At 40.9% G+C, this 108,985-nt stretch overlaps 2 protein-coding genes across 4 annotated transcripts; one reads left to right on the top strand and one right to left on the bottom strand.

Moving 5' to 3' along the window:
* Nucleotides 1-1,335: 1,335 nt before the first annotated feature.
* On the bottom strand, nucleotides 1,336-15,445 carry DUSP13A (dual specificity phosphatase 13A). Of its 2 annotated transcripts, XM_090278252.1 has the most exons (7): nucleotides 15,234-15,445; nucleotides 12,059-12,266; nucleotides 9,673-9,876; nucleotides 8,602-8,696; nucleotides 4,819-4,992; nucleotides 3,106-3,326; nucleotides 1,336-2,383 (listed from the first exon to the last, which is right to left on the bottom strand). In XM_090278252.1, exons 1-7 carry the CDS (start codon nucleotides 15,383-15,385, stop codon nucleotides 2,181-2,183), a joined length of 1,257 nt encoding a protein of 418 aa, XP_090134378.1. In that variant the 5' UTR covers nucleotides 15,386-15,445; the 3' UTR covers nucleotides 1,336-2,180. The 2 variants fall into 2 exon arrangements, with proteins under 2 accessions (XP_090134378.1, XP_090134377.1); XM_090278251.1 differs by lacking the exons at nucleotides 1,336-2,383; nucleotides 3,106-3,326; nucleotides 4,819-4,992; nucleotides 8,602-8,696; nucleotides 9,673-9,876 and adding an exon at nucleotides 14,212-14,429 and having other exon boundaries at nucleotides 12,065-12,266.
* Nucleotides 15,446-17,045: 1,600 nt separating this feature from the next.
* Nucleotides 17,046-78,867, top strand: SAMD8 (sterile alpha motif domain containing 8). 2 transcript variants are annotated; one of them, XM_090278253.1, is made up of 6 exons: nucleotides 17,046-17,255; nucleotides 50,371-50,963; nucleotides 66,011-66,106; nucleotides 68,406-68,523; nucleotides 73,872-74,022; nucleotides 74,236-78,867. In XM_090278253.1, exons 1-6 carry the CDS (start codon nucleotides 17,082-17,084, stop codon nucleotides 74,538-74,540), a joined length of 1,437 nt encoding a protein of 478 aa, XP_090134379.1. In that variant the 5' UTR covers nucleotides 17,046-17,081; the 3' UTR covers nucleotides 74,541-78,867. The 2 variants fall into 2 exon arrangements, with proteins under 2 accessions (XP_090134379.1, XP_090134380.1); XM_090278254.1 differs by lacking the exon at nucleotides 17,046-17,255 and adding an exon at nucleotides 22,733-22,797.
* Nucleotides 78,868-108,985: the final 30,118 nt, after the last annotated feature.

Genomic DNA, 108,985 nt, shown 5'->3' on the forward strand with positions numbered 1-108,985 from the left:
GAATGGGGGCTAAACCGCAACCTGCACTGAGCTCACTCAGTTGGGCATCTGACTTGAAGCTCTGTCTGCTCAGGAGGAAGAGACATCTTTTCCTTGATCAGGGCTTCTGCCTGAAAGGCTGTTTTACTCAGAGGGCAACACCTTTTTTATTTGAACAAAGGAAAAGTACTTGTCTTCTGGAACTAGACCAGATGGCAGGTAAGGGCAAAAGCCCCCTCAGCCCCCAGGAGAGGGCAGAGCTGGCCCCAGAGAGCCCTGGTGAGAAGAGGTGGGGGGTGTTTGGGGGGGGGCGTCAAAGGTAACGCAAGGGGACAGCATGAGCTGGGAAGAGAGAGTCAAGGTAACCAAATGATGAGATACCTGCAGATGGAGCTGGGAGGAGAGCAGGTACCTTCTGGAGGAAGGCCCAGCTGGGATCCACTCCCCCTGGTGGCCTCTGTAGAGAGGACCGAGTGGCAGTGATGCCATCCTGTGGCTGCTGGTCCCCAGAAACACAGAGCTGTACCCGAGGCAGAATCATTGCCAGAGAGCATGGGAGCCATGGAGAGGGACACCGAGCCCAGGAAAAGGCTGGTCAGAGACAGCAGTGAAGGGTAGTGAGAGGGGTGCACTCTGGTAGGGCCACCGGAAACATACACCAATTACCTGAGGTCTGAGGTTTACTGTTTCTTAATTACGTGGTATGTATGGGAACAGAAACTGCAAGAAATACAGCTGGAGCTATGAGAAGTTCTCAGATAATGAAGCATCTTTATACTTGTCAAGGTGCTTATACTTCAGGGCTTATAAATAGAGGAGTGATGTGATCAGATTTTCACTTTAGTGAGATGCTGGCATGCCACTGGAGGTGGGTAGGGCCAGGCGGGAGACAGAGACTGTGGTAGGAGCCCAGGTGAGAGGTGAGGATGGCTTGAACTGGAGTAGTCAAGACAAAGATGACATTTAGTGAGCAGATCCAAGTTGTATTTAGGAAGAGGAATCAATAGGCTAATTGATGAGAAGCAGGAGTCCAGGGTGACATCCATCACTGACTTGGGTAACAGTGGCTGTCACACTAGGAAGAAACGTGGGTCTGAGGGGAGAGTGATGAAAAGTTCAGCTGAGTTTGAAGTTCAAGGGCAGTATCCAAATGGAGGTGGCCCGTGGGATACAGAAGCTTTGAGCTCAGAAGAGAGAACTGAACCAGCCACAGCAGTCTGGAAGTCATCAGCCTAGAGATATGAACTGAGGCTGTGGGAGCATGAGGGTCTCCCAGGAGAGCAGGGACCCTAAGAAACCTTGACCTTTATGGGTCAGCTGGAGGAGGCAAGAGCTAAATAGTGGCAACCAGAGAAGGAGAAGAAAAGGCAGCCCATTTAATCTTTGTGATGCCTTGTACCACTTACAGGTGAAAAGTCTGCAGGCTTTTATATTGTTTTATAGGGCACAAGTACAAAGAAACTCAGAGCTAAAGGTTTTACTTCATCATATAACGATCCTTTGCCTAGGATTTCCTATCCTCTTGTTTAATGCCTCTGTTTTCTAAGTGTCTGTAATTTTAGTCAGTTCTTCTGAAAGTAGAGCATAAATGAAAAGATTGACTGGATTCAAGGGTGCTATTTGTGCACAGCGAGTTTTGATCATCTGATTTTGATGGAGGCAGGGCACGGAGACGGGGTGATGCACTGAACTCTGGTCATTGTTCAAGAAACCTAGCACATGGGTGCTGGTTTGAGGAAGACAGGATGAAGAGCACTTGTATCCCACTACTTCCTCTTGCACCCAAGGGTGGCATCACTAATGGGTTCTCACCTGCCTTCCTTCTCAGTGAAGCCTTGACAGGGACTCGGAGTCCTTCTCTAGGATGCCATCAGGCTGAATCAGAGCTGGCAGGCTTTCTGGGATATTGTGACCATCCCCAGAGTGAGCCACCACCCCACAAACCACCAGGTTTCCTGTCTCTATGACGATGAACCTTTTATTATAGAGACAGACTGAACTCTTTTGCATAAAGAATCTCTGGATTGGGTCAGGGAAATCCACCTGCTAAAGGTTACCACTCGGCTCTCCCTGCCTCTGCCTCAGCCAAGCCCACTCACTATGTACATCTCAAGGTCACTGGAAACAGCAGAGGCTACTGTCCCCAGGGCCAGTTCGGGCCATGCTGACCAGAGGGTCAGGGCTCCTGGCTGTCCACCAGGTCAGAGTCGCCCCGTCTCCTGCCCCAGTCGGTTGTCCAGAACCTGGAGCTGCCGGAGGAAGCCCGTGTTGGGGCAGATATTGCGGTGGGCCTGCACCGTCTGAATGGCCTCCATCAGCGTCATGTTCTCGTAGATCATGAGGAAGGCCAGGACAACCGTGGCGGAGCGGCTCACCCCCATGGCGCAGTGTACCAGCACGCGGCCTGCAGGGAGAGCCAACCTCACGTCAACCACCTGCCCTCGTACCACCCACCCATGTGGGAATCAGAGGTACTTCTGGACAACCTTCAGCCCGTCTATCAGAGTATCCTGGAGTACTGACACTGTGTTCACAAATGAGGGCAAATGAGGCCCGGAGAGGGAAATGAACTGGCTCAAGTTCACGAAACAAATTAGTGGTAGAGATAAGATTAGCATCTGGGATTCCCTTCTCCTGGTTCAAGGTGCTTCCTCTGGCATCCTTTGCAACTCTGGTGAGTTGGAGGGGGCTAAGGGGAGGATGTGCTCCTGGAGTTCTCTGGGATTATGGTAGATTACAGGAGGTATCTCCCTGTCTCTCTTTTCTCCAAGTTCTGCCCTCTCTCCTGTCCCTGTCCCTGCAGCTCTATGCCAAGGCTTCATTTTAGGAGAGCCTGCTCAGGGGCCTTTGCTTGGTCCTATACCTTCTGTCTCTTACCAAGGGATACTGTATAGCTATACTGATGATCACACTGGACTTTAGTGATGTCTATGATTATTGGTTTCCACTGTCTCTGAAGGGGATGCTCACTAAATGATAGTAGCTATTTGCCCCATGGGGGTTGTTCGAGAGGTTTGTGGCTCAGGACACTCCACCCATGAGTGCTAACTGGAAAAATGGAGAGCCCCAGATCGCACCCCCACCCCCACCCCCACCTCCACCCCAGTCCCTTCCCCAGGAGCTTACGTTGGGGAACACTGAGGGCATTTCGGATGTATCGAGCAACAGGCAGAAAGTAGACACTGAGGTCAAAGAAGGGGTTGTCTTCTGCCTCAATGCCATAGTACTCCAAGGGCATCCCATGATAGAACTTGGCACCTGTATCCACTTGAAACTTGCCCGCAGCTACATTCACAACATGGGTGATGCCCAGCTGGGTCAGCTTGCTCTTGTCCCGGGCTGCGTACCTGGAGGGAGGGCGTGGGGGGCATTGGGAACAGGGCGGGGGGGGGGGGTAGATCTCCCTGGGTCTCTTCTGGCCAGGCTGGAACTTGTCCCCTTCCCTCCTCTGCCACCTCCTCCAGGGGTAGAGACTGGAACCAGTGAACTGGGCTGATGTGAAGGGGATCCTCTGGTCAGAGTTCAAGAGTCCCTTTCACTCAGGCCAACTTCTCTGGAGAGCAACTTGGCTGCATGCACCAAAAGCTGTAAAAATGTACTCATACTTTGCCCAGCAAGTCTTCTTCTAGGGACTTAAAGAAAGAATCCACACTGTGCCCACAGACATCTGTAATTTGGATCTAATGATATTTTAAGATGGTGACAAACTGGGGAAAATCACTAAATATCCTCTAATAAAAGACTGAGTAGGTACAGGTAAATGAAATAATATGCGGCCCCTAAAATATGGCGTTAGATATAGTTAAACAAGGAAAGGTGTTCACGCTGTATTAAGAACCTGTGAAAACTGCAGAGTACAAAACAAAATGTTGTTTAAGTAGGTTTTAAAAGTATGCAGTATGATTCCATTTAAAAAGCTTTTTATATAAAGCAGATTATAAAATGGGATTAGAAAGTGATAGCATTTTGTAAAAAATGTGAAAAATCATTTATGTATGTATGTGCGTATGCATTTTTTAAAGTCAACAAGGATTTTATTACTAGTTATCTGTAGGAAGGGTAGCAAGTTTGCCATGTTGTTTCAAGATACAGATCCCTATTCACTAAATATTCAGGAAATGTTCTAAAATCCACACATATTGGTCCATATGTTCTAAATTTTAAGAAAAAATATTTAGAGAAAATGATTCAGTTTTACTCTGTCTGTATACTCCCTAGAGAAACTCATGTGTGCATTGCCTGGACACATGTACTACAATGTTGCTAAAATCACTACTCATAATAGCCAAAAAGTAGAAACAACTCACAAGTTTGTGTACAATAAAATGGATAAACTATGGGGTATTTGCACAATCGAATGGTTACAGCAATTAAAAAAAAAATGAATGAACTGCAGCTACACATAATAACATGCATGAATCTTACAATTTTGAGCAAATTATGCCAGGCACAAAACACGCACAGTATGATTCCATTCATCTAACTTTAAAAGAAAACTAACTATATTGTTAAGTATGTGAGTGGTAGAACTATAAAGAAAAGCAAGGAAATAATTATTTCGACACATAGTGGTTATCTACAGGGAAAGGGTTATAATGAGAAGAGTGCAGAAGGGGCTTCGGAGGCACAAGTAATGTCCTGTTTCTTGACCTGGGTGGTGGAACTGTTCACAGGAGCCCTATGCACTTTTCTTATGAGTGTTCTACTTCCACAATTAAGAGAATAAATTCTATAAAAGGGAAAAAACATGTGGAAAGAGATCACAGGCGGCAGAGACGGTATCACCCGGGCCTACAGAGGGCTCTGGGAGAGGTCCGCCTTCATGTGGGCTGTACTTACGCATCTCCCAGGAAGAGGTTGGGCCAGACCTCGTTGATGTGGCTCAGTGTGGCGGCCCGACGGACCCACAGCAACTGCTGCAGCGAGGACAGCGTAGGTGGCTGGTAGGGAAACACTGGGCCTGACCTGTGGATCCCGGGCCTCCGGAGGTCCTGCTTTTGCAGGGAGTCCATCCTAGAACAGGGTGAACACCATGGTGGCTAGAGGCTTGCTCCCGGAAGATGGGTCCAGCTGATCCACAGGCCCAGGAGTGGCGCAGAGCCCAGGAGGCAGTGGGAAGATGTGGGAAGGGCCTCAGCTAGTTTGTATGAGGTTATTAACCAGCTCAGCTGGGGCTGAGGCCTAGACCCTTTCCCAAGGAACAATGAACCCCATGTTGCTCTCTCTCCTGCCCTCTCCAGAGGCCCCTGAGATCAGAAACCTTGGCCAAGGAGTCCTTGGAGTTCCCTGTTTGTGGCAATGGGTCAGTGCAGACCCAACCCCTTAAGTCGCTGGTCACTTAGGACTTTGTAGGGATGGAGACCTCAGATGGTCGTGGCTCCCTACAACCTGAGCAGCTCATCTCAAGCCCCCTCCTCTGCTACTTTCAGGTTGGCCCTCAGGCCCCCACACCCTCTCATGTTCAGGTGCTTGGAGAGCAGAGCCCCTCTCTGGAGTGAGGGGCCTGGGCTATGAATGGCATTTGTTAGCATTTCCATACTGGATGAGCTAATGCCTCGCAGGGGCCTGGTGCCTCATTTGCGGTAGGTCCCTATTTTACATAGGAGGAGCTGAAGCTCACAGAGAAATTTTTTTAAGTGATACCCAAAACCATATGGCTGATATATAGCAAAGCTGTGGTTTCAATCCAGTTCTGTGATCCTGCAGTTCAGCCCCCAAGCCTTCCAGTTACCATCTTTGGGGACTCCAGAGAGCGATCACTAACCCATCCAACTCTGCAGGGGAGGCTGGTGTTGTTACACATGTGCCAATAAGTCCTGGGGCTTTCCTCCTTACCCCCATGACTCAGGCCAGCGCTGCAGGTCCGGTCTCACCCAGGTGGGGTGGGTTGTCTCAGGAGTCAGCTGGTTGAGGGGGTCTGGGACCCTGCAGAGCTGGGGTGTCAGTGGCACCAGAACGTGGGTCTCATGCCGTGCTGGGAAGGAGTGCCTGTCTGGGCTAACTGTCCCTGGCCCCCTCAACCAGAATCTAGGGAAGGTACAAACTGGAAAAAACATCTTTCCTCTTTGGTGGACGGTGCCAGGACCAGAAAGAGAAACAGGCACCCAGGAGGCCACTGGCTTGGCCAAGCTCACACAACGGGTAGCCGGTGGGCAGGGTGGAAGTGAAGACCCGGCTTTCCCCCTCATCCCCACTGTGATCTCTCAGGGCAGGCTGAGTGGCCTGCCACCTACCTAAGGCATAGTCTAGGGCCAGGAGTTGGGGAATAGGGGCAGGGACAGGACTAAGGCCAGGAGCAGAATGGGGCTGGGGTGGTTCCGCCCAGAACACAAATTCTGTGAAGCGGCTAGAATTCCAGGTCCTCCTCTTGGAGCCCATGGGGGTGGGGCCTGAGAGCACACCTAGGCCTTTATGGAGGGAAGCACAGTCCTTCCAAACCCTAGGCTTTCTGTACATGGGGCAGCTCTTTGGGATTAAGGGCTCTTGGGCCTGGAACTCCCTATGGAGATGGGAGGCTGCTACCTGAAGTGGTGGGAAGAGAACTTTAGCGAGAAAGAGGAGACCCAGGCCATGATCTATTCTGTGGCCTCGAGCAAGTCTTTGCTTCTCTCTTGGCCACATTTTTCTTCTCAAGTTAAATACCCTGATCTTGCTCAACTGAGGAGTCCCTGGTGGTCTGACCCAAGAATGAGAGAGGGGTGGCTGGGTATGTAGCAACCATAGGGTAGAGAGCGGTGTAGTATGTTAGGGTGGGGTAAGCCCCCCAGGTCCCAGGGTCATCCAAAAGCCACACTGGTCTGGAGCAGCCAGCTGGTGCTTGAGCCCCAAGCAGGGCAGATGGGGTTTTGGTAGACGTGGGCTCTGGACTCTGAGCTTGGCGTGGGGTAAGGCTGCCCCCAAGTGGTCAGTGGGTGCCTTGCAGCCCAGCTGCGCCTGGGAGTAAGCTGCCAGGCTTCAGTTGAAAGAGCTGGACCTTGCTCCTCCTGAAGGCTCCTGGGCAGAGGAGGAGATAGCAGACGGGTCAAGGATTGCGGGCTCCTAAGCCACAGCCCTAGGCTCAGCTTCCTAGAGGTCCTAGACCTACGTCTGGAGAATGGCGCCTTTCCATTGGATTAAGTGGTACTCCTTGTGAGGTCCTGTCTGGAGACTCCTTCCTGATGCCCTTGGATCATCCCCACCTGTCTGCTCCATCCCACTTTTGCCAGCCGAGTCAGGCCTAGACCCTCGCCCTTGGACTCATCCTTCAAGCTCCAGGCACACCCAAGGAAGAGGAGTTGGTGGCTGCTACGGCCCCCCTGGTTTCTGTCACCCACAGACAGGGACTGCCAAGGACCCTGTCCAACACTTTCCTCCCACACCTCCTGGGCCACCAGAGGGTGAAGCAGGGCCCAGCCTTTAGCAGGGACAGGGCTGGCGTGGCTTTTCTCTTCTTCACTCCAGCCCTCACTTGCCCTCCTTCCTGTATCTCCCCTCTGAGCTGAACAGCTGCCTCCGTAGGCGGAAGCTTGCCTGCTCTTGTGTTGCTACTGTTGACAAGTTCAGACACTTGTTTTCTGTCTTTGTATCTCTCCTCCTCTCTGTGTCGCTCTCCAGGCTGCCTCTGCCTCCACCCCTCTCACAGGAGCTCCTGCTGCTCCAAGCCTCCCAGCACGCCCTGCGTGCCATGGCCTCTAGTGAGGCACAGGCCCTCTCTGGGCAGGGGGCAGCTGTTTGCCACCCACCTCCTCAGCTGCAGCTCTGGGAGATACTCCCCCTTGTCTTTCCTGCTACTCACTCTCTTCCTCCTCCTCCTCCTGCCCAGGCAGATCAGATGGGACTATAAGCACAGGACAGGTGGGGCCAGAGATCGCTGAGGACTCTGGTGAAGGAAGTCTTGGGGAGGGAGGCAGGTAGGCTGCCCATGGTGATCTGCTGGTGGGTCTGTGCACTTTGCATGCAGGCCTTGGATCAGGGTAGGCCTGGGCAGAGTTCTTAGGTCTGGTGCTTGTATCTGTGTGCGCGTCTCTGAGCCAGTGTCCTCAGAGGGCTGTGGTGGGAATCCCATGAGGTCATAAATGTAAGGCACTTCCCACAGGGTCTGGCTCATGGTAGATGCCCAGTAAATGGCACATCTTACAATACTATTATTATCACTACTATTATTACTGTTACCTATTCAAGCCTCAGCCATACCCTAGGTAGAGGGTAACTTTCCCATGGGACAGTAAGGCTTGGTCTTTACCTCTGTGTTTCCTGATGTCTCTTTCTCTGTCTGGTGATGGTTATTATGTTCACCACTTACTAAGGATATACCATGTACCAGACAGAGCTAAGGGCTTACATTTTCTCATTGAATCCTCACAGTACCCTTATGAGGCAGGTAATATTATTATCTCCATTTTCCAGATAAGGAAACTGAGACTCAGAGAGATTAAGCCATATACCCAAGGTCACACAGCCAATAAGCATGGGAGCCAAGATTCAAGCTCAAGTATTTCTGACTCTGCTATCTCTGACCCAGTCCATCCACCAATCCAAGCCAATACCCTCCCTGCCCCCAACACAATACACACAGGCACAGGTGCCCTGGCCCTCACTACCTAGCAAGCTCTGTGCCCCCTTGAAGTAGGGGCACTCACCCACCTGTGAGGGTATCTGGCCCAGGCTGTGGTCTTCTCTAGCAGGCACTTGGTGCTGCTGACTTCCAGCCGCTTGTCTCTGCACACTTGATGCTGTTTCTATTTTTTGATTTGAGTTTAATTATAAAGCATGATGTGCTGCTCCCCTCTTCTGGCCTCCACCTGCCACTGCCCACTCACCCACAGATCCCATGGCATGGTCAGTGCCACACCCAGCCAGGCACCTGGCCCTGCTCAAGTAGAGGGAGCCCAGCAGGGGATGGCCTGCCAGATGCTTGTATGTGTATGTTGATTGTGGAGCCATCTGAAAAGCTCCCTTGGCCTTCAAGGGTGGTGAGGAACAAGGGCAGAAAGTTAAAGCTGGATGGATCTTCTATGGAGGAGGACAGGGAGGAGACCAGCCAAAATCACAAACTGGTGGCGTTGCCAACACCAGAACTCAGGTCGAGGGGCTTCAGTTGGGGGCTAAGAATTGCAGGACTGTCCCAGGATTAAGACCTAGAAGACTCAGGCTGAAGGACGTATGGGAAGACCGACAAAGGAATAAAGGGGTTCAGAGCAGGTCCTTAGGCCTGTGGTCCAGAAGGCACTCTGCCCTCTGCTGAGTTCCTCTTTCCTCCAGGAGGCTTTCCTGGCCCAGTTCCCACTCTCCCTTGAGGCCAGTGAAATGGTTTTTAAGGTTCCTTCTAAGGTTAACTGCTATCAATTTGAGACCTTAGATTTTGGGCCTATTAAGAACACTCCCTGCTCTCCAGAGACCCTCCTCATGTGCCCAAACTTCAGTAGTCTTTGTCATTCCCACTCCCAGACAACAGGCGCACAGACACATATGCATACCTGCAGCTGTACCTACATGGGTCTGGGAAGTCTGAGCCGCAGGGAGTAAGGCTCAGCCCCTGCTGGGGCTCCCTGAGTGCTAAGGAGAGTGGGTAGAGGCCGCTGTGGCCAAGGGCTATCGGGAACACTCACAATCCCCTCTAGCACTCCTCCCATGTTCCCCCACCCCCTCCAAGGGACCTTGGGGTCCCTGGCCCAGGAACCTCAGGGCTTGGCGGAGAGGGCAGCCAGTTCCCACCTGTGGGGACTGAAGACAGTGGCTGAGAGAAAGTGCAGGCCGCCGGAGGAAGCGGTTGGAGTAGCAGGCCGTAGGGCGGACCCCACATCGGGCTCTGACCATCTTCTGGGTGTCCACCTGGGCCGGAGTCTTCAGCAGCACCAGCAGGGCCAGTGCCAGAGTGGCAAAGTGGCAGAGCCCCGTGGCAGGAAGGGAGGGCCAGCTCTAGGGGAGAGATGAGCTCCATGTCACAGGCAGGTAAACCAAGGCCAGACTAGCTGGGGCCGTATCATTGGGTCAAAGACAGGAGCTTCCACCTAAATCTGCTTCTGCTCTGAGCCCTCTGGGTAAGGTCAAGACATGCTGGGAGAGATGAGGAGGCGTTTGGGGCCCAGGGCTTGTGGAGAGAGATGAGGTCCCCTACAGCCCCTCATCATTCAGCGTCCCAGCCCTGGGCCCCTGTGCACGGCTGCACAGGCTGGGCACTGCACACTCCTGGGGGGTCCAGTTGCACAAACTGGTGGATGGCACCCCCAGAAATGTGCAATGCTGTAGCCCAAATGACTCTCCCAAAGCCAGCTGCCTGATGGGATAGATGCTGAGGTTTGAGGTCAGGGTTTTTAAGAACCTCAAGCCGAGGAAGTGGGGTGACTGAGCACAATCAGAGATCTGCTGCTCTGCCAGGTTTCTGAGACCTGTTCAGAGGAAAGAGCAGGGCGGGAACATGCGTCCCTGTCCTCCTTTGGCTCCCCATACCAGCAGAGCTCCCTACAAGCTTCCCACAGCCAAAGTCAAGGTTATGGAGAGTTGAGGGAGGGAACAGTGTGGGTAGCAGGAGCAGGGAACTGGATGTCAGACTTAGAGGCCTAACCCTCCAGCGGATGGTTCTGGGGTGGGGGTAAGCGGGTGTAAATGTGAGGAAGGTAGGCAGTTGTGGCCAGCCAGGGACAGACCCAGCCTGGGTGCGGTGGGAGGACGGCAGTAGGTTCTCTGCAGCTCCCTCACAATCCCGATGCCACCCCAGGAAGAAACACCCTTGCCTCCTCCCCACTGAGCTGGAGGAAGACACAGGGCCAGTGCTAAAGAAATTAAAGCAGCACCTCAGCGACCACTGGTGGGCCTGAGAAGCAGTGCTGTTGCTGGGGTAGCCCAACTCCTTCTCCTGGGCAGCTGGGGATGCTGGGGCCTCCAACAGACGGGAAGCGACTTGGGAGAGGAGGTATTAGGGATCTGCTCCCCTTGTGCCATTGCTGCAAATGCACTGAACACAGAACAAGAAGGCAGGGGTAAATGGAAACAGGGAGGAGTCTAGATAGACTTCAGGAAGAACTTTAGGTCCTAAAAGGGTCCCCAGAACCAGAGAGCGACAGAGAGCGAGGCAGGTTAGGGAGAGTCCTTCTGTTGATCTCTGAGATCCAATTGGGTGTGGGCAGGTAGGGAGTAGGGTGCTGAGTTCAAGGCAGAGAATGGATTGGGGTGACATCAGGAGAACTTTATATCAGCAGGGCTGTGCGAGAAGGTCATGGCTGGTGGCAGGAGCTCCTGTTCTCCTTCCCCACGTGGGAATGGTGAGGCAGGCTGACGTGAGAGTTAACTAAACTGGGAGCTGCCTCACCCTTTCCCTCAGAGAGGAAGGGAAGGTATGCAGAGGTGTGGGAAGATCCCAACAGCCCACAGGTGCCAGGACTGGCAGGGCTGCTGCCTTGGTGGGTTTAGGTGAGCCCCCAACAGGCTTTCGGCCAAGGAGGCAGGGCAGGTCAACATCAGGACCTGTGTACAGCTGCACAGGCTGGGCACTACACACTCCTGGGGGGTCCAGTTGCACAGACTGGTGGATGGCACCCCCAGGAATGTGCAATGCCATAGCCCAAATAACTCCCCCAAAGCCAGCTGCCTGATGGGAAAGATGCTGAGGTTTGAGGTCAGGGTTTTTAAGAACCTCAAGCCGAGGAAGTGGGGTGACTGAGCACAATCAGAGATCTGCTGCTATGCCAGGTTTCTGAGACCTGTTCAGAGGAAAGAGAGCAGGGCGGGAACATGCGTCCCTGTCCTCCTTTGGCTCCCCATACCAGCAGAGCTCCCTACAAGCTCACCTCCCCATTTGTGCTTTTCCCACCTTTTTCCTAGTCTTTCCATCCTCTCTGGGGTCTGAAGAATCTGGGTAGGCTGTGGGGAGAGAGAGGGCCCTACTGGAGGCTTATCTTGGTTGGGCTCTGCTAAGACCTTGGGTCAGAGAGGGGAACCCAGCAGTTTGGAGAGTAGGCCACATCCAGCCAGATGCAGCTCTGACAGCTGACCTCTGAACTGCTCCCTCCCCATGTTCCCTGCCCAGCTCTCACCTGACCTCTCACTTCTAATGGCACCCTGCCTAGCCCCCTTGTCCCCTCACACCCTGCCCAGCCCTCACCTGGCCCCTCAGCTCTGGCCTGCCCCCCGCAGCGTCTGGTCCAGCTGGCAGAGCTGGTGAAGGAAGCCTCGGTTGGGGAAGACCCATCGGTGCTGCCTCACGGTGACCACTGCCTGGCGCAGGGACATCTGCTGGTGCAGCATGAGGTAGGCCAGGACCAGCGTGGCAGAGCGGCTCACACCCACCACGCAGTGCACCAAGACCTTGGCTGAAGAAGACATCCTGGTGAAAGACCCTTTCCCACCAGACGGCCCACCCAGGTGCTGGGGTGTGGACCCAAGTTCCTTTCCCCGCTCTGCCTTGGGTGTACTCTATGACAAAGCCAGGGCAAATCATTCAAGCTTTATGGGTCTCAGTCTCTTGATCTGTCAAATGGGTAAACCAACACCTATTTTTCCTAGCCTTGGGGTGGGGTCTAAAGTCCTTAGCATAGTTTATTAGACCCTCCATGAACCGGACCCTGCTGATCCTGCAGCTTCATTTCAGCTGTCCCACCTCAACCTTCAGCTCTAGGAACACAAGGTGATTTTCAGTTCCTTGAAGCTGTCATGGTCTCTGGCCTCCAGCCTTAGCACATGCTATTCCAACTCCTTGTGAATCTTTTTCCCTGCTCTTGGTCTGACTAACATCTACTACTTGTTTGTCAGGTTTCAGCGGAGACATGGCTTCCTCTTATAGGCTTTCCTGCCCACTCATGGTATCACTTGAATCACAGAGCAGCCCATCCTTTTTGCATGTGGCCCAGTGAGTACCGTTGTACAAGGAAGTCGCCCTACCTCCCTGATCCTCTGAGTTGAGCACTGCGCTCCCATAGCTCTTCATATTTGTCCACTCACATGAGTAGCACTCATAATACTTTACATTTTGACTGTCTTTCCACCAAACATATAATAAATTATGTGAGGGCAGGCACCTGCCTTGCCTAAGTGTAAATTCCCAGCATCTCGCACAGTGCCTGACACAGAGAAGGCAAGAAAAAGCTGGTGAGTGAATGGATGAAGAACAAATGAATGTCAAAGTGCTCTGGCTATTAAGAAGTGCTATGAGTCACGCATAGTCTTGTCCAGTGGTTCTGCACCTTCCTAATGCCGCAACCCTTTAATACAGTTCCTCATGTCGTGGTGACCCCCCAGCCATAAAATTATTTTCGTTGCTACTTCATAACTGTAATTTTGCTACTGTTATGAATCATAATGTAAATATCTGATATGCAGATATATTTTCATTGTTACAAATTGAACATAATTAAAGCATAGTGATTAATCACAAAAACAATATGTAATTATATATGTATTCTCCGATGGTCTTAGGCAACCCCTGTCAAAGGGTCATTTGACCCCCAAAGAGGTCACAACCCACAGGTTGAAAACTGCTTGTCTTGTCTCTCCCATCACATAGATGAGAAACTGATGTCCAGAGAGGGATGCTGGCTTACCCAGGTTCAAGTGGTAAGGGGCACAGCTCTCACCAGGACAAACATATAATAGGAGCTCAGCTTTCTCCAGGTCCCTCATTGTCCCCTGTGTATTAGATTTTTTTTTTTCCCACTTAAAAGTATTTTGGGGCAGAAACCAGACATCTAGGTACCAAATGGCAATTTCCCAAGGCTAAGTCATGTAGAGAAAGAACTGTTTTGCTGTTTGGGAGGCCTGGCTTTCAGCCCCAGACCTGCTCCTGACACATGGCCTGGCCTTATATTCTAGGCCTCAGTTTCCTCATATGTGAGGCAATGCAGTTGGATAAATGACTGAAGCACTGAGCAGAGGATTTAAAAAAATCTGATGGCTTTTTAAAACCTAGGGATGGCTGGGATCCTCCTCTGAGACCTTCGGACACAGGCCCTCCAGATGGAGAACCCAGTGGGGCTCTCTCTGTGGAGTGCACTGCACCTCTCCCCACCCCTTTTCCCAGGGTGGTTTCCTTGCCTCTCTCTCCTAGGCTCCAGGGGGCCCTTCTTTTGCCCCTGTGACTTGGTTTCTGAGACCATTTCTTCTACTGCTCACTTCTACTTCTGTGACTTTCTGGGTAAATTTTCTCTTATAATTTGAAACAAACAAACAAACAAACAAACTAGGAATAGGAGGGCACTGGTGTTTCAAGGGTAGCTGGACATCACCCCCGGGTGGGATATAGGGTCAGACCCCAAGTCCTACCCCTGGGTGTGTTGAGGGCACGGTGAATGAAGTCAGCTGCAGAAGAGAAGTAGACACTGATGTTGAAATCAGGGAGGTCATGGGCTGGCACGCCCAGATAGTTCACACTGCTGCCGTAGAAGTCAGGACCACCCTGACAGTAGAGGCCCCCATGGGCAGCGTTCAGCACGTGGGTGATGCCCAGCTTCCATAGCTCAAAGCGGTTATTTGCTGTGGCCCTGGGAAGGAGAGGAAAGGGGCTGGATGCTGGCTGAGCCATGGGGTCCAGGAAGGAGGCTTTGCCAGGTTCCTTACTTCAGAGGGACGGAGCCATTAGGGTCCAAAGGGAGCTGGAAGGAACCCAGCATGTTTGAGCTGGGATCCACAACTCACAATGCCACCCTCAAAGCTTTCTGGTGGGAGAGTTGGAGGTATAGGAAGTATCTTTAACCTCTCTTTGCTTCCCGAGGTTATTGCCCCTGCCTTGGCCAGAACAGAAAAGAGTGGATTGCCTCACCCTGGGACCTAGCTGCTCCTCCCTTCCTTCATGCTCTGTGCCTTCCCACACACTCCCTGCCTCTCCTTGCCACTACTGCATACCTACTTCTGCTCTGAAAATGTTTAGGGGTGACATCTTTCCTGATTCACCTTTAGTCAGGCTTGCTCACCCACTCTGTGTCCAGAAGAGAGAGGCTGGCACCAGGAAGGGAAACTCTCTGTCCAATCCATTTCATACCCCTAATCACCATTCCCCAGGCCTTGGCCCCCCAAAACTCCCCAGTTGTCCTGGATGTGCCAGCAGACTTCAGGAAACTCTGGGAGGTCCCCTCTTTCTGAAGGCAGTGCTCCCCCTGGTGGCCACATATGGTCCCTACACTGTCCCCAGCATACGGGGGTCCTGGAGAAAGTCCCTGGCCTACGATGCTCATTGCAGAACTATTTCTCCGTGTTCCCATTCCAACCCCATCTCTGGTAAAGAACCCCAAAGCTGTCTCTTCTTGTTCCCCCAACCCCACACACCCCTGAGGCCAGCTACCACTCACGCATCTCCTATGTAAAGGTTCGGCCAAACTTCATCCACCCGGTTGCAAGAAGTAATTGTCCCTGCCCTCAGGAGTTCCTCCAGTTCCAGGACACTGGGGCAAGGAGTGGCTTCAGTATGTCCCCTCAGGTCTGGGAGCGAGGCCTCAGCCATGGGCCAGCCCACCCACTCCTCTGTCTCTGCAGTCACTCCTCTTTGCCTCTCCAGTGTCACTTCTCCTTCCTGGAGATTGGCAGAGACAGGTGGAACAGAAGGAAGTGACTCAGCAAGTCACAGGGGCCTCCAGAGAGAACAGGACATTTTCTTCCCCAGCTTACCACCCCCAACCCCAAACTCCGTGACCACATGAATCAGACATACCTCTGCAAACCACTTTACCTCTTTACCTCAGTTTCTTCATCCACAAAGGAAGGATAATTACACCTATCTCAAAGAATTGTGAGGATTAAATGAAAGAAAGGATATTCTGTCTCTGACACATAGTATATGCTTAAGAAACATTTTTTTGAAGAGGTTTAGAGGCCTGGATAGGCTATTTGATTCTCAGGACTGATTAAAGGAGAGATCCAGGGTGGAGAGGAGGTAGTTGACTCCAACGATGAATGACAGAAAAAATTCTGCAGGTCTAGGTGGGAACCTTGTGGCTGTTTGGATGAGTCTCTAGATTCTTGGGCTCAGAGGAAGTTTCCTGAGTTGTGTAGTCAGAGAACTATGAAGAGAGGCATGGAGGACTTCATCTAAAGGATGCCCACAGGATTTATGGGTAAAGATTTGAACAATGGTTCTGTAATACAGATGATTTCTCAGAAGAGAAGGCTGAAATGGTCCATGTATGTCAAAAGGGAAGAAGGGAGGTGAATGTTACTCTAGACTTTTTGAATAGCCTAAGGGCCTGTCATCAGAAACATTTTTGGGTTGGGAGGGAGATTCTTCTAATTATAAGGGCTTTTGTCTCCCCAACAGAAACTGAGAAAGATCTGTGTCTGTCCTTCTGTCAGAAATAGTTACTGGCAAAAGAGGTGAGATGTCTCGCTACTCTCAAGTGACTTCATGAAAGCCCTGATGGGGCTGGGAGAAGTACCAGCTGCAGTGGGAAGCTTCCCTGCTGCCCCTGGCCTTGAGTCCAGCTTGAGGTTAAAATCCACACCAGGACATCCCATGTAAGCATGTCGACCTCAGAACCTGTCCCCACCCCCATCAGAGCCACTGAAGTCTGCCTTGCACTGGTTGGGGATGCAAGGTCAAAGGAGGGGCTGGAGCCCAGGTTGCAGTTGGTTTTGGACTTCGTTTATGCCAATGCTAGGCATAGGTTAGGGAGTTCTCACAGGATAGTATAGTGGAGTGAGAAGAGCATGGGTTCTAAGGTTAGACAGATTTGAGTGGGAATACTGACTTTGGCACATAGTAACTACCGGAATTCAGTCAACTTTCTTGGCCGTGTAGGGTTGGCACAAGGATCAAGTGAGATATTTATGCGTCATTTGGACTGTTAGAGATTAAAGGGGCAATAAATGGTAACAATGACCATTGTGAGCTGGCTCCCTCTAGAGGGATTAGGATAATTTTCCCTTGTTCTCAAACACCATTTGCTGTACTACCTCGTCGACCCCGCCCCATCTTCACTAGCCTTCTTTGGCCTAATCGGCTTGCTTTGGTCTTGATGCATGCGCTCTTGGGTTTTCTTGCTGTGGTTCTCTGACTCTCATCCTGAGGCCCGCGGCTCTTCCGGTTTTGGCACCGCCCCTCGCCCTTAGGGCTCCGCCTCCCGCCAGCAGGACCCCGCCTCCAGAAGCAGTTCCGGTTTTCGCTGAGAGCAGTTGCCCGATCCGCGGAGACTCGGGGAGGAACCATGCCTGCGCGCAGCCGCCACCGTCCGCGCCTCCACTCCAGATCTCCTCCCCGGGCTCCGCCTCCGCCGCTCGAAGCGCTCCACTCCGGTGGAGCTCGGAGGGCCCCGGACTCCGACGGCGGCTCGGAAGCCGACTCGGAGGTGGGTGCGGGCAGCCCCACTCGGACTGCGGAGGTGAGCGGCAGCTGAGGCTGAAAAGACGGGAGTTTGGGGGGTACCTGCGACCAGGAGAGAGGGGGGTGTCAGAGATGAAGCTGCGGGCTGCGGAGGACAGGTTCCGGAGGGGCCATGGGAGACGGTTGAGGGAGCCCGGAGAGGCAGCTCTAGAATGGAATCTGAGGGAAATGGAGGTTATTGAGCCGAGGGCCTGGGGGATGCCGAGGGCCAGAGGCTGAGGGATAAGTAGAGGCTCTGGGGCAAGACCGAGTGAGAGACTGAGGGAGATGTAGCCTTGAAAAGGCTAGGGCTTGGAGGTTATTGAAAGCAGGGTAATGAGAGGAAATCGAAGGGGTCCGGAGGGATTGTGGGGCCGGAGAAAGAGATGCTCTGGGATTTGGCAGTGGGGGCGAGGGATCGGAGGAGCGGGGCCAGGGCCCAGGTTACCGCGAGGCGAGAAACGGAACCGGGTTGGGACTCACGAGACGTCTGACCAAAGTGGGGTGGTGGTAATTAGGAGGAGAATTTCGGTTTGACTGGAAGAGGGAGGGGTCTTGGGTGGGAAGTCCTCTGGCCCAAAGGACCAGAAAAAGAGAAATGGAATTAAAAAGGAAAGGAGCCCTTGGGGATCTAATTTAGGGCTTTGGCATTTTCACAGGTGTCTTTTCAAAGTATTGGAGATCATTAGGGTAATATACTTGGATTGCGGGGCTTTCTCATGTGTTGGGCAGTGGATCCTTTTAAAATCTGGGGTGGGAGGAACGGTGTTAAACACTGATTTGCAGAAAGGACTAGGGAAATTGTGAAAATGAAGTGATGTTAGGAAAAGATAGTAAAAGGAGTGATTCTGAAAAATAAAGGTACCATTTGGATTTCTTTTATTTTTAAGTATATTTTATTGATTATGCTATTACAATTGTCCCAATATTTCCCCTCTGCCCCCCTCTGCCTGATACCCCTCTTCCCTCTAGCAATACCCAATATCCATGGGTCGTGGATGTAAGTTCTTTGACTTCTCCATTTCCTATACTATTCTTAACGTCCACCGTCAATTTGGTTCCTAGCAATTAGGCTTCTTGATCCGTACACCTTTTCTCCCATTCTCCCCTTTCCCCTTCCCAGCTGATAACCCTCCAAATGATCCCCATGCCTATGATTCTATTCCTGTTCTGCTTGTTTGTTGTATTTGTTTTTATTTTTTTAGGTTCAATTGTTGATAGTTGCGAGTTTGTTGATCTTTTTTCTTAATTAAGTCCCTTTAACATTTCATATAGTAATGGCTTGGTGATGTTGAACTCCTTTAGCTTTACCTTGCCTGGGAAGCACTTCATCTGCCCTTCCATTCTAAATGATAGCTTTGCTGGATAGAGTAATCTTGGTTGTAGGTCCTTGCTTTTCATCACATTGAACACTTCTTGCCAGTTCCTTCTTTCCTGCAAAGTTTCTTTTGAGAAATCAGCTGATAGTCTTAGGGGCACCCCTTTGTAGGTAACTCTCTGTTTTCTCTTGCTGCTTTTAAGATTCTCTCTTTATCTTGAACCTTTGATATTTTAATTATGATGTGTCTTGGTGTGGACCTCTTTGGGTCTAGCTTGTTTGGGACTCTCTGTGCTTCCTGGACTTCTATGCTTTTTTCCTTTGCCAAATTATTATTATTTCATTATTTTTTTCAAGTAAGTTTTCAGTTTCTTGCTCTTCCTCTTTTCCTGGCACCCTTATGATTCAGATGTTGGCATGTTAAAAGTTGTCCCAGAGGTTCCTAAGCCTCTCCTTTTTTTTGCATTCTTGTTTCTTCTTTCTGTTCCAGGTAAATATTTCTTTCTTCCTTTTGTTCCAAATAGTTGATTTGAATCCCAGCTTCCTTCCCATCACTGTTGGTTCCCTGTATATTTTTCTTTATTTCACTTTGTAAAACCCTTTTTATTTTTTTTTTTTGCCATACTTTGAGTTCTCTGAGCACCTTATCACCAGTGTTTTGAAATGTGCATCTGATAGGTTGGCTCTCTCTGTTTCATTTAGTTCTTTTTCTGGGGTTTTGTTCTGTTCTTTTATTTGGGCCATATTTCTTTGCCTCCTCAATTTGGCAGCCCCCCTATGTTTGTTTCTGTGTATTAGGTAGAGCTGCTTTTACTCCCTGTCTTAGTAGTGTGGCCTATTGTAGAAAAGCACACCTGAAAGACGTATGGGGTGGAGCCTTGGGTAATTGCCAGGGTGGGGCCACCCACTTCACCACTTTGTGGCTCTGTTTGTGGTGGGTAGCGTGGAGAGGGGACAGTGCTGCTGCGTGGCTTCTGGCAGTTTGCCTGGCACTCGCCCTGTTTCCAGTCATTTCACCCACATACCATATGCAATTGGCACCCTTCCAGTTGTTGCCCTGGGGTTTGCATACATTCTAAGACCATGCGGGCCCTTTAAGTGGTGAAAAGCCGGCAGTTTTTCCGTCATCTCAGGGCCCACTGGTTTACAGGCACAGGTAATGGGGGTTTTGTCTTCCCGGTTTTGGAACACTGGACTGTGGGGTTGCTCTGCTCCAGGGTATCGCTTCTGATCTTTATCCATCACACATGAATGTGGGACTGCCTGGCCACTGCTGCTGCTGCTGCTGCTTATCCAAACCACACCATCTCTGCGACTCTGCCCCTCCTGCCCATCTGGATGAATGTGGCTTCTTTAAATCCTTGGTTGTCGGACTTTCATACAGCTTCTTTTGCTGATGGTTCTGGTTCTTATCTGTTTTTGAGATCTGGTTGTAATTCTTTCTATGGTTCCATGAGGAGGTGAAGTGTGTCTACCTACACCTCCATCTTGACCAGAAGTCCTGGAATTTTTTTTTAACAGCATGTTTCTTTTTCTTCGTATTTCTTTTTTAAATTTAAATTTATATGAAATAACAGAGAATTTTAGATCTTTAAAAAATGTTTAATACATTACCTTTACATTTAAAAATAAAATTCAAAACAAAAATGTGGACACTTAGATTTTATAGGTAGTCAGTATTGACCAGTTCCACTTTGACAGCTTGAATTGACATATATTTACTGCAGGGCACATAAAACTATGTGAAATCACTACAGTCCAGGAGCCTACCAATCTTCCTCTTACCTATAACTCCAGGATTGGACTTACCTCTTGAAAATTGGAGGGGTACTTTTGACAGATTTGCAGGACTAATATTAATGCAATTTTGCAGATAATGTATGAATAATATTTTTAGTAGAGTGATCTAGAAAAATAAGAATAAAGGATGCTTGTAGTTCGCAGTTAACAGAACTGGGATAGGTGTGTATACAGGTGTTTTTTTTTATTGAAGAAATAGTACCAAAAACCATAATTGTGCCAGAAAAATAATGATTGTAATTTTACATTTGATTTAGTATAAATAAGTTAACTTCCTTTTGTAATTGTTAAATTATAAAATGGCTTTATGAAATCTTTGACTTTAGCCATGTCTCATATGTTGTTTTACTTTTATGACTTCTTATCTGATTGTTTTGCAGAGTTGTTGGCCATTTCAAAACAAACTTTCCATCAAGTATTTCTACTCTAAATGGGTATCAACTGTTTATTCTTCATGAGGTGATAATTTACTGATTCCAACACGCTTTTAAATTAGTTTATGTGTATAGAGTACAGTGATACCACGGATAGTGAAAATTATTCATTCCGGAATCACATTTGTTAGCCAAAACATGATTTCTTGTAGATTTCTATAGAAAATCATTTAATTCATTCTGGATGCTGCCCACTATTTAAAGATAAGTTTTATAAAATAGTAAAAAGCACACTATAAAAGGGCAAAAACCAAAGGTTGAGATGAACAGCTACCTAAATGGTTAAAGGAGAATGGAGAGTAGAATGAAACTGACGATCTTTACACTATTACAGTACATCATCCCCAGATCCAAAGCAGCTTATGTTGTCAGGCATCTCACTTCTCACTGCCTCAAACATAAACAACCCGGTTGGGTTGGTGGGTCTCCCCTGTGTGATGTGGTCAGCTCATTTCTTTGTCACACACATACAGACGGAAAAGATAAGCTCCTGGAATGGCCCGACCGTTCATGTTTGCTGCTTTATGTTAGTGTGCGCATCCGCTAAAACATTCGTTAGCTGAGTCCGAAAACAGCGAAAAAAATCTTCATTAGCCAAAAAATCCGTTAGCAGGATTACTCGTTAGCCAAGGTATCACTGTATATGTGTCTTATCTTCAGATGCTTAGTGGAATAGTAATTATTTCCTTATAGGAGAGATGAATTCTTAGCTTTGCTTTTAGCTGTTCTCAAAAGATTAACTCCCCTTTCTTTAATTGGTCTTTAATTGAAGAAGTTTACATAGTATTTCTATTCTTTATGATTCAGTTTATCCTCACCAGACTGAGATCCTCTAGAAATCTTGTCTTCATACTTAATTCTGAGTAAGTCTTGGCATATATAAACTTAAGCAACATCTATTGAATAATGTCTTAATGTTACTGCAAAATTAAACTGTTAGATGGGGTTGTATAATTAATGTATCATCATACCTAATAGTTGTTTTATTTTTGTTTCCCTTTGACAGTTCTCACAATCACTTAATTGTAAAGAAAATCAGTTTAATGGTAGAGCAGTTTGTCTAAGGCAGGAAAACCTGTATTACTCCAGAAGAAGCCATCATTATTACTGCAATGGCAGAACATGCAGACGTATTTAGATAAATCAGTTTTGATTTCAGTGGCACTTATTCTATTCTTCAAAGACTCTCATTCAGATTGAACAACTACTTGTAAACATTTTTATTTTGTTAATTGCTAGAGCTTCAAAGCTTTTTCAAAACTTTGCTGTAGTTTTCCTGATTTAGAGTCATTGTCATAGATTTTCTGGGAATTGGAATTTGAACATTGTTTATGAAAAACTGTTGAGTCACAGATGTAATGAATATTATTATTATTTTGTTTTATAAGAGTGACCATATTAACTAGCTATTCTTTCAAAATTCTTATCAACAGGCCTGATATAATGTTTGGTGTTAATAGTAGGGCATTCCTAGTGCAGCCATTAATTTATGGATGGAAATCTTCTTGTTTTCATTCTTTATATAGTGGTGTATTGTTAGTGAAGGTTGAATTCACTTTTAAAATTTAAAGCTTCTGTAGCTTTGACTCTTTTTGTACATCAAACTGACTTATATGAATACAAATCCATATTCTGCTAAATTACGAATGAAGTTCTTTTTAATGATTGTGGCATTAGAGAAGAAATACAATATGAGCTAAACACTTATTCTGATAATGGATTTAGGTTACAGGGAGGGACTGCATTATTGTGCCAAATTAAATGTTTTAATTTTTCCAGAAATTGGGGGAGCTTAAATTTTTTTTTCTTTCTCTAATGTTTGTATGGCTTACAAATAAAGTATTATTTACATAATGCTATTTATTTGTGTTTTTAAATTTTTGCTTGCATGTGGTTTTGGAAACTTTTGAAATTTAGTTTTGTTGTGTTTCTTTTTTTCTCTAAAGGTATGATGTAAGACACTGAGGGATGATAGTTGGGCAAGAACAGAAAGAGCCACTTGGCTTAAGGTAATCATGACAGTGATTCTTACTGTAGGTCTTGCGGTTCTCTTGACTTTGAGAAATCAAGAAGTTAACTAAAAATAGGAGAACATGGGCAGGCACACTTGGAGAACAATTCATTGTTTACATGCTGCCTCTGGTTAATTTGCCATCTAAATATGTGACACACCTGTAGTGTAAATATTCCTGCGCCCCTCTCCTCCGTGCACACAGCACCATCACTGGATCTTAAGCTGAGTCTGGACTTCATGCTTCCATATTGAAGTGCTCTGTTACTTCACCACACAGTGAATGTAATTACGTCAGTACAGAATGTAGCATAATGTGAGCCAATTCAAGCTCTTGCAGTGGATGACAGAAACTAAGAAAACTTGGTTATGTTGATTCCATCACAGATTTCATTATAAGACAGTGTTTTATGATATGTATCTCAGAAGAGTATTGTGGAGTCAGTGACCTATATATTTGCATTTCCCTTAAATTTTTATTGTGGATTTTGTTTAAGCTTTTGAATTATGGCAAAGGACAAGAGAGGTATAGACATAATTAGACCCTGCTTCTGTTCTCTTAAATTCTAGGTAGGAAATTCTACTAGGAGTTGAGAACTGTGCTAATTTAGGGTCTTCCTATAAGTTAAATTGTATCACAGTTACTGGAAATGTTAGCAAATTGGTTTTAGCTTGGAAACCTTGAGACTAAATTAAATCAATGTTATTTCCATCAACAAACTATTGATATGAAAGTCAAAGGCTGCCAAAACCATACATTAAATTTTGGTTCCAAATCCAATATATTTTCACAATATTGTGATGGAATTGAAGTTTTGAGCCAGGTTCTCATTTTCCAGTATGTTGCTTTGATTTGGGGTGTATCATATTTAAAAATAATGATTTTGCCTGGACTGGTCTGGCTTAGTTAGTTGGATGTTATCCCACAAAGCAAAAGGTCACCAGTTTGATTTCTGATCAGGGCACATGACTAGGTTGTGGGTTTGGTCCCCAGTTGGGATGCATACGAGAGGCAACCGATCAATGTTTTTCCTTTCTTCCTCTCTCCCTTCCCCTCTCTAAAAATAAATAAATAAAATATCTAAAAATTAAAAATTAATAAAAATAATATCTACCAATTAATACATCAAACAGCCTGCCAAAATATTATTTTACTGATTAGAATAAGAATTATAATTTTATATGCTTGGCTTCTTTACTGATGCGCTCTGTCATTCAGCCATGTTAAACTCTTCATTAGGTTTACCACTAAATTTTGATTATTTTGTAAAAAGTTTTATATTACTGAGGATTGTTATTCATTGAGTTGAGATGGTTCTAGATGTGGTATAGAATTAAGGGCAACCTGGTAGTACCATTGTATAACATTTAGTTAAAGGCAGGGTGGAGCCACAAAAGGTTTGTGCTCATTTTTAAAAAGTTAAATAAAGTAATACATGCAGTGCGTGGTCCCAGCAGCAAAAAATATCCCAGAGCTTAGGTGCAGAATGATGATATAACTAAGGAGGCTATTTGATTTCTTCAAATTGCTGTCCCAAATTCTGCTCAGAAGTAGGACATAACAAACAGTCAAAAATCACTGATAGTCAAAAATGTGGGGTAGGAATTGGTTCAGTCTTTGAAATTGTTTTGTAATTATAGAAGATTTCATAGATGTTTTAGGAAAAAATGCCCTGTGCCTACTAAGAAAAAGTAAACAATTTTTGATAAAGATAAAAGAATAGTTTTTGTTAGCTCACTAAAAATATTTTAATTTAGGATTAAAAATTAAAACTGGAATTTTAAAAGCTTGGTAGTCCCCAGTACTACAAACTATAGAGTTATATGCCCAAAGTAAATCTTACCCTCCTACCTTGTAGTTTAGGATTTTTGCGTTCATAAAAATTACTTTTATGCTCTAGTTTATGGATCTACAAGTTACTGTAATTTCTCTTGATTAATTTATTAAATAAAGCATATTAAATAAGCTTTATTGGGTAAAATTGAATTTAAGTTTATTTTAGCATGAGTGCAACTGTAATGTATAATTGCCCTAAAGAGGATATGTTGATACTAACTTTACATAATTTTTAAATACTGCCCTCCCCCTTTTTTTCCTTGGGATATGGTTCTTTAGGATTTATACATCACTTAAAGACAATAGCTTAAAAGTTTTTACTCTATATCAGATCAGTAATGTCTTCCAAAAACAGCACACTTTGTATATATGAATCAAGTTGCACCAATTGTTCTAAATTCCTTTAGGAGCATTTGAATGTATGGTTTTTAAAGTCAATATATTGTTTTTAAAGAGGATAATTGTTTCAGACAACTATACTCTAGAATTTTAGAGTGTTTTGTGTACATACACACACCATCAGGTGAAACTACAAGAAAAATCCAGCATATTTAAGTCACTACCTGAACATGGACATTGGTTCTATAAACTTTACACAGAACGAGTTAAGTTTTCATTGTGTTGATACATCCTCTGTATTTTAAAGATTGCCTAATTAATGATAAATAAGAAACTGTTTGGTCTCTTGTGTGTTTGCATAATTAAGCCCATAGAGTAGTTAGTGTCTTTCAACTTACTGGTGCCTGTCACATTAGGAAATTCCCCCATTTTCTTCCAAATTATTTTTAAAAGATTTTATTTATTTACTTTTAGACAGAAGGGAAGGGAGGGAGGAAGAGAGGGAGAGAAACCGCAATGCTCAGGGCCAAAATTCTTAAAGTAGTTTTAGCTATCAATAGTAATCAGTTACGTATGACATACTTTTTAAAAATGTTGGTGAGTGCAACAGTCCTGTTGAAATATTTTTATTTAGATGTAATTGATAACTATATTAGTCTTTATGTGAGAAACTCATGTTCATGTGTAGAATTCTGCATTAGTTAACTGGAATCACTATCATCTTGCTATTCTATTTCTCAGTTAATGTTGTGAGAAACTCTCACAATAAAACACCGGGACACAGGACTTGAGCAGTAACTGAGGCAGTTGTTTATTCACAGATCTGTGGCTCTGGGCGCAGCCAAAAAGCCAAGTCAAGGTGTGCACGGGAAAGATGGAGCTGGCTGTTTTTATCCTAGCGCGAGTAAAGCCCCCCCATCCCGTTCCCTCTCCCCCTTCTTCTCCTCCATTTTACCATGCTGGATACTCCAGAGTTACAATCTAACATGATTAACTAAAGTAACTGAGGGTGGAAATTAACTCAGGGTGATCTGGTTATATAGGTCTGTTTTCAGCTCTTCTTTGAAATTTCTCTATCTTGTTTGCTGGGCTGTGTAACTACATTTTCCCACTTCCCGGAGTTTGGTGATGACTATCTCCCCCACTTTGATCTCTGATATCCTTTGTTCTCAGAAGCATTTGTGCTGAGCTGCAGAATGCCCCTTTTCTGATTTGTAAATGTGCTAATACTGTTAACTCTGGCTCAGAGACCCTCTAATTACGTTTGCCATTTGCTGCTAATTATTTTCTACTGGTTCCGGAGTCACCAGTTTCCTTGCCCCTTACAATGTTACTTAATTACATTGTTGTTTTGCTGAAAGTTAATTCCACCCTGAGCAAAGCTGTATGAGATTTAAAAGTTGTTTTCAAATGCTCGTATTTATTTTTTATTAGCACAAAGATTACCAGGATTAAGAGTGGGTTTGACTCTTAGTCGACAAATGACACTCAATGGTTTAATTTCAGGCCTAGAGCAGCACTAGCAGAAAGGAGTTGATTATGATGGCAACACTAGGTTTTATTTACTGAGCAGTTTCTTTTTGCCAGGCATTATTATAAATGCATTACATGTACTATTCCATTTAATCTTGATAACAAGCCTATAGTACAGGAGCTAGTGTTCTCTTCATTTTAGATAAAAACAATGAGGTCCAAAGAGGTTAAGTAACTGCTACAAGGTCACATAACTAAGTGATAAATCCAGTTTGAACTTAAGCAGTTTGATTCCAGAGGCAGCACTCTTAACTACTATGTTTTCTGGATTTTATATCAGATTCTGTTGTTGAATAACTCTGAAAGTTATTTAACTTTCTAGCCTTAGTTTCTTCAGGTGTAAATTAAGGAATTGTACCAAATCCTTCCATGTTGTTTACAATTCTAACATTTTTTTATTCCTAAATATTTATTGAGCATCAACTACATATGCCAAGCACAGTGGTCAAGTTAAGATAACTTTTTGGTGGTACTTACAAAATGGCCAAGCAAAGTATAACAAACAGCTTCTAACTACTGAATACAAAGAGGCAAAAGTATTGACATGCAAAAGAACCACCATCAAAAAACTCAGACTCAATACACACCCCCATTAGTATACATAATTTTCTTATTACACAGTATTTTTAAATATATTTTATTGATTATGCTATTACAGTTGTCCCAATATTCCCCCCTTTGCCCTCCACCACCTGGTACCACTCTTCCCTCCAGGAATCTCCTGCCCCCCTTAGTTCATCTCCATGGGTCATGCATATAAGGTCTTTGGCTTCTCCATTTCCTATATTATTCTTAACATCCCCCTCTCTATTTTGTTCCTACCAATTATGCTTCTTAATCCCTGCACCTTTCCCCCTTCCTCCTCCCAGCTGATAATCCTCCTAATGATCACCATACTTATGATTCTGTTCCTGTTCTGGTTGTTTGCTTAGGGTTTTTTGTTTGTTTTTGTGGGTTTTTTTTTTTTTTTTTTTTTAGAGTCAGTTATTGATAGTTGTGAGTTTGTCCTCATGTTAATGTTCATAGTTTTGATCTTCTTTTTCTTAAATTCTTAAATAAGTCCCTTTAACATTTCATGTAATAATGGCTTGGAGATGATAAACTCCTTTAGCTTTCCATGTCTGGGAAGCATTTTGTCTGCCCTTCCATTCTAAATAATACCTTTGCTGGATAGAGTAATCTTGGTTGTAGGCCCTTGCTTTTCATCATTTTGAATACTTCTTGCCAGTCCCTTCTAGCCTGCAAAGTTTCTTTTGAGAAATCAGCTGATAGTCCTATAGGCACCCCTTTGTAGGTAACTTCTCTTGTTGCTTTTAAGATTCTCTCTTTATCTACTTGGGCATTTTAATTATGACGTAAGTGTCTTGGTGAGTTTTTTTTTGGGTCCAACTTGTTTGGGACTCTGTGCTTCTTGGACTTGTATGTCTATTTTCTTTGCCAGATTAGGGAAGTTTTCTTTCATTAGTTTTTCAGATAAGTTTTCTACTTTTTGCTCTTCCTCTTCTTCTGTCATCCCTATGATTTGGATGTTGGCACTTTTGGAAATGCCCCAGAGTCTTGTCCTATCCATATATATATATATATATATATATATATATATATATATATATATTGCATTCTTATCTCCTCTTTCTGTTCTGGTTGAATGTTTATTTCTTCCTTATGTTCCAAATTGTTGATTTGAATCCTGGTTTCCTTCCCTTCACTGTTGGTTCCCTGAGGATTTTTCTTTATTTCACTTAGTGTACCTTCATTTCTTCCTCTATGTTGCTACCATACTCAATGAGTTGTCTGAGAATCCTCATCACCAGTGTTTTGAACTCTGCATCTGATAGGTTAGCTATCTTCATTTCGTTTAATTCCTTTTCTGGAGTTTTGCTCTGCTCTTTCATTTGGGCCATATTTCGTTGTCTCCTCAATTTGGCAGCCTCCATGTGTTTGTTTCTGTGTATCAGGTAGAGTAGTTTTGACTCCATGTCTTAATGCACCTGTTAAATTGTGTGGGGCAGAGCCTTAGGTATTTGTCAGTGTGGGTGACCCTTCTCACTGTTTTAAGACTGTTAGTGGGGGGAGGGCTCAAGAGGAGACAATACTACTGCCTGGCTTCTGGGAGTTTACCTGGCACTTGCCCCCTTTCCAGTCACTTCACCCACTTCCTGTTTGTGATTGGCAACCTTCCAGCTCTTGCCCTGGTGGTGAATGCCAGAGTGGATGTATTTACATACGTTCTAAGTCCATGCTGGCCCTTTAAATGGACTCTCCTGAGAAAACGGCAGTTTCTTCCACTGCCCCAACACCCTCTTGTTTTTACAGCCAAAAGTTATGGAGCTTTATATCCTGGAGCTGGAACCCTGGGCTGTGTGGTTTGGCCTGTAGTGGGATTGCTCCCTCCCAAGGTATCCCTCCTGATTTTTATCCACCACACATGGATGTGGGACCACCCATTCAGCTGGCACCAATCTGTGTCCCCTCGCCTCTCTGTCCTAACTTCAAGTCTGCCCTCCTACCCGTCTGGATGAATGTGGCTTCTTTAAATCCTTGGTTTTCAGACTTCCATACAGTTCAATTTTCTGGCAGTTCTGGGTGTTATTTGTTTTGAGGTTAGTTGTAATTCTTCTTGTGGCTGCTCAAGGAGGTGAAGCATATGCCTCCATCTTGACTGGAAGTCCAATTCTAACGTTTAAGAATTTTGTCATTCTAATTTACAAAGTGTGATGGGTTCAGTGTTTCGGATTAGTTTGTTTGTAATCTCTTAAAGTATAAAGGTTAAGTCATTTTCCAAAGTCACACTGTTTATGTCAGAGGGAAGTGGATCTATAATCAGATCTGCTCTTGGAATCATTGGTCTGGCTAGCTGACTCACTATTTCTTATCTTTTATTTAGTGTGTGTATCTATACATGGGTTATTAATTGAATTTCATTGATTTTCTTAATTTTCTATTCATATCTGTGTATTTTTAAAGGGGCATTTATTTTTTTAATTATGTTTTATTGATTATGCTATTATAGTTGTCCTGATTTTTCTACCTTTGCCCCACTCCTTCAGGCAATCCCCACACCATTGTTCATGTCCATGGGTCATGAACAATAAGTTCTTTGGCTGCTTCATTTCCTATGCTGTACTTTACATCCCCATGGCTATTCTGTAACCACCTATTTGTACTTCTTAATCCCCTCACCTCTTCACCCATTCCCCCACAGCCCTCTCCCATCCGGCAACCATCGAACACTCTCCCTATCCATGATTCTGCCTCTGTTCTTCTTGTTTGCTAAGTTTGTTTTTTAGGCTCAATTGCTTATAGATATGTATTTATTGCCATCTTATTGTTCATAGTTTTAATCTTTTTCTTAAATAAGTCCCTTTAACATTTCATATAATAATGGTTTGGTTCTTCTCTGGGAAACTCTTTATCTTCCCTTTGATTCCAAATGATATCTTTGCTGGATAGAGCAATCTTGGCTGTAGGTTCCTGTTTTTCATGACTTTGAATATTTCTTGCCAATTCCTTCTAGCCTTCAAAGTTTCTTCTGAGAAAACAGCCAACAATCTTACGGGAACTTCCCAATAGGTAACTAACTTCTTTTCTCTTGCTGCTTTTAAGCTTCTCTTTTTCTTTAACCTTTGTCATTTTAATTATGATGTGTCTTGGAGTGGACCTCTTTGTATCCATCTTGTTGCAGACTCTGTGCTCCATGGACTTGTATGTCTATTTCCTTCACTAAATCAGGGAAGTTTTCTTTCCTTATTTTTTTCAAATAGAGTTCTAATTTCTTGCTCTTTCTCTTCTCCTTCTGGCACCTCTGTGATGCAAATGTTGGAACTCTTGAAGTTGTCCCAGGGGCTGCTTACACTGTCCTCATTTTTTTGGATGCTTTTTTCTTGTTGTTCTGATCGGTTGTTTTTGCTTCCTTGTTTCCCTGTAAATTGTTTTTATTTCAGTTAGTGTGTTCTTCGTTTCTGACTGGGTCTTTTTTATGCTGTTGAGGTCCTCTCTAAGTTCCTTGAACATCCTTATAACCAGTATTTGAATTCTGCATCTGATAGATTGCTTATCTTCATTTTGTTTAGTTCTTTTTCTGGAGGTTTGATCTGTTCTTTCATTTGGGCCATGTTTCTTTGTCTCCTCATTTTGGCAGCCTCCTTGTGTTTGTTTCTATGTATTAAGTAGAGATGCCCTGACTCCCTGTCTTGGTAGCATGGCCTAAAGTAGGCGTCCTGTAGGGTCCAGTGCCATAACCTCCTCTATATCCAAGCTGGTCAATAGAGGTGTGCCCTTGTGTGAGCTGAGTATACTCTCCTCTTGTAGTTGGGCTGCATTGCTGTTGGCATATCAGTGGGAGGGATTTACCCAGGCTAGTCAGCTGCAAGGACTGGCTATGACACTTACCAGCAACCTCTGCCTTTCATTGAGGATCTGCTGTGTGGTGGTGGTGCTCTGACATGGTCTGTAGCTGTCCACTGGGTGTGCAGGTCCTGGAGTTTCCTGGGTGGTGCAGGTCACCATCACCCCCACCTGTGTTCTTCCTGGGGCCATCCTGCATGAGCTATAAAGGAATATGAGATGTCTGCTACTTGTGCTGGGCGTGGGGATTCCCAGGTGAAGCCTAGCTGTGAATCTAGGCTGGCTGCTGCTAGTGCTGTGCCCAGGACCCATTAGCAAGAGGTGCATGGGTTGGGGGCTCATTGAGGCTGGTTGTTGCTTGTTTGAGAAGATTTGGGAAGTTTTGAAGCATAAGCCAAAACCAGCCATCATATGGAAGAATCACTGTTAATAGTTTGGGTCCGCCAGTAAGTTGGGTGGAATGCAGTCTCAGGAATTCCAGAGTGAGGCAAACAGTGTTGGCCAGGTTGATGGAATCACATATATGGCAACTTACCTGCTGGCTCTGTGGTTCTGTTGGGGGAGCGTTCAGAAAAGGGACAGTAGCCTCTGCCTGCCTTTCTGTCTGGGAGAAAGCTGTCACCAGTTCTCCCCTTGATACCAGACATTTCAGTTCCTCCCTGTATGCCACTGGTGCCTTTCAAGCTGCTACCCCGGTGCTGGAGCTTAGAGGGAGTGAGTCTGAGTAAATCTGTGTGTGTGTTGCCTAAGGGGAACTGCTTAGGACTCCAGAAGACTCCAGTAGTTTCTTCCACTGACTGAATGTCCACTGGTTTTTGCAGCCAGAAGTTATGGCACTGGAACCCTGGGCTGGGGGTGGCAGGGCCTGATGTGGGGCTGGGACTCCTTGTTGCAAGATATCCCTCCGGAATTTTTATGCACCACACATGGATGTGGGACCAGCTCATTCTGTGTGTGCCTCTTCTACCAGTCTGGATGGATGTGGTTTCTTTAATTCTATACTTGTCAGACTTCTACTCAACTCGATTTATGATGATTCTGTGTGATGGTTGTTCTATATTTCAGTTGTAATTTTGATATGGTTATGTGAGGATGTGAGCTCTGTTTACCTATGCTGCCATCTTGACTGGAAGTCCCCATATCTACTTAAGTATGGTGTACTTCAGTGAGAAATTGTATTGTTTTCATTTTCTTAACAGAACTTTACCTCTGTGATTATTAAGCATTATATGCTCATTGTATTACATTTAGAAATTTTGGAACTATTTGATTGAGAGAGTGAGAGAGCCCACTGGAGGTGTAACTATTAATAGTTTGATGTTTTATTTATTTAAAAATATGTACATATGCTATTTTTAGGACATTTTCCTCCTTTTGTAAAAAAAAACCTTACAACTTTTAATTTGAAATAATTATAGATTCACAGGAAGTTACAAAGATAGAACAGAGAGATCTCATACACCTTTTACCCAGTTTCCTGCAATGGTTACATCTTATTTAATTATAGAACGGTATCAAGTCCAGGAAATTGTTTAATGTGTGTGTCTAGTTATTTGTCATTAGATCATGAGTTGATTTGTGTAACCATTGCCCCAATCAAGATACAGAATTATTCTGTCACTATAAATATGTTTCTTGACCTACCACTTCATTGTTGCCCTCCCACCCCCCAACATTCACTGTTTCTTACCCCTGTCAACACTAATCTGCTTTATATCTGTATAATTTTGTCAGTTTGAGGATGTTGTATAAGTGGAATCATACCACATATGACCTTTTGAATTTGGCTTTTTTCACACAGCATGATGCCGTTGAGGCCCACCTATGTTATTGTGTGTATCCATAGTTTATTCATTTTTATTGCCCAATAGTATTCCATCATATGGATGCACCACAGTTTGTTTAATTCTTCACATATTATGGGACATTTTGGTCTTTTATACCTTTCAGCTATTACAAGTAATGCTGTTATGAACATTTTTTGTTCATAAGAGGTTTTTGTGTGTTCATAAGTTTTTATTTCTCTGTGATAAATGCCTAGGAGTACAATTGCTAGGTTGTATGGTAAGTATATATTTCATTTTTTAAGAAACTGCCAAACTGTTTCCAGCATGGATATACAATTTTACTTTTCCACCAGCAGTTTGTGAGAGATTCAGTTTCTCTGCATCCTTGCTGTCATTTCATATTCTTATATTTATTTTAGCTGTTCTAGTAAGTGTGTAGTGATACCTCAGCATAATCTTAATTTGCATTTCCCTAGTAGCTAGTGATGTTGAATATTTTTTTTCCTGTGTTTATGTGCCACTCATATATCCTCTTCGGTGACATGCCTCTTAATGTCTTTTGTCCATTTTCTAATTGGATTTTTGGTTTTTTACTGTTGAATTTTTTATTTATTCTAAATATACATTGTTTCTCAGGTTTGCACACATTTCCTCCCAGTCTGTAGCTTATCTTTGCATTCTCTTTACAGGATCTTTTGTAGAGTAAAAGTTTTTGATTTTGTTGAAGTCTAATTTATCTTTTGTTTGTTTGTTTGTTTATTTTGTTTTGGATTGTGCTTTTGAGTATCAGGTTTAGGAGATCTTCACCCTAGGTCCTGAATATTTTCTCCTAGTTATTGTCTAAAAGTTTTGTAGTTTTATACTTTACATTTAAAGTTATGATACATTTAGAATGAAATTTTATATAAGGTGTGAGATTTGGTGAAGGTTTTTTTTTGTTTGTTTTTGTTTTTGTTTTTTGTTTTTTGCCTATGGATATCCGGTTGCTCTAGCACTGTATTTGAACTACCCTCCATTGAATTGTTTTTTCAACGTGTTCAAAAATCAGTTGGCCATACTCATGCAGGGCTATTTCTCAGTACTCTGTTCTGCTCAGTTAATCTGTTTGTCTGCCCTTCTACCACTATCACATAGTCTTCATTGCTTTAAATTTTAAAATGGTGTAGGGTGATTTCCTCCACTGTATTCTTGTTCAGAATTGATTTAGCTATTCAAATTTCTTTACCTTTCTATATAAATTTTAAGATAATCTTGTCTATATTGCTGGTATTTTCATAACAATTGTGTTAAACTTATACATCAATTTGAGGAGAATTGACATTTTTACTGTGTTGAGTTGGCCTATCCGCGAATGTGGAATATCTCCCATTTATGTAGGCCTTCTCTGATTTTTTTTCATCAGAATGTTCAATATATATGTCCTATACCTTTTAGCTTTATCTAAGTATTTCTGTCTTCTTAGTGATTATACATGGTATTGTATTTTAAATTTCTTTGTCCATGTATTTATTCCTAACATACAGAAATGCAATTGAATTTTGTGTGTCGTTCTTGTATTCTACAAGCTTATTGAACTCACTAACTAGTCTTAGGATGTTCTGAGTTTTCTCTTTGTAGATTCCTTGTATTTTCTATGTAGACTGTGATGTTACCTGCAAATAGAAGTATTTTTATTTCTTCATTTCTAGTAAGTACACTTTTTATTTCCTTCCTTACCTTGTTGTGCTGGCTAGAACTTCAGTACTACGTTGAACAGCAGTACAGAGAGTGGACATCCTTGCCTTTCCTGACCCTTAGGGGGAAGCATTCTGTTTTTCACCATTACATGTAATGTTAGCTATAGGTTTTTATAGATGTTTCTGACCAAATTGAGGATTTCCCCTCTATTCCTAGTTTTCTGAAAGCTTTCTTTTTATCATGAATGGGTGTTCATGATAAACTTGTTGTCAGATGCTTTTCCTACATGAACTGATATAATCTTGCACTTTTTCTTCTTTAGCTGGTTAACATGGTAGATTATATTGTTTGATTTTGGAATATTGAACCAGCGTTGCATCCCTGTGATAAACTCCACTTACTCATGGTGTGTATGTATACATAAATATATATTTATATGTTCCTGAATTCTATTTCTAATATTTTGTCAAGGATTTTCCATCTATATTCGTGGAGGATATTAATTGCTCATATTGTAATTTTCTACAGGTGCCACCTCCTTAGTGCCAAGTAGAGGTTCATGTTTCCTAGTCTAGTAGCTAAGAGGGTGTGCAGGAACCTCATTATTATTCCTCTTCGTGGAGGAAGTGGGAGGATAGGGGATGTGTGCTTGGCCTCCTTACCACCGGGCACCAGTGCGCAGTGGTGTTAGTTCTGACTCTCCACCAGGACTTCTCTGACAGCATCTCAGCAAGGTGTGCGGAGGGGGGGCCATATCGGTGCTCAGTGGGGTCCAGGCTTCCCTGATGGTCTCCACTAACACCATGTTAAGAGATGGGGAGAGACTTGTTACTGCTGGGCAGTTATGACCAACTGCTCCCTACTTGGCTTTCTCTTATATCACCCAGTGGTAAGGGAGAGGAGAGAGATGGCCTAGTTACAGCCTGACAAAGTTAGAAATCTAGACTTTCCACTCAGCCTTTGCTAGTGGAGGTGGGGCAACAGTTTTTTCTATAATGTCTAGCTGGAATAGAGCAGTTATTGTTTAAAAGGTTTTTCTTACTGGGCTACCTCTTTTCTGGTCCTTTGCCTAGAGAAAACAGGCTTTTTCTTGGGACTTTGTGTACCTTTTGGATTTTCCAATATCCACTCTGTGACATTTGTGGCAAAATAAACAAACAAAAACACGCGGACAGTCCTGGTTGGAGTAGCTCAGTTGTTTAGGCGTTGTCCTGCAAACTGAAGGGTTGCAGGGTTGATTTCTGGTCAGGAAGGGTTTGGTCCCCAGTTGGGGCACATACGAAAGGCAACCACCCAATTGATGTTTCTGTCTCACATTGATGTTTCTCTCCCTCTCTTTATCCCTCCTTTCCTCTCACTTTTTCTCTTAAAAAAAACAAACAAAACAAAACAAAACAAAAACTTTTACCCTGACAACTCACTATTGTGTTCTTTTCCTTCTGTTCCAAGGTGCCTAGCTAGTCTACCTTCCTGTCTTCCCATTTCAGTCATTTTATATTTGTTTTATATGATGCCCAAGGAGTAACAAGGAAAAATATGTTTACTCCTTTTTCCCACAAGCAGACGTTCACATAATGCTGTTTTGTTAAATGTACCTGTCATAAAGTTTTAAGAGTTCAAACAGTGGTGTCTTTTCATCCACTGTAGTATTTCCTTCATCCTGTGTGTACTTTTTGGAAGCCGTTTCCTTCATTCACTCTGTTATTCCTTTAAATTCTAGCTCCAAACCTCACTGTTTATTTTAAGCTCTTCTGGCAATTATTCTTATGTCTCTATCTCTATACACAGTTTCACCCCTCCCTTAAGACTTAGCTCGAATGTCTTTTCCAAGTTCTCTTCTCTGATCTTACCAACTGGAAATAACCTTTCCTTGCCAAAACCCTTAATCTTCCAGTTTTTAAAACAAATTACAAAAGTAAAAATTCTATTAGTGTTGTTTTGAAGATTAAGCTAGTGTATATAAAGAACTAGCAGCTGTAATTTCTTTTACCTTTTAAAAAAATCTCTTTAATATCCCTTTCTAGACTGTAAAATAATTGGAGGTAGGATCTGTTTTGGATTTAGCTAAGTAAATGTCACTTTGTCTAGTGCAATATCCTTCACATTATGTGCACAGTGAATATTTAATAGGTAAATAAATGTAACACGAGGGCATCTGAAGACTGTCAATAGGAAATGCCTTAGTATCTGACACCTGTGTATCACAGACAATAAATGAGGCTGAACAGTGCAAACTTCTGATTCAAAAAGCCTTCATTAATAGACAGTTTCATTAATGTAATCTTTATCTATTATAATTGAAAATTGTTGATAAATTCCTTTGCTGATAACTAGAAAATATGTAATTGTGAGATTTGATCCGTACCGAAGTACAAGAGTCCTTAGTTCGTGTGAGTGGTGTGGTGTAGTGAATAAGAACATGGACTTTGAAATGAGATTGCCTGGGTTGAAAACTTGTCTGTACTAGTTACTAGTACAAGTTCATCTTGGGCAAGTTACTTAACCCATCTGTTTCAGTTATCTCATCAGTAATATAAGGAAGATAATTGTACTTTATATAGTTGTTGTAAAGAGTTAAGGATTGTTTGAGCATTCAAGTAAAACACATAGAATAGTTCCTGGCACTTTGCAAATGTCTTAAGTATTAGCTAATCTAATCATTACTTGTTACTTCCTGAAAATGCACTGAACATAGTTCAGAATTTAAGGAGTGTGTGTTACGATATATATTTTTAAAGCAACAGCACTCTGCAGACATCAAATATCTTATACCTGCACATTCTGCCCCTTATATTCCTACACCAGGAGGTATTGATTGAATACCTGATAATCCTTGTTACCTCATTGTCCTTGTCATACAAAAGTTAAATGAGTCCATTTGGAATTTTTCAGCTCAGAAAAGATTAACTAGTTCACCCCCAAGGAAGAATATGTACTCTTCTTCCTTTGAAGGATATAACAGATCTATTAGTTTTGCTTGAATATGCTTTCCCATTTAGTGCAATTAACTCTTCCTACCTGATATAACCTTTATTTTGTCTTCATGAACAAATTAGACTGACTAACATTGCCTGTGTTATTTTTAATCTTAAATTTAATTCTTTTTATTTTAAAATTATTTTAGTTGCAGATTTATTCTTGTTTTAATGCTCTACTTGTCCCTAGTTGGAAATCCTATGTTAGGCCTCCAAGTAGGGTTTTAATGTTTTGTAGAACGTAAATTTATTTTTTATTTTTTTCAATACAGGTGATATTTAATATTAATTAGCTTCACGTGTACAGCATAGTGTTTAGACATTTATATGAATTTAAAAAGTGATTTCCCCCAATAAGTCTAGTGCCTCCATCACCATACATAGTTATTATCACATTATTAAATGTAATCCCTATGCTGCACTTTACCTCCCTGTAGCTATTTTGTAACTGCCAATTTGTACTGCTTAATCCTTTCATTTTTTTCCACCTAGCCCACTAATCCTCCTCCTACCTGGCAGCCATCAGTTTGTTCTCTGTACCTATGAGTTTATTTCTGTTTTGTCTGTTCACTTATTTTATTTTTTAGATTCCACATATAAGTGAAATCATCTGGTAATTTGTCTTTCTCTGTCTGATATCATATAATCATATAGGTCCATCCATATTATCATAACTGGTAAGATTTTACTCTTTCTTTTTTTCTGGCTAAGAAACAGTCTCTTTTTTTTTTTTGCTGAGAAACAGTCCTGTGTGTGTGTGTGTGTGTGTGTGTGTATCACATCTTTTTTATTCATTCATTTATCTACGGACACTTAGGTTGCTTCCATATCTAGGCAATAGTAAATATTGCTGCATTGAACATAAGGATGCAAGTCTTTTCAAATTAGTGTTTTGGGTTTCTTTGGATAAATACCCAGAAGTGGGATTGCTGGGTTCTTCTTTGTCTCTTCTTAATAGCCTTTATTTTAAAGTCTGTCTTGTCTGATGAAAATAAAGTAATTATTGATCGTTATATAGTTATCACTATTTTATTATTCTGTTTTTTGGGTTTCTTTTTTTTCCTTCTTAAAGAAGTCCTTTTAACATTTCTTGTAATACTGGTTTGGTGGTAAGGAATTTCTTTAGCTTTTTCTTGTCTGGGAAACTCTTATCACTCCTTTGATTAAAATACAGAATACTCTTGGTTGTAGGTCCTTGCTTTTCATCACTTTGAATGTTTTGTGCCAGTCCCTTCTGGCTTGAAATGTTTCTGTTGAAAAATCAGCTGACAGTGTTATGGGACTTCCCTTGTAGATAACTCATTCTCTTGCTGCTCTTTTGTCTTTAACCTTTGAAATTTTAACTATGATGTGTCTTGTTGTGGGCCTCTTTGGATTCATCTTGTTTGGGACTCTGCACTTTCTGAACTTGTGTGTCTATTTCCTTTGCCCGGGTAGGGAAATTTGTAGTCATTATTTCTTCAAATAGGTTCTCAATCCCTTGTTCTCTCTTTTCCTTATGGTACCCCTATGATGTGAATGTTGTTACCCTTGATGTTGTCCCAGAGGTTTCTTAAACTATTCTCATTTTTTAAATTCTAACCCTAACCCTCTTTCTTGCGCTGGTGTTCCAGGCTGGCGTGTCCAGTGTGGGAAAGAGACCCCTTGCTTCTCAGGGAGGACCTTTGCAGCTGCTATATCCCTCCAGATTCTCAGCAACCACACATGGGTATAGGGCCATCCCTTTTTGAATCTCCACCCTTTCTACCACTCTTCCTATGACTTCTATATATCCTTAGTTATAAGACTTCTCTTCAGCTATTCAGGTTAACTGTTCTATAACTTAGTTGTAAATCCAATTTCATCCTGGAGGAGGGGAGTGAAACTTTCACCTACTCTGCTGCTATCTTGGATCTCTTATTTTTATTTTATTGTTTTGTTTTTCGATTACAGTTTATACTTAATATTTTATATTAGTTTCAGGTGTGCAGCCTAGTAGTTAAACAATTATATACTTTGTAAAGTGGTCCCCCCAATATTTTAAGTACCCACCAGGCACCGTACATACTTATTAAAATATTGACTATAGCCCTGGCTGTTGTGGCTCAATAGATTGAGCTCCAGCCTATGAACCAAAGGGTCGCAAGCTTGATTCCTAGTCAGTGCACATGCCTGGTTGTGGGCTAGGTCCCCAGTTGGGGGCACACAAGAGGCAACCACACAATGATGTTTCTCTCCCTTTCTATCTCCCTCCCTTCCCCTCTTTTAAAAAATAAAGAAATAATCTTTTAAAATATTGACTATATTTCCTATGCTGCACTTTACATCCCCGTGACCACTGTATTTTGTTACTACTGATCTGTACTTCTTGATTCCTTCACCTTTTTCACCCAGCTTCCCAGCCCCTCTGGCAACCACCAGTATGTTCTCAGTATCTGTGAGTATTTTGTTTGTTCATTTATTCTGTTCTTCAGATTCTACATGTAAGTGAAATCATTTGGTATTTGTCTTTCTTTGACTTCTTTACTTAACATAATACCCTCTAGGTCCTTCCATGCTGTCGCAAATGGTAAGATTTTGTTCTTTGTGATGGCCTCCTCTTAAAAAATTTTTTTTTTATCCTGACCCAAGGACATTTGTTTCATTGCTTTTAGAGAGAGAGAAAGGGAGAGAGAAAGATTGATGTGAGAGAGAAACAATTGATTGCCTCCTGTACGCACCTGGACCAGGGATCATCCTGGGGATTGAACCCGCAACCTAGGTGTGCCCTGGCTGGGAATAGAACCCACAATGTTTGGTATTGGATGACGCTCCGACCAACTGAGCCACACTGGCCAGGGCCTGTTTTATTTTTTAATGATTCTGTTTGGAAGAGGATTAGGAAACTGAGTTATTAAATTAGTTTGGTTGCCACTTCCTTTTTGCACATTATTTAATAATACTTATTGAGAACTTATTATTTGCTAATCATATAGGCCTTAGTGATCTTCTTAGTAATCCCTATTGTCTTCTCTAAAAGTACAACAAAATATTCTAACAAAAACCCAGTAAGTTCTCATGCTACTTTAGGTGCTAGATACTTTTTTCCTAGATATATTCTCATTTTCTTTTTCCTGCCTCCCCTTTTTTTCATTCGTAGTATGGCATTTGTTTACTTTCTTATTCTTGATACTGTTGAACCTATGTAATAGATAAAATGGCCAGATCACAGCCATTTTGTTTGTTATTAATGGTACATTTCATTACTCAAGTCTTTCCGTTGACACAATGTGCTTGGTTGAGAAAAAAATAGTTGTAGAACTTATTGAAATAAAGCATGTCATTCATTCCAAAGGTAATGCAAGAACATACATATTTAATGAGAAGAGGAGATAAAAAGCATAGTCCACTTAATTAATTTCCCAGAAAATGCAAGGAAACGACATAAAGTTACTTTGCCTTACCTATAACTGAATCAGAGTGTGGACTTAATGAGAACTTGGAAGCCTTTAATTTGCATACTTCACTGGCTTTGAAAGATGGTGACTTGAAGGGCCTCTACTGCTATATTCAATCAGGGTTCAATTGCAAGAGAGAAACTACTCTAGGCTCTGGGCTGGACTGGTTGGTAGGCTTGTAGAACAAGATTTGAACTGGTGTGTCAGAGGAGTGCTACTTTGCCACAGTCCGCAAAGGTATTAGGGTGTTAGAAGGCCAGTGTAAAACCATTAATTTAAGAACATACCATCTCCACCCTGTCTTGGTAGCTCAGTTGGTTAGAGTATCATCCTGTTTTGCCAAGGTTGGGGGTTCAATCCAGGGTCAGGACGCAGACAACGATCAACTAGTGAATGTATAAATAAGTGGAACAGCAAATCGATGTTTCTCTCTCTCCCCCTCTTCCCCCTCCCTTGCCCTCTCTCTCTCTAAAAATCAATACCAAAAAAACCCCACACCATCTCAACAACAAAAAACAAACAACCCAATTCAAAAATGGGCAAAGGACTTGTATCGACATTTCTCAAAAGAAGATAAACAGTTGTCCGATAAACACATGAAAAGGTGTTCAGTATCACTAATCATTATGGAAATCAAATCAAAACCACAATGAGATACTACTTCATACAAGTTATAATGACTATTATTAAAACAACAGCAATAGCCCTGGCTGGTGTGGTCAGTGGATTGAGTGCTAGCCTGTAAACCAAGGGGTTGCTGGTTCGATTCCTGGTCAGAGCACATGCTGGGTTTTGGACCAGGTCCCCAGTTGGGGGTGCATGTGGGGCAACCAATTGATATAGCTCTAGAACATTGATGTTTCTCTCCTTCTCTTTCTCCCTCCCTCACCCTCTCCCTAAAAATAAATTAAAAAAAAATTAAAAATAACAACAATAAAGAAAAAATAACAAGGTGAGATTGTTGGCAAGGATGTAGAAAAATTAGAACACTTGTGCATTGCTTCTGGGACTAACTGTAAAATGGTGCTGCTGCTTTGAAAATGATATAGTGATTCCTGAAAAAATTAGACAATTGCTAAATGACCCAGCAATTTCATTTATGGTTATATACCCAAAAGAAGTGAAAGCAAGACTCAAAGTAACCCAGATGCCCATTGATGGAAGAATGGATAAACGAAATATGATTTATACATACAATATGATATTATTCAGCCTTAAAAAGGAAGGAAATTCTCTCACATGCTACAATGTGATATCTCTCAAACCCTCTCTCAGCAGCCGTCCGTCTCTCGAGACGATGGTGTAGCTTCTTAAGAGTCTATCTGTACCGCCGAGAATGGCTGTGCAGTCCGACTCGGGAGTGACACGGTATCTGTTTCCTCCCGTGTTGAATCGACATCTTGCGATGACGCTGGAGTGTCCTCTCCAGTGAAGCTGAAGCTACAGAGCCTGGGCAGGGTGATATGGAGGGTCTGCTGTTGCCCATGCAGCAGACCCCCCCTCTCTTCGCAGCTGAAGGGTCCAAGGGAAAGACGGAGTCAATACAGCTTGGCTTCAGGTGCGCCGCAGGAGTTGCCGGTGTTGACTACAACGTCAAACCGCCTTAGGGACTCCGGCTCCGGATTTTCTGTCGGGGTTTACTCCCTTAGCCTTTCCCCTGAAGAGGTATGCCGCAAGGCAGCGGAGGTTTTTTGGAGTCAGAGTTTTCCTTCTCTGATGTGCCCTGACTGGAAGATCGAACCAGCGACACTTAGCTCGCAGGCCGACGCTCAATCCACTGAGCCAAACCAGCCAGGGCTAAGTGCCAATTCATCATATTTGTCAGATTCAGAGTTAGTGGTGATTCATAGCTGTCATAGGTAATGCTCCTTTAAGTCATGCCTCATTTCCAGTAGTGGTCAGATTGCCCTGACCAGTGGTTGTTCAGTCAGCAGAGGTAGGGTGGGGCAAGCAAATAGCTTCAACAAGATAGAATAGGAAAGGGTTTGTTGATAGTCATTATCTCCTTTTGCAATTCTGGGCTGATGATGCTTAGTTTGTTAAACCTAAGAACATACAGTACTTACAGTTTTAATATGGTAGAACACAACTTGAGTTATTTATATTGTTGTGAAGAGATTTGAGTTCCTCTAATGCAGCAGTTCTCAACCTGTGGGTCGCAACCCCTTTGGGGGTTGAACGACCCTTTCACAGGGGTCGCCTAAGACCATCGGAGAACACATATATAATTACATATTGTTTTTTGTGATTAATCACTATGCTTTAATTATGTTCAACTTGTAACAATGAAAATACATCCTGCATATCAGATATTTACATTATGATTCATAACAGTAGCAAAATGACAGTTAATGAAGTAGCAACGAAAATAATTTTATGGTTGGGGGTCACCACAACATGAAGAACTGTATTAAAGGGTCATGGCATTAGGAAGGTTGAGAACCATTGCTCTAATGGGACATTAGAAAAACAGTTATACTAATTTTAAGGAATACCATATTTAAAGTTCTTATGTTTATTATAAGCTTTTTCATTTTATTAAGTATGAAAATGAGAACATCATAGGAAATATACTGAGCTCTTTTACTCTTAGGCTGCTGAAATCTCTAATTAGTATGAACTAATTTGGGAAGAAAAGAAAGAAATTTGCCAGTAAATAAAAGAGTTGATGTGCTAAAAATTGCATTAAAAAAAATACTTTTAAAAAATTTCTAACCATGGTCCACCCAAAAGATAAGATATCTTCTGTTCAACTTTGTTCAGAAGAGTCAGCTGCTTTTGTTTATCCATTATCTGTGGCTTGGAACTGAGTTTGATTAATGATTCTGCCTGAGTACACTATATTCTCAGTGCTTTGATAATATTGACCTTTTATAATTAAGTAATTTCTTAATTGCTTATATTTCAGAATAAGCTTTTAAAAATTTTATCACAAGTTGAAATGTTTTCTTTATACATACAAATTAAGATTTTGGACAAGTACCCAGCTATGCATGCAATGCTTTTAAAAGTGGATCAAACTTTAATGATGTACCTGGGAGTTACTTGTTTTTGATGCAGCTTTCTGCTTCTAGAAATCTAACCTCAGGCACTGCAGTATATCTGTAATAGTAATAAAATTGTGAACAATTGCCAACAATGGGGAGATGGGCAAATTTTATTATTGTATAGTCATACAATGGAATGTCCTTCTCGCGGGATAATTTAATACCATTAGACAGGACTCATGCAGTCGTCGTCGGCAGCCGTCCGTCTCGAGAGACGATGGTGTAGCTTCTTAAGAGCTGAAGCTACAGAGCCTGGGCAGGGTGATATGGAGGGTCTGCTGTTGCCCATGCAGCAGACCCCCCCTCTCTTCGCAGCTGAAGGGTCCAAGGGAAAGACGGAGTCAATACAGCTTGGCTTCAGGTGCGCCGCAGGAGTTGCCGGTGTTGACTACAACGTCAAACCGCCTTAGGGACTCCGGCTCCGGATTTTCTGTCGGGGTTTACTCCCTTAGCCTTTCCCCTGAAGAGGTATGCCGCAAGGCAGCGGAGGTTTTTTGGAGTCAGAGTTTTCCTTCTCTGATGTGCCCTGACTGGAAGATCGAACCAGCGACACTTAGCTCGCAGGCCGACGCTCAATCCACTGAGCCAAACCAGCCGTAATGTTAAATTAAATGACACAATTTTTTAATGGCATGATGTCTAATTATAGGACATTTTGTGAGAATTTATATATAACAAATTGCAAACTAATTCTTCGGGGGTAATTTTAAATGTTTTTCAATGAATATATATTGCTTCTATGTATTTTTTTATTATAGAAATATATTGAGTGATTTATACAATGCAGAAGTTTGTAAACTATAAATCACGAAAGTTTGTTAGTCCCTTACACAGACAAATGAAGTCCAGTTTTACCAGTTTGCTTTTTGATAGATTTTGCTTTTTGTGTCATGTAAGAAATCTTTACCTAGCCTAAGGTCAGAAAGAATTTCTCCTATATTTTCTTCTAGAAGTTTTCTATTTTTAGGTTTTACATTAGGTCTGTGATCTATTTTGAGTTAATTTTGATGTGATGAGAGGTTTAGATTGTTGCTTTTTACATATGGATATCCATTTGTCCCAGTACCACTTGATGAAAAGAATATCCTTTCTCCAGTGTATTGCCTTTGCATGTTTGTAGAAAATGAGATATTCATATACATGTAGGTCCATTTCTTGATTCTGTTCTCTTCTATTGATTTGTTTATCTTAGCCAGTACTACTTTATCTTGATTAGGGTAGTGTGATAGAATTCTAAAATGTCCTTCATGGGAGGAGCCTATAAATGTGGTAGGCTGTCACTCCGGTGATTAGGTTACCTTATCTGCTACAGTTGACTAAGAAAGGGAGATTGTCCTCAGTGGACCTGACTTAATCAAGCAAGTGCTTGAAAAGGACTGGGTTTTTCCTGGAGAAAAAGATTCCAAGTACAAGGGGATTCAGTACAGGAAAAGTTGCTGGTTTTCAGAATAAAAGAAGGCAAGAAACCTGGGTGGTCACTAATTTTATGGTAACATGTTGCAATACTGTATAAGATAGCTAGCTGTCTGATATGATAAATCTTGAAATCAGCTAATTTTATTCTTTTTCGTAGTTGTTTTGGGGATTCTGGGTCTTTTGCATTTCCATATGAACTTTTGAAATACATCCATGTGCTGCAAAATGACAGTTTTGGTCAGCCACTGTGGTTTCATAACATTATAATGGAGCTGAAAAATTCTGGTCGCCTAGATTGTAGCTGTCATCACGTTGTAGTGCAACAGTTGTGTTGCTGGTGTAAACAAATCCACTTTCCTGCTAGTCATACAAAAGGATAGCACATACAATGTACAGTACATAGTAGTTGATAATAAACAGCTATGTTACTGGGTTTATGTATTTGCTATACTTTTAATCATTATCTTATAAAAATGTTTGCTGCAAAACAAGATGCCATGTTACACTGGCAGCAGCCTCATATATTTCTTGTTTATATCTCTTGATTGCCTCATTTTCTTTTGCGCATGATTTAATCTCATGTTTTATAAATTTAGTGTGGCATGCCTATACAATATTTATAAAGTCTACATACAGTAGTGTACAGTAATGTCCTAGGCCTTCACATTCATTCACTCAGTCACTCACTGACTCACCCAGAGCAACTTTCAGTCCTCTGAGCTCCATTAATAATTTAGTGTCCTATACAGTTGTCCCATTTTTTAATCTTTTATACCATATCTTTCCTATGTTTAGGTATACAAATACATACAGTTGTATTACGGTTGCCTGAAGTATTCGGTACAGATTTGTACTCTAGGAGGAATAGGTTATAGTACCACATAACGTAGATGTGTAGTAGGCTGTACCATCTAGGATTATGTAAATAAGTACACTATGATGTTTGCACAACAATGAAATCGCCTAATAATGCATTTCTCAGAATGTATCCCATCATTAAATAACACATGACTATAAGTTTATCAATAGCTAGAAAAAACCTGTTGGGATTTTGATTGGAATTGCATTGAATCTATAGGTAAAATTTAGGAAGAATTGACATCTTAACAGTATTGAGTCTTGACCCACTCATCTCTCACTATAGATTTTTAATTTCTCTTAGCAGTTTTATAGTTTTTAGTATGAAGGTCTTTCCCATATTTGGTCAGATTTATCCTTGAGTATTTCATATTTTTGATGCTATTGTTAATGGTATTGTGTTATTAATTTTATTTTTAATTGTTTATTGCTAGTATATAGAAGTACAGTTAATTTTTGTTTGTTGATATTATAGCCAGCAATCTTGCTAAACTAACTACTTCAAGTAGCTTTTTTGGTATAAATTTCATTGAATATTCTACATGAATGATCATATTGTCTGCAAATACAGTTTTACTTCTTCCTTTCTAATCTGTATGCCTTTTATTTCTTCTTGCCTTATTCTACTGGCCAGAACATCCAGTGTTTTATAGAAATGTTGAGAGCAGACAGCCTTACCTTGTTTCTGATTTAGAGAGAAAGCATTCAGCCTTTCATCATTAAGAATGATATTAGCTATAGGTTTTTCAGAGATACTATGTACACTTTATGAAGTTTATGAAGTTTCTCTATTCCTAGATTTCTGAGGGTTTTTATAAGGAATGAATATTGGATTTTGTCCAATGTTTTTTTTTTTGTGTGCGTGTTTTTGAAATGATCGTGTGGTTTCTCAGTTTTAGCTTGTTAATACAGTAAATTGTAATTTTCAAGTGTTAAACTAACTTTGCATTTGTGGGATAAACACCTCTTGGTTATGATGTATTAACCTTTTTAAATATCGTTGGATTTGACTTGCTTAGATTTGTTTAAAATTTCTGCATCTATGTTCTCGAGGGAGTATCAGGCTATAGTTTTATTTTCTTTAGTGTCTTTGTCTGGTTTTGGTATCAGGGTAATACTGGCCTCATAGAATGAACTCAAAATATTCCCTCTTTTTCTGAAAGAATGTTATTTTAATAGTCCATTTCCCCCAAATTTTGTGCTACTATTGACATGTTTTTACTAATGTATTTTTTCATATACATGTAGCTACCATTTCTAGAGGTCTCCAATGCTTTGTGTAGAGTCCTGTTTTCATTTCCAGTAGTCCGGGTCTGCTAGTGATAAAACTGGCTTTTGTGAGTCTAAAAGATGTACTTATTTTACTTTTGTTTTTGAAAGATATTTCACTGGGCATAGAAAATGGTTAACTGCTTTTTCCTTTCAGTACTTGAAAGACGTTTCTCTGTCTTCTATCTTGCGTTGTTCCTGGTGAGAATCTACTATCATTCTAATCTTCCTATGTACATAATATGTATTTCTCTTTTTGCTTTTAAGATGTTCTCATTGTCACTGGTTTTGTGCAATTTGATTATGATATGCCTGCGTCTAGTTTTTTTTCTTTGTGTTTATATTTGGAGTTTATTAAACTTTTTGGGTATGCGTGTTTATAGTTTTCACTAAATTTGGAAAATTGGCCATTGTTATTTCAAATGTTTTTCAGTCCCCTCCCCTTATCCTTTGGGGATTACAATTATACCTCTTTTAGGCTGTTTGAAGTTAATATAGCATAAATATTAAACTGACCCTAAAGCCTTCTGCCAATATTTAATATACCTCTTCAATGCAGGCTTTGGCAGTGTTTAGCTAAATATGGGCCCCTAACTATATGCAGTAGCATACAATTAAAGGACATGCCCTAACCTGATGAGGCGCAACAGTGGAATGCGTCATGTTTTTAGGGCATTGCCACAGCAGGTTCACAGACTTCCAGGAGACTTCCTGTATGATAATTCATTTTCTAGCTGCTAAAACACTACCATCAAAGTCTGTTTGTTAGGCCTGACTGAGGGTATAAATAACTGGTGATATAAGACAGAAAAATAGTGAAAGGGAAGATCATTTTGAGCAGTTTATAATACGAACTGTACGGAGAATAATGCTACAAGGATGGGAGTGACTTGGAACCCATGGGTGGTAAGTTGTTGGAGAAAGGGGAAAGGTAGCCAAATAGAAATAAAATGACAGAATTTGGGCCTTGTTTTGTATGAAATGAGCTTCTCAAATTTGCTACATCGTACCTGCTGCACAGTTTGTGGCTTGTGCTTGTTGGATATTTAAGGATGAAGTACTTTATTCAGAGTATACCTTGGGGAAAAGATATGTATGTAGTGGGTAGGATGAAACCATCTGACTATGTATATGAACTAAAACATAGTGAAATCATATATTAATGGAATCTTAAATACTTATATAATGAATGATATGCATCAGTGTGTATAAATTCTATGTGTTAAAGTGAATAAATAATAATTCTTTCACCTTTGGGATGGTGATTATGTGCTATAGCTAAAAAAAGAGTTGATGAGGAGTTTCTTGTAGCTCTCCAGTATATAAGAATTAGACGGCCTTTTAAAACATGTGGATAACTTAAAGATGGAGGTGCTTGTTAATTTTCTAAGACCGAAAAGTTATTGTTTATTAATATTAAAAGCTCTGTTTGGAAACAAAATATGATTTTAAGGCTTCCAAGAACTAAGGTTGCTTTTTAGTAATTAAGAAATACATATTTAATGAGAGTATTTCTTGCTTGTTGAATATTTTTGATGGTTTAAGTGGTGCTTGTGTAGTTAAGTATCTGCCTTTTTCAAGTGATTATGTCCTTATGGCAAGAGTTTGTGTGGGTAGGGAGAGAATGAAGAACAGTAGCAACTTTTTACTTTCCTCAGCATAAGAAAGCACAGAAGCTTTTTCATAGCCCCAAATGGAAGTTATAAGGGAATGGCAAACACCAAAATCAGGAATTATTACATCTGGAAGGAGAGGAAGGGGATGTTATCAGGGAAGGACATTCACTTGTATTGATGTTTTGTTTTGCTTTTAAAAGCAAATGTTTTAAATAAAAATTAACATATGTAAAGAAAAGTATAGATCATAAGTATCTAGCTTGATGAATTTTCACAAAATGAACATACTTGTAAACTAATACCAAGATTGAGAAGCAGAACATTTGTATTGGTTCTGTTTGATCTTTTTTACAGGCTGTGTAGTGAGCACATGGGTGTTTGTTGTATTATTCCTTATTATTTTTTGAAGTAGTTTAAAGTTTGCCTAATATGTTTTATAAAAATTATCTCAGAAGGGAATACAGTTTTGAGATATCTGGAAAATATCAGAAAACCCATAGACTTCTGTAGTTGAGAAAGTACTTCAGGGAAATAGTTTTTTTACATGTAGGCCTTTATCTTCCATGTATATGATAAAGTTTATAAATCTGATACTGGCCCAATTTACTGAAAGTTTTAAAATGGAAAAAACATAACACTGTGTTGGATCAAAGTAGTAAAAATTATTTGTACCTTTTGGAACAGTACATTATTAATTAGCCTTTTATAATTTGCAATATAAGACTGGGTCCTCATATTTATAGGTATATTGAAATGACAGTTTTGTGTTAAAATTTTTATCAATAATATCTCAATGATAGGTTAAGAAAATTCCTTGTTCAGTTTTTCAATGGAACATTCAAAGTACAGAAAGAACTGAGCTAATAAGATATTTGTAGATATTTATATCTAGTTTAAAAGCTTTACATCTGTTACAGAAATTGTTATTTGTATAGTATGTAGAAATATGCTTACTCTAAGGGGTTTCCTGAAATTAATTATCTGTCTGCTTTTGTGGTATTGTTTTTTCTTTTTTTAGGCGAGGGGGAGATACTTATTCCATAAACATAAAGATTTCTGAGATTTTATTTTTACATGTAACAAATTTTTCTGTATATCTCATTTTATGAAAAATATTAAAATGGGATCTTTTTCCCCATTATTCTCAATAGTAGGCATTAACTAATTAAGTTATTGCTGCTAGCTATGGTGTAGAAAAGCCATTTGGAAAAGAATGTCTCATAAAAACGTTTGGTTATTAGCCCTCTTTCTGCTATTGGGGTTATATGCATAAAATTATTAGAATGTTGATTGAAACCTCATTATTGAATAACATTAATTTTTTACTCTCTTCTAAAGATCAATAGGGCAACATGGATAAATTACTGTTTCTGGTATGTTTATGTTTATTTGGGCTTCAAAGGAGTTGTTAGGACACACTGAAATTTTTGTTTTGTTTTTCTGTTTTCCCGTGACAGACAGTGGAGGGGGAAATGGCTGGTCCTGATCAACTCTGCATTCGCAGATGGACTACCAAGCATGTAGCTGTTTGGCTGAAGGATGAAGGCTTCTTTGAATATGTGGACATATTGTGCAATAAGCACCGACTTGATGGAATCACATTGCTAACGTTGACTGAATATGACCTCCGGTCTCCTCCTCTGGAAATCAAAGTCTTAGGGGACATTAAAAGGTTAATGCTTTCTGTCCGAAAATTACAGAAAATACATATTGATGTTTTAGAAGAGATGGGATACAACAGTGACAGTCCCATGAGTTCCATGACCCCTTTCATCAGTGCTCTTCAGAACGCAGAGTGGCTGTGTAATGGGGAGCCTCCGCATGACTGCGATGGACCCATTGCTGATTTGAATTCTGATCAGTACCAGTACATGAATGGTAAAAACAAACATTTGGTGCGAAGATTGGACCCAGAGTACTGGAAGACCATATTGAGTTGTATATATGTTTTTATAGTATTTGGCTTTACATCTTTCGTTATGGTTATAGTCCACGAGCGAGTGCCTGACATGCAGACCTATCCACCACTCCCAGATATATTCTTAGACAGGTAAGTTTTGTTTTTGTTGCCAAGTTTGTTGAAGATTGCTATAACCACAGTGATAAAAGCATATTATGATAACTATGTTGTTTGTTGTTGCTTTGGTTGATGTATACTTTCTATTTGCTTTATCTGCTAGTATAGAAAGATATGCTTTGAAATTGCCTCTTTCTCTTAAATTAGACCTTTATCCTATGTGAGTAGGAAAAACCACTGTTTGATTTATTTTTCTATAACTATATTATAGCTCCTTGGGCCCTTCACATTTTTAAAGGGGTTTCTCAAGAATGTCGTTTGTAATAAATTGTATTTTGTTATTTTTTCCTAATGATGATTGGAGTTCTACTTTTACAAAAATACAGGGAATTCTCCTGTATCACCAAATAAATTGGAATTATCACAAATAGTAGGAACCGATTTATTGATAGTATTCTGTTGTTTTTATGAAATACCCAGTGCATTAAAAAAGAATATAGTCTATGTATTTGAAAATTGAGACTAGAATAAACCTCAAAACTGTTAGTTTTTATATTTGTGATTTTTAAAAGTCTTTTTAAAATTCGTAGTGGTTTTTTTGTGTATTTTTATAAAATGTTTTCGCCTTCTGAAAATGCCTTATAGTATTTGGGGTTTTTTTAATTGTATTTTTTTCCATTACCATTTATACCCCTTATATCTTCTTACACCTCCACAAGTATGTTTTTAATAACAAAATGGATTAAAATGTCCACTTTAAGATGGCAGAATGACATACGTATCACATTTTGTCCCCTCTCAAACCCCAACTAAAAGCATAGTAAAGAGGTTATTTTTTAAGTATATTTTATTGTTTATGTTGTTACAGTAGCCCCAATTTTTTTCCCTTTTGCTCCCCTCTGCCCAGTACCCCCTTTCCCTCCAGCAATCCCACCCCCCTTAGTTCATGTCCGTGGGTCGTGCATATAAGTTCGTTGACTTCACTCTTTCCTATATTATTCTTAACTTTCCCCTGTCTATTTTCTACCAACCAATTATGCTTCTTAATCCCTGCACCATTTCCCCATTTCTCCCCGTTCCCCCTCCCAGCTCATAACCCTCCAAATGCTCCCTATGCCTATGATTCTGTTCCTGTTCTGGTTTACTTAGTTGGATTTTGTTTTTATTTTTTAGATTCAGTTGTTGATAGTTGTGAGTTTGTTATCATTTTAATGTTCATAGTTTTGATCTTCTTTTTCTTAAATAAGTCCCTTGAACATTTCATATAATAATGGCTTGGTGCTAATGAACTCTTTTAGTTTTACCTTGTCTGGGAAGAAGTTAATTTGCCCTTGCATTCTAAATGATAGCTTTGCTGGATAGAGTAATCTTGGTTGTAAGTCCTTGCTTTTCATCACATTGAATACTTCTTGCCAGTCCCTTCTTGCCTGAAAAGTTTCTTTTGAGAAATCAGATGATAGTCTTATAGGCACCTCTTTGCAAGTAACTCTGCTTTTCTCTTGCTGCTTTTAAGATGCTCTCTTTATCTTTCACCTTTTGCATTTTAATGATGATGTGTCTTGGTGTGGTCCTCTTTGGGTCTAGCTTGTTTGAAACTCTCTGTACTTCCTGGACTTGTATGTCTATTTCCTTCCCCAAATTTGGGAAGTTTTTCTTCATTATTTTTTCACATAAGCTTTCAATTTCTTGCTCTTCCTTTCTCCTTCTGGCACCCCTATGATTTGGATGTTGCCACATTTAAAGTTGTCCCAGAGTTTCCTAAGCCTTTCCCTATTTTTTCCAATTCTTGTTTCCTCATCCTGTACTGGTTGACTATTTTTTTCTTCCTTATGTTCCAAGTAATTGATTTGAACCCCAATTTCCTACCCTTAACCGTTGGTTTTGCGTGGATTTTCCTTCATTTCACTTAGCATAGCCTTCACTTCTTCCCTTATGCGTTTGCTGTACTCAAGCATACCGGTCAAGCCTGTGAGCATCTTTATCACCAGTGCTTTGAACTCTGCATCTGTTAGGTTGGCTTTCTCCTCATCACTTAGTTCTCCCACTGGAACCTTGATCTGTTTCCCCTTTTGGGCCAAACTTCTCTGTCTCCTCATCTTGACAGGCTCCTATGTTTGTTTGCCTCTGTATCTTAGGTAGAGCTGTCACTCCTGTTACATTGTAAGGTGCAGATCCTAGGTATGTGTCAATATGGGCAACCATTCCACCATGTTGTGGCGCTGTATGTGGGGAAGGGGTCAGAGAGGGAACAATACTGCTTGCTCAGCACTTGCCCCTTTTCCATGCACTTCTCCTGCTTCCATAAGGGACTGGCACCTCTAACTGTTGCCCTGGCTGTCATTCCCAGAATGGGTGGGTCTCCGGATGTTCTAGGACCATGGGGGCCCTTTAAACAAGCGGACTCTGCTGAGAGACAAGCAGTTTCTTCCTCCGCCCAAACCCCCACTGGTTTCCACAGTCAGAAGCAATGAAGTTTCATTTTCCCTGGCACTGGGACCGTGAGCTGTGTGGTCTTGTCAGGAGCTGGGAACACTCCCCAGGTGTCTCTCCCCACTTTTTAAAACGTGTGACTGCTCTTTTCACCAGCCTGCCTCTGCCACCGCTACCGTATCGCGTCCTCTTCGCCCAGGCTCCGCCCCTCCTACCTGTCTGGATGAGTATTTCTTCTTTATATCTTTGTTTGTTGGACTTCCATGCAGCTTGATTTTCTGGAATTTCTGGTTGTCTCTAGTTTTGAGGTAGTTTATTCCTTCTTAGTTGTGGAGGGAGATGCAGCATGTCTGTCTAGGCCTCCATCTTGGCCGGAAGTCAATAAAGAGATTTTTAATGTTTGTTTGCTTTAAGTTGTAAGTTCACAAGTATTGGGCAGTTAGGAGAGGAGATAACAACCGCACATATTTGGAAATTTGAAAGCAGATGGATAAGTGGCAATAGCAGGCCTAAAATAACCTAATTCCGAACAGTCAGGAAAACAGAACCAAGCCAGTCTGAGTTTCAGATTTCTCAAAACTCTGGATATTGGAGGTGAAAGGGTGGTGCTAAAATAAGGAGCATCAAATGAAAGCTGTTTAAGAAGCTGTTAGATCCCTGTATCTCTTTCCCTATTCTATACAGTTCCCCAACTGTAAACAAAGACCCCAAGGAGGTAAGGAAGGAAGCATGTGGATAGCTGGTAACGAGTACTCTAGGGAGAGTAAATATAAATAGTAGGGTGCAAAAATCTGGAATTGGTAATGCACTTTAGCTTGTTTAAAGAACAGCAAGTGAAAGATGGGGAGAATAGTTGCAGATGAGGTCTGAGAGGATTCAGGAATCCAGATTGTAGAGGGACTGTTGTAGGTCTTGAACTTTCATTTTGAGTGAAAAGGGAAGCCATTGGGAAGTATTTAGGAGAAGAGTAGAGTGAACTAACTTTCATTTTAAAGGGTCCCTCTAGTTGTATTAAGAATAGCCTAGGGATGACAGTGGGGTGGGAAAAGAGGGATTAGGTAAATTATTGAATTCATCTAGACAAAAATGAGGTGGGTTGGATGGGGTTAGCAGTGGCAGAGATGGTATGAGTCAGTCTCTCTTTCTCCATATATATGTATGTGTGTGTGTGTGTGTGTGTGTGTATGTATGTATATATATATATTTTTCAAAGGTATAGCCAAAAAGATTTGTTGATGAATTAATATGTAAAGTATAAGTGAAAGAGAAGTCAAGAATTATCCCAAGATTTTTGACCTGAACACTTAGAAGGATGGAGTTGAACTTCACAGAAATGGGAAAACTGTAGAAGGAACTGACTTGGAGAGAAAATTAAGGGTTTGATTTTAGACATGTCAAGTTTGAGCTGTTTTATACCAAATCAAGTAAGAGATGGAAAAATGAGTTAGAATTTGGGGAGATTTAAGCTGATTTGGGGGAGATACCAACATAAGTAAAGCCATGATGTTAGATAAGGTCTCCTAGGAAGTGAGAGGGAAAATAAAAAGACTGAAGATTAAGCCCAAGACCATTATAACATTTAGAGGTCAGAGAAGTATGGTAAAACTAGCAAAGAAGACTGAGAATGTCAGAGGAGAGAGTTATGTATCCTGGAAGCCAAGTTAAAAAAGCAATTTAAGAAAGGAGGAATAATTAATAATTAGCTCTGTCAAGTGCTGCTGAGGGGCCAAGTAAGATGAGGGTAATGAACCACTGGATTTAGCAACATGTTGGTCATCAGTAACCTTGACAAAAGTTAATAAGGGCAGAAGCCTGATTTTAATGGATTCAAGAGAGAATGGGAGACTTACTGGAATTTATCTAAGTGTATACATCCACAAATATGAAATAACACGTGTGCAAAGTTAGTTATTATGACATTATTTATAATAATTATAAATATTTGAAGTAATCTGAAAGCTTATTTATGGAAAACTAGTTGAATATTTTAAGGTATATCTATACTACAGAGTAATATTTAATCATAAAATACAATGAGGAAGATTTCTGTGAATGGTACAAAAGATTTTCAGAAAAGCCCTGACTGGTATGACTCAGTGGTTGGGCTTCACTCTGCAAAGCCAAAGCTCACTGGTTTGATTCCTGGTCGGGACACATGCCTGGATTGCAGGCCTGGTCCCCGGTCAGGCACATGCAGGAGGCAACCGATTGATGTTTCTCTCTCACATCTATGTTTCTCTCTCTCTCTTTCTCCATCCCTTCTCTTCTCTCTAAAAATAAATAAACCTAAAAAAAAAAAAAAAAAAGATTTTCAGGAAAAGCTTAGTAGCAGTGAGCACCATTAGCATCCAGATGATGGTTTCTAAATACCAATACCTACTAAAAGGAACCCCAGACCAAGGTTCCTTAGAAAAATGGCTGATTTTAAGTCTGGGGCAAGGAAAGTGAAAAATAAGCCTGAAACATTTGTGCCATAAAGCAAAGAAGTACACAAACCCATGGAAACATGTCAAAAGAACATAGGAGTTGGTATGAAGAGGCTCCCACTGATCAAATTAGGACAATTGAAACATTAAAAAGAGTAGTGATGGTAATGAATTACAATATACAGGGGTGGGCAAAAGTAGGTTTACAGTTGTGATACAAATAAAAAATTTAAGAATAAACTGTTTAATGTACTCAGAACTGTAAACCTACTTTTGCCAACTCTTGTATTGAGTAAGGAAAAAAATCTGTGAATCTATAGGGAGAAACAAAAGAAGCCAAAAGTGGTGGAATAAGAGGGAAAGTTCTTCAAGAATAATACCAGCAAATCAATATGGGTGGCCTGACTGTTTTGCAACCTCCATTATAATAATTGATTCAGGCAAGCGAATGCTAAAATCCATTAGGTAAAAGGTCATTGGGGAGCAGGATAGTTACATGATCTGAAAATATCATTTTACATAATACTTAATTACAGGTGTTATAAGATACCTTTATAATGACAAGACCTGGCATGTGTTATTTTAATCAATGGGACAGACTGATATTATATACATTGGATATGATGTTCACAAATCACCTATGTAATAATCTTGCCAAAAAAATGTATTCTAATCTAATCCTGAGAAAATTATCAGACAAATCCAGATCATGGAACATTCTACAAGACAGTTAGCTGATTTAGACTCTCCAAAAATGTCACTGTTATGGCAGGCAAAAGCCAGGCAGGGGGAATTGTAAGGGACATTGTAGAGAGCAATGTGTGAACTTAATTAGATCCTATGTCAAGAAAAGTAAATACTGCTATAAAGGATATTTTGGAGACAATCAGAAAAATTTGAATATGGACCACATATTAAACGATGTAGTATAACACTAAATCATTGTTACAGTTTCCTGGGTGTAGTGTATTTGGTTAAGAAGAGGATATCCTTGTTCTTAGGAGATACATGTTAAAGTAGTTAGGGGAAAGGTGTTATAATGTCTGCAACTTACTTAGGGGAGTATATGTGTGTGGGGGTTTTAATAGAAAGACTGAAATAGAGCAAATATGAAAAATGTTAATTATTGTAAACAACTAGATTTAAGTGAAGAATATGAAGTGTTTATTCTTTCAACTTTTGGTATGATCAGAATTTGTCATAGTAAAAGAAAGCGGGCAAAGAACTGTTAAGAGAGAGAAAGAGAATGGAAAGAAAGAAATTGGAAACGATCAGGTCTTACAGGTTTTCCTTTAAGGACAGCAGAGAAATGAAGCTGTAGCATGGGGAGAGGAGGAAAGGATATGGAGTCATCAGGGTTTTGTTTTGGATGGGCTGTATTATAGCATGTTTGTTGTTTTGATGATAGGAATGACCCGATTTGGGGGGTGATGTTAGAGGAAAGAGAGGGTACATTATTGGAGTCATGTCATAGAGTATATGAAAAGGGATGGGATCCAGTGGGTGGGAGAGGCTGGTGTTAGAGACATGTACCGTCCATCCTTAACAGAGGGGAAGGTAGAAAAGGTGGAAACAGAGGTAGAATGTTGCTGGATATAATGGTGGAGTATTAAGAAATGCTTTCCTGATTGTCTTTATTTTCTTTGTGAACGGAGTTAGAATGGAGAGAAGGTTGGTGGTTTGAGAACAGATCAGGAGTAAAATAGTCATCTTGGAGAGTGAACAGACTTGAGTGATGTAGCAGCAGCACTCAAGGCCTCCTTCTGGTTAGTGGTCATGTTGGCATTGTGTGTTTTGCCAGCCTCACTCTACTGCACAGATACAGGGATGGTATAGGTAGGTAATCGGATTTAAGCAGGATTGAAATTTTGGTAGGCAGTACAATGAAGAAAAAAAGAGGCAAGGGAGTGATTATAATGACTGCTCATGGAATCAGGTGAATAAGGGACGTAAAGATAAGAGGCAGATGCAGGACAGTGATAATATTATAAGATCAATGGATTTTAGGCCTCAGAATTATTGAAGTTGGAGTACTAGAAGGAATAAGCTGGAAAAACAAGAGGTGTTGGTTAGTAGAGGATTCTTGAAATTGAGATTATAAAGAATAATCTTGGCAATGACAAGATCCAGGTTATAACCATAGGTGTGGGTCACTGAAGTAGAGTAAAAGACAAGATCATAAGAGGAGAAGTTGAAAGGGAAGTGAGTAAGGAGAACACAAATTACAACAGGAATAGTACTGGAGAGAATTACAGTGAAGCACAAACTAAAATCTTCAAGAAATGAGAGAATGGATACTGAGGGTCTATAGATGACTATAACAAAGCATGATAGGAAAAGAGAGGGAGTATAGTCTGAAAGAGTAATGAGGATTTTAAAGGGTACAATTCATTGGTTTTTAGTGTATTTACAAAGTTGTGCATCCATCACCACCAATTACAAAACACTGTCATTGCCCCCAAAAGAAACCCATTGCCATTATCAGTCACACCCCATTCCCTTCTCTCTCCAGACCCTAGCAATCTACTTTCTGTTTTCATGGATTTGCCTGTTCTGAACATTTTCTATAAATGGAATGATACAGTATGTGACACTTTTTTGTGTGTTTCTGGCTTCTTTCATTTAGCGTAATGTTTTTAAGATTCATCCACATAGTAGCATGTATCAGTATTTTATTCTTTTTATTACAGAATAATATTTCATTGTATGAATATACTACAATTTGTTTATCCATTCATCAATTGATGAATGTTTGAATTGTATCTAATTTTGGGATACTACTAATGCTGCTATAAACATTAGTGTACAGGCCTGGCTGGTGTGGCTCAGTGGATTGAGTGCCCGCCTGTGAACCAAAGGGTCGCTGGTTTGATTCCCAGTCAGGGCACATACCTGGGTTGTGGGCCAGGCCCCAGTTGGGGGCATGCAAAGAGGCAACCACACACTGATGTTTCTCTCCCTCTCTTTCTCCCTCCCTTTCCCTTTCTCTAAAAATAAATACATAAAATCTTTAAAAATAAAAAGAATTTTAAAAAATAAATAAACATTAGTGTACAAAGTATAGATATGTTTTCAATTCGCAATGGGTTTCGAAACCAAATGTTGCCTAACTCCGTAGTGCCACCCACTACACAGCTCCATGCTCTTAAGTATCTAAACTTTATTCATTGGAGAATGGTAGCCGGGGCTGTCAGTGTTCTTTCTATATTATCTCAGATCTGGTTTCCATTTTCTTGCTCACTGGTACTCCAACAAGGAGCGAATGTGTCTCTTTGTTGGAGAGCTGCTCTTGGGCTGCTGGAAAACTTTGCCTGCTTGAAAAGAGAGCCAAACAGGCTTGGAAATTTACATCTTTCCAGCAGCAGCTGACTGCCGAGGTTGGGGTATAAATATTGCTTTTCTCTTCATCCTAATTGGGACAACTTTTAGGTTGGACCTATAGTGTCTCCCAAATGCTTCATAGGAATGAGCCAAAGTTATCCTTGCCTGAGGTCCCCACAGAGCTAGCTGTGCTTGACGTCTCACCGTTCCCTTGCTTCCTTGCCTTTCTGATCTCCTTTCCCCTGCCCTGTGATTTTCCCTTGGGAACACTCCTAATCACTTTCACATTGATCTTCGTTTCAGAGGCTGCTTCTGAAGTTTATTTGACACAGTTCCAAGAACTGCAGCAAAACATAAAATTAGAAGGGGACAGGGATGCTTCTAGAAGCAGGCCCACTTACAACAATGAAAAGGGATAGCTGATAACCATAACAGCAAAGGAGGAAACAGAAGCACTATCAAAAGAAAACATGAAAAATGGAAAAACCACATCAATCTGGGGCTTAACTGCTCTTTATTTCTGAGTAGTCCTTGAAGTCATTATTGTGTTCTAGGTAATAATTAGTGTTCACGGTGACAACTTTGAATTACCAAAGAAAATTAAATTCTAAACAGAAAAAAAGGCATATACATGTATTATGTAGTTTAGAAAGCTTTGTATTATAAGATGAGATATTGCGTACATATTTGACAGTTTCCTCACAACATTCCACTAAAATGACAGGAAAAGGGCAGGGATGTTCCTGTAATCCCATGAAGGCAAAACTTGTGATAATAATGAAAAATTGGAAAATGGAAAGTAAGTGCCTGTTGTGAGATTGGGAGTGGGACTAGCAGTGCCCAAGAGGTGAATTATTTGTACTATAAGATTCTAGAAAGACTAAAAATAGGAAGCACCAAGCATCTCTCAAAACCAGATACAGATAGCAGCTAAATACAGAAGATTTGGTTGAAAATCAATTTAAAAAGCTTTTAGACTAGCTCTATTACAACAGCAGACAGGTAGTATATTTTCCAGAGTAGTTGAATGTCAGGGACTCTGGACTTGGAGACACCAGGTCCACATGAGAACAAAGGTGCATGTTTTTCAGTATGTTTTCAAGGGGATTAACGATAAATCTGTGTACTGATCCCTGAGACTTCCAGCTGCCTTGAAGTAGCCAGACTTATTTCCCATCCCTACTGTCACCTGGCCCCAGTCCTCCAAATAGAACGGTCCTCCTCTTGGAAAACCCGCACAAGAAAAAAGAACTGTAGATACTGTGGTAGGAAAGATAGTGGTATCTCATTAACCAGACCTCTGTTCACTCTGTAGTGAAACCTACAACTTGACAAGCTTAGTCCATGAACACAGAATGTCAGTTTTTTGTTTTTTGGGGGTGTGTGTATTTTGGTTTTTTGTTTTGTTTTTTTTGTTTTTTTAGTACTTCACTGTCAAATATAAATGATCAGTCAAGAATCACCAGACATTTGAGGAAAACAGACCAATATGAACAGAAAAAGCAAATTGAGAACACAAAATTGGGAGCAAAAAAACACTTCAAAACAAATAATTTTTCATATTCTCACAAATAAGAGATGTAGCATTCTATAAGACAGTTAACAGTAGCCTATAAAAAAGGAAAATTTAGAGAAAAATGATTTTGGAAAATAAAAAAATGAAAGTAGAAATTTAAAACCAGCAGGATAATTAGAACATGGATTTGGTGAAATTGCCCCGCATGTAATACAGAAATGAAAAGTAGAGGAAAAAAAGTAAGATCAATCCAGCTGGCCCAACAGTGAATGAATAGGGGTTCTATAAAGAATACCTAGAGAAAATAAAGGGGAGGATATTATCTAAGACAGTGGTTCTCAACCTTCCTAATCTCGTGACCCTTTAATATAGTTCATGTTGTGGTGACCCCCAACCATAAAATTATTTTCATTGCTACTTCATAACTGTAATTTTGTTACTGTTATGAATCGTAATGTAAATATCTGGTATGCATTGTTACAAATTGAACATAATTAAAGCATAGTGATTAATCACAAAAACATGTAATTATATATGTGTTCTCCGATGGTCTTAGGCGACCCCTGTGAAAGGGTCGTTCGACCCCCAAAGGGGTCGCAACCCACAGGTTGAGAACTGCTGATCTAAGATATAATACAAGGAAATTTTCCAGAACCAAAGGACGTGACTTTTCATATTAAAAGGTCCCACTGAGTACCCAGTATAAGATGAAAATTTCAGAATACTGGGTATAACACAAGGTCCTAAAAAGCTTCTTAAGTGACAAAACTGGTAACATACAAAGATTGGAAATCCAAATAGCATCAAACTTGTTAGCAACAGTAGAAACTAGAAGACAGTGGAACAGTGCTTTTAACATTCTGAGAGAAAATAATATCTAACTTAGAATTCTTGTTCCAGGCAAACTACCAATTAGATATAAGGCTAGGCCTAAGGATATTTTGCAATTTGTAAGTCTCAAAATATTCACTCCCCACACCGACACCTACTAGAATTGCTGACATGAAAAAAAATTGATAGTATCAAGGGCTAAAAAATTGATAGTAACAAGGGCTGGTCAGGATTCAGTGCAACTGATACTGCCATACATTTCTGGTAGAAATGCAAAATGATACAACTGCTTTGAAAACTGGTAGTTTCTTAAGAAGTTAAATATGCACTTAAGATAGGACTCAACAGTTTCAGTCCTAGGTATTTACCTAAGAGAAATGAAAACATGTCCATGCAAAGACCTGTATGTGGTCTTTATTCATAATCACCCAAAACTTAAAATACCCCAGAATATCCATCAATTGGTAAAATGATAAATTATACATAAGAAATGATTAAAGAATTATATTTACATACAGTGACATGGATGAATCTGAAATTATTATACTGAATGAAAATAGTCAGATATATCCCTGGCTGGTGTAGCTCAGTAGTTTGAGTGCTGGCCTATGAACCAAAGGGTAGCTGGTTCAATTCCCAATCAGGGCATATACCTGGGTTGCGGGCCAGGTTCCCAATTGGGGGCACACAAGAGGCAAACACACATTGATGTTTCTCTCACTCCCTTCCCCTTTCTCTAAAAATAAATAAGTAAAATCTTAAAAAAAAAAAAAAAGATACAAAAGAAGTCTGGATACATACTGTATGAGTATATTTATATGCCTTTCTGGAAAAGGGAAACCCGTAAGGGACAAATCAGATCAGTGGTTGCTCAAGGGCAGAAAATGAGGGAGGGAATTGACTACAAAGGGGCAAAAGGGAACTTTTTGGACTAATGAAAATGTTCTCTATCCTTATTGTGTGGCAGTTACATGACTGAATATGTTTGTCAAAACTGACTGAACTGTACAGCTAAAAGGGGCAAATTTTTCTGTTTGTAAATTAAACCTCAAATAAATCTGACACTGAAAACAAGTTTATCCTCCAGCCCCTTTTTCTTAGAAAACAACTGGAAGATACACACCATCAAAACTAAGAAGCAGTAAACTGAGAAAGAAGATGACATGGGATTTAGGAAACAGAATCCATTTTAGAAAAGAGGAATTTCCAAGATGAGGGTTAAGTTTTATTCCAACAACTATTCATGCAGGCGGACTAGAAAGTAGGATCCATTCTAGAATGTGGAACAAGAGGGAAAAGCTCTAGGAGAGACCCCCCCCTCCCCCAAGAAAATGATTGAAATTGATAGAATAGTTTGGAGATGAATTTGTATTTGTGATAGGCACACAAGAAAAAGAGCAAACTAAAAAAAAAAAAAGTTACTAGCTCCAGAGCATTTAAAGTTGTACAGAAAAGGGATTTAATTATTGTTCTCTACTGATGCCACTATGAATATTTACAAACTTACAGTAAGTAAAAAGCCAAAAGTTATTTAAACAAAATTGTGAAATAATATTGAGAGCCTGGGGGAGGGAGGGGAGAGGGAGGGAAATGTTTGTGACTGAAAGATATAATACCAAATAAAACGGAAAAGTGAAAGTGATTGTCTCTGGGGAGCAAGAATTAGGTTTAGATTGGGGTGGGCCCGAAAATTTATTTTCATCATAAATATTGTAAAACTATTATAAATATGTAAGATATAAACATGCATATACACATGTATACATTACTGAGTTATTTTTAATGTTTATTTGAAAGTTTAAATTTTTAGAGGTCAGCCCTGGCTGGTGTGGCTCAGCAGATTGAGTGTTGACTTGTGAACTGAAAAGTCATAGGTTTGATTCCCAGTCAGGGCACATGCCTGGGTTGCAGGCCAGGTCCCTGGTTGGGTCGTGCAAGGGACAACTAATTGATGTTTCTCTCTCACATAGATGTTTCTCTCTCTCCCTTCCCCTCTCTAAACAATAAAATAAATCTAAAAAAAAATTTTTTATAAGTCATTTATAGGACTCTTTCTTTTATCTGAAAATTTCTATTATGTGAAATAACGCTTTCCCCAGCAATGCCAGATAAATAAGGCAGCAATAGTTTAAAAATATATGAGCAGTCTTTTCTTTTTCCAAAGTTATAGGCAAAAGATGAGGTCCTTAAGGAAGATGATAGACTCTCTTCAGTTATTCTGAATAAGATTTGGAATAGACTGTTACTATCTTTAAGATTTCATGTTTTAAACAACAACAACAACAAAAAAAACCCTTTATTTCCTTAGTTATAAAATTAACATGCCATTGAGTAAAAATTTTTAGTGGAAAGTACAAAGAATAAAAATAAAACCACCAATAATCCTACTCATCCAGAGTTGACCTATTTGGACTAATTCATTCTCATCTCCTTTCTCCCTCCATCCCTTCCTCCACCCCCCTTCCTTCTCTTTCCCTTCTCTTCTTCCTGCCTCTCTCCCTCCTTCCTTCCCTCCTTCCTTCCTCCCTTCTCTCCTCCCTCCCTCTCTCTCTTTCTCCCTCCCTCTCCCACCTCCTCATTCTTTCTAAAATAAGAAATGTGGCATGTCTTTTACTAGTGGGTAACCCACAGGAGCTGTGTATTTGGCAAAGAAAGAGATGAATAGAAAAGATAGAAGAAAAGAAGAAATATAAAGCAAAGGGGGACAGAAAGATATAAAGGAGTAAAAGAAAACAAAAACTCTATTTACTGCCTCTAAAACAAAACCAAATATAGTAGACCCCTCTTAGCCAGGGTTCGCTTTCCACCGTTTGTGGTCAACCATGGACTGAAAATATTCAGTGGAAAATTGCAGAAATAATTCATAAGTTTTAAATTCTTTGATTTCTGAGTAGTGTGTTGAAATCTCTTACTGTCCTGCTTCATTCCGCTCTGGACATGAATCATCTCTTCGTCAGCCTATCTATGCTCTATCTATATGCTACCTGCCCATTAGTCATTTAGTAGCCACCTCGGTTATATGATTGACTGTCATGGCATCACAGTGCTTAAGTTCAAGTAACCTTTATTTTACTTAATAATGTGTCATTCACCTCACTTCATCACATAGGCATTTTATCATCTCCCATCATCACAAGAAGGGAGAGTACAGTATAATAAGATATTCCATGAGAGAGAAAGAGACCACATTCACATAACTGTCATTATATATATTGTTACAATTGTTACATTTTGTTATTAGCTATTGTTATTAATCTCCTATTGTGCTTAATTTACAAATTAAACTTTCTCATAGGTATGTATAGGAAAAAACAGCATATATAGTTTGCTGCTATCTGTGGTTTCAGGCACCCACTGGGAGTCTTGGAACATGTACCCCACACATAAGGGGGACTTCTGTACGCTGTTGGGCTGGCCAAAAAGTTCGTTGTTTTTTTTTTCATAAGATGGCTCTAGTAACAGTTGTCTTTAACTTCATTCAAAACAATTTTGTTAGTTGTATTGTGACAGCTGCCATATTAATATGCATTAAAAAAAAAACTTAATAGCCCTGGCTGGTGTGGCTCAGTGGACTGAGTACTGGCCTGGGAACCAACAAGTTGCCGGTTTGATTCCTAGTTAGGGCACATGCCTGGGTTGTGGGCCAGGTCCCTGGCTGGGGGTGTGTGAGAGGCAACCAACTGATAATGTTTCTCTCCCTCTCTTTCTCCCTTCCTTCCCCTCTCTCTAAAAATAAATAAATAAATCTTCTTTTAAAAAACCATCAAAATTGCTGAATTTTTGTGTAGCCATTTTAATATTGAAAATGGAAGAAAATATGCAACATTTTTGGCATATTATGCTTTGTTAATTTCAAGAAAGGTAAAAATGCAACCAAAATGCAAAAAAAAAAAAAAAAAAAAAAAAGATTTGTACAGGGTATGGAGAAGGTTCTGTGACTGACTGAATGTCAAAAGTGGTTTGCAAACTTTCGTACTAGGGATTTCTTGCTGGACGATACTCCACAGTCAGGTAGACCAGTTAAAGTTGATAGCAATCAAATCGAGACATACCACTCAAGAGATAGCTGACATATTCAAAATATCCAAATCAAGAAAGTTATTGGTGAACATGAAAAAATGTGCCTTTTATTTCACAGAAAAAAAATACGACTTTTTGGCCAACCCAATAAATAAAGAGGAGTCAGGGTCAAGCCCTGGTTGTCTGGTTTCTGAAATGAGGCCATCATGCAAACAGTGAGCCTTTTTCCCATTGTCTTCTGTGGACAGTCCTATATCCAGGTCTATGATGCTACTGGGAGGGAGGAAAGGGTTGTTACTTTTTAACAGAGAACCGTGACTGGGAATCACAGACAACAAAGAGATTCTGGCAAGCAGGGTACTTTATGAAACAGCCCCCCTCACCCCAGCCAGATTCTCCAAATACCATCTCTTGAGATAAAAGTTACAGAAGCAATTTTAAGTTCATTATTAAAAGAGTATCTTATTGAAAAGAGAGGTGTCATTTACATACATATACTTCTTGTCAGCCTCAAATGTAACTTTTTTCTGTTCTAGCGTTCCTAGAATCCCATGGGCCTTTGCCATGACAGAAGTATGTGGTGTGATTTTGTGCTATATTTGGATCCTGGTTCTTCTTCTTCACAAACACAGGTATTTCACTTAACTCACATTAAAAGATTGAAAGTGTTTTGACTTTCTTGTGTAAGAGTCATCAAACCTGCTTCTCCCTTTGTGGTTTCCTTGTTAATTTCCTCCTTTAGTCATTGTGACATTGTAGTTACTGACATAGGAAAATGTTTTGGTTTTGATCAACAAAAGAGTTGGCTGGAGGTAATATCTACGTATTTCATAATATTCTGAATGTATTTTGCAGGGAAAGATCAGAGATGACGATGTTCAGACATGGGCCAACCATTGACAATCTAGCTGTTATCTTTCTTTGGAAACAAATCAAAAATGTCACTTCTGTAGAAGAATAGAAACACCTCCAAGGACTGTCTTAGGTCAAATATTTGGATAGAAGAAATGGTTCTCTGCTTGGAGGAGGCCTATTTAAAAAGAGATTATTTTGTACAAATCAAGCATGCCTAGTCAATGTGGTTTAGTTTAGATGGTAGAGGAAAGTGCTTCTTTAGCACATTCACTAAGAAATATAAAGGGAAAGATTTTTTTCTCATTAAAAAAGAAGAGAAGGATAAGGAGGGGCTCCTATCCTACCTTAAAGAGGGGAAATTGCTTGATTTAAGTAAAAAATAAGGCATAGTGAACAAAAAAAATTAAAGAACTAGAAAGTTTGTGGATCTGCTATTCATTGTCTTTGGACACTGAAGAGGAATAGACACACTTTCTTGAATTTTTGATCCTTTCTTCTCACTAGGGAGTGCTTGAGGTAAACCACAGTGATGGGCTTTAGGTCCTAAGCAGCAGTTATTTCAGTGCTTTGAAAGTGAAAAGAAAGGTTTATGGTTGCTATTCATGTCACAGTTTTAGGCCATATTGCACTTCATTCTCTCCCATTTTGTAGCAATATTGCTTAAAACCATAGGTTGTTTAAAAACGTGTATCCCTGCTGCTTTCTGGTTTAACTTATCTTCCAAGACCCTGTGGCTTTGACTACATCCACTTTTCAAAGCAAGAAAGAGCCCTGGTTGATGTGGTTCAGTATATTGAGAGCCGGCCTGTAAACCAGAAGGTTGCAGGTTCCATTCCTGGTGAGGACACATGCCTAGGTTGCGGACCAGGTCCCCAGTTGGGGATGTGTGAGAGGCAACCAATCAATGTTGCCCTCCCTCTGTTTCTCCCTCCTTTACCCTGTCTCTAAAAATAAGTAAAATCTTAAAAAAAAAAAAAAGAAAGAAAGAAAGAAAGAAAGAAAGAAAGAAAGAAAGAAAGAAAGAAAGAAAGAAAGAAAGAAAGAAAGGAAACAACAAGAGTTTACTTTATAGGAAACCTTTGTAGATTTAGCAAAGCATGGCAGTGACCAGTTAGGTGCAAATTTTGGTGTTTAATTAGTCAGAGAAAGTATTTCTCAAAATGTGATCTTTTGTACCACTTTCATTAGAATCACATGGCTCTTGTTAAAATTAAGAAGCCTAGGTTCCATCCTAGTTGTACACACTGAAGTTTAAAACATACCTAACCTTGTGTTCAGTGGTTTTTCTGAGGGTGGGAGTAGCATTTTGAAAATGTGTAAAACACAGTCCTTGAGCTTAAGAATCTTATAGTCTGTTTTGGTTTAAGACATTTAAAAATAATATAACAGTATAAGTGATGTCACAATGCACTTTAAATTTTTTGTTAGAAATATACTTAATGTAAAACTTGGTATTTAAAAAAAACTCAGTATTTTATAGCTTAAGTTTAAGTTAAGGAAGTTAAATAATATTTAGCTACTATCATTAACAAATTTACAATGCTATTAATGAGCAAAAAGTTTCCTGGAACAATGCATTCAACTTTACCTCTCATTAAGTAAATAATTTATGAACAATATATGGGTAATAGGATGAACACTAAACTAAGAGTCAGGCTAGTTAGTTACTAGTCTTCTCTTTTACATAACTCTTTTGCTTTCTCTCAGCCATGTTTTCTTAACAACTAAACGATGATCTTAGGTCTGTACTGCTCAGCACGGCAGGCGGTAGCCACATGTGGCCATTTAAATTTAAATTAGTGAAAATGAAATAAAATTAATATTCAGTTCCTCAGTTGTACTAGTCACATTTCAAGTGCTCAAGAGCCACATGTAGATAACTTGCTGGACAGTGCAGTTATAGAACATTTTCATCATTGCGGAAAGTTCTGACAATGATAGTTTCTAAGACTTCTGTTCTCTTCCAGGAGTCTAGCGATTTTCCTGCTTGCTGTCCCTTTGAGGAAACATTTGATGTCTGGGTTGTTTGGGTTTGTTTTTCTGATCTTTCTCTCTTTTTGGTCGTTCTGTTCACAGGTCAATACTTCTGCGAAGGCTCTGTAGTCTGATGGGCACTGTATTCTTGCTTCGCTGCTTTACCATGTTTGTGACCTCCCTCTCCGTGCCAGGACAGCACCTGCAGTGTACTGGAAAGGTAGCCCGCTGCCTTCTTTATCATTTTTCCCTCTTGTTCTTGGTGGGTTGATGGTGCCATATATGCAGTAGGGCTAAGATTTTGCTTTTACTATTAAAATGTGCTTTCTGATATTTTCAATATCTGTAAGTAACCTCTAGAAATATTAATTTGGTAAAAATGTTAAGCTAGAATCTACCTCACTGTTACTTTTATCCACTGATATGCTGTACAGTTATAGAAAAAAAGTTTCTTTGAATTAATCATTTCCTCTTTCTTACTATCCTCGGCATCTTTAGTTCTTCATATCACATGACTGGTCCCCTCACTGTCCTCATCAGTGCTTTTTTAAATGTGTTGCAGTTGGACCATATTTCATTTAAAGTATAGTGCCCACTATTCTAAACTTTACTCTTTCTGGGATATACTAAATAATGGCTGATTTTATACCTTGTAGCTTGTTCTGGTGTACTGTAGACAGACATCTCTTCTGGTCAAATTGAGAAAGAAGAGATTATGTAAATGGGAGCAAAAAACCTGGGTAATGAATCAATTTTAAAAAATAAAAATACCCTGAAAATCACCTGTACTTTATAGATAAATTGTCTCTTGTGACTCATTAAATTTGGACAAAAGAATTTGTTATCCTTCTCTTCTAAGCCTCCATGCTTTAGTTGTGTTCCCATATGTTCAAATGTACGTGTTATTTTAATGTTGTTTATAAAGTATAAAACAAAATTTAAGTATCAGTTCTTCTACTGTAATATAAATAGCTGAAATGCCAGCAAGGGGAGATTAAGCAGCCAAAGGAGATCAAGAGCTAAAAATACAGGTTTGAACTAATAGGTGACTTTCTCCAGGTATTAGGAGACTGACTAATAGGAAAGGTGGAATTGAAACCAGAAAAGTTGATGTTCAAGCTGCCTGTCACTATCAAAACCAATAAGTAGAGACAAGAATTGAATCTTTATGAGTGCTTTATTCAGATGGCCGGCGATCTGAGAAGACAGTGGGTTTGTACCCTAAAAGTCTATCTTACATATCATCTCAAGCCAATGTTTTTTATAAGAAGAAAATGTAGTTAAGGCATTTGGAATTCAGGAAAAAAGTAGGTAAGGGGTTTGGAATTTAGGGACAAGATTAATCAGATAAAAGCTGCAGTCCCTGCAATTTTCCTAGCATCCTTTCATCTGTTGACCAGTGATTCTTTGTTTGTGTCCTGAGCTGCTGAAGTCTCTCCCTGGAGCCCAATGGTTTGGATACCATCTTGATTGCTTGTAGTCCTCCTGGGGCACAGAGGTCGAATTGTTGGTGTGTCTCTGGAGTCAGCGTTGGGTCTGGTTATACATTCTAATTCCTGGAACAATAGCTTTTTAAATGCATTAATTACTAAGCTTATTAATCATAACTTAAAATTAAAATGTTTTACCTTGACCAGTGTGACTTGGTTGGATGTCATGCCATAAAGTGAAAGGTTGCCAGTTTGATTCCCGATCAGGGCACATGCCTGGGTTACAGGTTTGATCCCTGGTTGGGGTGCACGCTAGAGGCACCTATCGATGTTTCTCTCATGTTGTTGCTTCTCTCCCTGTCTTTCTCCCTCCCTTCCTCTCTTTCTAAAAATAAAAAATAAAATAAAAGTTTTCCATCTCTTAAGTTTGCCCATCAGAAGGATTATATGACATTTAGGCTTTAGTGTAAAGGAAATTTCTTATTTTTAAGGTAATAGCTGTTTTTGTTTTCAAAAAGGGAAAGTAATTTTTTCTAATAATGTTACATAAGTTAATTACTATAAAAATTCAAATTTATAGAAATATGTAAATTAAAAAGTAAAAGCTAACATAATTTCCTCTTTCACTCTTCTCCATAAATAATGCTGTTAATAGTCATGTGTATAGTCACATTGGCTACTGCTAAGCATGATTACACATTCAAATAAGTTTATCTGGATAGATACTTTTTAAACAAAAGATAGGATGATATTACAGACATAGTTTTTTAGCTTATGTTTTATTTAATAGCACGTTGTTTATTTTTTTCTGAAGAAGTATATCTTTTCAATGAGTGCAGAGTGTTCCATTGTATGATTTAACAGTCTCCAAGTGATATACATTTAGGTTGTTTTCAGATCTTATGCTTTATAAACAGTGCTGTCATCAACATCCTTGTACTTCTACATTTATGCTTTTTCACTATTTAATCATCTCCTTAAGGAAAGTTTTTGGAGTGGAATTATGAAATCAAAGAACATACGCATTAAAAATTGTGATGTTTTCAAATGTCTGCTAGAAGAGACTAGTTTTCCTATTACCAGCACTGTATACATGCACGTCGTTTTTTCCCAGCCCCATGCCGGCACTACTTACTGTCCGTCTTTTTGAGTCATTGCCAGCCATTCTGATTAATGAAATATGATATCTGAGACTTATAGTCCTGTTTTATATTAAATCTGTAATCTGTTGAATTTATTTCTGTACGTATTGTGAAGTAGGGATAGAACAGCTTCCTCAAATAGTATGCTAATTGATTAGAAGAGATTTTTAAAAAGGAAAATGTAAGCTTATTACACTGAAAAGAGAATTCCTGTAGCCAAGAATTTAATTGTGGGTCAGCCACTAAATACACGTGCATAGGGCTGCAACATATGCTACAAAAATAAATTAGATACCATCCCTCTACTGTCCTTTTTCCGTCTCTAATGGCTGTTTTTCATTAACAGTTATATATGGAGCTTTCTATCCAAATCTGCCCTAAATGCTGTTAATTGCTTTGAATTATAAGATAACCTCTTTATTGACCTATATTATTTGCAGCAGTCATTAAAAATAGCAAGTTAAAGTGATGATAACTGGCAATCAAATCCCTTACAATGAACTCTATAGGGCATTTTCATTGTAATAAATTAATTGCTTGAAATCTCATTCCCAGAAGTAGGAAGTTTGGGGACAGAACCAAGAACATGCCTGTTTTTGAAATTAATCAACGGAAAGAAATACTTAAAGCAAATTTTTACATCTTGTCCTACCAAAGTATCTTATTCATTTTATTGTGTTGTTACAACTTTATTTTTCTGGAAGAATATTTGGGATATTTAAGATTGGAAGGGATAGGGAGACTTGAATAATTAAGCAACAGTTGGTTTTAAAATTTTTTTAACTGGCATTGTTTCTTATCGGTGGCTGAGACTTTTTTGTAGCAGTCTGTTCTTCACTGCCTGATTTTTTTACTTTCATGAGAGGAACATCGGTAACCATATTCTCATTAGAGGTCATGGAGGAGTCAAATTGTGTACTTGAGTACCTTCTCATAATAAATTTCTTTAATAATAAATTCTTCTTCCTCTCCTGCCCTCAACTAAGGCAGAAAGGGAAAGCTGGGTAGTACATAATCAGCAGATGAGCTTTCCAATGAAATTGTGATATTTAATGATGGTGTTTTGTTAGCAAACAAGGGGTCAGCCTACTCCACGTGCAGCAGAGCTGAACACTGAGTTTTGCAGTGAAGAAGTAGAAGCCATTTATTGCCAAGCCAGGAGGATGAGAAGATATTTCTTTAAACCCAAATGCCCCAATGGCCAAGGCTTTTAAAGTTAGAGATTGAGGATTAGGAATTAGGGTCTGAGGGTGAAACTGATTGGTTAGTTCTTGTGCAAGCCTCAGTGGTTTTTTCCTTAGTCTGATTAAATCAGTTCCTTACATCATTATTTGGTGTCTTCGTCACTGTGATCCAGTGATCTCTCTGCTTAAGGAACCAAGATTCTGCAAAATATCTCATAATTGTATGTCACTGACAGCTTTAAAGCAAAAAGCAGAAAACATCTCAGGACCTTTGTTTTTACTTAAGCTATCATTGTTTTGTGCTTAGCTGCTACATTTTTCTATTATCTCAGGCAAAGTGTTTCACATTTTTTTCTGGAACTTGCTTTATAGGCAGGCCTTCAGGACATGACTAACATACTTCATAATCTTTGACTAGAGATGACTAACATATTCTCTTTATTTTTGACTAAAAGCTATGTGACACCAAAGTGATTAAAACATTTAGTTAAAGCCTAAAGCTGTGTCTCGAGATTCTGTGGTGTGATACCTGAACATGTTTAGTGTGCACTGCCAGTTTCAGTTTCTTTCATTCGTTGGCCATAGTAGAATATTCAAGAAATAACAGTTTTGGAATTGGACTCCCTGGGTTCATGTCCTGGTTATACTTCTACCTGTGTAACTGCTCTAAGCCAGTTCCCTCATCTACACAATTAAATTACTTTATAAGATTCTTGTGGAAATTCAATGCAATAACACATAAAGCACTTAGTAGCATGCCTTGCAATAGTAAATGCACACAAAATTTTAACAATTTTTGTATTGTTATTATATGTTAAATGGCTTTTTGTGTGTGTATGTGACCATTGCTCAAACTCTTCCTCAAAATGGGTTGCTTTTTAAAGTTTATGTGTGGGAGTTGGCATTAGGTTTGTCTCCTAATAACAGGTAATTAAAGATGGCTAAGAGAAGTCTGATAGTAGGTACTCCAGGTCAGACATGGTAACTTTAAGGAGTCATCCAAAACTCATGATTTTTCTGTCTTTCTGCTTTCCTAACACTTGACTTGCATCCTCAAGACCACTTTGTGGTTGAATATGGCTGCTGGGGCTTCAACTATCATGTCTGATTTGTAGGCTAGAAGAAGGAAAAGTAAAAAAGACTTCCTCTGAGCTGTTGACTCTTTCCTTTATAAATAGTCTCCCCAGAAATCTTTTGCACTTTCACTAATGTCTTACTGTGCAGAGCTTAGTCACATAGCCACACCCAGCTACAAGGGAGTCGGGAGATGCAATGTTTTGGTCACGTTCATTGCCACTTCAAGTGAATACCAGTAAAGAAGGGGAGAGTGGATATTGATTGGTAGCCATTATCTCTATCATAGCCTACTTTTTATTTTACTTTATTTTATTTTATTAATTTATTGCTGTTCTGTTACAGTTGCCCTGTTTTTCTCCCATTGCTCTCCTCTGCCTCGCCCACCCATAGCCTACTTCGTACTGGCAAGAACAGCCAAGCAAATACTACTCTATTATGTTGGATTAAAAATGTGGAAATATTTTTGTGTAGTAATGACCTTTTTTATCATAAAGAAACTCCTAGTAGAGAAGTTTGAATTATAATGATTTTATTTAATTACCAAACTATTTCTGAGTACAGCCCAGCTTTGACCACTCATTCTGGATATCTGGAATTAATTGGACCAGAAGTCCAGTTACTTTTGCTTAGACATTATTTCTAAGTCATTCAGCATTTGAATTTCAATGAGAGTGGATATTCAGAATCTCTTAACTCCCTAGGCATTTGAACACTAACTCATAGCTTTCTTTATAGGTATATGGCAGTGTATGGGAGAAACTACACCGGGCCTTTGCCATTTGGAGTGGGTTTGGTATGACCCTAACCGGCGTTCACACTTGCGGAGACTACATGTTCAGTGGCCACACAGTAGTCCTAACTATGCTGAATTTCTTTGTCACTGAGTGTAAGTATCTATTTAATGCTTGTATATCTAATATATATATATATATTATATATTATATTATATATAATATATATATATATATATAACTCCTCTGCAGTTAGTCATCTAACTGCAGAGGAGGCTGTGGGAAGGGTGTCAAGTTCTATGAAGAATGTGTCTGAGAAGCATTGGAAGGAATGTGGTTCTAAAATGTTCTTTCTGTCCTTTTCCCAGATACACCAAGAAGCTGGAATTTCTTGCACACTTTATCCTGGGTTCTCAACCTCTTTGGAATCTTCTTCATTTTGGCTGCCCATGAACATTATTCTATTGATGTGTTTATTGCCTTTTATATTACAACAAGACTCTTTTTATATTACCATACTCTGGCTAATACCAGAGCATATCAGCAGAGTAGGAGAGCAAGAATCTGGTTTCCCATGTTTTCTTTTTTTGAATGTAATGTTAATGGTACAGTACCTAATGAATATTGTTGGCCATTTTCAAAACCAGCAATAATGAGAAGACTAATTGGATGAAGACTGTCTTTGTTATGGGTTCATCATTAAATATACAGTAGTTGTTGAAAGGGAATAATTTTGCTTTCTCCCTCTGGGTTGTTCTGGATGCCTTGCTTTTTGGCTTATATGTTGACAAAGTAAAGTTCCCTGCTCTGAGCAAGGCTGTGATTATAAAAAGCAAGAAGGAACAATCAAGAGTCCTTTCATATCTGTTTGAATGGAAAACTTGAGTAGATGTTTTTTGTCCCTTCTCTTTAGGCAGAAGTAATGTTGTGATTGAAGTCAAGCTGTTACCCTTACCTGTTGAGTATTTGCTTATTGAACTTAGCAGATCAACTTAAGCAATTTCCTGGTTTAAAGATTTGGTTTTCTTTAATTTCCAGTAGAACTCCAGTCAAGGGATATTATTTTTTGAAGTTCCTTATTACCTTCAAAGGAAAAACCCCTACCAGGTGAACAGTACTTGCTCTTTGAATTAATCTCTGTCTTTTTAACAATACAACTCTGGAAATTAATCAGTTTTACTAATGTATTTTTTACCTTCTGACATCTTTAAGAAAAGTATATTCAACATACCAGGATGCCTGCAACAAGAAGAGAAAGGGCCATACATGAGGTGACAGAGTACAAATAGAGTACTGGCATTTTTCACCAAAGATGCAATGAGAGATGCAGTTTTCATTTTGTTATGAGGGTTCAGTATGACCATAAATTCATGGGGGAAAATGGCTGCATCCATAAATATAAAATTAACTGTATTTTAGCGATGGAATAACTTCGTGCTATAGCCGTTAGTTAGATAAGAGCCCAATTTTATGCTCTTTAATGATGTTATTTGTTATTTAATGAGAATAACAGTGGAGTGTTTTATCAGATGTTAGATATGTCCTTAAGTACGGAGATATGCATGCAAAAAATATTTTTTCTCTTTCTGAAAGAAATTTATAACAGGTTACAGGCATAGTATAACTTTATGATTTTTGAAATTTCTCATTCTTGGCCACCAGAAATAAGCAGTCACAGACATATTTGGATATAAAAGGTTTTATTTTTTAATTTTAAATACAATTGTGTACATACATTCTTTCTATTTAGTATTAATTTGAGAGGAAGTGATATAACTTAGTTGCTATTTATGACACTAGAAATTTAGTACCTTGTGTAATTTGATCTCTGATAATATTGTCATTTCACTTTTAATGGTTTTATAGAGTAGTTACAGCAGTAGAATGCTTGTGGAATTGGAATTTGAAACCCAAATGATGAGCTTAGCCACTTGGAATATTAATTGTATAGTTTTTACATTCCATTTTAAAACAAGGTGTTTAGAAAAGGTGCTGACATATTGAGGTCTAAACTTATGCCACTAGCATGAGGCTGCTCCTTACGTGAGTGAAATATTTTACTTTTGCACTTTGAGTTGTATTCCCACCCTATATAAGCTACAGAGGAGCCTAAATGGATTGGTTAGGAAAGAAATATTATGCAATCAAGTTTTAGCCAGTGCTCAGTGACCCCAGTTTGAGTCTTCTCTGAACGTTATTTTTCATTTCTCCCTTGAGAAATGGCACAAAGCAATTTGTTTTAGTATGCTTTTAAATCTCATACTTCAGAAACTTATCTTTAATTGTTGATTCTATTATATGCTAGGGACAAAAATGCCAATATTTCATCCAATGAAATTACATAATTATGAAGGAGTTTGACCTCTGATGTCAAAAGAGGTGGAACTGTCATTTTTTTCCAAATGACAGTACAGGACCAAGTTTAGCTAGGGAGGGACTAATGTTGGCTTTTGGGAAAATGTTTGAAAAAAAATCTCTGGCAGTGTTAAGTCAAGAATGTTAAGTAGCTGCTTAATGTTAAATTTCCTACCGCCAGTCTTCTTTTTCCTCTGTATGGATTCTGTCCTATAGAACAAAATACAAAAAAATAAATAAATTGCAATTAATTTGCAGAGGTATTGACATTGAGAGTGCCTAACAGACTGCAGTGAGGATCATAAAATAACTAGAGCCTTGCATTTATAAAGTCTTTTTTGAGAAAAAGGTAAGCTAGACTTATAACATAACTATTGCAAGGCAGTGTTTACATAAATCAATCATCTCCAAGTCTCTTTCTTGGAAAACTTTAGACAAAATTTTTTTTTGTTTTTGTTTTTCTTAATCTAAAATCTATATTTTAGTTGCTTTCTGTTTGTACAGAAATTTCCAGATTTTTGTCTTTGTGTTTTTTTTGTTTTTTTTTTTCATGTTAAAATCTAAACTATAGTGAAGGTACTGTTTACATTGACATGTTGGGTATGAATGTGGCTAGGTAGAGAAGCTGCATGACTTAGATCTACATATTTTTTGTTCTTGTACTAGGTTCTACAGTTGCAGACTTGTGAGAGAGGCTTACATCATTAAACACTGAGACCTCAGTATAGAAGAACCAAGAAAGTTTTTGGTTTGGGATACAAACTGGAGGTTATATTAAAGTCTTTGATGCATTTTCAATGTTCCTGGGGATAGCATGGCTGGCTCCCTCCTCTTCCCTTCCTTTCCCTTTCTCCCTCCCTCCTTCCCTCCCTCTCTCTTTCTTTAAGTCCATGCTGGGCAGTGTTACTGAAGGGCAATTGAAATTTGTAGAGAGTAGGGTGTTTTGAAGAGGGCAAGTTTGCCGTTATCACCAAGTAATTTGGGAGGAACCTTTTCTGCAATGCTGCAGAATTCTTAACATGCCTATCCTCTTCATGGATCTCTGCGGCCAGAATTGCTAGGGTTAAAATAAACTTCCATTTGCTGGGTTAGTTTATTATTAGTATCCTTTTAAATCAGAAAGCAATGAGCTTAGCCTTAGAATCAAGTCAGTTAATAAGGGTGGACTGTTCACAAGAAAAACCCATTGACTGAAACCTGTTCATAGAGTACCTGATGCTGCAAATGGCATTCTTCTCTACCCTGTACCTGCCTAATGGTTGTTACATGGAATTCCAAAAATCCTGTAATTCGTAAATGGAGAACAGAGGAGCCAGTTGCTTTCATAGCTGATATGAAATGGTCTGTTTTAGGGACATCTCTTTGGAAAGTGTTTTTATGTTCAAAGATATATTCACAACACTAACCTGCTTTGACTGGATTCAACAAAAGGCAGTTTCATCATTAGTTTCATAGTAAACTTTTTTATGGATTCTAATTCCAAAATGCTTGAGAAAATTAACTGTATACTTGTTTTAAATACTTCGATCTAATAAATTTAATTCTTTGATAGTCTTTTTGTAGACTGAAGTTATCCCTTACCAAAAGTAATTATTGTAATAGTTCTCTAAGGTATTCAGGCATTTGAGACAAGAAAGCTCCCTTTAGAATAGTTCAACAGCTTTCTTTAACAGTATTGATTTCATTTAGATAGTTGCAAAGCCAACAAAGCATGTCAGTTTTAATGCCAGCTTTACTTGGCATTTCAGACAGTTTGCATTTGTAAAAAGTTTAGCCCAAATTACCTCTGTACCTCTCTCTATAAAGGAGAATTGTTGGTAACATTGAAAGTCAGGTTGCTTCAGGTGACCAGTGAAAAAGGAAAGAGGTTGAGATTCCACTTCCCCTCTCTGTCTTTAAATGGCTTTGAATGACTAAAATTACCAGGGAAGTAGGTTTTGGTCCCCTTGGAGCCTACCGCTGACCACCCAGCAAGTGCCGCCAGTTTCGAGTAACTAAAATGTGGCCTATTACTTTGCATCAAGTTCAGTAAAAATATATGTGACATATATAAGCCATAATTCAGCTACCAATAAAGTTGGTTTTTAGGATATGTTCCACCCTAAATTAACCAAAGGACTTTTTATTCAGAGTACTCCATATTTAAGCATAAAGAAGCTGTGTGCCTGATATGGAGAGATGAGGAGGGATATGTTAATTTCATTGTTATTTCAAGTCTGTTTCGATCTGAACTACTGGGTTGTCTGAATATAACCAAGCAATGTTATCAGTAATGCCATCTTAAAAATGATTAATTTTAATAATTTTCAGATAATCTGTGGATTATTAGGACAATTGAAATATTTCTGATATGAAACAAAGGAAATGGAAACTGGTGCATAAAGGGGGAAGCAAAATGAGCTTGAATTAAAGTGAGCATGTTTTGTTTCAAGAATCCTACCTAATAGTTACCCTCTCCACAGAGAACTAGTATTACGTGAAGATGTGAGAGTTCCTGTGGTAGCCATACCTGAAAGCACAGTATTGTATATAAGTAAATATCTTGATTCTAAATTAAATTCAGATTTAACTAATATATATTATTTTATATCTTTGTTGTATTAAAATGTTTTAAAACACTAAAAATAAAACATTTGAAAGTTTGATTACAGTCTCTTATTTAATTGTCCCTGTATTGTTAATGTGGCAGGCTTATTTTTTTTATATGGTGAGTTTTTATTTTTGCAAATGATTGGGCCCTGCAACTTTAAATCCTAAAATAGTATCAGGTCCCTGGCATTTTCTAATTAGCTGTCCATTAGATAAGCCATTTTCCCTTTCCCCTTTTCTGTAAACTAGGAAAGAAAAATGATCTTCCTGAGGGTATTAGGGAAGGGAGGGAAGCAAATTACTATTGATCCCTGGACACATTAAAGTTTGTTTTGTATTTAATTTAAATGCAGATTATATAGGAAGATGCCATCATCCTCTCAGCTCAGCTTTGGAAATAACGATGAGCAGAAAGAGAAGGGAAATAGTTGTTAGGGTTAGCCCAGTAGCCTAGAATCACGGAGTAGTTGGAACACAAAGCATTGTCACAGGTGTGGGACCATATGAGCTTAATCCGCAATCGAACTTGTCTTCATGATTACTACTAACTGTAGCCTCTCTGGTGCTGGTGCCAGCTGGTTTTCTCTCAGCAGCTCTGGAAAAGAACAGTCCAGAACAGACCTAGAGGCTGTTTGGTGGAATAGAAAATGAACTGGATTTAGACTCCGAGGACCTAGGTATGAGTTTCATCTCTGCCACTGAGTAAATCAAGCCATTTCTTCCAGACCCACTTAATCTTATGTGTAAAATGGTGGTGGTGGGGTTGCGGGGCAGATGCCTACTTCAGAGTTGTATTAAGGGCTGAATTATGGAAGTACTATAGCCTTACTGTCCCAGTACCTGGTGCGTATTGCTGAAATACTTGAATTTAGGTCAATTAAATAGGGCCTGTGCCCCCAGGGAATTAATAATCTAGCTGGGAAGATGACATAAAAAAGGGAGTTAACAACATTCGTTGGTGGAATAGACCAGTAGTTTTGAAACTGTTTGGCTGAACATCTTCACAGGTAGGGAAAGGGAGTTGGAGCTGGTATCATTTTCTTCCAGAGTTGGTATTTTATATATTTGACTTTCCTAGTAGGCTTTCCCTTTGGAAAACACAAATGGCTGAGGATAGGGGAAGGAAATGTTTGGAAACAACTGAGGCAATAGATAAACTTGTTGCCTTCACTTCATGGTAGCTTGAGGAAGGGCTCACTGGGGACTGAGGGTCCAAGAAGAATTCACTAAGTATGTGAAATGAACTGAGCCCTCCCTGAGGTGTAACACATGAGGACCTGGTGAAAAGCTTAGAGAGCTCTAATTGTCATGCAGAAATTTGGAGTGATTGTGTATGTATTAGGGAACTACACGTATTGGGGGGAGAGGGCATATATGTTTGATTTTATTATAAATGGACCACTGGAAATGCCTGTTGCTGGGGTCTAAATTGTGGAGACAAGTATGAGTATTTTTATAAAACAAGAATTGGTAAAGGGCAGAAATGTAAGTTAAAAAGAGAGAGGTAAGGTGATGGAAAGTACACAAAAGTTCACTGGAGATGAAGGGAAGGCTAGGGACCCCAAAACAGTAGGCCAAGGAACCAGGACTAACCATAGCTTATAGGAGGCCTTTGCACCCAGTCAAGGAAGATCAAGACAACATATAAATAAGCTGCCAATTGCTACTGGATTGTGTAATATGAGGTTAGGGTATATAACACCTCGTATCCAGAATTGCCTCTTGTGGTTGTGCACCTAACCCACCTGTTGGAATGCTGGGCTGCCAGACATGAAGCGGGGTGGGAGCCGCCCTGGTGGAGACTTGAGGAGGGTGCTGGGGTCATACAGTGCCTCAGAGGAGCTCAGTGATCACGGACGATAGCACTAAGGTCTCTGCATGATACTTAAATGCTGTATGTCCTCAGCTCACAGGGCTCCCTATGAGAGCCAGAAATACAAAACCACCATGACCTGTTCATCTTCCAGCCTTAAGAGCCCTTGATCCCACTCTTAAGAGAATACCTGTACCTAATGGCTTTTTGATACAGACTAATCAGCAGCCTTCATCAATAAGACATCAAAGTACATGAAATTTGACCCAATTTTTCCACAAAGACTGGTTTTGGAGGCTTAGCTGGAGAGCATTTTGGCAACAGTGATGCAATTTGAGGGACTTCAACATGGCAGAAATCTTACATGCAGAAATTTGATAAGCCTGACTATGCAGGCAAGATTCTGGATTTTCTTCACTGTTAATTGCACAGTGGTGCCTGTAAGTCTTACTATCTTTTAAAAAGTTATTAATTTTAAGTAAATAATTTATGAATGTGGTAACAAACTATATATATACTGAAAAGTTTTTCCTCCTACCCCTGTGCTCGGCCTTAGTTCTCCTTCCAAGAGGCAACCATTTTAACTAGTATGTTTTTCCAGAGGTATTCTATGCATATGCAAACAAATTAGTTTTTAAAATTTATTTTTACATATTTTGCACAAATTGTAGCATACACACACACACAGTTTTGCACTTTGCTTATTTCGCTTAATGTGACTTCAGTGGGCATACCTCAGGTGAATAAGTTGGGTGTATTGCTCATTGCAATGTGGGAACATATGCCTTGGGGAATTATATAGGACATCTCATTTGAAAGTGTTGGAAAGGACTTACTACAATTTGGGTTTGGATTAGGTGGTTTTGGGGAAAATTTTTAAAGAAGTGTGAATTTGCTCTGGAATGGGTGCTTTCAGAATGCTGGGGCAATTTCATTATTGGGTATCTTAGCAATAAGGCAGGAGGGATTAATTGAGGCTAATGTTACAATTGGTAAAGAAACAGTAGTCACTCCTATGAGCCAAAAAAAGGCATATTTGTCGTTTTGTGGTTTCAATAATGTTCATGTTTTTGTCTGTGTTCTGAAATTACTACTGAGAGTGAGGTGAAAGGAGGTAGAAGAGGGTATGAAGGAATAAATGGTGATGGAAGGAGACTTGACTGGAGGTGGTGAACACACAATACAACATACAGATGATGTGTTATAGAATTGTACACCTGAAACCTATATAATTTTATTAACAAGTGTCACTCCAATAAATTTAATTTAAAAACCTCCTAAAAAAAAGAATTACTGAGTAGTCTTGTTTTTGTGTTGGTCTATCACAGTCACATCTTGTCTGCTGTTGGTGTTCTGTGAATTTTATGTTCAACAGAAAAACAGTAAGGCCTTGCAGTGAGTGCCAGGCCCGCCTCTAAAAACATCAAGTTCTAGCGATGGTCCCAGGCCAGCTCCGATATCAAGAGCTGGTCCTCTTTTTCCCATGATATATATCAGTGTTCTCTCCATACAAGTATGTAAAGAATTTTGCACCCTGGCTGGTGTGGCTTAGTGGATTGAGCGCCGGCCTGCGAACCAGGTCACCAATTTGATTCTCAGTCAGGGCACATGTCTGGGTTGCGGGCTGGGTCGGGTCCTTGGTTGGGGGCATGTGAGAGGCAACCGACTGATGTTTCTCTCCTTCTCTTTCTTCCTCTCTTCCCCATCCCACTAAAAATAAATAAATAAAATCTAAGAGAAAATGAGATTTGCTTCATTCTTTTTAATGACATCAGGATATTCCATCGTTACACATTCCCTGAAATTTGGACATTTAGGTTATTTACTATTCGAACAATGCTTCAATAAATATAACATGTTACTTTGCATGTGTGCAGTTTATCTGTAGAATAAATTGCTAAAAGTTAAGTTGTTTGGTCCAAGGATTTGTGCATTTAAAATTTTGTTAAGATATTGCCAAATTGACTTCAGTAGAAGTTGTACCTATTTATTCTTCCACTAGTAATGTATGAGTTTTCCTGTTAATCCACACCATTGCCAACATAATGTATTACTGAATTTTCTTATTTTTGCCAATGATAGGTTTTTAGATAATATCTTAATTCCCTTTCTACATAAGTAAGCTGCAGAAATTTTTTTTTCATCCTCACCCAAAGACATGCTTATTGACTTTAGAGAAGGAAAGGGAGGACGAGAGACGGAGAGAAACATTGATTGGTTACCTCTTGTATGCACCCAGCTGTGACCAAACCCACAAACTAGTTACGTGCCCTGACTGGGAATTGAACCTGTGACCTTTTGATTTACCCAACGATGCTCCAACCATGTGAGACACACTGGCCAGGCCAAGTAATTTTTTAAAAAATCTCTGTGTGTTTATTCTATCTTATTTTTTTATCCTCACCCGAGGACATGCCCATTGACATTGGAGAGAGGGGAAGAGAGGGAGAGAGACAAAGAGAAACATCAGTGTGAGAGAGAAACATTGGTTGCTTCTTGCACACACCTGACTGAGGACTGAACCCACAACCCAGGCATACACCCTGACCAGGAATTGAATCTGCGATCTTTTGGTTGACAAGACAACACTCCAACCAACAAGTATTTTTAAATAGTAATATAATGAAGGAATGGTGGAATGGTGACAAATTGATATGCAAATCTTTTTTGGGGGTTTGACTGAATTGTGGACTACATCATATATTTTGTTAAAAACATATGGCTAAGATGTTGAATGGGAAAAGGAAGATAATTTAATAGATCAAGGAATGTTTCTTCCATTTTATTTATGGCATAATCTTTAACTTGGCCATGTCTTGCCATTGGAGGGTGGTGTTTTTTGTTTGTTTGTTTTTCTATTGTCTTCCCAGAGCATTTGAAGGAAGCTAAGTCCTGTCTAGTCTGAGGGAGAGTCTGGAGGACTCAATTGCTCTCACTGTTTAAAATTCTATAAAGTGTGTTAACACCTGTCTGCCGTAACCTATGAGACATTCCAAGGACTCAAATTTACTTGTCCCAGATACAGGGCTCCACTGTAGATGTGTCGAACCTGAGGTATGAAAGATGTTTTGAAAGAACATTTAGCAAACATTTATTGAGCACTATATGCCAGGCACTATTTAAGCATTGGTGCATCAGTGGTAAGCCAAAGTCTCTGCCCACAGGTGGCTTACTTTCTGGACAATAAATATATGAGAAAGAAAAAAGCATCCCTGATAGATGTCAATTAGTTGGACCAGTTACAGTGCGGTTCCCCTGCTGAACATAAACATTGTTATAGAATATCAGCATCATAGCACTGGGTGGGGTGGTTCAATGGATTGAGCACCAGCCTGTGAACCAAAGGGTTGCAGATTCAATTCCTAGTCAGGGCACATGCCTGGTTTGTAGGCCAGATCCCCAGTTGGAGGTGCATGAGAGGCAACCACACATTGATGTTTCCCTCCCTCTTCCTCCCTTCCCCTCTCTCTAAAAATAAATAAAATCGTTTTAAAAAAATGAATATCAACATCAGATGACTGCATGACCATGAGGGACTATCTTCACTAGTAATCAGAACTGAAGATACTACAACACAGAAATAAGCATACACCCCTCTCTACCAATTAATAGATGTAACTAAGACACTGAATTGCCCCAACTTTCTGGAAACACCCAATCCAGAATAGCACCCCACTTCCTTCCTGAACCCTCTGTAAAAATCACCTAACACAAGCCCAAATGCTGTGCAAGCCCATTTTAACATCCTTTTACTGAGATACCCCACTATTCTCCCTGGTGTTCAGCTTTTCTTGCTGCATAAAGTTTAATATTGAAAACTGAATGATGTGTGCTCCTGATGATCTTTGGCTGCTGGGAAGTGACTTTAGGTAGCCATAAATGCTATCATAGGCGTGTGCGCGTGCACACACACACACACACACACACACACACACACAGATAAAAGGATAGAGTGACAGAGCACCCTCTACCTGACGGTGCTAAAAGGCCCTTTGCAGAGGTGACATTTGAGAAGAGGCCTAAATGAAATGAGGAAGGGACCATGTGGGTATCTAGGGGTAGAGGGAATAGTGGGTGCACTGGACTCTGGGGCAGGCTTGGCATATTCCACAAATAAGAGGCCATTTTGGCTTAAGTGAGCAAGGGAAACTGTGATTGGAAGTGAACTTGGAGAAGTAGCCAGGCCTCCAATTATGCAGGCCTCAAAGGTCCTAATAAGAATTAGATTCTGCCCTGGCTGGTGTGGTTCAGTGGATTGAGTGCCGGCCTGCAAACCAAAAAATCAGAGGTTTGATTTCCAGCCAGAACACATGCCTGGGTTGTGGGCCAGTTTCCCCAGTTGGGGGCATGCAAAAGACAACAAATCAGTGTTTCTTTCCCTCACTTTCTCCCTCCTTTCCCCTCTCTCTGAAAAAGTAATAAATAAAATCTTTTTTAAAAATCAGAGGAATGAATTATTGATGCATCCAATAACTTGAATGAACTTCAAGGTATACTGAGTTAAAAAAACAAACAAACTAGCTTTTGTTTTTTTTTTTTAAGTATATTTTATTGATTATGTTGTTACAGTAGTCCCAATTATTTTTCTCTTTGCTCCCCTCTGCCCAGTACAGCCCTTCCCTCCAGCAATCTCACCCCCCTAGTTCATGTCCATGGATCGTGCATATAAGTTCTTTGGCTTCACCCTTTCCTATATTATTCTTAACATCCCCCTGTCTATTTTCTACCAACTGATTATACTTCTTAGTCCCTGCACCATTTCCCGATTTCTCCCCCTTCCTCCTCCCAGCTGATAACCCTACAAATGATCCCCATACCTATGATTCTGTTCCTATTCTGGTTTGCTAAGTTGGATTTTGTTTTTATTTTTTAGATTCAGTTGTTGATAGCTGTGAGTTTGTTGTCATTTTAGTGTTCATAGTTTTGATCTTCTTTTTCTTAAGTAAGTTCCTTTGACCTTTCTTCTAATAATGGCTTGGTTATGATGAACTCCTTTAGCTTTACCTTGTCTGAGAAGCACTTCATCTGCCCCTCCATTCCAAATGATAGCTTTGCTGGATAGAGTAATCTTGGTTGCAGGTTGCCTTTCATCACATTGAATACTGCGTGCCAGTCCCTTCCTGCTTGCAAGGTGTCCTCTGAGAAATCAGCTAATAGTCCTATAGGCATCCCCCTGCAGGCAACTCTCTGCCTCTCTCTTGCTGCCCCCAGGACTGTGTCTTTATCTTTCACCTTTGGCATCTCAAACATGATGTGTCCTGGTGTGGTCAGGCCCCTCTGGGTCCAGCTCGCCTGGGACCCTCCATGCTTCCTGGACCTGTATGTCCATCTCCTTCACAAAATTTGGGAAGTTTTCCTCATTTTTTTCAATTCTTGCTTTCCTCATTCTGCACTGGTTGACTTTTTTTCTTCCTTATGTTCCAAGTCATTGATTTGAACCCCAGTTTCCTTCCCTTCACAATTGGTTTTGTGTGGATTTTCCTTCGTCTCACTTAGCGTACCCTTCACTTCTTCTCTTATGAGTTTGCAGTATTCAAGCATATCCATCAAGCCTGTGAGCATCTTTATCACCAGTGTTTTGAATTCTGCATCTGTTAGGTTGCCTATCTCCTTCTCGCTTAGTTCTCCCACTGGAACCTTAATTCATCCCCCCCCCCCTTTTGGGCCATACTTCTCTGTCTCCTCATTCTGACAGGCTCCTGTGTTTGTTTGCCTCCGCGTCCCAGGTAGAGCTGTCACTCCTGTTATATTGTAAGGGGTGGAGCCTTAGGGATTTGTCAGTACAGGGCGACCTGTTTCACTACGTTGTGGCGCTGCATGTGGGGGAGGGGTCTGAGAGGGAACAATGCCGCTGGTCCAGCACTCGCACCTTTTCCAGGCACTTCTCCCACTTCTGCACTGGACTGGCGCCCCTCCAGCTGCTGCCTTGACTGTTGTTCCCAGAGTGGGTGGGTCTGCGAATGTTTTAGGACCGTGGGGACCCTTTAAACAAGCAGTCTCTGCTGAGAGACCAGCAGTTTCTGTCTCCACTCCAACCCCCACTGATCTGCACAATCAGAAGTAATGAGGCTTGATTTTCCCCGGTGCTGGGACCATAAGCTTCGAGATCCGGTTCGGAGCTGGGAATGGTCCCCAGGTGTACCTCTCAACTTTTTAAAACGTGTGACTGCTGGTTCCACTGGCCTGCCGCTGCCGCCACCACACTGTGTCCTCTCTGCCCTGGCTCTGCCCCTTCTACCTGTCTGGATGAGTATTTTTTCTTTATATCTTTGTTTGCTGGATTTCCATGTAGTTTGATTTTCTGGAACTTCTGGTTGTTTCTAGTTTTGAGGTAGTTGTATTACTTCTTAGTTGTGGAGGGAGATGCCAGGTTTTTGCTTTTCAATACTTTGAATATTTCTTGCCAGTCCCCTCTTGTCTGAAGAGTTTATTTTGAGAAATCAGCTGATAGTCTTATTGGGACCCCTTTCTACCTAATTCTCTTCTCTCTCACTGCTTTTAAGATTCTCTCTTTGTCCTTAATTTTTGACATTTTGATTATAATGTGTCTTGGTGTGGTTCTCCCTGGGTCTAGTTGTTTTGGAACTCTCTGTGCTTCCTGGACCTGTAAGTCTGTTTCCTTCCCCAAGTTAGGGAAGTTGTGCTTCATTATTTTTTCACATAATTTTTCAACTTCTAATTCTTCTTCTTCATCTTCTGGCAACCCTATGATTCAGATGTTGGCCCGCTTATAGGTGTCCCATAGGTTTCTGAGCCTCTCTCATTTTCCTCACTTTTCGTTTCCTCTTTCTGCACTGGTTGACTGTTTGTTACTTCCTTATGTTCCAATTTGTTTATTTGATCCCTCGTTTTCTTTCCCTCACCGCTAGTTTTGTATGTGTTTTTATTCATTTCAGCAGGACTAACCTTCATTCCTGCCCCATTTGTATAAGATCTGCTGTTAGATCTGTAAGCGTTCATATAACCAAAGCTCTGAACTGTTCCTCAGAAAGATTTCCTATCTGCTGCTTCGTTAGATTAGATATTTGCTGGCTGGTCAGCTGCATCACTGGGATCTCTATCACGATCTGTGCCATCTAACAGTTTTGTGTTTACCTTTGCTTCCTAGGTGCGATGGTCACACCTCCTACGCTATACGGGGTGAAGCCCCGTGCACTCATCACTATCGGGCAACCCTTCTCACCATGCTGTGGCGTTTTGTGTGGGGGCCGGGGTCCAAGATGGATTCCTGCCGTTCACTCACTGCTGAGAAGCCGAGAGCCTCCTCCTTTGTCCCCACCCCCTCTGGCCTTCACAGTCTGAGGCAACGAAGGTCTGCCTTCCCCTGCATTGGAATCACAAGCTGACAGGTCTGGTCTGCAGCCGGGGGTGCTCCTCAGGTGCTTCTTGCCTCCCCTTAAATACAGGTGTCTGTGCTTATCGCCGTCCCTCTGCCGTCGCCGTAGCTACTGCCACCAGCACAGCTGGACCTCTTTGCCCCAGCTTTGGCCCTCCTACCCGTCCAGATGAGCATCACTTCTTTATAATTTCATACATTGGACTTCCATGTAGCTTTATTTTCTGGAACTTCTGGTTATTTTGGTTTTGCGGTAGTTGTATTCCTTCTTAGTTGTGGAGGGAGATGGAGCATGTCAGTCTAGGCCTCCATCTTGGCTGGAGGTCTCCTTCATTATTTTCTCACATAAGTGTTCAATTTCTTGCTCTTCCTCTTCTCCTTCTGGCACCCCTATGGTTTGGATGTTGGCATGTTTAAAGTTGTCCCAGAGGTTCCTAAGCCTCTCCTCATTTTTTTTTTCAATTCTTTTTTCCTCCTTCTGTACTGGTTGAATGTTTATTTCTTTCTTATGTTCTAATTCATTGATTTGAATCCTGGTTTCCTTCCCTTCACCACTGGTTTCATGTGGGTTTTCCTTTGTTTCACTTAGCATAGCCTTCATTTCTTCCCTTATGCACTTGTGCTTAATCTTGTCTGTCAAATCTGTGAGCATCATTATCACCAGTGTTTTGAACTCTACATGTCTTAGGTTGGTTATCTCCTTGTTGCTCAGTTCTCCTACTGGAACCTTGATCTTCTCCCCGTTTTGGGCCATGCTTCTCTGTCTCCTCAACTTGACAGCTTTCTGTGTTTGCCTCTGTGTGTTCGGTAGAGCTGTCGCACCTGTTATGGTGTAAGGGGCAGAACCTTACGTATTCAACAGTACATGACGACTGGTTTCACCATATTGTGGCACTGTATATAGGGGAGGGGTCTGAGAGGGAACAATGTGGCTTGTCCAGGACTTGCCCCTTTTCCAGGCACTTCTCCTGCTTCCCATACTAAACAAGCTGATTCTGTTGAGAGACAGGCAGTTTCTTCCTCCACCACAACCCCCACTAGTTTTCACAGGCAGAACCATGTGGCTTTATTTTTCCAAGTTCCCCAGTGCTGGAACTGTGAGCTGTGTGGTCTGGTCTAGAGCTGGGATCAATTCCCAGGTTTTCCTCTCTACTTTTAAAATGTATGACTGTGATTTTCGCTGCATCCACAGCCCCTGTGCCACCACCACCACACCACATCCTCTCTGTCCCAGCTCTGCCCCTCCTACCTGTCTGGCTGAGTATCTCTTCTTTATTTCTTTGTTTGTTAAACTTCCATGTAGTCCAATTTTCTGGAACTTCTGGTTGTTGGTATTTTTGTTTGTTTCTTTTTTAGTTTTGAGGTAAATGTAACCCTTCTTAGTTGTGAGGGAGACACAACATGTCTACCTACGCCTCCATCTTGGCTGAAAGTCTAGATTTTGCTTTAATTTTTATAGGAAGCCCGTGAAGGATCTTGGTTTTGTGTAGCGGAGTGACATTTCCATCCCACATCTGCATTGTAGCCAGAGTGACACTGTCCTTAGGCTAAGGCAGAGGAGGCCTTATCTACCCACCTCCTTCTGTGTGGAGCAGCTTGCCTGGGCTTGGAGACTGTTAACCTTGAAAGTTTGATCAGGCTCTTCTGGGTTCTTTATTAGGAGCCTGGAAGAATGAAGGATGCACAAGGAAATGAAAGCTGCAGCAGAGCCGAAGAGAATGCATCATGATCTCAGATGCTGTGGCAGATTGAGGGAGCAGTGGATATAATAGGAAACAGGATTTTTTTTTTTTCTTTCTTCACTTTAATTCACTCAATTTAAAAAATCGACAGACTGGAATCTTGAGTTACTAGGGTTGTTTCTGGTTGAAGTTGGCCTTTGCGGATGGGCACCAGCAGAGGGTGCTATAAACCTCCAGCAACCTGCAGACCTTTCTCACTTCGGCACTACAGAAATTGCTGTTTTGAAAAAAGTACTGTGTGCACATCAGGATCACCTGGCCTGTTAAAACATGACTCTAGACGCTACCTCCTGAGTTTGAGTCCTTGAGTAGGAGGAATCTTTCATTTAGCACAGGTTCCCAGGTGAGGCTGATACCTCAGTCATATTGGTTCTCTCTTCGGAGGAGATCAGAACCACCTAAAGAGCCTTTCAGCTTGTCTGAGGCGCCTTCCCCATGGGCATTTCAGAACAGGGTGGAGTGAAAATGCAGGCGGTTGCAAAGCTCCCTGGTTCGCTCCTCACTCCTCTTAGGTGGTCGTGAAAGTACTCTGTAAATTGAAGCGCTTACAAGTGATTACCGAAGCCTCGTGCTTAGCTTTTCTATCCCCACAGTTCATCTTTTAATTTTGGTTTGCAATTTTATGTAACTAGTATACTGAATACATTGATTTTTGGATGTTGAGCTTTTATCTTGTGACATTGCCATACTCATGTATTCGTTCTAGAAGTTCTTTTGTAGATTCCTTAGGATTTTTTACATAGTTGTAGGCAATCTCATTGTCTGAGTAGGGACAATTTTATCCTTCCCCTATACCACCTTGAACTCTTGTTTCTCTGGTGGCCAGAACTAGTCTGCTCAGCCTATTCTGTAAAGATATTCAGGAGCAGATAATGCACAAAGCAATTTGACAGCATTCTGATTCCTAATGATCACTGAGAACATGAACAATGGGACATGTAAGCAAAAACATCTGAAATGGGCCCTGGCTGGGTAGCTCAGTTGGTTAGAGTGTCGTTTCAATACACCAAGGTTTTGGGTTTAATCTCTAGTCAGGGCACATGTAAGAAGCAACCAATGAATGCATAAATAAGTAGAACTACAAATTGATGACTCTTTCTCTCTCTCCCTCCCTCCCTCCCTGCCTCAAATCAGTTTAAAAATTTTTGAAATGATGATAAGGGTATTGGCCCAAAGATGAGAGAGACCTAGCTTGATTAAATACTTGTTCTCATTGGCCAAGCTATCCAGCTGAGCCGCCAGCTGAGGGAGCTGCGTGACTAAGCCCAAGAGAGACCAGGAGAAGTACTGTTGAGTCAATGTGCAGCATCACAGACATAAACCCTTTTAAACCACTAAGTTTTGGTATGGTTTGTTAGGTGGCAATAGATAACAAATATAATTAATATTTCATTTCTAAAGTCCCTTCGCATTGGTCTATATATCTTGAAAGGCCTGGATTTTCTTCTTTAATAGGTCAGAGTATGGCTTCTCAGCCTTCTTGGCTAATAATATCCAGTTGCCTATAGTCCTGAAGTCTGTTTTCATGAGGCTGGTCTTAACTCTGAAGCTATTGCATTTAAATGTAGCCTCTCCAGTGAGTCACTGCTGCATTCTCACTTGGCTTTGCCTGAAATTAAATGGACAACCACAGACACTTTCAAAATTTTTTAGTTAAGAAATCACAAAGTTAGACTTATGCTTCTGGCCAAGATGGAGTAATAGGGACCAGATTTACAGCCCCCCCAAACGCTTCATTGATGCCCCCTCGATTGTCACCATCATCCTAAATATGATACCCCAGATGTGGGCCCAGTACTGAGCACAGTTTATGCTCCCCTTGACCTGGACTTTACATGTCTATTGTGTCATGCCTGTACTTGCATGAAGGAGGGAGAACCTGAGCAGGTACTGTCTGGAGTAGGTTGTGATCTGGCCTCAGCTGACCACTCCAGCCTGGCCTTGCTAGGTAACCTCTCTTCCTGCTTCCTCCTCCCCTAACATCCCATCTGTCGTGACTTGCATTCTTGCCATATTATTTGCAGTTTGCCGAGCCTGCCATGCTGGGTCATGCCTAGCATCTTTCCTTACGTGCTGCCCTTCCCCTCTTCGTCTGCTGCACAAACGCACCCTCCATTTTTAAGCATCCGTTCAGTCTGAGGCTCACCTGATGCTCTCAGGCTGAACTGACTCCTTCCTATCTCCACTGTCCTGGTTCACTTAGTAATCCTTGCATCAACAGCGCTTCACAATAATTGCTTATGTTCATCTCCCTTTCTAGACAGTGAGGTCGTTGGTACTTAATTAGTCTCCAGGTCAGTGTCTGACACATGCTAGTTGTAGAAGAAAGTGAGAGAGGAAGAAATGTGTGTCACAAAATCTGAAAGAATGGGGTGGCCCCTTGGCTAGAAGAATAGCCCATGCAAAACCTGATTGTTGCTTTGGGGTAATAAGTACAGTGACTGGATTTTATGCTAACAGAGTGTTAATTGGAACTTCACTAATTTGGAAGGAAAGACAAGTTGGACAATTTGTATTATACTGTTTATAAACACAGGGTTTGTCCAACTAAGATACTGTGATATAAACAAGAGTAAGCATTTCAAGTAACTAAACACCTGACAAGTAACCCCTTTTGAATAAACAATTGATGGATTGAATTAGAAAATATTCTCATCTGTTCATTAAAACAGATTTCCCTTAAGAACTATACTGAGGAGCAATTTATTAGCATAGTTCCACTAGATTCCTGAAGGTAATAAAACTGAATTTCTTTTAATATACTTTATGACTTAGTCAAACTAACTCTTGTCAGTTGGACCTAGTTAATCTGAATTAACTATACTTAAAGCCCTTGGCACTGCAGACAGCAAAATGATTCATTCAAATGGTGTGTCTTTGTAGCCTGTCTCATAAAATTACTGGAAACTCAGAGAAAACCAACACTGTTTGGGGGGAGATGAAGGAGGTGTTCCCGTTATACTTTGGCCTCTAGATTTGAACTTCATGATCTTGGTAGCTATCTACATATTGGGGAGCTGTAGCAACAGCCCTGACTCTTAATGGGCAACCCCTAAGCTTCCCCTTCTCAAAATAAACAAACAAACAAACAAACAAAGCCCACTTCTATACAAATATCTTACCTGTAGAGCTTTCCTGTGGTATAGGGGCCTTAAATGAAGAAAAACAGACTGGTCATGGAGAGTCATCCTCTTAGGAAAAAAAGGTGTTAAGCCCTGGCCTTATAGCTCAGTTTGTTAGAGCACTGTCCTGATAACGCTAAGGTTACAGGTTCAATTCCCAGTCAGAGTGTCGCTGGTTTGATTCCCAGTCAGGGCACATGTCTTGGTTGCAGGCCAGGTCCCCAGTTGTGAGTGCACAAGAGGCAACCACACATTGATGTTTCTCATCCTTCTTTCTCCCTCCCTTTCCCTCTCTCTAAAAATAAATAAAATCTTTAAAAATAAATAAATAAGTAAATAAATAATGGAGATAACCATAGTGCCTACTATATGGGACTATAGAGGATTAAAAGGAAATAATTTAGGGAAAGCTCCTAACACATACACACACACACACACACACACAAAATCCCCAGTCAGGGCACATATAAGAGTTAACCAATGAATGCATAAATAAGCAGAACAATCTCTCTCTCTTTCTCTCTCTTTCTCTCTAAAAGTCAATACATTTTTTTTTTAAGGTGGTGTTACCTGGGGAGGACACCTTGCTACACATGGATATACTTGCCTATTGGAAGAGTGAAAAGGTCATTAGTGTGCTGGTGGTCTATGCCCACCAAGCAGGGCCTTGGGCATCTGCTTCAGCTATGACTCTTCTACTCTTTGCTAGAATTCCTGGGGTGGGGATTTCAAGGAACTAATGAGGCTTTGGGAAGAGCTGAGGTGAGTGCGAAGGCCTGTTCTCCCATCAGAGAGCAGCATCAGGCTCCTGGGACAGGTGGTGTCCTTTCTCAAGCCTCCTAGAAGCAGAGCCGTAGGCTGGACATATAGGCAGAAGATCTAGAATTCCAGTAGCTTCCTCCTGCAATGGCCTACAACAAGTTACTGCAGGGGCCACCACTGCCGGCTGCAGTTTCTCCCACCAAGTCAGACTCCTGGACTGAGGAGAAGGCAATAACACTCTGAATAAAGCAGAGGGCCCTTGTTCTAAATGTTCTAATTGTGTCCCCTCATTTTTTTTTTCTAGTTGCACTGAATTTTGGTATGAGGCTTTCACCACTAAAATAGCCCTTCCAGGTTATGTTTACAGGACAGATAATGCCAACCTCTGCAAAGGCATCTGGGGGCCCGCTTTGGTTTTCCTGGCCCTTCTCTAGGCAGTTATTTTAGAAATAATGGTTATTTTATATATGAGGGGGGATGCGAAAAAACTGGAATTTATTTATTAAAAATTGTGTATTTATTCTTACATCTTTAAACTTCAATCACCTTCAAAGTATTGTCCTTTTGATGCAATATACCTATTGAGACATTTTTTTCACTGCTCAAAACAGTTTTTGAACTCATCAATTTTGATGTCTTTTAGTGCTTCTGCCATTTTTTGTTTCACCTTTTCCACGTTGGCAAAACGTTTCCCTTTGAAGACTTTTTTTTCATCAGAGAAACAAAAAGAAAAGTTGCTCAAGGCGAGATTGGGTGAATAAGAAGGGTGGGCATGGTGGTTATGCTGTTTGTGGTCAAAAACTACTGAACACTCTGCACAGTGTGGGCAGGTGCATTCCTAAAACACCCATCGTGAAATGGGCCAACGTGGTGAAAGAGTCTTCAAACAAAATTCACTGAAGCTGAATGCAGCCTCTCACAACAACACCAGCTGGTACACTGATATAGATGGGTTCCTAGAACACTCACTCAGCAGGGGAAGCCTGTACTACAAGGGGCTCACTCACCAGAAGATAATTCTGTTTTTTTTCTGGGTCCCCCCATATTTAAATATTATGTACATATACACATATGTATTATAATATATGTTATAAAATTTTTCTATTTTATACATATATTTTAAATATTTACATTTTGTGTACCACTGGCTGACTCTCCTGATTGGCTCTTTTGCCCTTCTTCTCTGAGATGCTCCCTTCCTTCTGCAAATGACCATTACACTGTCCACCCTCAAGAGTTTATAATCAAACAGAGGAAAGCAGAAAAACACAAATGACTATAAATGATCATAGTCATTCTGTTTATTGAGCATCTGCTGTATGCTCTGTGCTTTAAATGTAATATTTTATTTTATTCCTGCAGTCCTTGCAAGATAGTGGTATCATCCCACATTTTATAGCTTGTTGAGAAACTTCCTTAAGGTTACATGGCTAGTAAGCGACAGAGATGGGATTCAAACCTGGGCCATTGCCTTCCAGAATTCATGAGCTTCCCTACCATACCAGGAGGCTTCTCAGTGCGACTGTAAAAGTCAGACCCCATGAAAGTGATATAAGTCTCCAAGAAGGAGCTGGATCTGGAGAGGCTTTAGAAACACATTTGTGGCAAGTGTGCTAGTTTACATCCTCTGAACAGCTGATGCCAAGATGGAATTAAATGTGCAAGAGGTTTATCAAGGGACATACCCATGATGGACAAAGGAGAAGCAGCAGGAGGAGCTTCAGATTTTGATGCAGGAAGGAGGCAAGATTGGGTTCAAAGAGCCTCAGATGGTAACACTGTTCAAAGAAAGTTTCAGTCAGGTGAAGGGACTTCCCCCAAGTTGAAGTCACCTGTGAAAGGAGTCCCAGGTTTTGCAGGGATGGGCCTGCATGTGTACCCTTGCTGTTCTCAGTCACCTGCTGGGAGCAGCCTACGTGGCTTCACTGGATCCAGGAGGCAGCAGCTGGAGCAGTGAGTCTGGTGTGCTCCTCATAGCAGCAATATGAACAGTGCATTTGCATGGCTGTCATGACAGGCTTAGAAGATCTGATTAAATTTCAGGGGTAGCTATATTGAGAATGACACTTGAGATAGCACACTTTCTATGGAGCACTAGTCTCAAGATCCATCTTGAAAAAACTGGGAACACATTGCATTCTGCTTTCAGAGATTAACCATGCACACTAATTCAAAGCTCTGAGAGGTTCCATTTAAGGAAATGTGTTAACCTTGGTTTAATCCAATAGTTCCCAAGCCTGTTTGATTATAGAGCTCCATCTATACATGTAAATTCTATGAATGTCCTGTGTAATTAGTATTCAATAAATTCTGTGCTTTGGAAGTTAGGTTTAGGTCATACTGGGTGGGTGGGGGGGGGCTTTGACCTGTATTTAACCTGGTGCATGGGTTGATTTATGGAGGGGTTCTGAAGAGGGGAGTCATGCTCTCAGAGCTGTGCTATCTGGCAGGGATGTGTTGTAAAGATTGGAGCTAGAGGGTGTCCCTCAGAGTTAATCACTGATTATTTACAGCCACAATCAACCTAGGATTGCCCCCAGTCTCCAGATATTGCATGTGAATCTCTGAAATCCAATTGCTTTACTTCCTACCAAGGTCTAGGAGAACTTAAATTGCTGAAAAGGGTGGTGGGTTACCCAGTATCAAATTGACCAACCTCCTACAGCCAGAAATAATGGCCCATTGTGCCTCTGGCTTCCTCTCCAGCTTCCCTCTGTACTGAGTATCCAGGTGGCTGCCAGCAAAGCTGCCCTCGTGACTTCCCCTGGCCTCAGAAGTCTCCCTTCCCCTCCTTCCACTGACTCTCACGCCAGCCCCAGAGACACAGGGCAGCCACACAGTAGATGCAGGCAGCCATGGGATATGAGTCATGAGACATTCTCAGCAGCGACCCAGTGACAAGTCTGGAGAAGCCAGCTTCCCTCTCCCTCTTTTTTCTTCATTGAGGAGCCTTGTGTACTCTCCACAAATTTACTGGGAAAATCTTTGCAAATGTCTGTTAATAGGCCATGACAAGAATCGTTCAAAGCAGTAGACTCTTTGAAAGTTCCATAAATAAGATTACTCACCCTCAGTGGGTAAGGCTTAGACAATGGGAAGACAACGTGAATGGTGATGAAGAGCATACGCCCTGGACTCAGACAGAGCTGGATTTCAGTTTTTTCTCCACCACTTAAAGCACTAGCTGTTCATCCTGGGCCACTCACCTAATCTTTGTAGGCTCATGTTTCTCATTATCCGTAACAGGTATAACAGGTATCTTTAGAGTACTTGTTTCATAGGGTTGTTATAAGAATTTATAAAGCATTTGAAGTGTTTAGAGCAGTGCCTGGCACAAAGGAAGTGCCTGATATATGTTAGCCATGATTATGTCGATTGTACTTATCATTATGAACGCCACCATGATTAGATATTGGATGGGTGAGTGGGTGGGGGTAGAGTTGAGTGAGAAATGATTCTCACTATTAAGAGATGAAAGGGAAGGCAGAAGGTCTTTTTTAAAAACACAGTATGCAGGTGAATTTTACTTTAAAAAACCATAAGCAAATATTAAACTCCAGTTAGTGATATGCAGGCTGAAATATTTAGGGGTTAAGGGTACTGATATCTGCAGCCAACTTTGAAATACCTCAAAAAAGGAAGATGGATCGATGAATGCGTAGAGAGATAAACATGGGATAAAGCAAATGTAGCAAAATGTTAATTGTAGAATCTAGGTAGTAAGTGATTATATGAGTGTTTATGATATAATTCAACTTTTCTGTAGGATTGAAATTTTTTTGTAATAAAGTATTAGGAAAATATGAAATAAATGCCATAAAGTAACAAATGCCATAGAAGTTCAGAAGAAGTAAAATGAACATGTAGCTAGTCAGAAAAAACTGGTTGACTATACACTTGAGATGGGCTTTAAAATGATTCAGATGGTTTAACTTAAAGCGGTGGGGACGGGGAAGAATTCTAGGTGGGAGGAGTGGCAGACTGATGCAAAGGCAGTGACACTAAATCACTGCCTGTGATTTGGGAATAGTCTGTGACCTGACTGAGCACAGGTGGCAGATGGGAAACATGGCCGTGATGGAAGGCAGAGCAGGATCATGGTCCATCATCCTTGTATCAGGGGCCTTATCCTAGGAGTAAATGGGAGCCACTCAACTTTCTCGAGTAGGAGCTTCTCTGTATTTTCCCTCTCACTTTGGACTCAGCTTTCCCATAGAGGAAGGTGTGAACTGTTTCAAGGAACAAAACCAGTGTTTTTATTGGAACTTGGAGGAAGATCACAGATTGCTGATTAGATGATACATAATCTCTGCATCAACCCAGAATCACTACACTGGAATATCAATTAAGAGGAACTTCAGGAAGCTCATCCTTAATTTGTGTCCTGTTAAGCTGTAACTCCACTATATACTTTATTTAAAAAATATATTTCTTAAGTATATGTTATTTATTATGCTGTTACAGTTGTTGCAATTTTTTCCCCTTTGCTCCCCTCTGCCCAGTAGCCCCCTTCCCTCCAGCAGTCCCACCCCCTTTAGTTCATGTCCATGGATCATACCTGTATGTTCTTTGGCTTCTCCGTTTTCCTATATTATTCTTAACATACTCCTGTGTATTTTGTCCCTACCAATTACGCTTCTCTATCCCTGCACCATTTTCCCATTTCCCCCTTCCCCTCCCCCACCCCTCCCCCCACCCAGCTGATAACCCTCCAAATGATTTCCATACCTATAATTCTGTTCCTTTTCTGGTTGTTCGCTTAGTTTGTTTTTGTTTTTATTTATTTGTTTGTTTATTTTTAGATTCTGTTGTTAATTGTTGTGTGTTTGTTGTCATTTTAATGTTTGTAGTTTTGATTTTCTTCTTTGTTTTAAAGAAGTACCTTTAACATTTCATATGATAAGGGCTTGGTGATGATGAACTTCTTTAGCTTTACTTTATCTGGGAAGCACTTTATCTGCCCGTTCATTCTAAATGATAGCTTTGCTAAATAGAGTGATCTTGGTTATATGTTCTTGCTTTTTGTCACTTTGAATACTTCTTTCCAGACCCTTCTTACATGCAAAGATTCTTTTGAGAAATCAGCTGATAGTCTTTTTTTTTTTTTTTTAGATTTTATTTATTTTTAGAGATAGAGGAAAGGAGGGAAAAAGGGAGGGAGAGAAACATGGATCAGTTGCCTCTCCCAGACTGCCAGCCAGCAACCTAGCCAACAACACAGGCATGTGCCCTGACCAAGAATTGAACCAGCAACCTTTTGGTTCCCAGGCCGGCACTTAGTCCACTGAGCCACACCAGCCAGGGCTCAGCTGATAGTCTTCTAGGGACCCCTTTGTAGGTAACTCTCTTCTTTTCTCTTGCTGCTTTTAAGATTCTCTTTTTATCTTTAACCTTAGGCATTTTAATTATGATGTGTCTTGGTGTAGTCCTCCTTGGGTCTATCTTGTTTGGGACTCTGTGCTTCTTGGATTTGTATGTCTATTTCCTTCGCCAAATTAGGAAGTTTTTCCTTCATTATTTTTTCATATAGGTTTTCAATTTCTTGCTCTTCCTCTCCTCCATCTGCCACCCCTATGATTCAGATGTTGGCACATTTAAAGTTGTCCCAGAGGTTCCTAAGCCTCTCTTCATTTTTTAAAATTCTTGTTTCCTTCTTCTGTACTGGTTGACTGTTTATTTTTTCCTTATATTCCAATTCATTGATTTGAATCCTGGTTTCCTTCCCTTCACCATTGGTTTCATGTGGATTTTCCTTCATTTCACTTAGCATAGCCTTCACTTCTTCCCTTATATGTTTGTCATACTTAATCTTTTCTGTCAAGTCTGTGGACATCGTTATCACCAGTGTTTTGAACTGTGCATATGTTAGGTTGACTGTCTCCTCATTGCTTAGTTCTCCCACTGGAACCTTGATCAACTCCCTTTTTTGGGCCATACTTTTCTGCTTCCACAACTTGACCACCTCCTGTGTTTGCCTGTGTCTTAGGTAGAGCTGTTGTACCTGTTACATTGTAAAGGGCAGAGCCTTAGGTATTTATCAGTGCAGGGCGACCATTTCACCATGTTGTGGCGCTATTTGTGGGGGAGGGGTCTGAGAGGGGACATTGCTGCTTGCTCAACACTCACCCCTTTTCCAGGCACTTTTTTCACTTCCTGTATGGGACTGGCGCTCCTCTAGCTGTTTCCCTGGTTGTGATTCCCAGAGTGGGAGAGTTTACAAAGGTTCTAGGACCACGAGGGCCCTCTAAACAAATGGACTCTGCTGAGAGACCAGCAGTTTCTTCCACTGCCCCAACCTCTACTGGTTTTCACAGTCAGAAGCAATCAGGCTTTATTTTCCCTGGCGCTGAAGCTGTGAGCTGCTTGGCTTGGTTTGGGGCTGGGACCACTCCCCAGGTGTTCTTCCCAACTTTTATAATGTGGCTACTGTTTCCGATGGATGGCCACAGCCACTGCCTTTCTCCTGCTGCTGCTGGCACCAACACAGCACATCCTCTCCACCCCTCCTACTGGTCTGGATGAGTATTGCTTCTTTATATCTTTGTTTGTTGGACTACCATGCAGTTTAGTTTCCTGGTAGTTTTGGTTGGTTGTTTTTAGCTTTGAAGTAGTTGTGTTTCTTTTTGTTGTTGTGGAGGATGGCGAAGTGTGTCCTCCTACACCTCCATCTTGGCCAGAAGTCCACTATATACTTTAATCATCATGTATTAAATACTAAATCACAATGGAGTCCACTCTACATGTGATCTGGAGAGCTTCATAATGCTCCTCCTTCTCCCTAGTCACTGCTAGGAGTCGATAGCCTAGATCAGTGATTTTCATGCCTTAGGGTGCCTAAGAATGACAGCCCAGCATGGCATGCACAAAACCAGGTGCATTTTCCTTTATGCATAATTTCAGGGTTTTTCACTGGTACTGGCTTGACCTTTGAATCCAGTTAATCCTAGGATGCTCCTCACTCCCAGACATGGGTCCTAACTCCCCCAAATATTTTTAAGCCTCTCTATTCATCTGTGCTCTCCTCAGTTTTCATCCCAATACTGTCTATACTTCCTCCTTCCTGGTTGTCCTCCCACTCCTGTCCTCCCTGAATCCCATCCCCAACCTCTAGACCTTGTTCTGTTATAAACAAACCACCCTAAGTCCTCAGTTTCACCACTGAATGATCTTTCACTCTCCTCACTTAGCAAAAACTACTTTTTTTCTGTGGATATTAGATCCTAGGGAAGACTGTTCCTTCTCTCACACCCTCCCCAACCCTAAGTTTAGACCTGGGGATGGGAAGGGTGGCTAGTTTCTTCAGTTCTCCACTTGACTATAAAATCACCTCCTTTGAGGTTCATGCCATCAATTCTACGATCCTCTACTTGTCCTCCTTTATGACCAGTTTCCTGGTCACTCCCTTTTGTTTCCTGAGGACTTTGGCACCTGACTCACAGTTTTCTGTCTACCTGTTATTCTAGTAACTTCAGTATTTCTAGAAACAACCTGTGCCTGTCCCACCATTGTGTGTTGGATATGTAGGAGGCAGCTCCAACAATCTTGCCTCACCCATCCTTTTTGACCACCTCAACTCCAGTAAACTTCATTTTTACTTCACCCTTCCATGGCTCCTCACCACCCAGAATGCTCCACTGCTAAATCTTACATGCTAGCATCCCATGTTCTAATCATATCCACAGCTTACAGTCCTCTCTCTCTCTCTCTCTCTCTCTCTCTCTCTCTCTCTCTCTCTCTCTCTCTCTCTCTCTCTCCTCTCTCTCTCTCTCTCTCTCTTATCTCATCTCAATGTTCATTTGCATGAAGATTCCTAGGCCTTAGTCTCAGTACTGTCCTTAGACATAGGCAAGATAGTTAGAGGGCTCCACTCTAACTCTTCTCAGATTGTGCCTATTCCTACAGGGTGAGGAGGCCTGCAGGGCCAAGGGAACATACCCACTAAAGCCCATGCCCACCCTCACCATATCTGGACTAACTCTGGATATAGAATATCTCAGTCTTCCATTTGGAAGCAGTTCTGAGCCTGTTTCTAGAGCCTGAATGGACTTGTTCTCCAGAGCCCTTCCTCCTGAGCATGGATTGAACTGCCAGTGACACACACCTAAGCCAAGGTGGCATTCAGGAGCATGTGTATGTGAGGGGAGGATGGAGCTTGGGTGTGTGGACTGGGGTACACACCTAACATTGTGGGACAGAGTGTGGGGAAGAAAGAGAGGAAATGTATACCTAGGGTTGGCTCTCCCCATGTGACCTAATCTTGCAGAGATAAGTATAGGACTCATAAAAGAACCTTCAAATTTTTCCTGGCTAAATTTCAGAACTGCTGTGGACTCCTGTATAAGTCCCATTTCTCTCCTTTTTTATCAGGGGTATCTTTAGCAAGTTATCTTGTGTCTCTTACCTTGTGTGTATCAGGTGTGTGTGTATGTTGGGGGTAGATAGCTTGTTTCTTCAGTTCATAGGTCTTCAGATCAAGGGCAGTTATACTGGTGTTGCTGCACTTAAGGAACTATGCCTGAGAAGCCTCTTGCTGATGCTATCAAAGCTAGAGGTTTTGGGAGGGAGTTAGTGTATTTTCCGTGTAAGAGAGATGTAAATACTGTGACCAGAACATCAACTATGGTGACTTAAAATATATCCACAAATTCTTTGACACTTTTTTCAAAAGGTAGAACCTAATTCCTCTCCTCTTGATTGTGGGCTGGTTTTAGTAACTCACTTCTAACAAATAGAATAAGGCAGAAATATTTCCTGTAGTTGGAACATACGAGACATGATGGCTTCAGTATCTCTCTCTCTCTCTCAGATCACGTGGTCTGGGGGAAGCCAGCTGCCATGTCATGAGGACACACAAGCAGCCCAGGGAGAGAGCCACATGGTGAGGGACTGAGGCTCCTTGCCAAGAGCCTCATGAGGAAGCCATCCTGGACATGGATCCTTTAGCACAGTCAACCCTTCAGAAGACTGCAGCCCAAGCCAACATCTTGACTGCAACCTCACGGAAGGCCATGACCCAGAACCACCCAGCTAAGCCATTCCCTAATTTTTGACCCACAGAAACTTTTATATAATGAAATATTGGTAGTTTTAAGCTATTAAGTAATGGTAACTAATACTCTCTTACCTCACTTGACTGCTCCTCAGGATGTGACATGTTGAGCACTTCCTCCTTTCCCCACTGCTCTCCCCCTATTGCTTCAAGGAAAGTACTTACTCCTGAGTTTTCTTTTAGCCTCCAGACCACTTTTGGCCAGTTTTCTTCATTGCCTCCTCTGCTGCTTGTCCCTAAAACACCAATGCTCCTAAGGTTTCTACTATATACTTTTCCTACCCCATCTCTTTTTGAGTTTAATCATACCCATTAGTCATAATTAAAACTAAAATTTTAATGCCAGTGTCTCCTACCCAGACCTTTCTCTTAGGCTTTATAACTGCCTTTTGGACAACTCCATTTAGATTTGGCCCTTGCCTTCTCATATGAAATTGAATCATCCTCTTTTTTAAAAAAACATATTTTAATCCTCACCTGAGGACATTTTTTCATTGCTTTTAGAGAGACAGAGGAAGGGAAAGATAAATACCGATGCGAGAGTGAAGAATCAATTGTTTGCCTCCTGTATGCGCTAGACAAGGGATTAAACCTGAAACCTAGGTATGTGCTCTGACCGGGAATCGAACCCACAATTTTTCAGTTATAGGACAATCGTGCAACCAACAGAGCCACACTGGCCAAGGTTGACTCATTCTCTTTACCCTAATACTTGTTCCTCTTCCTGTGGCCCTTCCCACAATGAGTGGAACATTTGTCCTCCAGTTGCTCAAGTTAAAAATGTTGTTCAAAAAAGAAAAAAAGAAAAAGCGAAAACGGATAAAAGAAAAAAAAACATGTTGCTTCCAGCCACTCTAGACGACTCCTCACTTGCTACTTTAGGATTTGACTCCAGCCAACATCTTTAGATTAACCTCTCAACTTTTTCTATAGATTTTTCCAGCTTAACTACTTGTGGTTTCCAAATGATTCTTACCTCTTAAAACCCTAGTATCACTTTGCACATGCCTTTTTCTAGAATTTTGTCCTTCCAATCTTGATCTATTATTGGCTTTTTCATTTTGACAAGTGCTACTTTCAAACTTTCTGACTGTGACCAGTTCTGTGTGGTTACATTTATTTAGCATTGTACTTGCAACTCCTGAATTCTCCACCCTTTTTTGTGGGACAATTCTCCATGGTGTTTCTGCAGGTCCTGTGACATTTTTTATCTCAAACTGTCATGGCAGCTAGAGGTAGTTTCTCCCTCTAGGGCAGAGGGCAGATTTTATTCCCTGAGAAGTATACTCTTGTCTCTCTGAGTCAAAGCTTGGGCAGGTTAGTTAGCAGCTCCTTATAAGGCAGGGAGTTTCCTAAAGTCAGGACCCCTCAGCTGTGACTCATACACATGGTATGTACATCTTCTACCTAGGGCAGTCTGCATCACCCTTGTGGAACACAGAGGGCAAGAGGAGCTGATGTGAACATAAAGTTTATGCTCTCTGCTGTGCCACAAGTATTAAAGTCCTTTGTCTCCGAACTTCCAGTCTCACATTTTCTGCTAGAATTTATGAACCTGTGAAACCATGGCAGACCAACTTGCTATCATGCAAGTAGGGTAAAATCTTGGGCCTTCCCCAGTTCTTGACACTACACACACTTGACTATTTGTGCCTTGAGAGCAGGAACAGCATCTGAATGAACTTTGCTTCCCCTGTGGGTAACACAGGCAATGCTGCTTTGGTCTAAAGGGCTTTGGATGCAACTACTCATATATATATTACTGAATCCAACTTTGAAATAATTTGCCATGACTCTTCTCCTGGTTATTAGGAATTACCATATTTTTTGCACTTTAAGATGTACCTAGGTTTAGAGGAGGAAAACAAGAAAAAAAATATTCTGAACCAAATGGTGTACTAAAATATTTAATAAACTGTAACAGAATAATATTTCAACCATGTAAAGTTGAAACAGCAGTCAATAGCAGTATTAAGAATCCTCATCACTGACATTAACAAATGAGGAGAGACTTCAAGGTTCAAGTAGTCTTCTAGTTTTCTGGGAACCCCAAGAACTCATCATCACTAGTGTCAGAATTTATGGCGGCCTTTAATAACAGGTATTGAGGGAGTTAAGAGGTATCACTAGTTGTAACAGTCACTGAGATTATCACTATCCTAGTTACAGGTTCTGGCGGACTACCCCCAGTGCCTGTTTCGGCTAGTGAAACACCTTAATCCCCTCAGTGCCTGTGTTACTACTAGAATAGTGGCCCCACCATAACTCCCTTTATATACCACAAACTTCAGCATTTATGGCTGCTCACCCAGTTACTGCTGGCCTCCTCACACAGAAATCTGGTGTGTACTGGAAGCAGTATGGAGGTAGAAGAGCCAGCTGTAGTATCTAAAGGAGCCAGTAGCCAGCCGAGAACGTTACTTCAGCTCCACCCATTTGCCTCTTGTGATTGGCAGAGCTGAAGACACAGTGATTGGTGATTGGTGGTGGTTTTACTGACACCCAGTGTCAAAAGCAATTGGCAATTGACAATTGACACTGTACCTCATACCCATTATTAGCCTCAGCTGATTCAACAAGTCAATGATTGTAGCTGGGAGTGTCAGGTGGCTCTCTGCACTCTTTCAGGTCCAGGATGATGGGGAGAGGTGGATGGCAACTGATCAGACACCCTGAGATTCAGCAGTAAAGTGAAACATTTAAGTGTCCCCAGGGGTTTTGCGTGGGCCCACTGCTTCCTCTTCTGATAGCTGTCACCACCGCTGACAGGTCAGGTAATACACATCACGGTCTGTGATGCAATATTTGCTCCATAAGACACACAGACATTTCCCCCCACATTTTTGGGGAAAAAAGTGCATTTTATGGAGCAAAAAATATGGTATATATATATTCCTTGGGTTTGTAGAGGGTGAAGCCTCATATCAGTATTCTGTGGCAAAGTGATATTCTCTGGGGATTAAAAATGCTACGGATACAGGAGACTCCCAATCAACATAAGAACATCCAAACCTATAGAGAATTTTTATGAGTTTATTTGAGCAAAAAATGATGACATTTGCCAGGAAGCAAGATCTCAGATGCTCTGGAGAATAACTGTTTTGCAATTTCTTTTAGCTATTTGAAATTAAGAATGGGTCTTGGCTGGTGTGGTTCAGTGGATTGATTGCCGGTCTGTGAACTGAAATCTCACTGGTTCAATTCCGTCAGGGCACATGCCTGGGTTGTGGGCCAGGTCCCGGGTTGGGGCATGTGAGAGGCAACCAATCTATGTTTCTCTTGCACATTGATGTTTCTCTCCCTTTTTCTCCCTCCTTTCTCCTCTCTGAAAATAAAAAAAAAAAGAAAATTAAAAAAGGAAATTAAGGATGGAATTTAAGGAAGATTACAAGAAGGTGGGAGAAAGCAAGGCAGGTATTGGATTATAGGTAGTTAACAAGATTATGTACTCCCTTGAGGGTGGTTACTTCTCGAGGGGTAGGTATTCTGGGATTTCAAATGTGTGTTAACCTAGAAATACAAGAACAATGGACAAGGCTTGCTAAGGCAAAGATAAACATTTTCCTAGGGAAGTTATATGCCTGGGGCATGACTAACCACCATAATCTGCCCAGTTAGGAAGCTATGATCAGATCACCCTGTGAGGTTACTTTCCATTGAACCCCTTTTTTGTCCACACCCCTTATATACCAGGGATATGTTTCAAGACCCCTAGTGGATGCCTGAAACTGTTAGCATAGGTAGCTAAATATTGGAGCAAAGGGAATCAGACATTATCAAGCATAATAAACTAGGGAGCTGAATTGGACACTTAGCCTGCTTCACTAGAAAGCTGCAGCATTAATAGGCTCTGCAGGGGACTGCTGCATCAGGACCTAATCCCTGAAGTGGGCAGAAAGGATTGTTACTGATCATTAGCCAGGATTATGAAGAGAAAGGTAAAACAGCAGGAGAAATTCCTCTGCTGGGCGCATGCTTAATAGAAACCAAGATGGCACGGGGTTGGGGGTGGGTGGGGGAGGTGCTTCTACTATGAGTCATGCCCAGTAGGAACTAAGATGGTAACCATAAGTGGCAGAGTCTAGCCTGGGCAAAGGGTCAAATTGGATAAGGACACAGAAACCCAGAAGACTAAGGAAATGGATTGATTAGAGGGAGAAACCAGCAGAAGCCCACCAAAGACTGGGAAGTTGATTGGTTAGTTTGAAAGGGTACCTGGTCCTTCCCAGCCCAAGGTAGTATAATCAACCTAACAAAGATTATCTCTCCTTCTCTTTTTCACCACCCCCCCCACTCTCTCTCTCTCTCTCTCTCTCTCTCTCTCTCTCACAGCCTCTCACTCTCAGTAACATGTGTTCACCGTTTGTTCACATGTTCTCTCTCCATAGCAGTCAGGAGGCCCTAATAGCTGCCTGGGGTCCCACAGCCACACATGGACTCCAAGCACAGGCCTGGGGACAGCAGCAGCGGGAGTGCAGCTAGGAACACAGACTCAGCTAGCTGGATGGGGTCAGGGACTGAACTGGACTGACCAATGGCACAGATTTTATGGGCACTGGCCTTTCTCCTGGGCTTATTGAAGACAAGGCTGGACTTCTTTGACAGTGGGACAGGTGAAGATGAGACACTGGAAACCTGGGCACAGCCTCCCATTTCATCCACAATAAGACTTACCACTGAACCTCATCCTCCCCATTCACAGGTCTCTGGGATGCTTTCCTTGTAGCTCTGCAAAAGGGCCTCATATCCAACAACAAAAACATGAAAAGTACTGAACCACATGTATACTATGTTTTTTTCCTGTACATTCATACACTTCGCAGCTTCTTTTTGCCAGTATCACTACTCTTGTGCTTTGGGGCCATTATTAAGTAAAATAAGGGTTACTTGAACACTTGCACTGCTATACCGTGACAGTCTGTCTGACAACCGAGATGGCTACTAAGCATGGACAGAGGCAAGACAAAGAGATGGCTCACATCCAGGGCAGGAGGGAGTGAGAAAGGAGTGAGAAAGGGAGCAAGATTTCCTCATGTTCCTTAGAACAGCATTCAATTTAAAACAGGAATTGTTTATTCCTGGACTTTTCCATGTAATATTTTTGGACCACATTTTACCACAGGTAACTGAAACCAGGGAAAGCAAACCCTGGATAAGGAGGGACTACTGTAGTTCACAATGTGAATAAGCCCTATTGCAGGTAATGGAGGTGACTAAGAGGGGGCTCGGTTTTACTGGGACGTGGTGTGTTTTGCTTCAGTTGGGATGGGATGTTAATCTCTATTCTTAGCCTCACAATAGCATCTAACAGAGCCCACAGCACACCTGCTCTCAGCCCAGCTAAGCTGATTCAGACCAACCTGTCTGAGCTTGAATTGACTAGTGCTTCTAGTGCCTAAACTCTTAGGAGCAAAGGCTCTACTCTTCATGTAAAGTTTACATGAATAATCCCTACCATGACCAGGCAAGATTGCCGGCTGGGCTTTCTCATGGGTCAGAAGTCCTCCATGGCAGCTGTTCGGATTTGGATTGTGGAAGCCTAACTAGCTATCTTTTTCCGGGTTTAGGATGGTGGAACCTTGGCAGTATTTGAGCAGAGATGGCTTTCAGAACCAGAGGAAATGGAGGGAAAATGCTTCATAGACTATGGCTTAAAGGCTATTAAAACCACTTCATCTCATTTAAACATGTCATTTTATAATGATGAAACGAATCCAGAAGGGATAAATTGCTGAGATTGGGGATTGATTCTGGAGCCTCAATTGACCCTACTTCTATTTCATTAAAAGGCTTATTTTGTTGTTTTTGTTCCCTTGGTTCCTTCACTCTTTTGCACACCCAGGGAGCTTGAGTGCAGCATTCTCTTTACTGGTCAGCATGATTCCCAATTTTTTTTAGCAGACATGCCACACCAGGATAGGTCCGCTTTTGTCCTGTGTAAAGCAGTCCCATCGCTAAACTGAGAGTAGGCGGCAGAAGAGAGGAACCCTAAAGCGGGAGCTACAAAAAGGGGCGGTGCACCCTGAAACTTGCTCAGTTTGTTCAGGGAGGGGCAGCTCAAGAAATTCTCTTAGGCAGAGTCCCGCCCAGCAGGGCAATTACACAGCCTTAGGAAGCGGATGAAGGAAGGGAGGGCTCGAGGGGGCCAAAGGTGGTACTCGGTGCGCATTCTTTTCTCTCTGGATCTTAAGAGAGAGGCTATTTCAGAAGCGCTCGTTGCACTTGCTCAGGGCAAATGGGGATAATGCTCAGCCGACTCTGTAGACGCCCCAACCCGGAACTGTCTGCAGGGTTTGGGAAACAGTACCGAAAAGGAGTTTGAGAGATGTACGTGACCCTCAGACTGTGCA

Source organism: Furipterus horrens, unplaced genomic scaffold, assembly GCF_987537825.1.
Source record: "Furipterus horrens unplaced genomic scaffold, mFurHor1.1.pri manual_scaffold_5, whole genome shotgun sequence".
Classification (NCBI taxonomy): domain Eukaryota; kingdom Metazoa; phylum Chordata; class Mammalia; order Chiroptera; family Furipteridae; genus Furipterus; species Furipterus horrens.

Bases quoted from the DNA above. Each gene is read 5' to 3' on its own strand.
- DUSP13A (XM_090278252.1), bottom strand. From the start codon at position 15,385: ATGGCTGAGGCCTCGCTCCCAGACCTGAGGGGACATACTGAAGCCACT. The intron at 4,993-8,601 runs GTGGGTGAGTGC...ACCCTGTTCTAG, and splicing joins TGGGCCAGATACCCTCACAG to GATGGACTCCCTGCAAAAGC. The intron at 3,327-4,818 runs GTAAGTACAGCC...CCCTCCCTCCAG, and splicing joins AACCTCTTCCTGGGAGATGC to GTACGCAGCCCGGGACAAGA.
- SAMD8 (XM_090278253.1), top strand. From the start codon at position 17,082: ATGCCTGCGCGCAGCCGCCACCGTCCGCGCCTCCACTCCAGATCTCCT. The intron at 50,964-66,010 runs GTAAGTTTTGTT...TTTCTGTTCTAG, and splicing joins CCAGATATATTCTTAGACAG to CGTTCCTAGAATCCCATGGG. The intron at 68,524-73,871 runs GTAGCCCGCTGC...CTTTCTTTATAG, and splicing joins ACCTGCAGTGTACTGGAAAG to GTATATGGCAGTGTATGGGA.